Genomic DNA, 144,179 nt, shown 5'->3' on the forward strand with positions numbered 1-144,179 from the left:
TTGAGCCATCTCAAGGACATGGACCCGAGCTGGGAATCAATCCCCTGTTTCGTAGTGTAGATGTAGCCTCACTCTACTCTCATAAAATAGCTCTCCATTGTCGCAATAGGAGGATTGTGGTTCCTAAGATTGTAGGGTTTGGATTGTAATTGGTTCCATATTTACATGGCATTTTATCAAGCTGCATCTGGAACTAGATCCTCAGATGGTGGAAATGGACACTGGTCGACTGTAAGGGAGCTGTGGCAATTTACACAGGTGTCACAATGCAGTTCACTACTGGTGTGATTGTTAGAGGTGAGGAACGTTCTCTCCTAACATTGCCCTTGTCCTTCCCCCTCCCCAGGCAGCACATGATGTACTGAGAAAGAAAATGTCCAACCGAACCACCATGACTGAGTTCTTTCTTCTGGTATTCTCCGATGTTCGGGGGCTGCGTATTTTACACTTTATCCTGTTTCTAGGGATTTACCTGGTAGCCCTGACAGGGGATCTCCTTGTTATCATCCTTGCAGTGCTTGACAATCACTTTCACACACCCATGTACTTCTTCCTGATGAATCTGTCCGTCTTAGACCTCGGATTCATCTCCCTCACTGTTTCCAAGTCCGTGGCCAACTCCTTGTTAAACACCTGGTCAATTTCTCATGCTGTATGTGTTACCCAAATCTTTCTCTGCATCTTCTTCACTGCGTTTGACTTTGCTTTTCTCACCATCATGGCGTATGACCGATATGTCGCCATCTGCCAATCACTGCACTATTAGATGATAATGAACAGGAGAGCTTTTGTCTAAATGGCAGCCAGTGCCTGGATCATTGGAATTCTCCTTTCTATACTGCACACTGGGAACACGTTTGCAATAACCTTCTGTGGAGGCAACATGGTGGGTCAGTTGTACTGTGAAATACCCCAGATACTCAAGCTGGCCTGCTCTGACCTGTACCTTGGTGAAACTGTGGTTATTTCCTTTAACATATTCTTAGGCTTAAGCTGCTTTGGCTTTATAATTGTGTCATATATTCAGATCTTCAAAACAGTGCTGAGAATTCCCTCTGAGCAGGGTCGGCATAAAGCCTTCTCCACCTGACTTCCTCACTGCACTGTGGTCTTCTTGTTATTTTGTACTGCTGTTTTTGCTTACATGAAGCCCATCTCCCGCTCTACATCAGGTCTGGATCTTGTGGTGTGCTTTTTTCTGTGGTGCCTCCTCTGATGAATCCGATCATCTACAGCATGAGGAACAAGGAGATCAAAGGTGCCTGGAAGAAACTAACTGAATGGAGGTTATTCACCAAAAATAAAATTTCCAGATGTATCCCATGACCCTGGTTTCATTCTGTGTTTCCTTACAGATATAATCAAATGATGACATTATTGTCTCTATGGGAAGGTGATGTGCAATCTTTTTTATACTAAATGCTGTGTTTACAGTGGTAATAATCCAGACTAAATTCACTGAAGTCAGTGGAGTTACTCTAGGTTTACATGAGTGTAAATCAGATAAGAATTGATTGATCAATCTAGCTATAAATGGCAAAAAAACAACAACACTTTATTAACAGAGTTAAGGTTGCCCCCCAGTTCAGCCCCTACCAGAATATTGTGTTGTACAGCAAAATTTAAACTTTGGAAAGCCAAGAAATAGAGTTAAGATACAAGCTCATACAACCTTAGCTCTGCCCCCAGGAGCTGACAATAGCCCCATGGACTTCTCTGCATTAAACTCCTGCTGCATTAATTGTGTTAGCTGTATCTCACTTGAATGGTGGAGGGAGAAGGGTGGTGTGTTTGTGATATGAGGAGCTCTGGGGATTAGTTGAGGAGCACCATAGAGCTGTGTTTGCGATATGGGGAGATCTGGTCTCACCCTTGCACCCCATGTGTGTGACTAAAGGGAAGAGGTGCACTTGTTCCTTGAGGGTCCCATTTGCATCATTTAAATACAGAATTGTGTAGGTCATGTCAGTAGGTTCATCTTGTCAGTGGTGAGGGGGCAACACATTTAAAAAGTAGGCAGGGGATAAAAGAATTTTAGGTTTTTATTTATGAATTTTGAGTGTTAAATGTTAATAACTTTGTATATGTTCTGATTTACCTATTTTTCTTTTAAAGAGGTTATGGAGAAAGAACTATAAATGCATATTCTTGACTATATATGAAGTGCTTGAAGAAACAGTTCCTTAGGAAATACTGATTTAGCTAGGCAAGTTCCCGGTCATTGAGGTTTCCCTTTAATAAACTATAGCCTGTCCCTTTAAAAAAAAAAAAACATTACATGAACTGAATAGACAGACACCTTCTCTGCCTTAATGACTTATTGCCAGTCAGATTCTTTTATTAAATTCAAAGTGATATTCTTGACCGTGAAGTAGGGCTGTTCACAACTTGAAATTACTTTTTCTTTAAGTTTTTGTTCCAATGTGAAGACAGCTGCGGGGCCAGACAGCGTGGTAAGGCTGCAGGGGATGGGGTAGGGCTACCATATATCCGGATTTCCCCGGACATGTCTGGCTTTTCTGTCTATAAATAGCCGTCTGGGGGGGGACATTTTTAAAAATCTAAAAATGTCCGGGATTTCCCCCCGATCGGCTATTTATAGACAGAAAAGCGGCGGCCAAGCGCTGCTGGGCACCCAAAGCCCCTTCCTGGCTCCCCCCATCCCTGCAGCCTTACCACGCTGTCTGGCCCTGCAGCTGTCTTCCCCCTCCTCCACTCCCCTGAACACTCCGCCCACCTGCTCCGCCCCCTCCCCTGCTTCCCGCGAATCAGATCTTCGCAGGAAGTCTGAAAAGAAGCAGGGGCAAGTGGGAGGCAGCAGCAGGTAAGCTGGGGCTGGGGCTGGGGGTGAGGCGCGAGGAGGAGAGCTCTGGGGAGGCGCGGCCCTGGCCGAGCGGTTCCCTCCGGCCCGGGCCGAGTGGCGCCCGGCGGCCCCAGCGGTTCCGGCCCTGGTTCCGGCCCCAGGGCGGCAACCCCGGTTCCGGCTGAGCATGCCAGCCCGGAGCCGGCTGAGCACCCCTGGCCCGGCCTGGCTCGGGCCCCAGCAGCGCCGGCCCTGGTTCCAGCCGAGTGTGCTGGCCCAGCCCCGGCCGAGCACCTCCAGCCCGGCCCCAAGCCCCACAACCCCGGCCAGAGCGCCGGCCGGAGTGCAGCCCGATTCCTGGACTCTTTAAAGCCGGCCCTGGTCAGTCGACAGGGAGGGGGGGTTGGATGGATCGGGAGTTTGGAGGGGAGCTGTCAGGGGGGCAGGGGTCTGGAGAGGGGTTGGGACAGTCAGGGACAGGGAGCAGGGGGGGTTAGATGGGTCTGAGGTTTTGCGGGGGGCTGTCAGGTGGGCAGGGGTGTGGAGAGGGGTTGAGGCAGGCAGGTAGCAGAGGGGATTGGGAGTCCTGTCAGGGGGCGGGGAGCAGTTGGATAGGGCATGGGAGTCCCCGGGGGTCTGTCTGGGGGCGGGGGTGTAAATATGGTGGGGGTGTGGATAAGGGTCGGGGCAGTCAGGGGACAGGTAGGGTCGTAGGTGTTCTCAGGAGGAGGCAGTTAGGGGACAAGAAGTGTGCAGGGGGTTGGGAGTTCTGAGGGGGGCAATCAGGGGGTGGGGAGTGGATGGGGGTGGGGCAGGGGCAGGGCTTGAGCGGGGCTCCTCCCCACCAGTGTCCTCTTTTTTGCTTGTGGAAATATGGTAACCCTAGGATGGGGGGAGCCGGGAAGGGGCTTTGGGTGCCCAGCAGCGCTTGGTAGCCCTATTTTACATTACTTTTAAAAAACTGAATTGCAATTTAGGATTGTGGCTGTAATGTGTCCCATTTCAATCTAAATTGAGCTACAATTGATCGGCATGCTAAAAAAATGTTTGGTCAATTGTAGCTGTAATCAAGTGTAGGTGGGTGTTGCTAATACTCACTGTTTTTTTATTTATTATTTTTTAAAGAACCTGTTCCATTACTAGAAGAAAGTCCTAAAAGAAAAAGTGTCTCATATGAGGAGTTAAGGAATAGAAACAGAGAGACACATGAAGTAGCATTAACGCAAAAGGCAGAGACTCCAGTCAAGTCTTCTCAGAAGGACGACACGTATAACAACCCGCCTGATTTGCAGCAGGGTGTGGTTTCCGCCAAGCAACATGACCATCTGGGCTACTTGCTACCGCCTGGTCCATGGGGTTGCGAATCAGGAGGGATGGGGTTTGTGGTTGAAAACACTCACGATCTGCTTCCTCCTGGCTAATGTGCCAAACTGACCTATTGGATGATTGAGGCATGCTGTTTCACGTTTTTGTGTGTGAATCCGTGAAAAAAGAGGTAAGGTTTGGGGGTATGGAGCATGCCCCTGAGCCCAAGGTGATACCCGAGTGGCCCCTTTGATCGATCTGCTTCCTCCTGGCTAATGTGCCAAATTGATCTGTCACATCTTTAATGCAAATGAGAATAGGGGAGTTGCCTGAAACTTGTCACCAGGGATCTAGGTGTGTCTTACACTGCCATTCACTGCTCTATGCAAGTTTTTTCTCTGATCAGTTTTGGTTCAAGCGGGGGTGGGAGGGAGAGAGGTCTCCTTTAATGAGTCAGACAGACTGGATACTGTGTCCTGGTTCCTCAAGAAGACAGCTATTATCTGTGACCGCAGAAGTCTTAACTGGGCATTGAGCATGGAATGAGCTTTAACAATATGTTGTGACTACTTACATTAAAGAAATCCAGTCCACCTTGGTGTAGGAGAGAGACCACTGATTGACCAATAAGAATCTGGTGTTGCAGGTCCCCATAGTGCAATTATTTTTTCTTCTCCATTGTCAGTGCAGCTTTTATTTTGGTGAGTTTTGCACACAGATGCAGAAATGTGGACTCGCGCATCCAAAAGTTCTGCAGCCACTGGTCATGAACCCAAGCCTTACCTCCCTTGGGATTTTTGCCCTTGGGAAGGATGTAAGATGACACCATATAATACACTTACTGAATAGTTGTGAATCAGCTTCTACACACAAGCAATGACATATGAACATGGGACTGTAAGGGCTGGATTCACAGGCAAGATAAATGCAGCAAACAGCAATCCTAAAATTTGTGAACTGTTATGAGACTTCACATAGACAAATAGTTATGAGAGACTCTTTTAAATACTCAAAATGTGTGACGCAGAGTTTGATGGAATGTAGGGAAATTATTTCACTGCATCAAGGCTCCTGTAGCAATAAAGTAGCACCGGGGCAGCAGGTTTTTATAATTTTTGGTGGCATCCAGAAAAGGTCCAAGGGAGTTTTGCTGTGGGAGGGAGCTTGGGGTCAGTACCAGGTACAATGGTGCCAATGGTGCCGTGGCACCAAGCCCACCCTGGGAAGGGGCCCATTACAGACCCCTTTAACCCATCCACATAGCCGGGTCTGGCCCCTCGCCTGGGGCAGTCCAGCACACAGGCCTTGCTCTCTTTTCACTGCAGTCCTTGATCTTGGTGGCAAATCTGTAGAGAATTATGGAACTGATCTAGGCGAGAGAATGTCTCACTATAAAACACTGGAAAGCTGTAAAAAAAGTTGGAGGCAACTATATACTGCCATTGATCTACGTGCAGAACTCTCACGGACATCACTGGTTTTGTGCAAAAATTTAGGATAGAATGTTAAAGATTTTTTGTTTTTTAAGAAAGAAATACTTTAGTGCATTCTTTTATACACAAAGTGTACTCATTTCCTTGAGACCCAGAAGTGTGACAGACACTGTGGATCAGATACAGGGCTGTATCTAAACTGTGCTTAGTGCAGTTTGTGAAGGAAAGAGGGGTAAAGGTGCTTTAAAGTGCCAGCTATGTCTCCTGCGTCTCACTGCTGACTAGCTGCAGACCCAGTGCTCAGAATTAAGCAAGTATCAGGGGGTAGCCATGTTAGTCTGTATCTACAAAAACAACAAGGAGTCTGGTGGTACCTTAAAGACTAACAGATTTATTTGGGCATAAGCTTTCGTGAGTAAAAACCTCACTTCTTCGAATTAAGCAATGTTCTCAGGGCTACTGTACTCTATAGTAGTTTTCAATCGCCTGCTAAATGCTTCAGCCATGCCACCTTTCCACTTAGCTATATTCTGAATAGTGGTGACTGGGAATGGGGGTGGGGGAGTGTAGCAGATGCCAATTTGAGGTAAATATTCTCTTGGCCAGATTCTACTGGGTTTATGGTGCTTTGTGCTATGGACTGGAGCAAAGTGGCTGGTGAATAATCAAGAATCTGGTTAATAATTATTCTCTAAATTCAGCTTTCTTCTTTCTCGCTCTGTGAATTATCACTAATTCAAAATAGCAGTGTGCAAGTTGACTGTATAATGGTAATAGCATAATCTCTTGTTATAACATTGTAAACCCTACTACCTGATTTTTATATTAAACACTTACTATACATAATACAATAAATCTGACAGAAACAAAACTAAGAAAGTTTATGTTTGCTGTGTCTTATTTAAAGTTTTCCAGTAATCTCCTCTTGCTTCAGAATGCCTCATGTCTCACCCATACTGTTTGCAATAGGAGTCAACCTGTGGCTTGGCTGATGACTCTTTACTGCTTCCTGAAGAGCTGGGAGCTCAATATTAATCTCAGATAGATACTATATGCAGAAGCACAACTCTGTATATATGGGGGAATTATTGACCTTGTGCATATGTAATGGTGTTTGCTGTTTGTAAGACAAGGTATAATAATTACACTTCCCAAATTGCAATGAACTGTGGAAAAGTTCCTATTTGGTGTGAGATGTTACTTATACCTAGAGGCACTACCTTTCCCCACCCTCAGCCCTACGCATGCTGACTTGGGAATATCACTGCTGTAGTGTCAGCTTTTAAGAGAGCTTCACATGCACCACTTCTAGTATTACGGTAAGTTAAAACAAGCTACAGTACATTGGGACATTAATACTCTATTACAGTGTTTGCATTAGTATATTAAAAGCAATAACACTTAACAGACCAGTGTATCCAGGACATTACTAGCACACTTTCCCCCCACCGATACCTAGTAGTTGCACTGTTATCTCCCATAGCTACTTACATTGCAGCTATTTTTGTTAAAACTAAATTGGGAAGAAAGACTACTGATTCAGGGCTTGTTTAATGGTTACGTTATTGCTAAAGGGGGTAGTGAGGTGTCGGCTTGGAGGGAGGAAGGTTTCTATGATGTAGGCAGTATCAGGTGTTTTATCCAAAACCAGAATATGAATGGTGCTGGTCTTCTTGGTCTTCTTATTGATAAAGGGATTGGCCTCAAATACCTGGTTGTAGGACTCTTCCATGGTGTAGTTTTGATCTTGGGTAGCCTGGTCCTAATTATATTAAAACATGTACTTTAGTCTCTGTAATAATAATGCAGGACCTGCCGTTTGATGGCAAGGCCCTGTTTGCTGATCAGACTGATACACGTCTGTACGGGAATACTTCATCCACCCTGCAGATGCTGGGCCTGTATGTCCCACCTGCAAAGGACAAACCCAGGCCTCAACCCCCAGCTCCATAAGCTAGGGGTAGATATGAACCCCCACCTAAGTGGCAGAGAGATCAAAGGCATCGGTCACAGTGCCAATCCCATTCGGCCCAGCAACCCGGTGCCTCGAAGGGCAAGTGCCCCGGGAAATGGCATTTTTGACTTGTTGAGGGGGGTCACCGGGCCTGTTGCCAGTGCTCCCCCGACCCTAGTGGTGGAGTCAGTCAACCATCGGGAACGCCATGGCCAGCCTGCACCCCCAAGGACAAAGACACCAAGAGACTTGATTCTTTTGGCAGGAAAGTTTATTCTTCTGCAAGCTTTCAACTTCAGGTGGCCAAGAAAGATGTGGAGAAATTGGAGAGGGTCCAGAGAAGAGCAACAAGAATGATTAAAGATCTTGAGAATATGACCTATGAAGGAAGGCTGAAAGAATTGGATTTGTTTAGTATGGAAAAGAGAAGAGTGAGAGGGGACATGATAGCAGTTTTCAGGTATCTAAAAGGGTGTCATAAGGAGGAGGGAGAAAACTTGTTCACCTTAGTTTCTAAGGATAGTACAAGAAGCAATGGGCTTAAACTGCAGCAAGGGAGGTTTAGGTTGGACATTAGGAAAAAGTTCCTAACTGTCAGGGTGGTTAAACACTGGAATAAATTGCCTAGGGAGGTTGTGGAATCTCCATCTCTGGAGATATTTAAGAGTAGGTTAGATAAATGTCTATTAGGGATGGTCTAGACAGTATTTGGTCCTGCCATGTGGGCAGGGGACTGGACTTGATGACCTCTCGAGGTCCCTTCCAGTGCTAGAATCTATGAATCACCAAGCCCTGTTGAGCCACTATGATTTTAACTTGTGGGGGTCTCTACCGAAGTTCGAGCCTCTTCTCCCGGAGCGGGACAAAAAAGAGTTCAAGGCTCTGGTGGAGGAAGGGGCAGCAGCGGCGAAAAGCAGTCCTCCAAGCTGCCTCAGACACGACGGACACAGCAGCCTGTTCTATGGTGTCTGCCGTATTCATGCGAAGGGCATCGTGGCTTCTCCTGTCTGGTCTGTCTGCAGAGTCTCAGTCTCTGAAGCAGGACCTTCCCTTCAATGGGAAAGCACTGTTTGTGGACCAAACTGATGTTTGCCTGCATGGGATGAAAGACTCCCATACCACCCTGCAAACTCTGGGCCTATATGTCCCTCCAGCGAAGGACAAACCTGAGCCGCAGACCTCTGCTCCCCCCGCTAGGGGTAGATATGAACCCCCTCCTAAGTGACCAAGGGAGCAGAGACGCAGGTCTCAGAATCAGTCCCGCTCAGCCCCACGACCAGGCCCCTCGAAGGGCAAGAGGCAGGGGAAGAGGTGGTTTTGACTTTGTGGGGTGCCACCGGGCCTGTTGTCACAGACGCCCCCCAGTTAATAAAGTTTGTGTTCTGCAACCGTTTATCTGCCTTCCAAGTGCAGCGGTGCCGTATAACGTCGGACCAGTGGGTCCTCAGCATGATTTCTAGGGGCTACACATTGCAGTTCACCTCACCCCCCCCCCCCTCCAGTACCCCCAGTCCTGGGAGGACCTTGGGGACCGGGAACATGCCGCCCTCCTAAACCAAGAGGTGGCGCGCCTTCTCAACCTGTGTGCGGTGGGGAGGGTATCAGCGGAATTTCAGGGAAAGGGATTTTACTCCCGGTACTTCCTGATCCCAAAGGTAAAAGGTGGGCTCAGGCCCATCCTCGACCTGCGGAACCTCAACAGGTTTATGGTCCGCTACAAGTTCCGCATGGTATCTCTGACCTCCATCATCCCCTCCTTAGACCCGAGGGATTGGTTTGTGTCCCTGGACCTCCAGGATGCGTATTTCCACATCCATATTTTCAAGGGTCACAGGTGCTTCCTCCGCTTCTTGGTAGGGTGGGACCATTACCAGTTTGCGGTCCTCCCCTTCGGCCTTTCCACGGCCCCCAGGGTTTTTACCAAATGCATGGCAGTGGTGGCAGCCCACCTCCGGAGGAATGGCTGCAAATTTTCCCTTACCTGGACGATTGGCTCCTCAAGGGCAGCTCTCAGTCCCAGGTGCAGGCCCAGATGCAATTCCTGCTGTCCATGTGCGCGGGTCTGGGCCTTGTGGTGAATTAGGCCAAGTCCACGTTGGTACCAGCCCAGCGCATGCACTTCATAGGGGTTCTGCTAGACGCCGTAGAGGCCACAGCCTCTCTTCCCCGGGACAGATTCGAGACACTCAAAAGTCTCGTAGCCTCAGTCACGACCTTCCCCGTGATGACAGCAAGGGTGTACCTTCAACTCCTGGGTCACATGGCAGCATGCACGTCCGTGGTGCGACATGCCAGACTCAGAATGAGGCCCCTCCAACTCTGGTTGACCTCCCAGTATTGCCTGTCAAGGGACAGCCTGGACAAGGTAGTCACGATGCCACCCAACGTGGTGGCTGCACTGCAATGGTGGTCCCTCCCGAGCAATATGCTAAATGGGGATCCCCTTTCAGGACACCCCTACCTCACTAGACTTGGTGTCGGATGCCTCGGACCTGGGCTGGGGAGCCCATATAGGGGACATTCAAACCCAAGGCAGGTGGTAGACCTTGGAATTGTCTCTGCACATAAACATCAGGGAACTCAGGGCAGTATGCCTGGTGTGCATAGCGTTCAGTTTGCACCTTCGTGGGAAGGTGGTCAGAATCCTCACGGACAATACGTCCGCGATGTATTACATCAACAGGCAGGGGGACATGTGTTCCTCGGCCCTGTGCCAGGAAGCCCTGGACCTCTGGGAGTTTTGTATAGCCCAAGATATCTTCTTACGGGCCTTCCACCTACCCAGTGCACACAATGTGCGAGCCGATCACCTCAGCAGGGTGTTTTCCCACCAATACGAGTGGTCACTCCACTGGAAGGTCGCCCATCAGCTCTTCCAAGAGTGGGGAGCTCCCTGGGTCGACCTCTTCACTATCGCCCAGAACAGGCGCTGCCCCCAGTTCTGCTCCAGGGCAGGGGCAGAAAGGGCTGCGATCTCAGACGCATTCCTCCTCTGGTGGTCAGGACAACTGTTCTATGCCTTTCCACCCTTCCCACGGATAGGAAAGGTTCTGCAGAAAGTAAGGGCAGACAGGTCTAGGGTTATCCTCATAGCTCCGGATTGGGCCCATCAACATTGGTACGGGACCCTTCTGCAGCTTTTAGCGGCCCCCCCACGAAGGCTGCCGCTTCGTCCGGACCTCCTCTCCCAGGACAGGGGATGCCTTCTTCATGCCAACCTGGCTGCGCTCCACCTGACAGCGTGGCTGCTCCATGGTTAAACCAGCGGGAGGGAAGGTGTTCGGAGGATGTGTGACAAATCCTGCTGGAGAGCAGAAAGCCGTCCACACGGCAGACATACCTTGCCAAATGGTCTAGGTTCTCCAGGTGGGTGGGGCACCTCCCCGTCATCCGCATCCCTCCATCTTATTCTCGATGACCTCCTGTCCCTTAGGACCCAAGGACTAGCTCCTGCCTCCGTCAGGCTTCATTTAGCAGCCATTTCGGCCTTCCACCCTCCAGTGCAAGGTCAATCGGTGTTCTCCCATTTTTTAAAGGGCCTAGATCATGCATTCCCGTACACCAGGGTCCCGGTCCCACAATGGGATCTGAACCTAGTGTTATCCTGCCTCACGGGTCCTCCCTTTGAACCCTTGGCCACATGTTCCTGGTCTCACCTATCCTGGAAAGTGGCTTTCTTGGTGGCTATCACCTCAGCCCGTCAGATCTCGGAGCTTAGAGCCTTGACCTCGGAACCCCCATATACTGTTTCCCACAAAGATAAGGTCCAGCTTCGCCCACACCCCACTTTTCTCCCGAAGGTGTTCTCCACCTTCCATATGGATCCATATTTTCTGTGTGGCCCGTTCTCCTCTTCCCTTCCATGAACATCCATAAAGTCACAGAGTCATAGAGTTCAAGGCCAGAAGGAACGACCATTTCATACAGTCTGACTTGCTCTATACCACACCACCTGGCACCCGCAGACCAAACCCAACAACTGAATTTAGACTAAAGTGTCACAGCCCTCAGGAGACTAGACAGTTCTGTGCCACTGGCAAACAATAGGAGAGACCGAGGGGCACCAGTGCCCAAGACCCCTGCAATGGCAGGGAAATGATTGAGATACACCCAGAAAATCCTGGCAAGTGAACCACACCACACGCTGCAGAAGAATGTGAACCCTTTACACCCACTCCCCCCAAGGTCCCTGCCAATCTGACCGGGGGGAAAATTCCTTCCTGACCCCCACATGGCAATCAGTTAGAGCATGTGGGCAAGACCAAGCCAGCCAAGCTCCCGAGTGAGAGAGAATGGCTCATTGCCACGTCAGAGCCCTGGCACATCCCACCCAATGGCCCATCTGCAGCTAGGGCCACCCCGATGTTTCAGAGATAAAAAAAAAAAAAAAACCTCCCAAAATACACCCGGGTTGTGGGGGGTGGAATCCCTTCCTGACCCCTGCCAGTGGCCAGATGAAACCCTGAAGCTTTTAGGACCATAAGACATATGCAGCAAATGAGCCCCAGGGCTGTTGAGCCCGGCCCCCCCACCATCACAAGCAGCCCCATCTTACAATCCCACTCAGCTATGTGTCCATCTCGCTCTTCAAACTAATTCAGTCATTTGCCTCCCAGAACTCCTATTGGGAAGCTGCTCCAGAACATCACTCCGCTGACTGTTAGAAACCTCCTGTAATTTCTAGCCAGTCTCTTCATCTCCCACATGCCCAAATGTACACCTGAGCCAGGCTAACACAGTCTGGCTCTTTGTCCCCCTCTAGTGGTTCAGCCACAAATGGTGGTTTATAAGACAATGGGCCCAGTCCCCAGCTTGTGGCAATGGATATACAGCTCCATTGGAGGCAGTAGGTCAGATGCACCGATGCTGAAAATTGCTTTAGCGCCAGAGTCATTGGAACTACACTGATGTGTTGCAGATCTACCCGAAATCTCTTCTCACCTACCCCAGTCTTACACCAGTCTGACTCCTTTGGTTCCAACAAAGCCACTCCTGATTTATGCACACAAGCAAGACAACTCCCATCATTGTTTTCAGTGGCCATGGAATGGGTGCATGTGGCTAAGCAGTGTAACGGATATTGTTTTGGCACAGAATGAAAGTCTGATTCCTCGCACACACACACTTTACACCCATTTACTCCACAACTGAACCAGATTTTCTACTGGTGTAAATCACTGCAGTGGCAGTGACATCAATGGAGTTAATCTGGATTTGCATTGGTGCAACTGAGATCAGAATCAGACCTGTTTGTGTTCAAGCTGTGTGGTCATGGAAATAACTGACATTTATGAACAGATACTATGTGAGCAAACTTTAATTAGATAAAGACATAAAAATTAATTCTTGGTGAATTACCTACACCCAGTCAGTCTCCTCAGGGCAGCTTTCATCTCCTTGTTCCTCAGGCTGTAGATAATTGGATTCATGATTTGTGGCAATACGGAATAAAGAACAGCCACCACAAGATCCAGAGCAGATGGGGAGCTGGAGGTGGGTTTCAGGTAGGCAAAGGCCCCAGTGCAAACAGCCAAGGAGACCACAGTGAGGTGAGGAAGGCAGGTGGAGAAGGCTTTATGCCGTCCCTGCTCAGAGGGGATTCTGAGCACTGATTTGAAGATCTGAACATATGACACAATCATAAAAACAAAGCAGCCGAAGAGTAAACACACACTAAATGCAAGAACCCCAACTTCACTCAGATATGAGTCAGAGCAGGAGAGCTTGAGTAGCTGTGGGATTTCACAGAAGAACTGATCCACCATGTTGCCTCCACAGAAAGTCAATGCAAACGTGTTCCCAGTGTGTAGTACAGAGTAGAGAATCCCAGTGATCCAGGCACTAGCTGCCATTTGGACACAAGCTTTGCTGTTCATCATTGTGTCATAGTGCAGTGGTTGGCAGATGGCGACATATCGGTCGTACGCCATGATGGTGAGAAGGGAAAAATCTGCTCCCAACAAGAAGAAGAGGAAAAAGACTTGGGCAACACATCCAGCATAGGATATGGACTTTGTGTTCATGAGGGAGTTTGCCATGGATTTGGGGATGGTGACAGAGATGGAGCCAACGTCTAGGATGGACAGATTCATCAGGAAGAAGTACATGGGGGTGTGAAGGTGGTGGTCAAAGGCTATGGCCATGAAGATAAGAAGATTCCCCACCAGGGCTACAAGGTAAATCACAAGAAACACCACAAAGTTCAAAATCTGCAGCTCCCGAACATCAGAGAATCCGAGGAGAAGGAACATGGTCACGGTGGTTCGGTTGGACATTTTCTTTCTCAGGAGATCGTGTGATGGTTGCAGAGAGAGGGACAAGAGCAAAGGACAGGATTAGATCATTAAAATAACTCTCCTTTTCTGAAAACCACCTTAATTTCCTTGAGTCAGACCCTTAGCTTGTGAAGATTGGTGTAATATGGGAATGAAGATGGAGAAAACAGCCCCACTGACTCCAATGGAGTTACTCCTGTTTTACACTGGGGTGAGAGAAAATAGAATCAGCTCAATAGACTCCACAGCGGTTACTCATAATTTGCACCAGGGTGATAAAGTGGAGAAATTGGAACAATTGCTTTTGAGAAATTTGTATTTCAGAGGTGGGTGAACTCTGGATAAAGGTGTATAAATGTTACTATCCTCAGTTTTACAATCGGAATTGGGGGCCTGTCTGGTCAGATTCTGTTGTCAGGGACATGGCATGGAATTACTCCCCATTTATACTGCTCTAAACCGGAGCAGCTTTTTGCATGGAGGTGAGCAAACCCAGCCATAAATATACAGAAAACTCGAGTCATGAATACGGCTCCCTTCCTGCTTCTCTAACCACTCAACTAAACACCCTCCCAGAGCTTGGAAGAGAACCCAGGAGTCCTGACTCCCAGTTCGCCCCCTGCTCTAACCCACTAAATCCAACACCCCTCCCAGAGCTTATAACACAAATGAGGTGTCATGACTGCCAGTCCCCTCCTCTAACGACTACATCAGACTGCATCTCAGCTTCTGTGCCAGTGACTCTCCATTTCCATCAGGAACAACTGTTGCGACTGATAATGGAGAGTCATTGGGCCAGGGTAGGGGTGTGAGAGTGATTCTCCAGCGTGGTCCTTGGGGCACTCACCGGGTGTCTGGAAGAGCCACGTTCAAGTCCCTGCTCCAATGACTATTTAATTCTTGATACAAAGTGGAGCAGCTTCAACAGGAGAGATTGAGACAGTCTCATTTCAGAACAGCCCGTAGCCCAGCAGCGCAGGCACTGTCCTGTAAAGTGGGAATTCAAATCCTTCTCATCATCAGTCAGAGGGAGAGATTGAACCTGAGTCTGTCACAGGCCAGCCAAGTGCCCTAACCACCCAGCTTCAACTTATGAGGAGTGCCTGTCCCACAAGTACCCTTTCAGCAATTTAATAGACAGAAGAAACAAAAAACTGAGAACTAGACACAAACTAATAGAGAGATACAAGATTCAGAGAGTCAGAGAGAAACACAGAACTAACACAAACTAACGGGTAGATAGAGAAGTAAAAACAAACTAATAGAGAAAAGTAAAAACAGACACACAGCAGTAACAACAAACTAATGTATACAGAGAGAAAAGTAACAACGAGCTGATAGTGTTTGTCACAATTTTTGGACAACTTTAATGTAAACTCTTCAATCCATTCTAAAAAATATGTGTGTCAATTTGATCAATTCCCCCACTCCCAATAGAAGGAAACTGAGGCACAAATATTCTGCCCCCTCTTTCCTAAAATAACTGCTTTGGACTGCCTCAGTTTCCCATGCCCAAATTGAGCTAAGAGTGAAAGTATTAAAAAAAAAATCTGTCACTAACAATTTCATCCTTAAAGAGCCTCTCTGTCACCCCCAAATATATTTCATTGCAAGAGCAAACTTACTATGCTGGTCTCTGAGATGTCTTTTCTCCTCCAGCTACAGACTGCAATTGGTTACCCCTCTCTCTCTAGCGCCATGCACACCGCTCTATCAATCTATCTCTCTATCTTATGCCCCGATCACTGTATTATGAGGCCATTCCCCCACCACACTGAGGCTGAGCTGCTGGAAATACACTGAGATCTGTGCTGTCTGCAGATGAGCTGTGTGTCAAAAACTTTGGTGCTGCGGGAAGGTGATTTATCCGTGTCTGTTTTCTACGGGATTGTGGGACTCACTCCCTGGAGCCCTCAACAGCCCAGAAGCAACAGTTAATTTCTCTTCCCCTCTACTTCCCTGAAGAGTTTCCAGAAACTAAAATAATCACAATTACAATGAGGCAGCAGGGTCTAGAGGAAAGATTGTGAGGCAAACACTAAGGGCACACAGGACTGTACTCCAGACATCTGGCATCAATTCCTAGCCCTGCCACTGACCTGCTGTGTTACCTTGGGAAAGTCATTCCTTGGGCTGTCTTTTCCTTCCAACCCTTTGTCTGTCTTTTCTACTGTAAGCACCTTGGGCTGGAGACTGTCTTGCCTAATAAAATGGGCCTCTCATATCAGGTGCAACTATCAGGTAATTACTTAATTATTAAAAAGCTAAGAGTCAAGGTGTCCTGACATCCGATGCCAACTATTCCCCTTACTTTGTTCAGTCACTTCACCACTCCATTCCTCAGTTTGTCATCTGTCCAATGAGGTTAATAATTACAACTTGGAGGATAATTCATAATTGTTGGAGATGCTCAAAAATATCTTCCTGTCAAAACAGCTTTTTTAAGAAAAATTGCTTGTCATTGAAAATAATTTTGGTGTGGAAAAATTCATTTTGAACTCATTTTTCTATAGGTTTTTGTTTGTTCGTGGGGGGAAGTTGTTTTTGGTTCTGTTTTTATAAAAACCTGGAGATGGAAAACTTTTTTGTATATTTATTCAGGTTTTTGGGGAAAAGTTTTCAAAATCAGAAATCTTTTCCCAAAATTAGAACATAATTACGATAAAGTGGCATGGTACTAGAGAAGGTTATTGAAAACCAAACACTTTTCAGTCTCCAGTTTCATTTTTTTGCCCACCCCCCATCCAAAAGCAATATTATAGTATGTTTGTATGAAAACAAAACAATGATATTTCCCACAAAAATATAATTTTCATTTTTGACCAGTTTTAATAATAAGTAATTAAAACTAAATTAAATGCACATGAGTTGATGTGGGTGCAACATTCACTGCACTTTTATTTAACAGCATCTGCTTATCATAGGAACTTTCTAACTGGGTCAAACATTTTGACCATCCAGTCCTGTATTCTGTCCCTGACAGTGGCCAGTACCATCTGATTCAGAGGAAAGTCTACAAGGTGCTATAGAGGACAATTCTCGAATAACCTGTCCATGGTGGTGTCTCATCATCATTAGCTAGTGAATGGTCTATGGCGTGAGGACTGTGAGTTTCTACCCCCATAGAGTTTTATCTACTACAAAGTAACTGCATGCTCTCATTATCCAGATAGGCTGCAATATTCAAAGGAACCTACTGGATTTGTGTGCCGAAATCCCATTGGCTTTCCACTAGAGAGGAGTGCCCAGCTCTATTAATCCCCTTTGAATATCTCACTTAGTTTATTATTAATTGATTATTTTGTAGATTCCATCACTGACAACTTTCAAATCAAGATTGGATGTTTTTTCTAAAGGATCTGCTCTAGGTATTATTTTGGGAATACTCTCTGGGCTGGGTTATACAGGAGGTCAGACTAGACAGTCACTATCATCCATGCTGGCCTTGGAATCTATTAATCTAATTTGAATTCCCCCAAAAATGGGGGTGGGGGAGAAATTAGCCAAAAACCTCACAAAATTCTATATTACTATGAATTATTTCAAGAAAGTTTGAAGTGTTTTATTGGAGTAAGAATTCTGACCCTCTTCCCCATTTTTTGACCAGATCTTTTAAAACTAATTCCGGGAGATTTAAGCTGAATTAGTCAGCACCTCAGAGTTACACCTCTCCACCTCTCCCTTGGTGATGTAGGTTATTTTGTGTTCCTGGAGGGGCCAACATGACCAGTGATGGGATTTTCAAGGTTGCCTATAGATATTTGGCCACCAAAATTCCAATTAGTTTTAATGGGAATTGGTCATCCCAGGCCCCTAGGTAAAAATCTCCACCTATAGGATTACGATCAAAACCTGCAACACTTTTCTGGTGGCATTTTTAAGGCTATTATTCGATATTTTTATTAACGACTTGGATAACGGAGGAGAGAACATGCTTATAAAACTTGCAGATGACACCAAGCTGGGAGGGGTTGCAAACATTTTGGAGGACAGGATGAGAATTCAAAATGACCTTGACAAATTGGAGAATTGGTCTAAAATCAACAAGAGGAAATTCAATAAAGATAAGTGCAAAGTTCTTCTCTTACCAAGGAAAACTTAAATGTACAACTCCAAAATGGGGAATCACTGGCTAGGGGGTGGCATTGCTGAAAAGGATCTCGGGGCTAGAGTGGATGTGAGTCAACAATGTGATGTAGTTGCAAAAAAGGTTGATATCATTTGGGGTGTATTAAAAAGAGTGTCATATGTAAGACACAGGAGGTAATTGTCCTGCTCTACTTGGTACTGGTGAGGCCTCATGTGCAGTACTGTGTCCGGTTCTGGGTGCCACACTTTAAGAAATATGTGGACAGATTGGAGAGAGTTCAGAGGAGACCAAGAAAAATGATTAAAGGTTAGAAAAATTGATCTTTGAGAAACAGTTAAAAAAAACAGTGTGCAGAGGAATGGGGTTTGATCTGGAAAAGACGACCAGCAACCTCAGTCTGTAGCACAATATTAAAAAATACTGTTTGAATGGTACCTCACACAGACAAGTTAAAAATGTATATACACACTAAATGGGGATAAATGTTAGAGTAATTGTGGTGAAGGAGGAGATTTGATGCATTGGGCATGTCCTGTCATTAGAGAGTATTAGAAGTAATCTGTAACAAAATGACCCAATTGTGGGATATTTATTAGCTAATAACCTTTTGATGATCCTCTGGGGGCTTCCTGGTGGAAATGGTCACACAAAAGGAAATGAAAAATTAACCTCTGATCTGCTAGTAACTGCTCAGCTATTAGTAACCCCTCAATGGGAAACGAAAAATTGCCCAACCATCGAGGAATGCTTCAAAATAATATGGGAGGTTGGTTATGGAAAAATTAACCCAACAATTACATATTCAGCAAAATTGACAGAGTTCTGAACTATATCCATCACTGTGACATTTGAGGAATGTGTAGGGATGCTGCCAATTCTCCTACGTGAGAGTTTTTATTTATATGACCTTCAGAACACACCCAATATTATTATTACCTATCTTTGGTTGAAAAGTGGCAGCTTTGCAACATCTGCACAGGGCCTGCCTTCTCCTAGAGTGAGGCCAAAGCAGTGTGGTTGCTTATTTTTCTTACCACTGTAGAGATGTTTTGTGGTCAAATGCATGTTGTGAATGATAGGAATATTCATACCGTGTATTGGCTCCAGGTCCTTATTTCTGGGTAGCATTTTTGCCTTTCTCTAAGGTACGTCAAAGAAGACAATTGGGTTTGGAATATCTGCAGGTGATGTATAGATCTATGGTTATAAATTGCTGAACTAGCCTATTTAGGAACAACATTTTGAGTTACTTATCACTATTTAATCTAGCAAGACTCTGGTTGGGTCAGACATGGATCTCAGTAGCACCAGAGTAAAGTGGAAGTCTTTGGCTTCATCCTTGAGATCAGAATTTCCTCCACTGTGAGTTTTGCCCTTCTATCCTGATATGGAGGACAGTTGGACTTGGAGGAGATCAAGAGGACCACAACCCAGACCTCCTACTCTAGCACCATATCTGGTGTGCAACAATGCTGGCATATTCAGCAGACGTCAATGTTGTTCATAAAGAGAGACTACATGCTCAGTTCAGTGGCAAAGGTGCTAAGCCAGGTTTATTGACAGCAAAGCACGGTAGTAGGGCCCTGTTCAACAGGTCACAGGGGCACTAATACATGTATGCCCATGACAAGGTAAAGGCTCAGTCAACATAACAGGAACCTGTGCACTCGGACGATACAAAGATGCCTCCACCATGACTTCTCCTTTTATACATTCATAGAGACAACTTACATATTACACTCCAGATGTTGTTAGTTACCAGCCCTACACCTTGTACCTGCTGGGTAAAACAAAACTTCCTCACCTATTATCCTGTCCTCCCCTCCTTATTTTTTGAGGGGTCGGTGTGCTCCTGTTTCACCTCTTGGGAATTTTTTGTTTACAAAGTTATTTGAGAACTCTGGGTGTTCTTGTACCGTCCTCTCCGATCAGGGATGTGCTTACTTGGTTAGTCAATACCTGGTGTGTATTCTGCCAAGGTCAGGCCTAGTTTGGTTTGCAGTCTTTGGTTCATACTGTTAGTTATGCCTAGGGCTCCAGCAAGGTCCATAGTGACTGCAGCTGAAGCCTGGCCATTGCCCTTGTACTTCCCTCCACAGCCATCACATGATGTACTGAGGAAGAATATGTCCAACCAAATAACTGTGACTGAGTTCCTTCTCCTGGAATTCTCTGACATTCGGGAGCTGCAAAATTTTCATTTCATGGTGTTTCTAGTGATTTACCCTGCAGCCTTGACGGGAAATTTCTCATAATCACAGCCATACCCTCGACCACCATCTTCACACGCTCATGTATTTCTTCCGAATGAATCTGTCCATCCTAGGCCTTAGCTCCATCTCCATCATCATCCCAAAGTCCATGGCCAATTCCCTCATGAGCACCAGGGCCATTTTGTATTACGGATGTGTCGCCCAAGTCTTTCTCTTCCTTTTCTTCACTACAGCTGAGCTTCGCTTACTGACTACTGGTACATCGCCATGTGCCAACCACTGCACTACAAGTCAATGATGAACATGAGAGCTTGTGACCTAATGGCAGTCAGTTCTCAATTCTGCACTGCACACTGGGAACACATTTGCAAAATTCTTCTATGGAGACAATGAGATGGATTAGTTCTTCTGTGAAATCCCCCAGCTCCTCAAACTTGCTTGCTATGACTCATCTCTCAGTGAAACTGGGGCTATTGCCTTTAGTGTGTACTTTGCCTTAAGCTACTTTGTTTTTATAATTGTGTCTTATGTTCTGACCTTCAAAACAGTGCTGAGAATCCCCTCTGAGCGGGGCCAACATAAAGCCTTCTTCAACTGCCTCCCTCACCTCATTGCAGACTCCGTGTTTGTTTCCACTGCTAGTTTTGCCTATATTAACCCCACCTCCAGCTCAGTCTCAGGTCTGGATCTCATGCTGACTCTTTTTATTCCGTGGTGCCTCCCATGATCAATCCAATTATTTATAGCACGAGGAAAATGTATATGGAAGCTGCCCTGTGGAAAATGATTGAGTCAAGGCTATTCTCCAAAAAAATAAGATGGCCATCTTTCTCCCATGACCATCATCTCAGTCTGTTTCTTTATAAACATAATCAACTCTTGACATTATTGTCTCCATGAGAACATAACGTGCAATCCGTTTATGCACACTGAGGTATTTACACTGGTAAATATCTAGAAAAACTGCTCTCAGGTCAATGGAGTTACTATAAATTTACACCTATATAAATACCCTGTCTTCACATAGTGGCCAATCTCAGATGATTCAGACAGAATGAACAGAACAGAACAATTATTGAGTGACCCCTCATGTGTTGTTCAATTCTAGCATCTGGCAGTCAGAGGCTTAGGGACACCAGAGCACAGCGGTGCATGCCTGACCCTCTTGGTTAATAGCCATTGATGGACCTATCACCATGAAATTATCATGTCTAGCTATCCATCCATCTCCATACATACCCCTCTATCTATTGATCGATTCATCCATCTGAGTCTTTTTTACTGTCATCCATCGCTATGCTATCAGAGCACTTTCCACATATAATCAGTTACCATATCAAAGTTACACATGGGGATCTGGCTCTTCTCCTTTTTTCAGGGTGGGGAGTAAAAATTCTACCCCTGCTCCGGCTCCCAGGCCAGAGGAGCTCTCTGCCCCCACTAGCAACTCAGGGCCAGAAGAGCTGTCAGCCTCCACTATGGCCATGGGGTTCAAAGTGTCAGCCTCTGCCCCCGTCAGCAGGGCTCTTTTGCTATAATGAACCTCTGGCTTTAACGAACAAATGGCTTGGATCCCCAGGGATTTATTAGAGTGAGGATGTACTGTATTTTGTTGGTTGTTTGGTTGATTAGTTTCTATGTTGCGGATGTTTTTGGTGAATGGTGTTTAGGGAGGGTGAGGTATGTTTGATTAGATGGGATGATCCATTTGATGTCATCAAGTAGTGGGTATAACCAGATCAGGCCCCAGATGGACCATGCGCCTATCTTCCCCTGGTTCGAGGTTCTCTAGCAGACACAGGGGCCTCCCTGACTGGACTTAGTCATCTGTCTTAGCTAGCACACACTCCTCTCCTCAGCATCTCCCATCGGCTAGCTCAGGCTCTTCCGCTCCGAGCATACTGGTTTTTGTGGCTGTCTGTTTCACCCTCTTCGTCGTATAGGGAGCTTGGGGGCTCATTTTTCTCCCAGTGATTTCCTACGTGCCTAAACTTAGGTGCTGCCGCACTGCAGGTCACCTCACCTGGGTCTGTTTATGGATCCAGGCACCAATGTGTTTTTCAAAAGCAACTAGGCATCTAAATCCCATTGAAATCAATGAGTTTTGGACACCTAGAGGCTTTATAAAACCCTACCAGGCACCTAAACACCTTTGAAAACCAGGCCTTAGGTGATGAAGTGCAGGTATCTATACTGGGCAATGATACCCTGGTATGCAGCTGTGGGTCCATTGACTCATGATCTTTGAAATCCACCAGAGATCATAGAATCACAGAAATGCCGGGCTGGGAGGGACTGAAAGCCAAAGGGAATCGGGTGCCTGGCTCTTTGAAATCCCATCTTAAATTCCTGGAAAAAAATAGTCCTCCCCTTTGAAGTACATGCCCATATCTCTGCTGATTCAACGGCTGGCACCAGCTCAACTAATAGAAAAAAGTGAACTCCTGTCTTTTGTAGGTATGTTACAGAATCACAGAACCATAGAAAGGTGGGGCTGAAAAGGACCTAGAGAAACTGATGCAGGACCTAGTAAACCTAGACCAGCCCTGACAGGTGCTTGTCCAACCTGTTCTTAAAAACCTCCGGTGATGGGGATTCCACAACCTGCCTTGGCAGCCTATTTCACAGTTTAACTGTACTTAGAGTTAGAAAACTTTTCTTAATCTGTAACCTAAATCTCCCTGGCTTCAGATTCATCCCATTATTTCTTGTTCTTTCTTCAGTGGAAATGGAGGACAATAGATCACCATCCTCTTTATAACTGCCCATAACATATTTGAAGACTGTTATCAGGTCCCCACTCAGCCTTCTTTTCTCTTCCTAGTACGGCAACTACCATTGATGAAATGATCAAAGAGCAGCAAAATCTCTTGTGCCATATGCTAAACCATATGATACGACCACAAATACAATAATGCTCAGAACTTCAAATGTATCAAATTCCCAAATTAGCCTTGAAAATTCCCTTCAATCGGGACTGGACGTCCAATTCACCTTGGTAGCTTTTACCAAGGCTAGTCGTGGATTCTCCATCTCTTGATGTCTTTACTTCGAGACTGAATGCCCTTCTGGAACATGCATTCGTCAAACATTACATATTGGGCTCAAGACAGGGGAAAATATCCTTTGATGTATAGGAGGTCAGACGGCTCAGACTGGGTGATATAACGGTCTTTTCTGGATTTAAATGCTATGAATATTCCTCAAAAATTTCCATTAATGGGACCTAGGGTCCAAATCCCCTAGGGACCTTTAAAAAGAGGCTGAAAACAGGCTTTAGAATTATAATTTAGTCCTTAACTGAGAGCCCTGGAGAACTAAATCCTTCTTTTCACCTATAAAGCAAGTTCACTTGCCCAGGGCCGTGTGTCTGACACCTAACCCAGAGACATCATGTCTAGGGAGAAGACAGCAGGTAATTCTAAGAGCAGAGATGAGATTTTCTAAAAGTCCTGAGGAGTTAAACGCAAGTTCCCAAGTACTCCTTTAACTCCATTAAGCCCTACTCCAGAAGGGAGCCACAATATTCACTGTTGGACAATATACCCGCCACCAGTGCCTCTGGGACAGAATGCAGGAGATCCAGTTTGTTGGAACATATTCCTGGCAGTGGAGGTATCTAGGAAGCCGTGCAGAAGGTGATCAGGAGAGGTGAGCATGGTGGGTCGAAGTAGCTGGCTATTTATTTGGTTTTAAGCCAGATAATCCTCTTTTTTTGTGATTTGTCTCCAGTCATGTTTTTGACCAGTATCATGGATGAGGGACTCAATCAAGGTCACACTGGCTGGCAGGGCCACACAGGCCGGGGCGTGGCCACAGCTTTCCCACAAATACCAGAATATCTGGTATTTTGGCAATGCATCAGTGGCCAACATAGTTGAGGGCAGAAATGGGTAACATTTTTCCAAGCCTTTGGGAGATTGTTTAACTCAGCTAAAAACATAGCAGCATCTGTCATGAACATGTTGAGGAAACCATTTCCCAATGACAGGTTACTTTGACCAGCTCTACCAACCTGAGCTGAGAGTAACACACACACCCCTGCCCATTTCATGTATCTTCGGTCTGCAGGGTACAGAGGGACTAGGAATGGGCAAGTCAGAGATGATCCGGGAATAAACCTGCCCCTCCTCTCACTAGGGAGCCCCTCCCCTCTTAGGTCTCACTCCCACTGCTGTTCTGCAGTAGCTTGGTAGGCAACATCAGCCTCTGATTAGTGCTGGAATAAGGTCCCCTGAAGTTCTCAGGCCGCTTGCGTGTATGCGAGGGTCACAATCTAATCTAGGCTGGCACCCAGGGGACTCAAACAGAGACATCTAGGGCCCAGAGTACGAGCTTTTACAGCTTGCGCTGAAGAACCAGGCTGTCTGACAGCCACTGGAACAGCCTCCGATCCTCAGGTGTGGCACAGAGGGGACTCATAACATGCACTGCCCATGGGTGGTATTTATACTGTGACACTGTACAGCTTCACAGGTCAAGGACTCCATCTGAACTGGAGTCACCTCCCTCAGCCAGGAGGACAGGGCCTCACAGACAGTTGTACTAATGCAATGTCAGGGACTCTACTAGTGTTTATTCTCTGTCTGGCCCCTTCTCTTCTCCTCCGTCCCTGCACATCCATAAAGACACAGAGTCATAGAGCTCAAGTCCAGAAAGAACGACCAGAACACCCAGTCGGATCTCCTGTACTCCAACACCAAACCCAACAACTGAAATTAGACCAAAGTGTCACAGCCCTCTGGAGACTAGACAGTTCTGTGCCACCGGCAGAGAATAGGAGAGACTGAGGTGCACCAGTGCCTGTGGTTCCCGCAAAGGCAGGGAAATGATTGGGATACACCCAGATAATCCTGTCAAGTGACCTGCACTACACTCTGGAGATGAAAGCGAAACCCTTCTAAGGGCCCTGCCAATCTGACCGGGGGAGAAATTCTTACCTGACCCCCAGATGGTGATTAGTGAGATCATGAACATGTGGGCAAGAACCAGCCAGGCACTCACCTGAGAGAGAGTGGCTTGGTGCCACCTCAGAGCCCTGCCACATCCCACCCAATGTCCCATCTCCAGTTAGGGCCGTCCGGATGCGTCAGAAATTTAAAAAATGATCCCCGAATACACTGGGTGGTGGGGGAGGAATCCCTTCCTGATCCCTGCTAGTGGTCAGAGGAGACCCTGAAGCCTGAGCTTTTGGGAACATAAGACATACGCCACAACTGAGCCCCAGGGCTGATGAGCCCTACCCCAGACCATCACAAGCAGCCCCGTCATACAATCCCACTCAGACATGTGTCCAGCTCTATCTTCAAACTAATTCAGTCATTGGACCCCCAGAACTCCTATTGTGTGGCTGCTCCAGAACCTCGCCCCACTGGTGGTTAGAAACCTTCCTGTAATTTCTAGCCAGTCTCTCCATCTCCCACACAACCGAATGTACATGTGAGCTAACACAGTCTGGCCTCTTGTCCCTGACCTAGTGGTTAGGCCATGAACGGTGGTTTATAAGACAATGGGCCCAGTACCCCGTCTGTGGCTATGGATATATATCTCCACTGGAGGCAGTAGGTCAGCTCCACAGATGCTGCAATTTGATTTTGTGCCACCAAAGTCAATGAAACTACACTGATGTGTTGAGGATTTACCCCAAATGTCTTCTCACCTACCCCAGTTTTACAGCAGTCTGACTCTTCTGGTTCCAATTAAGCCACTCCCTGATTTATACACACAAGCAAGACAACTCCCATCATTCTTTTCAGTGGCCATGGAACAGGCGCTACTGGCCAAGCAGTGTAAGGGGTATTGTTTTGGCACAGAATGAAAGTCTGATTCCTCTTGTGCACACAATTTACACCCATTTACTCCAAAACTGGACCAGATTTTCTACTGGTGTAAATCACCCCAGCGGCAGTGACATCAGCGGAGTTAATCTAGATTTGCATTGGTGCAACTAGGTCAAAATCAGACGTGTTTGTGTGCAATCTGTGTGGTTATGAAAATAACTGACATTAATGAATAGCTAAAGATACTACATAAGCAAACTTTAATTAGAGAAAGACAGAAAATTAATTCTTGGTGAATTACCTACACCCAGTCAGTCTCCTCAGGGCAGCTTTGATCTCTTTGTTCCTTATGCTGTAGACAATTGGATTCACGATTGGTGGCAATACGGAATAAAGAACAGCCGCCACAAGATCCAGAGCAGATGGGGAGCTGGAGGTGGGTTTCAGGTAGGCAAAGGCCACAGTGAAAACAAACAAGGAGACCACAGTGAGGTGAGGAAGGCAGGTGGAGAAGGCTTTATGTCGTCCCTGCTCAGAGGGGATTCTGAGCACTGATTTGAAGAGCTGAACATATGACACAATCATAAAAACAAAGCAGCCTAAGACTAAACACACAGTAAATGCAGTAACCCCACCTTCACTCAGATAGAGTCAGAGCAGGTGAGCTTCAGCAGCTGGGGGATTTCACAGAAGAACTGATCCACCATGTTGCCTCCACAGAAGATCAATGCAAACGTGTTCCCGGTGTGTAGTACAGAGTTGAGAATCCCACTGATCCAGGCACCAGCTGCCATTTGGACACAAGCTTTGCTGTTCATCATTGTGTCATAGTGCAGTGGTTGGCAGATGGCAACATATCGGTCATACGCCATGACAATGAGAAGGGAAAAATCCGCTGTCACAAAGAAGAGGAAGAAAAAGACTTGGGCAACACATCCAGCATAGGAAATGGACCTGGTGTTCATGAGGGAGTTGGCCATGCATTTGGGAACGGTGACAGAGATGGAGCCAAGGTCTAGAATGGACAGATTCATCAGGAAGAAGTACATGGGGGTCTGAAGGTGGTAGTCGAAGGCGATGGCCATGAAGATAAGAAGATTCCCCACCAGGGCTGCCAAGTACATCACTAGAAACCCCACAAAGTGCAAAATCTGCAGCTCCCGAACATCAGAGAATCCCAGGAGAAGGAACTCGGTCACGGTGGTTCGGTTGGACATTTTCTTTCTCAGAACATCGTATGATGGTTGCAGAGGGAGGGACAAGAGCAAGGGCCAGGATTAGATCAGTAAAATAACTCTCCTTGTGTGAAAACCACCTTAATTTCCTTGAGTCAGACCCTTAGCTTGTGAAGATTGGTGTAATATGGGAATGAGGAGGGGGAAAACAGTCTCATTGACTTGAATGGCTTTACTCCTGATTTACACTGGGGTGAGAGAAAGTAGAATCAGCTCAGTGGACTTCAGTGCAGTTACTCCTAATTTGTACCAGGGTGATGGAGAGAAGAATTAGGAATAATTGCTTTTGAAGAATTTGTATACCTCTGTCACCCAGAGGTGGGCGAACTCTGTATAACATTGTATAAATGTTACTATCCTCAGTTTACCGAGGGGAATCAGGGGTCTGGCTGGCCAGATTCTGCTGTCAGGGGCACTGCTGTGAATGTGGGGTAATTGCACTGTATACCATGGAATTACTCCCCATTTATACTGCTCTAAATGGGAGCAGCATTTCGCCTGGATGTGACCAAACCTCAACCATAATTACACAGTAAACTTGAGTGATGAATACAGCTCAGGACTCCTGATGCTTCGTCGCCCGTTCTAGCCAGATTTCCATGCTCGCTGTGAGAGAAAGACGTTCTGGATCCCTTCCTGCTTTTCTAACTACTCAACTAAACTTCCCCCGAGAGCTTTGAAGAAAAAACAGGAATCCTGATTCTCAGTTCACCCCTGCTGTAACCCACTAAAATCAACACCTCTCCCGGAGCTGGAAATACAGTCCAGGAATTCTGGCTTTACCCACCTCTTATTCAGTGCTCAAATTATATTCACCTGCAAAAATATCCCAGCACACCTGTCCAATTGCTTTGCATATGAACATTTGATAGACAAACCTGTTCTGTTAAATATGTGAATACAGAAATTTCACTCAATTTAATAAAATCACCAGAAATGACGAAGGAGTTCTAATGATCCTCACTCTGTACTTTGGTAACAACCTGTTAAATAGAAAGATTTGGTGACTATATTCCGATATGATGTCTCTTTAAACCAAAGTTCACTGTTGTAATGATTGTTTTGTTTCTGATATTTACATGGCAAGGATTTGTAAACTTGTTAAAACTTCCTAAATAAACAGTTAAAAAAAACTGGGCATGTTGATCAAGCTGCCAGAGAAAAGTTCAGCTCCTAGTTTAGACTGATATAAATTACATTAAATCCACTGACACAAGAGTAGATTCAATGGAAATAATCAGGATTTACATGAGTGTGTGAGAAGAATTAAGCCCATTCTTAAAATGGACCACAAAATTTATGCTGGTCAGAGGTTAAAAAAGTGGCATTGTCAGTTGAAGTGTAAAATAATTGACCTTTTTGGAATGAAACGTTTTGATTTTCTAGTACAAAAAAACTTTTAACTTTTTCCTTAATTTTACTTTAAAACATGGTCAACATTGAAACAAAATGTTTAGATTTTGTTTAAAATGGAACCTGATACAAAACTGTTTTTGACTTGTTGATTCACCTGGTAACTTTTATTGGGTTCAATTGTTGCTATTTAAACACACAGGCAAACTCTCACACAAACACCCATGCAGTATCTTCCATAGACTGATGCACACACACACCATGATGCTCACTCACACTTCACATAAGCAGGCACACGTACACTATCCAACATGCAAACACTCACTCTAACACACCAGCCTAAATGCACCAAACACACTCTTTCCCCCAGCACAAAAACAATCATAGACACACACTCACAGGCTCTCACACACAAACACAACACCGTTATGTCCCATATATCTCACTGGTTCCAATTTAGATGGTATACTGTATATAGTGATGTTACGAAACAAGGAACCAGATCTGAGTTTGGCAATGAGAACAAAACACTTTGTGGGCCAAGACATCAGTTCCCACATTTAGGAATATGAGCTCAGATTGGCAATGCACATAGTGGAGGGGGTGTCTACAAACCCCTCCCACAACCAGCTCCTATCACTGAAATGGAAACATGGGAACCCATTGGAAATCTGCTGGCTTCTTGCTGCTGAGGCACTTGCATGATCTATCGCTTTATTCCCGTACATAATCTGTTGCCCCACTCTCTTGAATCTTCTGTCTGAACTATATCCATCACTGTAACATTTCAGGAATGTGTAGGGCTGCTGCCAATTCTCTTATATGAGAGTATTTATTTATATTGCCCTCAGAACACACCCAATATTATTATTACCTATCTTTGGTGAAAAAGTGGCAGCTCTGCAAAACCTGCAGAGGGTCTGCCTTCTCCTAGAGTGAGGCCAAAACAGTGCGGTGGCTTATTTTTCTTACCACCTTTGAGGTGCTTTTGTGAATGAGAGGAATATTCACACCTTGTATTGGCTCCAGGTCTGTATTTCTGGGTATCATTTTTGCCTTTCTCCAAGGTACGTGAGAGAAGACAATTGGGTTTGGAAAATATGCAGCTGATGTATTGATCTATGATTATAAATTGCTGAAGAAGTCTATTTAGGGGCCAAATTTTGAGTTGCTTATAAGTGTTTAATCAAGCAAGACTCTGGTTGGGCCAGACTGGCATCTGAGAAACAGCAGAGTAAAGCTGAAGTCATTGGTGTTATTTTGGCTTCACCCCTGATACCAGAATTTCCTCCACTATGAGTTTTGCCTGAATAAAGACAGAATAAAAACTGTCCACCCAATTGTACCATTTTTGCAGTGATGTAACCCCACTGAAATCAGTGGAGTTACGGTGGCATATATCTGGTATAATGGAGAGGACAATATAGCTCAAGGACTTCAAGATTTTTTGTAAAAAACACTCTGTTTATTATTTCTTGTTCACGTGCACCACTTGAATGAGAATTATGCACAATGCAGACCGCTGCTTTAATCTTTTAGGAAAACTAAACTAATAGTTCATTGTTATGGTCTTGTCTTGTCTATGCAATCCTCTTTCCATTGCTACCTCTATAAGTAATCTATAAGGATTAGATTTTTATCAGTAAATATTTGTAAATGTTGATTTCACCATACACACAAAGCCAGTGAAAAAATATTTCCTTCAACAATCGACATTTCCAGTGAGGCAAAGTAAGAAAAATGCTGCTTGAGAACTTATGAGTGTTTGATGTAAGGTTATTGACTTTCTATATCTTCACGTCATGTTGAAACATTGTGCTTTCACAGTTCTCAAATTTTAATTTTTTGAAACTCAACATGTACTGTCATTAAATAACTATTGTCTGATCCCTCCATAATTTCCTGCAACTGTGAAAATTTAAACTGATAAAAATAGAAAAATATTTAATTATAAAAATCAATATTATCAGTCCAAATTATATATAAATATAAATTAAATACTGCTAAGCCTAAGTATAAAATAGTATTGTCTATGCTCAGGAGTCCTATTTGCATTTTCTTTTGAAAAGTAGTATCTAAAGGTTTTTTTTTTTTTTTTTAAGGAATAAATGTCAGCTCTAGTTCAGCCCTCTTCTGCTGGGGAAAAACATACTTCTCATCTCCAGCCTAAATTTACTCATGGCCAGCTTATCCGCATTAGTTCCTGTGCCAGTATTATCCTTTAGCATCAACAGCTCTTCTCTCTCCCTGGTGTTTATCCCCCTAATCTATGTATAGAGAGCGACTACATCCCCTCTCAGCAGACTTTTTGCTCAGCTAAACAAGACAAATTCTTTTAGGCTACATCTACATTACAAGCTAGGGCTGTGATTCCCCAGCTCACATGCGCTTGTGCTAGATGGATGAGTATATATCACAGTAGCATGGGCGGCATCATAGCTTTGTCATGCCACGTACAAGCTTGTCTCAACGTCGGGGCCACCTACTCAGCATGGCTGCTCATGCTAGCATGGCTATAGAGGATTTATACTTGTGCCAGCTCTCATCGGGCCATCTCAAGGACATGGACCCGAGCTGGGAATCACTCCCCAGGTTCATAGTGTAGAAGTAGCGTCACTCTCCTCTCGTAAAATAGCTCTCCATTGTCGCAATAGGAGGACTGTCATTCCTAAGATTGTAGGGTTTGGATTGCAATTGGTTACATATTTACATGGCATTTTATCAAGCTGCATCTGAGACCAGAACCTCAGATGGTGGAAATGGACACTGCTCGACTGTAAGGGAGCTGTGGCAATTTACACTGGTGTCACAATGCAGTTTACTACTGGTGAGATTATTACAGGTGAGGAACGATCTCCTCCTGACATTGCCCTTGTCCTTACCCCTCCTCAGGCAGCACATGATGTACTGAGAAAGAAAATGTCCAACCGAACCACTGTGAATGAGTTCTTTCTTCTGGGATTCTCTGATTTTTGGGGGCTGCGTATTTTTCACTTTATCCTGTTTCTAGGGATTTACCTGGTATCCCTGACAGGGAATCTCCTTCTTATCATCCTTGCACTGCTTGACCATCACCTTCACACCCCCATGTACTTCTTCCTGATGAATCTGTCCCTCTTAGAACTTGGATCCATCTCCCTCACTGTCCCCAAGTCGGTGGCCAACTCCCTGCTAAACACCAGGTTAATTTCTTATGCTGGATGTGTTACCCAAGTCTTTCTCTTCATCTTCTTCACTGCGGTTGACTTTGCTTTTTTCACCATCATGACGTACGACCGATATGTCGCCATCTGCCAACCACTGAACTATGAGATTATAATGAACAGGAGAGCTTGTGTCCAAATGGCAGCCAGTGCCTGGATCACTGGAATTCTCCTTTGTATACTGCACACTGGGAACACATTTGGAATAACCTTCTGTGGAGGCAACATGGTGGGTCAGTTCTACTGTGAAATCCCCCAAATACTCAAGCTGGCCTGCTCTGACCTGTACCTTGGTAAAACTGTGATTCTTTCCTTTAACATATTCTTAGGTTTAAGCTGCTTTGGTTTTATAATTGTGTCGTATGTTCAGATCTTCAAAACAGTGCTGAGAATTCCCTCTGAGCAGGGTTGGCATAAAGCTTTCTCCATCTGACTTCCTCACCTCATTGTGATCTCCTTGATATTTTGCACTGCTGTTTTTGCTAAGGTGAAGCCCACCTCCCACACTCCATCAGGTCTGGATCTTGTGGTGAGTGTGCTTTATTCCGTGGTGCCTCCTCTGATGAATCCGATCATCTACAGCATGAGGAGCAAGGAGATCAAAGGTGCCTGGAAGAAACTAACTGAATGGAGGTTCTTCACCAAAAATAAAATTTCCAGATAACTCCCATGACCATGGTTTCATTCTGTGTTTCCTTACAGATATAATGAAATGATGACATTATTGTCTCCATGGGAAGGTGATGTGCAATCTTTTTTATACAAAATGCTGTGTTTACAGTGGTAATAATGCAGATTAAATTCACTGAAGTCAGTGGAATTACTCTAGGTTTACACAAGTGTAAATCAGATAAGAATTGATTGATCGATCAAGCTATATATGGCCAAAAAACAATAACACTTTGTTAACACAGAGTTAAGGTTGCCCAGTGATAGTTCAGACCCTTCCAGAACATTGTGTTGTACTGCAAAATTTAAACTTTGGAAAGCCAAGAAATAGAGAGTTAAGATAAAAGCTCATACAACCTTAACTCTGCCCCCACAAGCTGACAATAGCCCCATCGAATTCTCTGCATTAACCTCCCTCTGCATTTATTGTGTTAGCTGTAGCTGACTTGAATGGTGGAGGGAGAAGGGTGGTGTGTTTGTGATATGAGGACCTCTGGGGATTAGATGAGGAGCACCATAGAGCTGTGTTTGCGATATGGGGCGATCTGGTCTCACCCCCACACCCTATGTGAGTGACCAAAGGGAAGAGGTGCACTTGTGCCTTGAGGGTCCCATCCGCATCATTTAAATACAGAATCATGTCAGTAGGTTCATCTTGTCAGTGGTGAGGGGGCATAGGAGAGCAGGCTGTGGGTTTAATGAGGAGTAGGGGGAAGTAGAGGTTTAGGTGGTCTCCTGTGTGCAAGTGTGCAGGGGCTGTAAAAGGGGATGTAGTTAAATTGTACCAATGTGGCATTCTGTGGGGGGAGCAGACCCAGTGTTCGAGTGTAGAGCAAGCGCAGGTAGCATCTGTCCATCACAGTCACAAGTGATGTGGGTGTTACGGGTGTTGTGGGGCATTGCCCAAAGGGGGCAGAATTAAGGTTATGTGAGCATTTACCTTAATTCTGTATGTCCTGGTTTTCAGAAGCTTGAATTTTGCTGAACTGGACCTTCTGGATGGGCACAAGCTCTCACTGGGAGACCTTAACTCTGTTTCAATGAAGTTTCTGGGTATTTAATTTCCTAGCTGTTTGAAGAGAAAGAAAAATGTTGGTAGGAGTAAGTGGTCCTTGTAGCGGCTGTAGATAGCAGTGGATATGGATGACGAGAGACACAAAAGGATCTTTTCACAACCACCACGTTTTTCTGGACAGGAGCTGTATTCTGTGCCTGTCTGGGCTCCCCTCACATCCACCCGCAGAACCTCTCCATAAGTGCAGCACAAAGCTGGACGCATCTATCTGCCACTGAAGTGGCCTATTTATCTTAATGAGCTATTCTGAGCTGAGTGAGAACCCCTCCAGGAGACGGTGCACCCTGAAACAATCGCTTTGAGAGGTGTGAACTGTTCCACCTGTACCAGCACCCCAGTGTCAGCAGGGTCTTCACGGTGTTGTCGCTGCATGCTCCATTTGTGTCTCTTCTCAGCTTCACACCCCAAGGGGTGTCGCTTCCCTAGACCTGGCACACATGATTCCAAGATTATGTGAGGGCAGCAGGGAGGGTTGGACCCCCATAGATGTTTTGAGAACCCTCAGATATTGACACAGACATGGGAGGGCAATATGGAGTTGTCAGGTGCTCCTGTCCCCATTTTCCCCCAGGCTGCTGTCACTCACCCTGTTACCCTCCCCATCTCCTGACCCCCAACCTGTCCCCTGATCCCCAACTCCTCTCCTATCCACCCTCCTCCTTTATCCTCCTCCCCATAATCACCCCTCCTCTCACTGCCCCCAAAACTTCTCTCTTCCTTTCCCACCAACTCTTCCGCCCCCAATCATCCCCCCCTCCCAGTGAGCATGTGCATGGGTTATTTATTTTCATTTCACAAATAGTTTCAGCACCTTCTCAATATTTGGTTGTGCTCAAGGGACAATTCCCCAAGATTAAAAACCCTTCAACAGAGGCAGATGCCTCCTGTTTTTAGGCACAGATTTCTGCCCAGGGTTAGATTTTATGTAACAGGCCTAGGTTTGTTGGCCAGAACATTTTCCTTTCAGCAGCTATGGGGCTGCGAGTCAGAAACAGCTTTCAACCATCTCCTCCTCTCTTGCCAGGCACATGCACAATGCAATCCGTTTGGCACGACTCCAAGCACTTCAAAGGCTGACACGCCTAACTGAGAACTAAACACTGTGGCTAATAACGCTGTCACTTTATTTCCCCCCGAGGCCCAGAGGAGGTACTGCACTCTGGTGAGTTGGCCCTTGAGCTTTGGAGACTCTGGCATGAGGATCTGAGCCCCGGTTTGATCTCTAGCTGTGCACAATAAATCACCATAACACACCAACTGTATGAAAAGTTAGAAATACTCCACTGCAGTCAATTGATTTCCCTCTCAGTCACACTGGTGTAAATCAGGAGTAACCCCACTGGAGTCAATGGGGCTGATTCCCCCATCACTCATCTCAGGGGTAGTCCATGGTGTTACACTGGAGTGTGTCTGGTTTCAGGGAGAGGAGATTCAGGCCCTTTGACTCCAGCCTCTGCCACATCCTCCAGTCCCTGAATGTTCTTACTCTAGTCCCCTATTTTCTCCTTCCCTCTGCCTCACACAGCCCAGACCCCCAAACAATCCCTCTAGCCCTTAATCCCCTCCCTCCCCTCTCACAACCCTCCAACTCATGGACGCTCTCGGTCCCTGTTCTTCGAGATTCCCCCTCCCATGGCCAGAGCCAATTCTCCACCCAGAGTTCCTGACTGAGCTTCCTCAGAGATCCCGGCTGAACCCCTCTGCCCACCAGTTCCCTTCTCTGCTTAGCCCCACTCCCCTGACATGGCCCCAGCCCCAGGAAACAGCCCCCCATCCCCGCTTCCTTATTTCCCACCTGCAAACACCAGACCTTCTCTCCTGCTTCTTTCCATTGGCCAGCCCTGGCCACCACTCCTTCCACCCCACTCTCCTCCTTCCTCTGCCTGGCCCTCTCCAGAACTGGGAGAGGCTTTCATTCCCTGTCATAGGTTTCACCCCCACTCTGAACTTTAGGGTACCGATGTGGGGACGTGCATGTGAACCCCTAAGCTCAATTAAGAGCTTAGATCTGGTCTGGCTGCCACCACCCAAATGTTATTGAGTTATTTGGGAAACTCTGTCTTCCCCACAAAACCTTTCACTCCCTGAGTAGCCTTGAGAGACTCATCCACCAATTCCCTGGTGAACACCGATCCAAACCCCTTGGATCTTAAAACAAGGAAAAATCAATCAGGTTCTTAAAAATAAGACTTTTAATTAAAGAAAAGAAAGGTAAAAGAAAACCTCTGGGAGAGATTAGCATACCAGCTACTCTCACAGACAACAGATTCAAAACACAGAGGATATTCCCCTGGGCAAAAACTTAGTTATACAAAAAATACCCAATTTGATTATTTCTCTAATTTCACAAGACAAGTTACAAAAGAAAATAAACATAAACCTATTTATTCCCTTCACTAATACTCACTACTTGATAAGAGACTGAATTCTGGAGCTTTCCCACTCTGGTCAAAAGTGAAACTGACCCAGACAAAGGGAACTTCCCTTCTTCCTTTTGAAACATCTTGTCCCCCCATTGGTTCCTCTGGTCAGGTGTCAGCTAGGCTAGGTGAACTTCTTAACCCTTTACAGGCATTAACCCTTAACTCTCTGTTTATGACAGTCCCTCATCCCATTTAGTCCATCACTTCTCAGCCATCCCTGCCCAAGGAGGGGAGCAGGGAGAGCCCATCTGTGGAGTAGAACCCTGTCTACTAGGAACTGCAGAGAGATCCAGCAACTCAGGACATCCAAAGAAGGGACACGACAACGAATTCTGGATAATACGGTGATGGGGGCATGAGAGAGACAGAGAACCAAACAATCCTGGCAGTGGGCAGATAGATAGATAGATAGATAGATAGATAGATAGATAGATAGATAGATAGATAGATAGATCAATGATTCCTAACACTGGAGGCTCGAATGAATCGCAAGCTGGGAAAAATTCCACAAAGACCAGCACAGTAAGTTTGCCATTTCAATTAAATATGTTAGAGTATTAATATACAGGGCTAATTTAAGAACGTAAATTTGAATTATGTTTGCAACTCTTTAAGACTTTTGCTATCAAGTCAATCAAACATTTAGAGCCTATCAGTATTTTTTTAATAAAAAAAGGTAGGGTTTTCATAGACTTCCCAGAAATCTCCAATTTTTCATGTTCTAGCAAGTGAGAAACAAACATATTCAGCAAAAAATTGCAGAAAACTGATTTTTTTTGCCTAGATCCACCCAAAAAACTTGAGTTTTCAGTTTTCCTATGTATATATATGAAGTATCAGTGAAATATATTTGAGGATACCTGAGACGTTCTGTGAACATTTGATTAATTGAAAACATAATTTTCCTTTGAAAACAATTTAAGTAGAAAATTTCTGACCACGCTTAATTGGAAACTGAGCTTTAAGAAAGACTGGGGAATGCAAATATTGTCCAATAATATGATAATTTCAAACCCATACATTCTATTTCATCTCTTCTTATTTGCAGCTTTTGGTTCATACTGTTAGTTATGCCTAGGGCTCCAGCAAGGCCTATACTGACTGCAGCCGAACCCTGGTCATTTCCCTTGTCCTTCCATTCACAGGCATCACATGATCAGGGCCGGATTTAGCAAGAGCGGGGCCCGATTCCTGGGGGTGGGGCTTGTGGCCCCAAGCCCCGCCCCCAGGAATCAAGCCATGTTCCGGCCGGAGCTCCGGCCGGGGTCGCGGGGCTTGGGTCCGGCCCGGAGCCGGTTGGCGGCCGGAGCCAAGCCGGGGGGCCAGAGCCGAGCTGGGCCGGACCCAAGCCAAACTGCGGGGGCCGGGCCAGACCCGAGCCGAGCCGCGCCGCGCCACGGGGGCTGGGCCCGAGCCGAGCCAGATCCAAGCCACAGGGGCTGGGCCAGACCCTTGCCGAGGGGGCCGGGCCGGAGCCAAGACAAGCCGCGGGGGCCAGAGCTGAGCCGCTCTGACGTGTTTGGCTGTAACCGGGGCCGGAGGGAGCTGCTCGGCCGGGGCTGGACTGGGACGCGCCGCGCTTCCCCGGAGCCCTTCTCACGCCCCCCCGCCACCCCAGCTTACCTGGTGCTTCCTGCCTGCCGCTGCTTCTTTTTAAACTTCCCGTGAACCTCTGATTCACGGGAAGTAGGGGAGGGGGAGGAGCAGGGGGCAGAGCGTTCAGGGGAGGGGAGGAGAGGGAAGTGAGCTGGGGGCGGGGTGGAGAGCTGAGGCGCAGGGCCCTCTTAGCAAGGGGCCCAATTCAGCCGAATCGGCTGAATCGGCCTAAAGCCGGTCCTGCACATGATGTACTGAGGAAGAAAAAGTCCAACCAAATCAATGTGACCGAGTTCCTTCTCCTGGGATTCTCTGACATTCGGGAGCTGCAGATTTTGCATTTCATGGTGTTTCTAGGGATTTACCTGGCAGCCCTGACTGGGAATCTTCTCATCATCACAGCCATAGCTCTCGACCACTGTCTTCACACCCATGTATTTCTTCCTGATGAATCTGTCCATCCTAGACCTTGGCTCCATCTCCATTGTCGACCCCAAGTCCATAGCCAATTCCCTCATGAACACCAAGGCCATTTCGTATTACGGATGCGTCATACAAGTCTTTCTCTTCCTTTTCTTTGCTACAGCTGAGCTTCCCTTACTAATAATCATGGCGTATGACTGACGTTGCCATCTGCCAACCACTGCACTACAAGTCAATAATGAACAGGAGAGCTTGTGTCCAAATGGCAGACAGTATCTGGATCAATGGGGTTCTCAATTCTGCACTGCACACTGGGAACACGTTTGCAATAATCTTCTGTGGAGACAATGAGATGGAGCAGTTCTTCTGTGAAATCCCCCAGCTCCTCAAACTTGCTTGGTATGACTCATGTCTCAATGAAACTGGGACTATTGCCTTTAGCGTGTACTTTGCTTTAACTGTTTTTATAATTGTGTCTTATGTTCTGATCTTCAAAACAGTGCTGAGAATCCCTTCTGAGCAGGGCCGGCATAAAGCCTTCTCCACCTGCCTCCCTCACCTCATTGTGGTCTCCGTGTTTGTTTGCACTGCTAGTTTTTCCTATATTATCCCCACCTCCAGCTCAATCTCATGTCTGGATCTCATGGTGGCTGTTGTGTATTCCGTGGTGCCTCCCATGATTAATCCGATCATTTATAGCATGAGAAACAAGGATATCAGTGCTGCCCTGTGTGGCTATTCTCCAAAAAATAAAATGGCCATATTTTTCCCATGACCATCATCTCATTCTGTTGTTTTTTATAAATATAATCAACTCTTGACATTATTGTCTCCCTGAGAACATAACATGCAATCCGTTTATGCACACTGAGGTATTTACACTGGTAAATATCTAGAAAAACTGCACTCAGGTCAATGGAATTACTATAAATTGACACCTATATACATATCCTGTCTTCACACAGTGGCCAATGTCAGATGCTTCAGAGAGAATGAACAGAACAGGGCAATTATTGAGTGACCCATCCTGTGTTGTCCAATCCCAGCATCTGGCAATCAGAGGCTTAGGGACACCCAGAGCACAGGGTTGCATCCCTGACCCTCTTGGTTAATAGCCATTGATGGATCTATTCTCCATGAACTTATCATGTCTAGCTATCCATCCATCCCCATACATACCCCTCTATCTATTGATCGATCGATCAGTCTGACGCTTTTGTACTGCCACCCATCGCTATGGGATCAGTGCACTTTCCACATAAAATCAGTTACCATAGCAAAGTCACACGTGAGGTCTCTGCCTCTTCTCCTTTTTTCAGAGTGGGGAGTAAAAATTCTGCCCCCGCTGCGGCCTCAAGGCCAGAGGAGCTCTCTGCCCCCACTACCGACACAGGGCTGGAAGAGCTGTCAGCCTCCGCCATGGCCATGGGGCTCAAGGTGTCAGCCGCTGCCCCAAGAGGCAGGGCTCTTTTTCTACAATGAACCTCTGGCTTTAATGAAGAAATGGCTTGGATCCCCAGAGGTTCGTTATAGCGGAGATGTACTGTATTTTGTTGGTTGGTTGATTTGTTTCTTTGTTCCAGATGTTTTTGCTGGGTGGGAGTTTGGGAGGGCGAGGTGTATTTGATTAGATGGGAGTATTCATTTGATGTCATCAAGTATCGGGTACTACCAGATCAGGCCCTGGACCGAGCATGCGCCTATCTTCCCCTGGTTCGTGGTTCGCTAGCAGACACAGGGGCCTCCCTGACTGGACTTAGGCATCTCTCTCTGAGCTAGCACACACTCCTCTCCTCGGCATCTCCCATCGGTTAGCTCAGGCGCCTCGCCTCCTAGCATGCTCGATTTTGTGACTCCCATTCTTGGGTGTCTGTCTCTCTCTATCTGTCATATAGGAAGCCCGGGGGCCTGACTCAGGCTGTGTGTGACCCTATTGTTGCCCCAGTGATTTTCTAGGTGCCTAAACGTTAGGTGTTGCCGCACTGCGGGTCACCATGCCTGGGTCTCTTTATGGATCCAGGCCCCAGGGGATATTTAGGCACCTAGTGGGTTTTTCAAAAGCAACTAGGCAGCTAACTCCCATTGAAATCAATACGTTTTGGACACCTAGAGGCTTTAGAAAAACCTACCAGGCACCTAAACACCTTTGAAAACCGGGCCTTAGGTGATGAAGTGCAGGTGTCTATACTGGGCAATGATACCCTGGTGTGCAGCTATGGGTCCATTGACTCATGATCTTCGATATCCACCAGAGATCCTCAAATCACAGAAATGCCAGGCTGGGAGGGACTGGAAGCCAAGGGGAATCAGGTGCCTGGCTCTTTGAAAACCCCATCTTAAATTCCTGGAAAGAATAGTCCTCCCCTTTGAAAAACATTCCCATATCTCTGCTGATTTTGTGGCTGGCGCCCGCCCACCTAGTATAAAAAAATGTCTTTTATTGGTATATTATAGAATCACAGCACCATAGAAATGTGAGGCTGAAGCTGAAAAGCTTGAGAAGCTGAGGCAGGACCTAGTAAATCTAGACCAGCACTGACAGTTGCTTGTCCAACCTGTTCTTCATAAAATCTCCAATGATGAGAATTCCACAACCTCTCTTGGCAGCATATTCCATTGACGGGACCTATGGTCCAGCCCCCCTAGGGACCTTTAAAATTCTAAACTAAAGCCTGTTTTCAGTCTCTTGTTTGTTTGGTCCTTAATTGAGAGCCCTGGAGAACTAAATCCTTCTTTTCACCTATAAAGCAAGTGCACTTGTCCAAGGCAGTGTGTCTGACACCTAACCCAGAGGTGCCATGTCTAGGGAGAAGACAGGAGATTGGGCTAAGACCAGAGCTGTGATTTTCTAAGCGGCCTAAGAAGTTCCCAAGGACTCCTTTAACTCCATTTGGCCCTCCTCCAGAAAGGAGCCACAAAGTTCATTATTTGGACAATATACCCACCATCAGTGCCTCTGGGACAGAATGCAGGAGATCCAGTTTTTGGAACTTATTCCTGGTAGAGGAGATTTCTAGGAAGCCACACAGAAGCTGTGTGGGAGTGGTGAACATGGTGGGTAGCTGGCCATTCATTTGGTTTTAAGCTGGATAATCCCCTTTTTGTGTGGTTTGTCCATTGTCTGGTACTGAGACAAAACCAGACATGGTTTTGTCCAGTATCACGGATGAAGGATGCATGCAAGGTCACGCTGGCAGGCAAGGCGATGAGGTAGGGGCACGGCCACGGCTTTCACAGAAGTACCAGAATGTCCGGTGTGGTGTTGCTTTCTAGAAATAATAAACCCCATAATGGTTTATAGAAATATGCTTATGAGCATAAAGATGACATGACTGGAATATGTTTTATGTTAGATATGCCATGTAACATATCTCTGCAAAGACTATGATCTACTGGATATATTCATCCTAATTACATGCATGCATCAATTTGTATTCCAAGTTATGAATATTGGCGATGTACTTTCTTGATTTTAAGTATCCTCAGTGAAGCAGTTGGCCAGCTTCTTGAGAAAAGACTATTCTCAGTAAGTGCCCAATCAAGAAACACTTAAGCTAACAATGAACTCTGAGAGACACCAATCCACATCTGAGCTTTCCTGGGGATCTGTCATCATCCGGTAAAGTTCTGAGTCATTCATGGACATGTGACTTGCCCATGTGACTCCAAAACTGTATCTTGCAGCTGGCTTCTGCATAGGAGAGGAGAAGGGATTTCCACCCAAAAGAGAAAGTCTATTTAAGCCCCTGGAAACTCCTCCCTTTTGTTTTCAGCTGTCTCAAGAGATAGCTTCTCCACCCCCAAAGGATACCTGAAAGAAATTAGAACAAAGGACTGTAACCATAGGGGTGTGAGTAATTGCTGGACCTAGACTAGAAGGAGGCTAGTCTGTAAAAGAAGCTTACTGGAACATCTCTGAGAGTGAGATTTCATCTTGAATCACTTTCTTACTGTATTAGGCATAGACTTGCGTGTTTTATTTTATTATGCTTGGTAATTCATTTTGTTGTGTCTGTTATTACTTGGAACCACTTAAATCCTACACTTTGTATTTAATAAAACCACTTTTGACTTATTAATTAACCCAGAGTATGTATTATGTATTAATATCTGGGGGGAGGGACAAACAGCTCTGCATATCTCTCTATCAGTGTTATAGAGGGTGTACAATTTATGAGTTTATCCTATATAAACTTTATTCAGGGTAAAATGGATTTATTTGGGGTTTGGACCCCATTTGGAGTAGGATACCTGAGTGTTGGAGACAAGAACACTTCTTAAGCTGTTTTCAGTTAAGCCTGCAGCTTTTGGGGGACGTGGTTCAGACCTGGGTATCTGTTTGTAGCAGGCTAGCGTGTCGGGCTCAAACCAGGCAAGGCTCTGAAGTCCCAAGCTGGCAGGCTCAGAAGTAGTCCAGGAATAACAGGTGGCAGTTCCCAAGGGGGTTTCTGTGATCCAACCCATCAGATCTGGTATTCTGGAAATGCCTCAGTGGCCAACCTAGTCGAGGGAAGAGCTGGGAAACATTTTTCTAAGACATAGGCAGATTATTTAACTCATCTAAAAACATAGCAACATTTGTCACAAACAGGTTGAGGAAACCATTTCCCAATGACAAGTTACTTTGACCAGCTCTACCAACCTAAGCTGAGAGCAACACACACACCCCTGCCCATGCCATGGATCTTCGGTCTCCAGGGTGCAGAGGGACTAGGAGTGGGCATGTTTGAGATGATCCAGGAATAAACCTGCTTCTCTTCTCACTAAAGAATTCTTCCCTTCTTAGGTCTCACACCTGCTGCTGTTCTGCAGTAGCTTGGTAGGCAACATCAGCCTCTGATTAGTGCAGGAATAAGGTCCCCGGAAATTCTCAGGCCACTTGCGCGTATGCGAGGATCACCATCTAATCTTGGCTGGCACCCTGGGGACTCAACCAGAGACATCCAGAGTACGAGCTTCTACAGCTTGAGCTGAACAGCCAGGCTGCCTGACGTCCAGCAGAACAGCCCCCTGTCCCCTAGGTGGGTCACAGAGGAGCCTCATAACACACACTGCCCATGGGTGGTGTTTATACAGCGACACTGCGTGGCTGCACAGGTCAAGGGCTTCATTTGAGCTGGAGTCACCTATCCCCAGCCAGGAGGACAGGGCGTCACAGACAGTTGTACTAAAGAAACGCCATGGACTCTACTGGAGTTTATTCTCTGTGTGGCCCCTTCTCCTCTCCCCCATCCACGCACATCCATAAAGTCACAGAGTTCAAGGCCTGAAGGGATGACCAGATGAGCCACTCTGACCTGCCATATGCCAACACCACTCAGCATCTGCACACCAAACCCAACAACTGATATTAGACCAAAATGTCACAGCCCTCAGGACACTAGATGGTTCTGTGCCATTGGCAAAGAATAGGAGAGACTGAAGGGCTCCAGTGCCCAAGGCCCCCACAATGGCAGGGAAATTATTGAGATACACCCAGAAAATCCTGAGAAGTTACCTGCACCACACGCTGCTGTAGAAAGTGAACCCTCCATAATGTCCCTGCCAATCTGACCAGGGGGGAAATTCCTTCCTGATGCCCACATGTTGATCAGTTAGACCCTGAGCATGTGGGCAAGAACCAGCCAGCCAAGAACCCGAGAAACAGAGAATGGTTCGGTGTCACCTCAGAGCCCTGGCACATCCCACCCAATGTCCCATCTCCAGCCAAGGGTGCCCGATGCTTCAGAGATTTAAATAAAATCTCCCAGAATACACTGGGTCGGGGGGAGGAATCCCTTCCTGACCCCTGACAGTGGCCAGATGAAACCCTGAAGCATAAGCTTTTAGGAACATAAGACATACGCTGTAAATGAGCCCCAGGGTTGCTGAGCCCTGCCCCCCACCATCACAAGCAGCCCCGTCATACAGTCCCAATCAGACATGTGTCCAGCTCTCTCTTCAACTAATTCAGTCATTTGCCTCCCACAACTCCTATTGGGAGGTTGCTCCAGAACCTCGCCCCACCGGTGGTTAGAAACCTCCCTGTAATTTTAGCCACTCTCTCCATCTCTCACACACCTGAATGTTCATGTGAGCCAGACTGACACAGTCTGGCTCCTTGTCCCCCTCTAGTGGTTAGGCCATGAATGGTGGTTTAGAAGACAGTGGGCCCAGTTCCCAGCTGGTGGTAATGGATATGCAGCTCCATTGGAGGCAGTATCTCAGATCTACAGATGCTGCAAATTGCTTTAGCGCCACCAAAGTCAATGGAACATGTTGAGGATCTACCCCAGTCTTACTCCAGTCTGACTCCTTTGGTTCCAGTGAAGCCAATACTGATTTATACACACAAGCAAGCAAGACAACTCCCATCATTGTTTTCAGTGGCCATGGAACAGGTGCTAGTGACCAAGCAGTGTAACAGGTATAGTTTTGGCACAGAATGAAAGCCTGAATTCCTCTCGTGCACACAATTTACACCCATTTACTCCACAACGGGACCACATTTTCTACTGGTGTAAATCACCCCAGCGACAGTGACATCAGTGAAGTTAATCTGGATTTGCACTGGTGCAACTGACGTCAAAATCAGACCTGGTTGTGTGCAAGCTGTGTGGTCATGGAAATAACTGACATTAATGAATACTTAAAGATACTACGTAAGCAAACTTTAATTAGAGAAAGACAGAAAATTGATTCTTGGTGAATTACCTACACCCAGTCAGTCTCCTCAGGGCAGCTTTGATCTCTTTGTTCCTCATGCTGTAGACAACTGGATTCACGATTGGTGGCAATACGGAATAAAGAACAGCCACCACAAGATCCAGAGCAGATGGGGAGCTGGAGGTGGGTTTCAGATAGGCAAACATGCCAGTGCAAACAGCCAAGGAGACCACAGAGAGGTGAGGGAGGCAGGTGGAGAAGGCTTTATGCCGGCCCTGCTCAGAGGGGATGATTTGAGCACTGATTTGCACTGATTTGAAGATCTGAACATATGACACAATGATAAAAACAAAAGGAGCCTATGACTAAACACACAGTAAAGGCAAGAACCCCAACTTCACTCAGATATGAGCCAGAACAGGTGAGCTTCAGCAGCTGGGGGATTTCACAGAAGAACTGATCCACTATGTTGCCTCCACAGAAGGTCAATGCAAACGTGTTTCCAGTATGTAGCACAGAGAAGAGAATCCCACTGATCCTAGCACTGGCTGCCATTTGGACACAAGCTCTGCTGTTCATCATTCTCTCATAGTGCAGTGATTGGCTGATGGCGACATATTGGTCATACACCATGACGGTGAGAAGGGAAAAATCCGCTGCCAGCAAGAAGAAGGGGGAAGAGACTTGGGCAACACATCCAGCATAGGAAATGAACTTAGTGTTCATGAGGGAGTTGGCCATGGATTTGGGAACAGTGACAGAGATGGAGCCAAGGTCTAGGATCGACAGATTCATCAGGAAGAAGTACATGGGGGTGTGCAGGTGGTGGTCGAAGGCTATGACCATGAAGATAAGAAGATTCCTCATCAGGGCTGCCAGGTAAATCAGTAGAAACCCCACAAAGTGCAAAATCTGCAGCTCCCGAACATCAGAGAATCCCAGGAGAAGGAACTCGGTCACGGTGATTAGGTTGAGCATTTTCTTTCTCAGGACATCATGTGATGGTTGCAGAGGGAAGGACAAGAGCAAGGGCCAGGATTAGATCAGTAAAATAACTCTCCTTTTGTGAAAACCACCTTAATTTCCTTCAGTCAGACCCTTAGCTTGTGAAGATTGGTGTAATATGGGAATGAGGATGGGGAAAGCAGCTCCACTGATTCCAGTGGAGTTACTCCCGACTTGCACTGCGGTGAGAGAAAGTAGAATCAGCTCAATGGACTCCAGTGCAGTGATTACTAATTTACACCAGGGTGATGGAGAGGAGAATTAGGTACAAATGCTTTTGAGGTATTTGTATTTGTATACCTCTGTCACCCAGAAGTGGGCGAACTCTGGATAACGTTGTATAAATGTTACTATCCTCAGTTTACCAAGGGGAATCAGGGGTCTGGCTGGACAGATTCTGCTGTCAGGAACTGCTGTGAATGTTGTGGTGGCAATGATTGGGAACTCCATCATCATCACCTTGGTATGCATTGACTACCGCCTGCAGTCACCCATGTGTTTCTTCCTTTGCAATCTGTTCCTCATTGAAATCCCCATGATTATGACTGTGGTCCCAAAAATGCTGGAGAACTTCCTATCAGGGAGGAATACCATCTCCTTTTATGGCTGCCTGGGTCAGTCCTACTTCTATTTCCTGCTGGGCATTTCACAGTTTGTCTTGTTGGTCACAATGTCCTACGATCAATATGACAGGTTTCAGAGTAACAGCCGTGTTAGTCTGTATCCGCAAAAAGAAGAACAGGAGTACTTGTGGCACCTTAGAGACTAACAAATTTATTAGAGCATAAGCTTTCGTGGACTACAGCCCACTTCTTCGGATGCATATAGAATGGAACATATATTGAGGAGATATATATACACACATACAGAGAGCATAAACAGGTGGGAGTTGTCTTACCAACTCTGAGAGGCCAATTAATTAAGAGGAAAAAAAAAACTTTTGAAGTGATAATCAAGCTAGCCCAGTACAGACAGTTTGATAATAAGTGTGAGAATACTTACAAGGGGAGATAGATTCAATGTTTGTAATGGCTCAGCCATTCCCAGTCCTTATTCAAACCGGAGTTGATTGTGTCTAGTTTGCATATCAATTCTAGCTCAGCAGTCTCTCGTTGGAGTCTGTTTTTGAAGTTTTTCTGTTGTAATATAGCCACCCGCAGGTCTGTCACTGAATGACCAGACAGGTTAAAGTGTTCTCCCACTGGTTTTTGAGTATTTTGATTCCTGATGTCAGATTTGTGTCCATTAATTCTTTTGCGTAGAGACTGTCCGGTTTGGCCAATGTACATGGCAGAGGGGCATTGCTGGCACATGATGGCATATATCACATTGGTAGATGTGCAGGTGAACGAGCCCCTGATGGTATGGCTGATGTGATTAGGTCCTATGATGATGTCACTTGAATAGATATGTGGACAGAGTTGGCATCGGGGTTTGTTACAAGGATAGGTTCCTGGGTTAGTGGTTTTGTTCAGTGATGTGTGGTTGCTGGTGAGTATTTGCTTTAGGTTGGGGGGTTGTCTGTAAGCGAGGACAGGTCTGTCTCCCAAGATCTGTGAGAGTAAAGGATCATCTTTCAGGATAGGTTGTAGATCTCTGATGATGCGCTGGAGAGGTTTTAGTTGGGGGCTGAAGGTGACAGCTAGTGGTGTTCTGTTATTTTCTTTGTTGGGCCTGTCTTGTAGGAGGTGACTTCTGGGTACTCGTCTGGCTCTGTCAATCTGTTTTTTCACTTCAGCAGGTGGGTATTGTAGTTTTAAGAATGCTTGATAGAGATCTTGTAGGTGCTTGTCTCTATCCGAGGGATTGGAGCAAATGCGGTTATATCTTAGAGCTTGGCTGTAGACAATGGATCGTGTGGTGTGTCCTGGATGGAAGCTGGAGGCATGTAGGTAAGTGTAGCGGTCAGTAGGTTTCCGGTATAGGGTGGTATTGATGTGACCATCGCTTATTAGCACAGTAGTGTCCAGGAAATGGACCGCTTGGGTGGATTGATCTAGGCCGAGGTTGATGGTGGGATGGAAATTATTGAAATCATGGTGAAATTCCTCAAGGGCTTCTTTTCCATGGGTCCAGATGATGAAGATGTCATCAATGTAGCGCAAGTAGAGTAGGGGCGTTAGGGGACGAGAGCTAAGGAAGCGTTGTTCTAAGTCAGCCATAAAAATGTTGTCATATTGTGGGGCCATGCGGGTACCCATAGCAGTGCCGCTGACTTGAAGGTATATATTGTCCCCAAATGTGAAATAGTTGTGGGTGAGGACAAAATCACAAAGTTCAGCCACCAGGTTAGCTGTGACATTATCAGGGATACTGTTCCTGATAGCTTGTAGTCCATCTTTGTGTGGAATATTGGTGTAGAGGGCTTCTACGTCCATAGTGGCCAGGATGGTGTTTTCTGGAAGATCACCGATGGATCCTACAAGACTGTTTTTATTAAGAAAAACTAGCTATGTTAACATATGTAGCATAAACAAATATCAGAGAAAATTCAAAATTAATTGTGGAGCTTGGTCTCTCAACCTTGCCTTTTTGTACCTAGTTATTGCTGTAAGTTGGGTATGTAAATACTCTTCCTCACTTTAACACAACATGGTGGGTTGAGGTGGTTTTTTGTTGGTCTATATCATGTCTTTAATGTATATAAATACCCGGGGTTTGTATGGTCATAACTGTTAACCTCAATGGTGGTTTGAAAAACAAAACCCTAATATTCTATCAAAGCAGGGCCTTTTACCTTTTAGGCAGTATGATTCTGCATAGTGAGTGTGAGATTGGCAGGCAGGCAACTGGAAGGATGTTGTCACTGGCATTGCAGGAGGCATGAACTGGCCACATTACGGGTGTGAACTGGGCTATATTTTAAAATAGCTACATACTGAGACCCAGCATCCCTTTATTTCTCTTAGCTTAGAATAGGAAGAGCTGCACTTTGGGTTTGAGCCTTAGGTTGATAAGAACTTTTCACATTCTTCAAATATCTTGTCAGGATCCCCCAGAAAAGATGGAGAGGTAATGGCTTGATTTTTCTACTGTGAAAAAGGTGCTCAAATGTAAAACTTTGAGAATGTATTAGATATCAAGAACCAGTAGGGGCAAGAGAATGCCAAAACAACCCTGTGTGTGAATATTAGAATTTTGCTTAGATTAACTTTCACAAGTAACCACTATCATTTTTGGTTAGACAAGTTTCTAATCTGGTTCAACCAAAAGGATAGTTGGTTTAAAATAGACTCAATTAAAATAGAAGACAGCTTTTCTTTTAAGTAATCTTACCTGTATGTCTGTTAACAAAGAATCCAGCATTTTATACAACGTGGAAGTCCTTTTCTCACGTAGCATAGAACTAATCATCCTAAAAATGCATCTCTTCAGTTTTACTCTTTAGATCAGAAAGTGTTCACTGCTGTATTTTGTGTGAGTACCAAAAGGAATGAACACAAAAGGATTATGTATTAATTAGGACTGTTGATCAATTGCAGTTAACTCACAATTTAAAAAAATTAATCGTGATTAATCACAGTTTTAATCGCACTGTTAAACAATAGAATGCCAATTGAAATGTATTAGATATTTTGCATGTTTTTCTACATTTTCAAATATATTGTATTCTGTATTGTAGTTGAAATCAAAGTGTATATTTTTATTCCAAATATTTGCACTGTTAAAATAATAAACAAAAGAGATAGTATTTTTCAATTCACCGCATACAAGTGCTGTAGTGCAATCACTTTATTGTGTAAGTGCAATTTACAAATGTAGATTTATTTTTGTTACATAACTGCACTCAAAAACAAAACAATGTCAAACTTCAGAGCCTACAAGTCCTACTTCTTGTTCAGCCAATTGCTAAGACAAACAAGTTTGTTAACATTTACAGGAGATAATGCTGGCCTCTTCTTATTTACAATGTCACCAGAAAGTGAGAACAGGCATTTTCGTGGCACTTTCATAGCCGGCATTGCAAGGTATTTACGTGCCAGATATGCTAAACATTTGTATGCCCCTTCATGCTTCAGCCACCATTCCAGAGGACATACTTCCATGCTGATGATGCTCATTAAAAAAAAAAAAGCATTAATTAAATTTCTGACTGAACTCCTTGGGGGAGGTTTGTATGTCCAGTGCTCTGTTTTACCCACATTCTGCCATATATTTCCTGTTATAGCAGTTTCAGATGATGATCCAACATATGTTCATTTTAAGAAGACTTTCGCTGCAGGTTTGACAAAATGCAAAGAAGTTACCAATGTGAGATTTCTAAGGATAGCCACAGCACTCGATCCAAGGTTTAAGAATCTGAAGTGCCTTCCAAAATCTGAGAGGGATGAGGTGTGGAGCATGCTTTCAGAAATCTTAAAATAGCAACACTCCGATGTGGAAACTACAGAACCTGAACCACCAAAGAAGAAAATCAACTTTCTGCTGGTGGCATCTGACTCTTATAATGAAAATGAACATGTGTTGGTCCACACTGCTTTGGATTGTGATTGAGCAGAACCCATTGTTGGCATGGAACGCAATATCCCCCAGAATGGTGGTTGAAGCATGAAGGGACATATGAATCTTTAGCACATCTGGCATGTAAATATCTAACAACACCGGCTACAACAGTATCATGAGAATACCTGTTCTCGCTTTCAGGTGATATTGTAAACAAGAAGCGGGCAGCATTATGTCCTGCAAATGTAAACAAACTTGTTTGTCTGAGCGATTGGCTGAACAAGAAGTAGGACTGAGTGGACTTGCAGAGTCTAAAATTTTAGATCGTTTTATTTTTGAATGCAGTTTTTTTTACATAATTCTCCATTTGTAAGTTCAACTTTCATGATAAAGAGATTGCACTACAATACTTGTATTAAGTGAATCGAAAAATACTATTTCTTGTTTTTTACAGTGCAAATACTTGTAATCAAAAATAAATATAAAGTGAGCACTGTACACTTTGTATTCTGTGTTGTAATCAAAATCAATATATTTGAAAATGTAGAAAACAGCCAAAATATTTAAATAAATGGTATTTTATTATTGTTTAACAGCGCAATTAATTGTGATTAATCTTTTTAATCATGTAATTAATCACAATTAATATTTTTAATTGCTTGACAGACCTATTATTAATTATAGATTAAGCTTCTTGGAAATGTTTAAAATAATTCACTTTCCTAATTCTTAAATTCTTTACAATTTTTAAGCTGCAAGGCCAAATTATTAAAAAATAAAGGTAGTGGCCTGGAACTGGGGGCTGTTGACATGCATTGTGAGCATTTGGCTTAGCTCCTTCATATTTGTTACAGCCTCATTAAAAATTACAATGTCAGTTGCTTCTGTATTGCAGATATTTGGAGAATTGAGTTTACAATGCTGTCTTCCAAAATCTACAGCAAGATTCATAATCCAAAATAAGCAAACAATGTAATTCTTCAGTAACTGCTTTCAGCAAATGTTCATTCATATTACATGGATCTGTTTGGTACCCAGTGAAACAACAGATCATCCCAAAAGAAAATAACTCCTGCTGCTCATTCAAAGAAAGCCCAGGTGGGGGTTGAATTGTGGGGGACTGGAGAGTCGTGGGTACTATTCCAAGTTGCATCCATAAATCACACTGCCCATTTGAGATGCAAAAATAAGATGTCACAGTATATTGTGCAAATGTTCAAAGTATGATCCTGTGTGATCAAAGTGTGATCATTGTCTTAGGCCTGGTCTACACTGGGGATGGGGGGATCAATTTCTCTAAGTCGACGTACTTAGATCTACTCACCACGGTGTCTTCACTGGGGTAAGTTGATGGCCGATGCTCCCCCGTCGACTCCGCCTGCGCCTCTCACTCCGGTGGAGTACCTGAGTCGACGGGAGAGCGCTCGGCGGTCGATTTATCACATCTTCACTAGACGCAATAAATCAACCCCTGCTGGATTGATCGCTGCCCATTGATACAGCGGGTAATGTAGACAAACCCTTAGCTTACCCTTCGTGGGGCTCAGATACCCTTCTGGATGCTGGATTTCTCACAGTCGGCACTCTCTTCATAGAGTTCACCTGCCTCCTGGACTTTGCAAGCTTGGCTTCCCCTCTGTGAGGCTCAGATGGCCCCATGGCTTGTTTGGCTCCAGGAATCCAATGTGGGGACTGCTGGTGTACTCAAGCTTTGCTTAGTACCCAGGCTTCACCCACTCTTGGCACCAAGGTAAGATTTCATGCTCAACAGATTAGACAGATTTTCATATTATGAGTGTCCATTTCCTTTCTTGTGTGATTTGATCAACCATGAATGAAATAGTTAATGTGGACATTTAAATTATTATTGGATACTAATGCTCATAAATCCATTCTCAGTTTATCCATTACTTACAAATATCTATCTTGTTTTTGATGTCCACTACTTGCTTTTCCTGTTTCTATAAATGTGTTCTAACACATTTTCAAAATGAAACAAAATTTCTAAATTTGTACCATTTTTACATGCGCACCATACCCTAGAAAGTATGTTAAAATCCACACACAAATCGTTACCTCCTGTTGAATGATAGACAGTTTTCTAAAACATAAAAACAACAAAGCCCTTGCTTGGGTGATTTCTCTAATCCTGCACTGCAGTAAATGAAAGATATCTTTAAATATATTCCCTGCATTGCACAGTGTACATATCCTCACTCATGCTTTTTTCAGTGGATTTGTGTACTTGCAGTGCATTAAAAAAAAAAAAAACCCTGTAGATGGAGCTAAAAAAAAAAAAAATCAGCTCTGCAAAAATATAATGCAATAATGACCCAAAGTTGGAAATATAGTGTGGTGTATTGTTTAATTATTTTCTGCATTTGAAATAGAATGCTCACACTAATCTCAATCTCACTGGATTACAAGTCTTTTTCATTTTAAAAAATGTAATTCACACTAAAACTTACACAAGTGGTGAACTTGATGTCCCTGCTGTTCATATTAGATTGACATCAATGCACTTCAGTTATTAATACTTCACTGACAGCAAGAGACATTCCTATTTTCTAACAAGGTTAGAAGAAGTACAAGACAATCCTTTTGGTACAATACGGGTCATGCTTTGATTCAGTTTATATAGCAGTGGGCCTGCTGTTGTGTACCACAGATGGTATTTAGGGCTTGTCCTATACTTTATGGAACCTTGGGTTCATTCCTCTTCATAGGTCCCTTGCACCTCTGCATACCAGACACTCAGCTGGCTGCTAACTGTTGTTGTATAGACAAAGCCATTGCCATGCCAGGAGTGCAGCAAGTGAAGCAAAAGGAACACCTCAAAGGATGCCTTAGGCAGCAATCACGCTATGCAAGCCCAGACTATGGATAGGGAAGGAATAGATGCTAAGCAAGGAAAAATAGACTGCTGAGAGAGCAAGCTGTCAATTGACAGGTGTCTTTCTAGAGCTGGCAACTGTTTAGCAGGGGTTGTATGAAGACTCTTGCTGGACAGGGCCGTGTGCAGCTTTTTGCATAGTATAGGCATAAGGCAATTACAGAAGATATTACAGTTGACTTGATTTTACAGCATTAATAAATGTCATGGGAGTGGTTAAACCACAAACATTTGCCTCAGGATAAGGTTTATAGTGCACATGCATGTATGATAATCCAGCATTTAACATTAGACAAGTTAGGGCTTGTATCAATTTAGTCATAGCAGACTATGCTGAGCCTTAACATCCAGCTGTAGTAAATGAAGTATTATTACTGAAATGTGCATATAGAAAAAGGTAGAAAAACCATTTGTTACTTACTATGAGATACCTGAAGTTGCCCATGTGCTAACCTGCATAGCTGCCTACTGGTACCTCAGTGGACACATCTGATGAATAGTAATATCAAACTCTCTACAAGCAGAATAAAGTTAATTGCCACGGGTGGAAGACAGGCTTTTTCAGGGGTAGTCTGAGACTGTGGAATGAACTTCCCCAAGAACTAAGGACCACCACAAACTTCACCACTTCCTGCTCCAAGTGCAAAGCGCATTTCTTTGACCATGTCTTCTCTAACATAAGCACATAGCAACATGTTTATTTAAAACAAACAAAAACAACACAAAAACATCCTACCAAAACAAGACACTCCATTGCACATGCTTGCTGGAGAGAAATTGAGAACAACAAACATGACAGATGTTAGTAATGTCTCTTAATGCACTATGGGAAGGTGCTCAAATGCTACAGTAATGAGCACAGTATAAGATTGTGTATAGAATAAAACAGACAATCCTCTTTCCTTAATTAGAAAACTATCAGAGGTTCCAGTATCTGATCTGCAAATACATTAATCTTTCAGAAAATCTTTCTGATGTTGAAGGCAACTGAAAACATTCCCCTGCTCCATCTTGGGTTTTTTTTCCTTTCACATTTAATGAATATAGTAATGATGATACTGTATTTTAGTCTGAAAAAGATGTTAGATCTATTTACTAAGTAATTCTGAATCATCTGCAGTTTGCATATGAGAATTTTTCACTACTTTCACTAAGGTCATTAATGAAACTTGCTATATTTCATTTTGCAAGACTTTTAACCTTACGTTTTCCAAGCTGTAGCATAACATCTGACTATTTTAGTGGGAGTTGGTCAACAAAAACTCTTCAAATGTAGATGTTCGAGTTCAAATTAGAGTTCATAATAGTAGCTTGTGATGATCTGGGGAATGTGTGTACAACTTATGAATTCCGGTTAGTTTTATGAAATTGTTGTATCACTCAATCATCAATGTGCAGTGAGTCAACCAGGAGCTGACAGCATCCCTGATGTGTATTATCCCTGCATGTTTGGAAGAAGCTATAGAACAAAAAAAGATGTTGACCTTAAGGGCTCCAGCTGAACAGTGCTAAGGAGGGTGCCTGAGCTGGGAGAACAGTTCTACCCAGGTGGTCTGACGGAAAGGGAGAATGGAAAATCCGTAAAATGCAGCTTCCCCGGGCCTGAGAGGGGGTGTGAAGAACTCCAGGAGGGGTAGAGGGGGGAGGGGCTGAACTGATGGCTGTGGGGGCTTTGTGGAGAGAACTGGTGGGGGCAGAGGATGGGCAGATATTAGAGACATGACAGAGTGCTTCTTCCGCAGGGGCCAAAATCACTTTACCCAATAAATGTAAGAGTGAGTAGTGCTCTCTCTCTCACTCACACACACACACACTCTTTCTCTCTCTCAAAAAATCAAGAGAGACCAAAAAGCACAATACAGTGGGGTTTTTTTTTAAATCTCATGGTGTTTTTTGGGATCCAATTCATGAGTTTTGATCTCTTGAGGCAACATGGGGGACTCAGACAGAAAGGAAGTTTGGGCAGGAGAGAGGAATAGAGGGGCCTGTTTTGTAGCAACAGGGCAATTTTTAACAATGAAACCGAGGAAGAAAGAGGTGGCCTGCAGAAGAGAGAGACTCCATGATTTGGAGGAGAAGCTATGTGCATGTGGGGATCTGAACTCCTTTGTGGCTCTGACCTAAACCTGAAGAATGTTCAAGTGTGAAGAGGAACTTGAGAGAGGAAAATGTGTCCAGGTGATTTATTGTTTGTCTAGATCTGGCTTTAGAATATTCTGCAGAGCCTGTGTATCTGCTTACTTTCACTACTGCATGCCCCTGAAGAGATGAACTGTAAAGCCAGAGTACTCACAAGGTGGAATGCTGGGAAAGGTGTGCATATGCAACTGGGGTGTCTATGGGGGGGGTCAGCACTGGACTGGGGGTATAAGGCAGCTAGACCATGAGGTCCCATTTCTGTGAAAAGGTAACAGAGTCAATGCCAAGGATGTTTTATCTTAGGCTGCTTTCTAGATATATTTTTTCTTATTAAAGAAACTAAATCCTGACTTCCCTTTGTTCCTGATTAAAGCCTGGATTGTCCTGTGGGGATCTGTACACAGAGAGGGTCCTCTGAGTGAGAGTGCTCATGGAGAAGGGGATATTAGCCAGAAGCACAACACTTTTGAACTTAAAAATTCTAAAAGAACAAAGTATTATTAAAGCATTTTTATGAATATGCAAACAGTAATTAACTGGTCTTTTCTGTAATTCATTATTTTTTTTCTTTTCTAATGTCAGATTAGAGCAAACCTAAATAACATAGGTTTCTGAGCTTGCTTTCACTTCTTTCCCCAATGTCCATGTTTTGAGAATGAAAACTTTTTATTAAGTTGTGTACTTGGGAATAATGTTCACAACGTCTTCCAAAGAGATTTGAATAGACAGGCATAAATAAAATGTCACTCTCCTCTCTTAAGTCCAGATTCAAAGCCCACTGAAATCAATGGGATTCTTTCTAATAGTACCCAGAGGATACCTATTGTCAAGTATGGTGATACATGCAGTCCTTGCCCAGTACAAAGAGTTATGCAAAACTGACCATAGTATAGGGGGCTTGATGGGCTGCTTAGCAGTGCAACGTCATTTAAATACTCTTGCATTCTTTTTCTTCCATGCAGGAGACAAATGCTTCCAATTATGGCCTTTTGCAGGTTGCACTGAGATCAGGTCACTGCCACTTACAAGAATTGCAATATCTAAGTTTTCAGTGGCAAGAGCTGAAATGCATCTAAGGAAAAAAGAAACATACTGGGGTGTGATATCAACAGAAAAAAAATAGAAACTGCATTACTAGAAATTAGCATTTATTATATAGGCAAACTTTTTTAAAATCAACCCAATCCTCACAGTGTACTGATTTACACCTGACTGTAGGCTTAATTTCTTCTGTCCAGAATAAGCTATTGAAGGAAGAGACTTTTTCTGCAGGATTTTGTCATCTTTGTCAGTTCTACAATTCAGATACCAAGATATGAAGTAACTTCATAAAAAGAAGAAACGTGATCTGAAACAAACAAACAAACAAAATTTATAAAAAATACTGAGCTCTGAGAGGTAAGTTCTCCTCAGATGTACATGTGCATCTGGTGACTTCAGAGGGAGTTCTGCACAAGTCTCTGAGGTAAGAATTTGGCCCTGAATTTGTGTGCAGTACAATAATTTTAATTAGATGTAATCTGAGGGGAAAGTTTGTGCATGATACACATTTTTAGCATGAGAAGTGATGGAAATGCAATATCCACCATCTATCACACTTGTAGCTCATTGACTGTACATATTTTAAAAAGGAAAGAAGTGATCAAACAATACTTTGTGTATTCTAATTGAAATGTTCAGTGAGTCTCTAATCTCAATTTTTTTTTGTTTAATTGTATAAAAAAACCTGCTTAACGTTTTTCCTAAATTTCAAAGTTCTTCCATCAGAACTGACTCTGGGTACATGTAAAACATATTTTTGAAAGCTAGCCAGTACATGTATATTAAACAACACAGCTCACAATAATTCCTTTGTCAAAAGCTTGAGAAAGGAGATGGCCTTTGCGTTTGGATCCGGGGGTTAACAAACTCAGTCTTTGCCAGACCACTAGAGTAAGCAAACTGAAATATGCACCAACTCCTGCTCTCAACTTGACTCAAACAACTTGTCAGTGAATAAATGGCTCTCTTTAATTAAACATACTATGGACTCTTTATTTTAAGTCAATGGAAATAATCATATGTGAATGAGGCAAGCAAGATTTGGGGCAAAATTCTCAAACACACTTAATGACTTAGGTGCCTAAGTCCCATTGGTTTTCAAGTCGGTTTGGTGCTTTTGAGAATCTTACCTTGTCCCTATATCACTGCTGATTTGGAGTGCAATAATCATGTAGGCTAGGTTCAAATGAGGCCTCACTGTTTACTTACTCCACTGGCTAACTACTGTAGCTACTAGAAAAAGGCCATAGGTGTAACAAAATTCCTCCAGACTATTGAAGTCCAGATGGGACGCTCTAATGATGCCACACTTCAGCCTAATGTCTTCTTCAATGATAATACAACATTACATCAACATGTTTCATTGTGAATACCATGCACTGACAAAATCCATCCAAACCACACAGTTTTGGGTCAATGAACAGGATCTGCTAAGATATCCCTCTCAGTGTCATTCACAGAGATTTTAAAGAGAGAGAGGGAACCCTTTATGATCATCTAGCCTGACTTCCTGTATAACACAGGCCAAAGAGCCTCACTCAATAATTTCTGCATCAAACTCATACTATACTCTATTTCAAACAGAAAGTATTACATGCAAATAGTAAGGACATTATTTACTGTTCATGTTCTTAAAACATCAATATTTCAGCTGTATTTTTGACAGACCATAAATGTTCAAGTTAAAAAAGATATTAGGAACAGAAAACAGCATTCAAACTAGAAGAGAAATATTTATTTCTTTTCTTCTAACTTACAAGTAGCCAGAGAATCCCACTTAATTCTAGCTGAATAAAAAAAAAATAGTGCTGTTTATATGAGAATTTTGGAGCTAAATTAGGAGTTCCTCAGAAGTGGGAATTTAAAATTAATGTTAAATGTATGTAAAGAGAAAATGTAGAATCAAGGTTAACTTCAGAACCATAAATAGAATTCCTAATTATCAGTCTTTCATCTCATGAAGTTTATGTTTATATTGTATTGTGGCAAGTGTTTTAAACTAGAATACTGTTCAAAATAAAGAATAAAATCAAAAGCTTCCTTAAGATTCAAATGTGTGTACCTGGGATTATGAAGCTGAAGGCTTTGAGTTTTCCTGTCCATTAGATCCGGGGACAGGTGAGCAAAGCCCACAGGTAAGTGGGGAACATGGAGACCGGGGAGATGGGTCGGAAACGAGAGGGAGTGTGGGCTATATTGTCAGAGAGAAAGGAGGGTCAGGACAAAACTGGGAGGAAAGATCAAACCAGTATCTTAGATGCCTATATACAAATGCGAGAAGTATGGGCAATAAGCAGGAAGAACTGGAAATGCTAATAAATAAATACAACTATGACATTGTTGGCATCACTGAAACTTGGTGGGATAATACACATGATTGGAATGTTGGTGTGGATGGGTACAGCTTGCTCAGGAAGGATAGACAGGGGAAAAAGGGAGGAGGTGTTGCCTTGTATATTAAAAATGTACACACTTGGACTGAGGTAGAGATGGACATAGGAGACGGAAGTGTTGAGAGTCTCTGGGTTAGGCTAAAAGGGGTAAAAAACAAGGGAGATGTCATGCTAGGAGTCTACTACAGGCCACCTAACCAGGTGGAAGAGGTGGATGAGGCTTTTTTTAAGCAACTAACAAAATCATCCAAAGCCCAAGATTTGGTGGTGATGGGGGACTTCAACTATCTGGATATATGTTGGGAAAATAACACAGCGGGGCACAGACTATCCAACAAATTCCTGGACTGCATTGGAGACAACTTTTTATTTCAGAAGGTTGAAAAAGCTACTAGGGGGGAAGCTGTTCTAGACTTGATTTTAACAAATAGGGAGGAACTCATTGAGAATTTGAAAGTAGAAGGCAGCCTGGGTGAAAGTGATCATGAAATCATAGAGTTTGCAATTCTAAGGAAGGGTAGAAGGGAGAACAGCAAAATAGAGACAATGGATTTCAGGAAGGCAGATTTTGGTAAGCTCAGAGAGCTGATAGGTAAGGTCCCATGGGAATCAAGACTGAGGGGAAAAACAACTGAGGAGAGTTGGCAGTTTTTCAAAGGGACACTATTAAGAGCCCAAAAGCAAGCTATTCCGCTGGTTAGGAAAGATAGAAAATGTGGCAAAAGACCACCTTGGCTTAACCACGAGATCTTGCATGATCTAAAAAATAAAAAGGAGTCATAAAAAATGGAAACTGGGACAGATTACAAAGGATGAATATAGGCAAACAACACAGGAATGCAGGGGCAAGATTAGAAAGGCAAAGGCACAAAATGAACTCAAACTAGCTACGGGAATAAAGGGAAACAAGAAGACTTTTTATCAATACATTAGAAGCAAGAGGAAGACCAAAGACAGGGTAGGCCCACTGCTTAATGAAGAGGGAGAAACAGTAACAGGAAACTTGGAAATGGCAGAGATGCTTAATGACTTCTTTGTTTCGGTCTTCACCGAGAAGTCTGAAGGAATGCCTAACATAGTGAATGCTAATGGGAAGGGGGTAAGTTTAGCAGATAAAATAAAAAAAAGAACAAGTTAAAAATCACTTAGAAAAGTTAGATGCCTGCAAGTCACCAGGGCCTGATGAAATGCATCCTAGAATACTCAAGGAGCTAATAGAGGAGGTATCTGAGCCTCTAGCTATTATTTTTGGAAAATCATGGGAGACGGGAGAGATTCCAGAAGGCTGGAAAAGGGCAAATATAGTGCCCATCTATAAAAAGGGAAATAAAAACAACCCAGGAAACTACAGACCAGTTAGTTTAACTTCTGTGCCAGGGAAGATAATGGAGCAAGTAATTAAGGAAATCATCTGCAAACACTTGGAAGGTGGTAAGGTGATAGGGAACAGCCAGCATGGATTTGTGAAGAACAAATCATGTCAAACCAATCTGATAGCTTTCTTTGATAGGATAACGAGCCTTGTGGATAAGGGTGAGGCTGTGGATGTGGTATACCTAGACTTTAGTAAGGCATTTGATACGGTCTCGCATGATATTCTTATCGATAAACTAGGCAAATACAATTTAGATGGGGCTACTATAAGGTGGGTGCATAACTGGCTGGATAACCGTACTCAGAGAGTTGTTATTAATGGTTCCCAATCCTGCTGGAAAGGCATAACGAGTGGGGTACCGCAGGGGTCTGTTTTGGGACCGGCGCTGTTCAATATCTTCATCAACGACTTAGATATTGGCATAGAAAGTACGCTTATTAAGTTTGCGGATGATACCAAACTGGGAGGGATTGGCAACTGCTTTGGAGGACAGGGTCATAATTCAAAATGATCTGGACAAATTGGAGAAATGGGCTGAGGTAAACAGGATGAAGTTTAACAAAGACAAATGCAAAGTGCTCCACTTAGGAAGGAAAAATCAGTTTCACACATACAGAATGGGAAGAGACTGTCTAGGAAGGAGTACGGCAGAAAGGGATCTAGGGGTTATAGTGGACCACAAGCTAAATATGAGTCAACAGTGTGATGCTGTTGCAAAAAAGCAAACCTGATTCTGGGCTGTATTAACAGGTGTGTTGTGAGCAAGACACGAGAAGTCATTCTTCCGCTCTACTCTGCTCTGGTTAGGCCTCAGCTGGAGTATTGTGTCCAGTTCTGGGCACCACATTTTAAAAAAGATGTGGAGAAATTGGAAAGGGTCCAGAGAAGAGCAACAAGAATGATTAAAGGTCTTGAGAACATGACCTATGAAGGAAGGCTGAAAGAATTGGGTTTGTTTAGTTTGGAAAAGAGAAGACTGAGAGGGGACATGATAACAGTTTTCAGGTATTTAAAAGGGTGTCATAAGGAGGAGGGAGAAAACTTGTTCACCTTAGCCTCTAAGGATAGAACCAGAAGCAATGGATTTAAACTGCAGCAAGGAAGGTCTAGGTTGGACATTAGGAAAAAGTTCCTAACTGTCAGGGTGGTTAAACACTGGAATAAATTGCCTAGGGAGGTTGTGGAATCTCCATCTCTTGAGATATTTAAGAGTAGGTTAGATAAATGTCTATCAGGGATGGTCTAGATGGTATTTGGTCCTGCCATGCGGGCAGGGGACTGGACTCGATGACCTCTTGAGGTCCCTTCCAGTCCTAGAATCTATGAATCTATGAATCCAAAATTTGCTACGCATTCCTTGCAGGTATGATGAGAGTGCCTAAAATCAGGAGGAAAATAGAGCATTCAAGATTTTTGCTCATATTTCTCTAACACAGCTGTCATCTTTGTATCGTATATTGGTAAGTATTCTTTTAGAAGGAATTTGTTGAACGGGCTTTATAGAAGGAATCTCTTGTTGTTTTCCATTCATCCGATTTACGTTCTTCAGTCCTTCCAGATGTCTTATGGTATGGGATGATGTCTGAATGCCCCAGCAAAACAACCTTATTATTCTTATGTATTGTTTTCCGTAGTGCCGAAAATATAGTAGAGCTTTCCAAGCAGGAAAAGGAAGCATGATCCCTGAAAAAAGGAACTCACAGTCTAGACAAGACCAGTGGGTAAAGGCAAGGGTTACCAAGATATAGATGGCCAATTGGCCACATCTTTGTAATACAGTGTTGTATTAACACAATAGGTTTTTTGGGGGGGAAGTGGGGGTTTAAGTGGGGGAGGGAAGATTTTATTAAAAAAATATTGGTTTAGGATTTTTAAATTATTTCAAAATACCCTTTCAATTTCCCATTATCAGTCAGCTAATTTACATAGGCATCACAGCACAAATGAGCTTTCAGAAGGGATTTTAATACAGAGAGGTGGCCTTGTGGATGAGCTTTTGGAAATGCATTTCCTATGCGGGGAGCAGTGTAGTACACATGGACAAATTAAGGGAGATATCGTTGGCTCAGGGGAGGAGGTAGGAGTTAATACAAAATGAGATGTGGGTGGGAGCAGCATTTGGCTTTGAAGGCAGTGACAACAAACTTGAACTTGATGTGTTGGACGGGGGAGCAAGTAGAGAGATTCAAAAGAGGGGATGACATGGTCTGAGGTAAGGAAAATGATCTTAGCAGCTGCATTTTGTATGGACTGGAGACAGGATGGGTGTTCAGGAAGCTAGAGAAGAGGAGGCTGCATTGATTATGGCAGAGAACGATGAACTGTAGGGATATGAAAATGTGGTGCAGGAAAAAGCTGCAGGATTTGGATACATACATCTTGGACGTATGGAACAAAGGAGAATTCAAAGGCGAGTTACAGGCCAGATGGATGGGATAGATGATGTGATATTTAATGGCACCAGACAGAAGGTAAATTGCTAACTGTTGATCTTTTATAATTAATTAGTATATAGAGAGGCTGAGGATTTAATCCTTTAAATTACAGGATTATTTAGGTCTTCCAAACAATGCAGATTACATTGAATTTAATTTGTATCTTTCTAATAATTACCACATAATCTGGAACTACATAACTGCAATATATATCCTTAGGTATAGCATTCAAGAGTGCCCTATGAGCTGAAGCAAAAGGTTTAAATGTATGCTGTAGCTGCCTCTCTCTTTCATTCTATTTTCAATAACTATGTTTTGATCTAAGATTAAGTGATCTATATTCAAGACAAACCTTTTATATTCTGGACCAAATGGCTGAACTCCTATACTCTGGAACTTTCTCTGGCATACTCGTATGTATGACATCGTCCCAATGGCAAGACCAAAGGCACCAGCAACTGTACAAACAGATCACAAAATATTGTTAATTCAAGAGTCTAACTCAAGATACTATTATTTGTCCTTTGTACAGTAAATTGCACTTATGTAGGACTTTTTCATCCCAAAGTACTTTATAAACATATACAAAGATTATACTGTAATAGTGGTAAGTTCTCTTATCACTGAAATGCAACCATCTGTGGAGTGAAACACTGCAGCTGGTTAAGAATACACAGCAACACGGCACAACAGTTTAGATGTAAAAAAGAATACTATATACACTTGGAATTTTAGGGGGAATTTAGATGAGGAGTGTAATAATAGCCCCTGGTGAAATTTGACAAAGACGTAAGAGTTGACTCCCCCTACCTTTGCAAAATGCCCCATGTTTTTTTTTATTATTATTATTACAAATAGCTAGGACTTCAGTTTAAGTCTTGTCTTCCTATGTCACCGGCTTCCTTAATACCACTGGGCTCTGGTTCAGTACTCATTCAAAAAGAAAAACTACTTCTCCACAGAAAATTCAACGTGTTGCCAGGTCTCACATCCAAGTATACACCAAATGAAACCTGCTTAGCTTTTGAAAACAGACGAGATTACGTCATTTAAATGGCATGGTTGTATTATATAAATGCAATACAAAACAATTTCTGTGCAAACAATTTTTTTAACAAAATGTTCCAAAGTTAGACATGGAGGATACATTGAATTTGTATTATTATTTCTTTATTTGAGCAGTAACATTGCTGTAATACTTAGAGAACTTAACCATGTTGAGAACTTGTTATGGTAGTCATATGGCATTGCCAGGGCCTTACTGCTGTACATTATGTAATAAATGACAGTACCTGCCCCACAAAAGTTTATAATCTAAAAGACTAGACATAACAGGCAGATAAAATAAGCAAGGTCGTGAGAGCAGGGAGAGAACAGGGGAACAAAATTGTAGGATATTGTAGCATAGATTAGCTATGTCCACAATCAGCAGTCCAAACTCACCATTGGCCTACCCATGATCAGATGGCAGAATTGTGTGTGCATTATGGCAAGATGACAGTTAATGAGGCTAAGGTGGGGAGGTACAGATTTTGATTGGAAGTTTTTCCCCACAAGAAAGAGGTGGTGTGGGAGAGGTGCTTGTGGAAGAAGCAGACAAGCAGACCATTGAGAATGGTGTTATTGACAGAACCATGGTGAGGGTTGATCTTGCAATAATATAATAATGCAGATAGGACAATTAAAAATTGAATATATACTCTTACTAAAAAAAAGTCTTCATTAAACAAGCTTTACTTAATAAATTAGTTTGTAAACTTAGTAGAATCCTATTTACCTAGACTGCTATACTGACACCTTATGGGTTCAGATAAGCAGAAGTTTTGATAATTGACATTCACTAAAACAGGGACACACACAGTTAGCTCACAAAGGAAGTCTGGATAGCGGAGGTTTGGAAAGTTCAGATTCTACTGTTAATAAATATCCTCCAACCTTTTCTTTCCTTTTAAAATAAAAGTACTGACTTACATGCAATTTTAGGTAATGATCCAAATCTTGGGTTTGATGAGAGCAAGCCTAAAATAAAACGCAATAGTTAAGAATGCCTATCCACTTGAGAAACTCATCATCATCTAACAAAAGTGGTCTTTTTCTAACAAGCCTCTCTCATTTCTCAGAGCAAGGGCTATACAATACTTAAAAGTATGGAAGCTTTGATTTGGGAAAATACACCATTCCCAAAGCATTCTGGTAATTTCCAATGCAATTATTTGTGTGGTGGCACACAAGTGTCAGGGAAAAATATTTTGTGCTGCCATGTGGGGGATCGGAGTCCAGGCCTCTTGTTCAATTTCTTGCTCTTTGGGTCAGCACAAGCTGGGAGATAGCTCCTAGGATCTTTTTTGCCAATGATCAGCCTAGTGTTAACGGTCACCAGATAGAGTCATGTTTATCCTCTTTAATAGGAATGGAGGTGTCACTCTGACATTTGGACTTTTGAGGAGAGAAGATGTAGTTCATGAACAGAGGAGAAAATGGAAAGATTCTCACCCTTCCCCACCAAAATTCCCCCTCCCCTCAAATTGACTAATATGACAATAGTGACTTGTTTCTGATCTCAATTTTGTAGCAGCATGTCATCATGTATTGGTATCTCTGGATGCTCAGCTGACACCATGAGACAGCAAATCAAAATGCAGCATAAGGATTTTTCCACAATCCTCCAAATGCCTGTGGATCCCTCCAATTTTCCTGTTTACATCCCCTTCACATATGAGCTCACAAGTTGCAACCACCATTCTGGACATTGTATAGAACCTGTTAAAAATACCCAGGCAGGATGACTGATCACAACTGTGTGCTGTGACTGCCATATCTAATCTCAGGCAATCAAAGGAGCAGGGGTCTGAATGAGCCAGTCTGCTGTATTTTGTACCAGAACTTGTCTGATGACCCATCCATTTCTGAAGAATTTAAACAGACAGAGTGTGACAGTAGCTCTGAGGGCTACATGATGACCCCCTTCAGTGAGATGGAAGACCCTAAGCAGTGGAACCACTGTGTTTCTGGGGTGGGATGTCAGTGGGAGGCAGGGTAGGGAAGGGAAGTAGGGGTAACAGTGCCAGGCTATGCAGGCAAATTCCACACAGAAGAGTTTGGTGGCAGAGGGAGCATAGAGTGGTGGCCAGTAGATCCACCACTGTAGATTCATATAATGTAGGGGATGAACAGAAGTCCCAGCTTCTTCTAAAGCCAATGATCAGTAGTATACACAGTGGGGAGGCCATGCAACAACTCTATGCCAAGTGTTAGATTGTGGGGAGGAGGATTTATTTTCCCCTCACCCCTATTAGGTCCTCCGTGCGAAGCCCATTTATTTTCACTTTGGCCAGGTGTTCAGCAGTTGTTTCTAAAAGAGGTGCAAGATGCCCCAATCATCTCAAATAAGTCAAGGCACAATAATGATCATTTAAAATTGGCATTCTTAATTACTTCACTGATTATCATTTTAGCATAAATATCCAGGTACTATGGAAATATGGGGAGAGTTATCTGCCAAGGGGTGAGAAAACCAGAAAGTAGTCTGCATCTCCTCCATAGGCATGCAGAGTGCAACCAGACTGATTCACTACAGAAATGTAACGTGATACTCCTCTGTACAGATTACACAGCAGCTGTATAAGATCTCCCTGCCCTCCCATTTGGCCAGTACCTCGTTGCATCGAGTCACTATGTATGTTGGCATACAGTCATAAAAACACTGCCGATGCTTTCTAGACACCAGAATTTAGAGCTACAATGCCAGATTCTGATACCCTGACCTACATAGACTAGTACCCTATTTCACAAGTAGCCCCAATTAAGTCAGTGATGCATCTTGATTACAGAATGTAAGCGTGACAGATTCAGGCCCCTCGTATTTGGAAGGGTCTGAATTCATTTGCTAATGAATCAGCAGGAACGCCACAGAGGAATACTGGCAAGCCCCTCCTCCTCCTCACTTATATGTATAAGTCCCTCTATTCAGAGAACTGTTCACCTGGATTCTATTTGACAGTAAGAATACAAAAATGCCAGTCGTTGGCTAAAGATAGCACTCAACAGAAAGGGGAAGCAACTCCAATGTACCTGTTTGTTTTGTTGCTGTAAAGATGCCTGAACTTTACTTTGGGCTGTCTCTGAAGACATGTCTGTGTCCTTCCCCCTCTCCTAATAATCTTGGTAAGCAGCAGAGTCAGCAATGCTGTCTTTCACAGCTGGCTCCTCCTCTCACTGTTTGGTACAAAGGTAAAAAGAGTAAAAGTATTACATTGTTATAGGCAACTGTTTATCCAGAGAAAACACCCATTTTGAAAGCAGCATTGTTTTTATTGCAGATACTATTTGAATAACCTGATATTAAATGTAACTAAAAAAGATACAATACCTGAACTCTAAGTGAATTATATTAGGCCACACAATGCATTGTTCCCTTTCAGTTATCAGAAATATTGGGTTTGTACTGAGTCAAGTAGGGAAGTGTACATGGAAGGATTATATGCTGGGGCTTGTGGAGTGCAGCACAAAACTCTCAGTGCTGGAGAGGAGTGAGGACAAATGTGGCTTCAAGCCACCTTGGACCTTCCTGATTTCTGACTGCACTGGAAGCCAAAATGGCCCCTGGCCTGAATGAGGTGGCTCAGAGTGTTGTTCTAATTTACAGCAGCCTGTCCTGAGTGGTGGCCAGGATTTCCACAGTACAATGAGCTCTGGGGCTACCCCTCCTAGCCATGCCCTGCCTTTAACCCCTGACACACACTTCTTATTTTTCCACCACAGGACCTACCCATCAAGCCTAACATGAACTAAGTCTTTATTTCAGACCAAGATCCATCATAATCCCAGTTATTTTTCTGATTTTTTTAAAAATCATATTTAAAGGTACCCACAAAGGGGTTTAGTTACTTAAGCCCCAAATTTAGGTGCCACTGCAATCCACAAACCCCCCACTGGGCTGCTGCATAAACCTGTAGGCTTGTGAACTCTCTGCACCTAAATTTTTTTGTTGGAAAATGTCTAAGTTTCTGCCTTTGGTCATGCACACAACACCTCACTCTAGGCCTCGGGATACCTCTTTCATGCCTACCCTCAGTGGGTTCTTAGATGTTCCCCCACCCCTTTTGCCTGGTTCAGTGTTGGGGTCCATTCAAAAGCAATGAGAGGGTGGTGGTGCTTCCCTCTTTCAGCCCATTGGTTAGAGCATCAACTGGGATGTGGGAGACCCAGGTTCAATTTCCCCCCTGCCTTATGTGGGGGAAAAGAGGATTTGAACAGGTGTTTTCCCACCTCTCAGGAGACTGCCATAACAAATGGGCTCTGGGATATTCCTGTGTGGGTGCCCTGCAGTCTTTTCTGTTGAAGCTGTTCCACTTTTTGGATAAATAATTAGTCATTGGAGAAAGGGGACTGAACCTTGGGTCTCCCATCTCTCAGATTAGTGCTTTAACCCCCAGGCTCTAGAGCCCCTCTCTCTCTCATTTTCTCTAGCCCAAATCTCTATTTATGTATTTATACAAAGCGGAACAGCTTCAAAAGTCCGTTTTCCTAAGTGTGAACTGTTACAACTCTTCTCTGTACTGTGCATTAGTTCTGAGACAGTTACAAAGTTATAACACTCACAAGAAGCTCTGTATTTTTATTTAGCATTGGGACTTCAGATAACCCTTTTTTGTTTGGTTTTTAATGGCAGGGCTGAAGAACTGACCTTTCTCCTTGCTAAAAAGACTCAGTTAAAGCATTGTATTGGTACAAATCTGTAGTAATGGTAATTCTTTTCCTATGCTCAGTTTTACCACATTCTACACCATTTTCAGAGCACTGTATATTGATACTGTTTCTCTGAAAAATGTAATTTTGAAGCTCTGTGGAAGGTGGGAAAAACTGTCAACTCTTCACTGTTTGTCTCATTCTATCAGTCTCTTGTCACTTAGAAAAGAGCAAGGGAAAGGGGAGGAAACTTTAGAAAAGTTTGACAATCACAGGCACTAAATCTTGGAATTCATATTCTATTCAATAAACCTAGCTGTGTAGGAAGTTGTATTTAAAAAAAAAAATCATCTCGGGAGATTGCAGTAGAATCTGGCCTGGATCCTTTACCACTGCAGCAGAATTTAAACTCTGCATCACTTTTTCATCATTGTTTTCCAGATTCAGAAAAGTAAAGAAGAGAGACAGGCTTTTTTAGGATTCTATAATGTGTTTTAGTAACTTGTAGCTTGTAATTCATCTTTTATTACACCCATAAAATCTTGGAAGTATTTCCTATGTTACTAAACTACACTAACGTAATAAAGAATCCCAGAAATGGGTAGACTTTGAAGGAACTTCCTGGTACCCATCCCAGTAGAGATGGAGGTTGAGAACCCTGCTGGCAAAAACATGTCAAACAGAGTCTATGATGGTGAAATGTTAAAAATGGGATTAATAATACTTAGTACTTATATAGTGCCTTCCATCTGAGGAAGGCACTATACATAGGGTGCTTCATAATCATTGGATATTACTTTTGGGAAATTCAGACACCCTCATCATCTCAGACAAAACTATCCTTGCACTGATCTACTGGGAAAACATGATGTTTTCTCTTGCATATTTACTGTGCTTCTGCTGCTGCCTTCTTTCTGAAGCTAAGTGTGTTTAAATGGATGGCATACTTTATTAGCTATTTTAGCTTGGGACAAATTCCCTGTTTCCTTTATTCTTGTTATCTAACTAAAATGCTCACTCTGTACAGAACTTGTTAGATAAAAAAATCCATCTGGTCTGAAGGGAATTACCTGCTTCAGGTATTTTTATTTCTTTGGTTTTCCTTGCTTCATATTTCCAGTTCCTTTATTCAGGAATAGAAGAGGGTGGATGAAGGCTTCCTGCATAGAAAATATTTTGATGCTTCTAGCTGGGCGATGAAGGGGCAGCATATGAGGGAAATGGCTGGGGTTTCTTTTTGGGGAAGAGTGGGGGAAGTTTAATCTTTATGTAAGTATTTGTTTTTCTGTATTAAGAAGGCTCAGGCTGGATAAAAATCGAAGGTTTTCCCCTCAAAAATCTGATTTAAATAAAAACAGATTTAACAAAAAAAAAACCACAATCTAAAGATACATTCTAGCTCAAGGATATCTCATCATGGAATTCTAAATCTGTATTATGAGACAATATATTCATGTAATGTTTAAGAAAAGTTTTGTAAATGAGTTCCAATAGTTCATCGATTAGGGACCCAATCTTATGAGGTTCCAGGGGCTCCTGTATAGATTATTTAGGTTAATCTTTCTATCCACCCAATGGGACTCAGTGCTCAGTCTAGAAGATACCATCAGAGATGCTTAGTTTTGCAGTTCTCAAACTGTGAATTTGTGTCTCCAGAGAGAACATGCTTGTTAACAGCAAAAATGTTTTTAAATAAATACATAAACAGACCCTACTGTACCTCTGCAAGTTTGTGTACACAGAGTCAATCCCTTACCTCTCTCTGAAGTGCAAAGTTTCAAAAAGTTTAATGAATAGAAGATTGTTGGGGGCGGAATAGATCTGGACAAGGAGAAGAAGTCTGGAGATAAATGTGAGAAGAAAGGGACAGGCAGTAGAAACAAAAGTGAAACTGTCTGTGCAGCATATTCCAGGAGTCTTGAGGTCTTTCTGAGTGTAGCCTTCATTGATTTGAGGTCTACCATACCATTCTCTCACTAGAAGGGAAAACCTATAATGGCAGCAGCCCGTAAAATAGACCCAGTTTGGGAATATTTTAATGAAGTTCCTCTACCTGTGGAGGAGACAGGCATGCGTGCAAAGTGCAAACAGTGCAACAAGGAAATGCAAGGCCTGGTTTCCCGAATGAAACAATATCATGAGAAGTGTTCCTTGTCAGGAGGAAGCTGCGTTGAAGATGATTAAAGGAACATGTCTGTGTTGGATTAAAGTAATAATACATTTATGTTGTGGAAAATGTAAGAAAGAATGATTCCACAACAGACCCCGAATTTGGCCCGACCATTAGAAAGAAATGTGTCTCAGCCTGCTCTCTCAACCTCCTGAGTTTGTGCTAATTGCAACAGGCCTGCCAGTTTGCAAGGTCTGTGCTATTTGTAGAAAAACATCCAGAGACAAAGAATTTGTTCTAAAAGTAACAAGATAACAGCTGTCCTTTATGGCTGGTACAACTTTGTTTTCCTGAACTCTGGAATAAGATGTGTGAACCTCCCCAACCCTTGCATGCTTGTCTTGTTCTTTTCCTTTTAGATATAACAAGTGGGATGAATAGACTTATTGAAGTCTGCCATGTCCCACTGATTTTAGAATGGTTATGTTAAAGGATGGGTAGGTGATAAAATGCAGATATGACAGGATATATTTTGGAGTGTGAGTGTACATATGTATGATTGAATGAGGACTGAAAGATTAAAGGTTGAGGTGCCAGCCTTAAAATAAGACCATTTGGCTGAAGAATACAGTGGATGAGAGAGCCCGATGTCCCTGAGGGCATACTTGCCCCAGGGACGGGGGGGGAGGGGCGAAAAGCTGAGGAACATGATAACAACATACTGTTATTTTGTCATTGCTGTGCCATCTGCGTGATTGACTATCCCCTCAAACGTGAGAACAGTGATTGATTATCACTTGAAACATGAGAACAGCATGACGAAGCAAACGCTATAAACTTGTATGAGGATAAATCCCTATAAAAACAGACCCTGAAGACTGAAGACTTTGGGTCTGATTCTGCAAACCAACCGCCAGGCGCATCGGATGCACATCTGACAAGGCCCTGCTCCACCCTGATGTCCAGGCCACCTGGCCAGTGACTTGGCACGAGCAACTCCTAGGCTGGTAACTACAACAACATTGCAGAACTTGTGTGTGAGGGAATGAGATGTTCTAGCTATAACTGATTGCTTACTCGGATTCTTTCTGTATTCACAATAAACGTGGCATTTTGCCTTATCCCCTTTAATAAGATCCTGCTGGTTTTTATTTATTGGTATAACATCTGAACATGCAGGCGCTTCAGGTTGGTAAACTTTTTTTATTTCATACTTCTTTCTTAAGGACTGCCTGTCTTCCTTCTGGACTATTCCTGAATTCTCATGTTTGAGGGGAAAATATAGTTGTTACTCTATGGTACTATCATTTTAGATGCAGTTGTGATAAAAAATAAATTGCTGAAATAAGCAGCTCTTCCTTTTACAATTTCACCTTTAAAGTAGTGCTGAATGTCAGTGAATGCAACGAATAATACTAAATGAGCAGTATGATAATAATAATTCAATAACTGCATTGACTTATTTTGTTTAGGAGAATCCATTCTCAACATTCAGGATTCTCAAGACTATCCAGCTTCAAGCTCACCATCATTTTCTGATGTTTCAAAATTATCTGCCCATAATATAGTGTTTCTGTCAGATCATGTATGTCACATAGCCACAGTATATCACCTGTAGCAAAAAGAGAAAAAAAAAACTCCATCATCCAGAAACAGCCATAGATAAGTCATAAGAACTAGCAGATTACAAAAAGAGATAATTGATGAAAAAATTGCCTGGTTTGTTTATGCAACAAATTCTCCTTTCCGTATGACTGAGAATCCACACTTCATTAACATGGTTCAGTCATTAAGACCAGGATACAGTCCACCCAACAGAGCAGATGTCGCAGGCAAATTGCTGGATAAAGCATATGAGAGAGAAATTGAGCAGTGTGCAAAAGGTCTAGAGGGTAAAATTGTTAACCTGAGTCTTGATGGGTGGAGCAATGTCCACAATGATCCTGTTGTATGTGCTTGTGTGACAACAGAAGAAGGGAATGTTTTCCCTACAGAAACAATTGATACATCAGGAAATGCACACATAGCAGAATACTTACAAGAAGAAACAGTAAAAGCTATAACAAACTATGAAAAAAATTCAAATGTCTAGTACGCAGCTTGGTCACAGACAATGCTGTGAATGTATCCAAGATGAGAAGAAATTTAGAAGAGAATGAAGAAAGTCCCAAGCTAATAACATATGTTTGCAGTGCTCATTAGATGCACCTCCTAGCCAAAGACTTCAGTGTTCCAGAAATAAAGGCTAATGTTGTTGAAACTGCAAAATACTTCCATAACAACCACTTTGCAGCAGCTGCTCTGAAAAAAGTGGGAGGAATCAAGCTAACTCTCCCAAAAGATGTGCGATGGAACTCAGTAGTGGACTGTTTTGAGCACTATATCAAGAACTGACCTAATCTGATGACAGTTTGTGAACAAAATTGTGAAAAAAATAGATGGCACTGTCACAGCCAAAGTACTTAACATTGGGCTTAAGAGAAATGTTGAACACATGCTGAGAACCTTAATCCTATTTTTGTAGCCTTGAACAAAATGCAGGGAAATACCTGTTTTATTGTTGATGCTGTTGAAATTTGGAAAGAACTGAGTGAGATCTTAAAAAGAGAAATATGCAATGCCAGAGTTAAATTACAAGCATTAAAAAAACAAATGAGACAAGCACTACCTCCAGCTCATTTTCTTGCAAATATTCTCAATACTTGGTACCAGGGTCAAACCTTAACTGCTGAAGAAGAGGAATTGGCTATGACATGGACATCCAGCAATCATCCCTCCATAATACCAACTATAATAAACTTCAGAACTAAGGATGAACTATTCAAGAAATATGTGTTTGCTGATGACGTTTTAAAGAAAGTCACACCAGTTAACTGGTGGAAATCACTTAAGCACTTGGATTAAGAGACTGTTGAAGTGATAATCTCACTTTTAACAGCAGTAGTTTCTTCTGCCGGTGTAGAAAGAATATTTTCTTCCTTTGAACTAATTCATTCCAAACTGAGAAATCGTTTGGGACCTGAAAAAGCAGGAAAGGTTGTTTTTCTTTTCTAGATAATGAACAAACAGGAAAATGAAGGTGAAGACCACTGAGTTAGCTGCACAAGCCAATAGTTTAAGTTTCTCATGTTGACCTGGCTTACACAGTAGATTTTATTTTTGTGGTTTTTTAAAAATATTTCATTTAACTATTTTAGTTAAAAACAATTTTAACAAAAACAAACCTGATTTTAAAGAACTTGAATGTTTAACTAAATTGAAAAATTCATATGCTTGTTTTGTTAAAATATTAGGTTTGCTGTTGAGGAAAAAAATCCAGAATACGTAATGTTATTGTTTTAGTTAAATAAAACAATTTAAATGTCTGTCTGGTGATATTCTCCTCCTAATACAGCATGGCAAAAAATCCTCCAAATATTAATGATTAACCTGTTGAATTGGCAATAGTTCACTTCACAATGACTTCATAAATATCTGCTTCAATCAATCTGCTTTTGGTAAATGAAATAACCAATCATTCATTTTCTGATATAGCTGTAAAATGAATCTGAAACATTTTCAAAATAAATCACTTCAAAATGTAGTGTGTACTGTGACAAAGTTCCTCCTCTATCTTGGTGGGTCCTGCACTTATTGGCAGATTTTCTTGCCTCAGAGATTCACCATGTGGGTTGGGGGAACAGCCCAGAGACCTTCCCCTCTGGAAGAACCCACAGTCCAAGTCAATTGGGAGTTTTGGGGGGAACCCAGGCCCGCCCTCTACTCCAGGTTCCAGCCCAAGGCCCTGTGGACTACAGCTGTCTATAATGCCTCCTGTAACCACTGCATGACAGCTACAACTTCCTAGGCTACTTCCCCATGGCCTCCTCCAAACACCTTCCTTATTCTCACCACAGAACCTTCCTCCTGGTGTCTGATAACGGTTGTGCTCCTCAGTCCTCCAGTAACACACTCTCAGCTTCTTGCTCCCAGGTCCTCACACTCCCACCACAAACTGAAGTGAGCTCCTTTTAAAACCCAGGTGCCCTGATTAGCCTGCCTTAATTGATTCTAGCAGCTTCTTCTTAATTGGCTCCCGGTGTCCTAATTAGCCTGCCTTGACTGGTTCTAGCAGGTTCCTGATTACCCTAGTGCAGCCCCTGCTCTGGTCACTCAGGGAACAGAAACCCTGTCTGACCTGGGAATCACTCTCCTGTAGCCCTCTGCCCTGAGGGAGGGGGCTGCTCCTCCTCTTTCTCTGCTGCCTGCTTGCTGGCTGACTGGCTGCTAGACCCACCCACACCCTTGGGTGCTGCTGCTCCAGCTACAGCCCCTGGGGGGGGGGCTGCTGGCTCACTCCCCAGAGGAGGGGAGGGAGAGACCCCAAACATTGCTCCTGCTGCTGGGAGGAGCACCACTGCCTCCACCTGAGAAGGGTCCTTCCTGCTGGCCACCAGACTGCCACCTAGAGCTGCTGCGTTTGCTGCTGGGGAACTGCTGGAGCCCTGAGGAGAAGAGGACCAACTGCCAGTGGGGGAGCACGTAGGAATTCTACAGACCATTGTGGAGGGGGCCCTCCTGGACTGAGTAACTTTTGAACTGTGCTCTTGTGGTGGGGATCTAGACTGTGTTTGTGGAGACACAGGGGGTGTGGCGTGGAGCCTGCCCCCTGGTCCATCTGTGTCCCCCCCCGATCCCCACCACCACCATCATCATTGCCCCCTCCACCACCCCCACTGGCTACTTTCCATCTGCCTCGGGCTCCTGCCTCTGGGACTCAGCTGCTCCCCAAGGCTTGCCACACCCTGTTGCCACCATTGGGCCTGACGCAGCAGCCAGCTTGCAAGGACCTTCTTTTTTGTTGCAAGCGCACGTGGGTGCACGTACCCCCCCTTTTGGACTGACCCTTTCCCCCTGCAACAAGCCCCCAGCTTTGCCCCTGCTGCCTACCCATTTGCCCCTTGCTGCTTTTTGCCCCTCCCCCTTGCCCCAGCCCCTCGCTAGCTCCAGTTTGTTTGCCTGCCCCGCCCTTTCCCTCTGCAGCCTTTGTTTGACCCGCCCCAGCCTCCGAAGCTAGCCCCGTGGTTCCTCTGCCCCTTTTCCCGCCTGGTTGTTCCCTTCCCCCTGCGGTCCCCTTGCCCTGATTAGCGCCTCCCCTCGTACGCCCATGTCCCCTCCTATGCGCTTGTGCCCCTCTCCGTTTTAGTTTGATCTATCTCACTGCACCCCCACCCCCAATGCTGTTATATCCTCTCTTCCTTGGTGCAACAAGAGGAGCCGGAAACCTTCCCTGAGTCGGTGACTGACCCCTAGCCCTTGATAGCCCCCCCCATCCACCCCCCACTTTTTTTTTGGCGCCCTCCTTCCCTGCCTACAGCCTAGCGGGGAGGAGTGGTCGACCTGCTTCCCCTTTCCCTACCCCCCCTCCAGTGTTTGCTCTCCCCCAGTCCTCATTATGGCAGGGGACGAGGAGAGTGAGACCCCTCGGGCAGACCCTACTGCCCCTCCTCCACCCACCCCACCATCATCCCCCCTAGCCTCTACCTCAACCGCCGCTGCTGAGCCACCTACCACCACCCCTGCAGGAGCGCCGGCAGCGGTGGGTACCGAGGTGAACTCTGCTGCTGCCATGTCCCTCGCCCCCTCTGACTTTGGGGGAGTCCCCCCAGTCGGCAGGAAGGGCCAGGGCACGAAGAAGGGTAAAGGCCCCGCTAAAAAAGCCAGGCCCTCCATGGCAGGGGGTGCCCCCACTGCCGCAGCCCCGCAACAAGCTGCGGCGTCCCTCTCTGCTGTTCCCTCCACCAGCTCTATGGGTGTCCCACCCCCAGCTCCCAGGGCATACGCCCAGGTGGCGGCGGCCCCCCCACCTGCCGCTACGTCATCTCCCCCATCCACCGCCTCTGCTACCATCTATAGCAGTCGGGGCCCCTTCCCCACCTGGACCAGGAAGCACGGCGTCCGTTGCCTCCTGGTACCTGCCTCGCCCCACGTGGAGACCTACGTGCGGGCGTTGGCGAGGGTGGTGGGGCCCACGGCCATTGTGGCGGCCTCCAAGATGTACGGAAAGGTCGTCTTCTTCCTAGCTTCGGAGGCCGCTGCCGAGGGTGGTGGGGCCCACGGCCATTGTGGCGGCCTCCAAGATGTACGGAAAGGTCGTCTTCTTCCTAGCTTCGGAGGCCGCTGCCCAGGAGGCGGTGGAGAAGGGCCTGGCAGTGGGGGGGGTGTATGTCCCCCTGGAGCCGTTAGAAGACCTGGGTGCCCGACTGGTCCTGACTTCTGTCCCTCCCTTCCTTCCAAATGCCGCCCTGTTACCTGCCCTCTCTACCCTAGGGAGGCCGATCTCTGTGGTCAGCCCTCTCCCATTGGGCTGCAAAGACCCTGCCCTCCGTCATGTCCTCTCGTTCCGCCAGCAGGTACAGTTACAACTGCCGTCGGTGGCACGTGATGGTGAGGCGTTCGAGGGGTCCTTCTTGGTCCCCTACCAGGGGCCCCGCTACCGGGTGCATTATTCAACGGGGGAGGCCCGGTGCTACCTCTGCCGGGCGATGGGACACATCCGGAGGGACTGCCCTTTCGCCCGGCACAGAGGGACATCAGGGACCCCCGGCAGGGCACCGGCCCCGTCATCGCCAGCGCCCCTAGCTGCCCGACACCCGAAGCCGCCCCTCCTCCTTTCCGGCCCACCAACACTCCCGCTCGGGCCCAAGGGGTATCTCCCCAGTGCGCCTAGACGAGCAAGAGGGCCCTGCCTCTACCGCCTGCGATCTTGCGGGGCCTGTGGAGGAGGGTGAGGTAGGGATATCGCCAGGCATAGAAGAGGGCATGCCCCAGAGAGAATCCTCCCTCCTACATGCTGCCCCACCATTGCCTCCCCGAGTCCCTAAGCCTTCGCTCTTGCTCCCTGACCCAACTCCTGTTAGCCAGCCCCCGGATGATGCCATGGAGGGCTGGTCCTTAGTACAGGGGAAGCTCCACTCCTTCCATCTGATGCGGTACCCCCCCCGGAAGACCAGGAAGGGAGGAGCCGATGCTGAGCCTTCCGCTTTGCCCCCGGGTGGGTTTTGTCCACCATTGCTGGCTAGGGAAGACGTGGCAGCATCGGAGGAAATCACTACCCCTCCTCCGGTGTCCCTTCCTATGGAAACCCCTGATGGAGCCCCTCTTGCCCCCTTACAATCTGAAGCCCCTGCATGCACCAAGGCGAGCGTCGCTTCGGGTGCAGGAGGGGAGAGGCCTGGGGTGGTGGAAGGTGATCTCCCTTCCATTTATGAGGAGATCGAGGCCCTGGATCTGACCCCGGTTACCCAGGGGAGGACGACCCTCTGCCAGTGGGCCTCGATCTGAGCGACCTCGCCTCGGGCCCCCTTTCCCCGTATTCTGTCCCCTTACCCACTGCTTCCACTCCTGCCTCCGAGGAGCCCCTGGACTCTTCCACCATCCCAGCTGCAGATGACACCCCGCTAGCGGCCGCCGAGCCTCTTGAGGCGACGGCCAGTGCCATGCAACCGGTACCCGAGTCGCCAGGGGACTCCCTCATGGCTGAGGGACAGCCGACCTCCTTTCCGGGTGGGGGCCCCATCGTTGATTCTCCACCTACGGATGCCGTGGCCTTACCATCTGCCTTGGAGCACAAGTCCGGCATCGCCGAGGGCCCACCTCCCTCCCTGCAAATCCCTGAGCCGCTTTGTGGGGTGCCACCCCCCCACCCAGTGGCCCGGCTGCTGAGGCCCCCGATCCCACTATCACCCCTTCCCCTGTCCCTATTCCTGACTCCGACCCTGCCCCTGTCACCGACCCCGTCCCTGTCCTCTCCACTTCCCATGATGCTATTGCCGCCCCTGGGGCCGTCTCCTTCCATATCCCAGAGGATGACCCCGAAGGAGCGGCCTTTGTTTTTCCCTGTCCCGACCCACCAGGGGCTGCTATTTTCCCTCCGCCGCCCCCCATTGAGCCAGGGTCTGAGGCGGGCCACGTGGCGCCAGCCCATTGGACGCCATGTCGAGGGTCTGCCCCCTGCTTGCCTGTCTCTGTGGGCCACGGGGCTGTGACAGGGGCCCCGCTGGGGGATAGCCATAGATCGATAACCCCACCCCCCCATACGCTGAGAGAGGAGCTACGGGACTTCCTTGATGACGTCCGTGGCTCCCGCAATAAGGTACAGCTTGCACTCCAGCGATGGGGGGATTTCCATCAGATCCTCTGGGCCGCGAGGGCCCTCATGGGGGAGGGTAAGAGGACCAGGAGGCAGGCCACCGCGGCCTACCAACGGGTCCGCCTCTTCCGTGACTCCTTAATCGCTTATGGGGTAGGTCACGGATTGTTGCGCGGCCCGATGGAGGCCGTGGGTGTCTCTGCTAGCGAGGATCCCCCCAGCCCTCCTCATGGCACCGATCATCTTCGCAACATTAAACACCCGGGGCTGTAGGATGGGTCTCTGCAGGTGCTCTCCTTCCTTCGGGAGGGGGGGTACTCTGTGATTTTCCTGCAGGAGACCCATACGGATCCGGCCGCTGAAGCTAGCTGGCGACTGGAGTGGGGGGAGAGGGTCTATTTTAGCCACCTCACAGTTTGTACGGCTGGAGTGGCGACCCTGTTCTCCCCCGACCTACGGCCCGAGGTGCTGGGGGTCACTGAGGCTGTGCCGGGCCGCCTGCTGCACCTCTGGGTCCGCATGGAGGGGCTTGTAGTTAATCTCGTCAACGTTTACGCCTCGACATTGGGCCTGGAGAGGTTGTGTTTTTATCAGCAGGCGTCCGCCTTCCTCGGCACCTTGGATCCTCGTGAGTGCCTGGTCCTGGGCGGGGACTTTAACGCCACCCTTGAGGAATGGGACCACTCGGGGACCGAGCAGCACCAGGCCACCGTGGACGTCCTCCGGGAGATCGTCGAACATCACTCCCTGGTGGACGTCTGGCGCGACCACCACCTGGATGACGTTTCGACATTCACTTTTGTCCGGGTGGAGGTCCATTGGTCGTACCACTCCCGGTTGGACCGTATCTATATGTCATGCTTCCATCTTTCCCGGGCCCACTCCTCCAGCGTCCGGCTGGCCCCTTTTTCAGATCACCATCTAGCCACCGTGACAGCCTCTCTCTGCACGGAGAGGCCGGGGCCGGCCTATTGGCACTTTAATAATAGTTTGTTGGAGGATGTGGGCTTCGTGGCATCCTTCCGGGAGTTCTGGCTAGCCTGGCGAGGGCAGCAGCGTGCCTTTCCCTCGGCGCAACGGTGGTGGGACCTGGGGAAGGTGCGCGCCCGGCTCTTCTGCCGTAACTACACCCTGGGCGCCAGCTGACGGAGGGATGCGGCGATAGGGCAGTTGGAACGGGAGGTCTTAGAGCTGGAGAGGCGTCTGGCCGCCAGCCCCGGTGATCCATCCCTCTGCGGAGCATGCCGGGAGAAGCGGGAAGAGCTGCGGACCCTCGAGGACCATCGGGCCCGAGGTGCCTTTGTTCGATCCCGCATCCGCCTCCTTCGCGAGATGGATCGTGGTTCCCGCTTCTTCTACACCCTGGAGAAAAAGAGGGGGGCTAAAAAGCACGTCACCTGCCTTCTAGGAGAGGACGGCACCCCCCTCACGGATCCGGCGGAAATGTGCGGGAGGGCCAGGGCCTTCTACGCAGGCCTTTTCTCCCCGGTTCCGACCGATCCTAACACTTGCAGAATGCTCTGGGATGAACTCCCGATGGTCAGCGTGGGTGACCGAGACCGGCTGGAGCTGCCTATCACTCTGGCCGAGTTCTCGGAAGCCCTCCGCCGCATGCCCACCAATAAATTTCCGGGCATGGACGGGCTGACCGTGGAGTTCTACCGCGTGTTTTGGGACGTCCTCGGCCCGGACCTTGTCACCATCTGGGCCGAGTCCTTGCAGGGCGGGGTCCTCCCTCTTTCGTGCAGGCGAGCCGTGCTGACCTTATTGCCGAAGAAGGGGGACCTCCGCGATTTACGGAATTGGCGTCCCATCTCGCTCCTCAGCACGGACTATAAAACTGTAGCGAAGGCCATCTCGCTGCAGCTAGGGTCCGTGTTGGTGGACGTGATCCCCCCAGACCAGACCTACACCGTCCCAGGCCGCACCATCTTCGACAACTTGTATCTGGTCTGGGACCTCTTGGAACTCGGGTGTAGGGATGGTCTGTCGTTCGCCCTCCTGTCCCTGGATCAGGAGAAGGCATTCGACAGGGTGGATCACGGGTATCTCCTGGGCACTCTGCGAGTGTTTGGCTTCAGGCCCCAGTTCGTGGGTTTTCTCCAGGTGCTGTACGCCTCCGCAGAGTGTTTGGTCAGGCTCAACTGGACCCTGACCGAACCGGTCAGCTTCGGGCGAGGAGTACGTCACCCCACAAAGTCACGGGACCTTCTGGTCAACTTCCTCTTGGCTCTGGCTAAAAAAGCCATCTATAAAACCAGGGAGAGGAGGTTGGCCGATGGAGTGTCCTGTGACTGTGGAGCCTATTTCAGATCCTCTGTTCGTTCACGTATCCGGGCAGAGTTCCTCTCGGCGGCGTTCGCTGGCTCCCTTGTCGCCTTCGAGGAGCAATGGGTGCTGTCCAAGGTTCTCTGCTCGGTGTCCCCGTCTGGTTCGCTTCGTTTGACCCTTTGACCTTACTCCTGTCCCTGTTCTTTTATTAGTTGTCCCCAATAATTTTTTGGTCTCCAGGTGCTGTGGACCCCCCCTTAGGCTGGGGGTGGGGATCCTTTAGCAGTGGGCGGGCTTTGCCCACCCACTTCCTGGATCCCAATAGGACCAGACTCCTGTACCCCACTGGTCTGAGTCTATCACAGTACCTTGAAACCAAACTATCTGAGTTGTGAAGACTATGTATTAAGGTTATAACAACTAACAAGAATGCACTTTTATGTAGAAATCCATGATTAAATGGAGTCTTCCTGACTAGTGATTTAAATCAAATCCACCCTGAAAAGTTGTTGGTAGTGACCACACCACTCTGTGAGATTACTGTGAGAAATAGATGGGAATTTTTTTTCCCACTTTTTCAAAGATCTGTTTTAATTGCCAGAGACTTTGTCTTATTGTGTGGGTGCTTCTGGAATAAAGTACTAATTAATCATTGTGACATTTAACCCAGCACTTATAGTAGCACTTCAGATGTTTGGCATCCAGTAGGGTGCAAGTGGAAATACTTGCCAGGAGATATTATAAGAGCCCTCTAAATTGGAACCTTTATTTTAATTATGGGACTCTTATTTTGGTATAGACTGACCAGATAGCAAATGTCAAAAATCGGAACAGAAAGTGGGGGGTAATAGGTGCCTATGTGAAAAAAAGACCCAACAATCAGGACTGTCCCTTTAAAATCAGGACATCTAGTCACCCTGTTTTGGTGCAGGGTACATAGTTTAGTTTCAGGCAACATCACTAGAAGCTTAACAGTATTAAAATGAAAGAGTGACTGGACACTGTTCTTAATGGTATGTGCTCAGATGTTTGACATCCATTTCCAGAGTTTACAGAGGAATAATCTGGGAGGCACTATCACTTTTTCTTCATTGTTTTTGAAGGGATTATGAGTATATTTGGGGGGGGAATTTTGATCACTCTCTTTCTTCGGAAGGATGGCATGGGGTTTATAGGCACAGGCAATCTGGATTCTGTTCCTGGCCTTGCAGCAGACTTCCTGTATGATGTTGGGTGAGTCACTCAATCTTGTTAAATCTCAATTTCCTCCTAAGTAAAATACTCTTCTTGTAGCTGGGTTGTGAGGCTTAACTAATGCATGGGCAGTCACATGCTTTGAGATTGTTAGGTAGAAGAATCTATATTGAGCAAGACCTAAAACTTTTATTGCACCTCTACCCCGATATAACGTGACCCGATATAACACTAATTCGGATATACCACGGTAAAGCAGCGCTCCAGGGGGGCGGGGCTGCGCAATCCGGTGGATCAAAGCAAGTTCGATATAACGCAGTTTCACCTATAACGCAGTAAGTTTTTTTGACTCCCGAGGACAGCGTTATATCTGGGTAGAGGTGTACTTATTGTTATTATTTTCACTATGCACTAGCATGACTGAGGGCAAAATTTGGCTCATTGGGGAAAAAACTTTATTTCTATTATTTTCCCCAATATGCCAAATTTTGCCCTCCATCTAAATAGCCCTAGCTCTTTGACTGGTCAGGTGGAAGATTTGTATCACCTCCCAGGAGCAGTGAAAGGGAGGGAGAGAGAGGATGCCAGCCCATCAGCAGAGCAAAAATGAGACCAACCCCATGAGCAATGCTCTGCCTCCTATAAGTTGGCACCCAGGGTGTCTGCCCTGATTGCCTACCCCCAAAACTGACCCTGCCCTCAGTTCTAGTGTAACCTCATTGAGACATTTGTGTATTTTTGATTGGAGAACTGGCCCAGTGTCTTGTTACTTTCTGGTATGTAATTATCCCTCCATATTTAGTCCCATTTATTTTATGTGCATTTTATAGTATTTTTCTCAATATAAAATCTACGTAGGGTTTTTAAACATGCTTTCCACAAAGCACATACAATCTTTCATTATAACCAGCTGCTACAAAATCTGCACTTTGTGATACATGTGCAAGAACTTGGTCACTAGGAAACAGATCTAGGGGGGAAATGTTGTCAAACATGTAGGCCTTACAGGAGGTATTAGAACAAAAAATCCTTTTGTGCTGATGCATCGGTGAGGAAATTCCCTGAGCACAGCATGTACTCGCAGTTCTCTAATGTCCAAACTCACATCAGTGCAGAGGCCTACTGGAGCATTCTTTGTGCAGTTCTTGTGTTTGAAAACCCAGGAGATGAGACTAAAGGAAATCAGCAGAGCGAAGAGCAACTTTGCAGAGACAAAGAGGAAAAAACTTACGATCTTTCCGGACTCTAGTTGGGAAGTTGCTGATTTTGTATTAGTTCGAAAACTGGGCTCAGTTCATACTTCCTACCGCACAAACGCCTGGTGGCTGTACCTTGCTCTCCAGAGCAGAGACACAGCACCAGCAGGCTGTATTCAATTCCTGTTTCACTGACGACGCAAACAGCTCTCGCTCCCAATTCCCTACTTTGGGTGTACTGAGCATGCTCACCTGAACCTTCACTGTAGCCACTGCCCTCTCTCTCTGCCCTTACTTCTATATAGGATTTGCTGCCTCCTCTTTGGAGGGGTTTAAAAGGATTAAGGGGGGCAAATCGCAGCAGGGGGCTGTCAGGGTCTGAGCAGCGGGCAGAAATTTACTGGCCGGGGGATCAATCTACTGTAGGTAGTGGCAGAAGAGGGGCTGGAGGGGAAATATCGGGGGTAGGAGCCGGGGTTAAGCCTGGGGGGAGATGCTGCCAGACCCCGTGCGATGAGGCACCCTCTGTGTTTGCTAATCTAGGGGTGGGGGGTTCAGAGGCTGTTTTCGTCCTGCTCACAGGAAGCTGCATGTCAGCCCTGGAGCAGAGGGCGGGTTCCTGGGCCTGAGGTCTTAAAGGCACAGGCAGCCTAATTCCTAGACTGTCAAAGCTTAGGCCTACACTACGAGTTTAGGTTGACTTTAGCAGCATTAAATCGAATTAAGCCTGGACACGTCCACACGACGAAGCCCCTTTTTTTTTTTTGACTTGAAGGGCCCTTTAAACCGGTTTCTTTACTCCACCTCCGATGAGGGGATTAGCGCTAAAATCGGCCTTTGCGGGTCGGATTTGGAGTAGTGTGGACGGAATTCAACGTTATTGGCCTCCGGGAGCTATCCCACAGTGCTTCACTATGACTGCACTCTCAACTCAGATGCACTGACCAGGTAGACAGGAAAAACCCCACGAACTTTTGAATTTCATTTCCTGTTTGCCCAGCATGGAGAGCACAGGTGACCACGCAGAGCTCATCAGCCCAGGTAACCAAAATGGAGTCCCAGGATCACAAAAGAGCTCCATCATGGACCGAACGGGTGGTACGGGATCTGCTCGCCATATGGGGAGACGAATCAGTGCTAGCTGAACTCCATAGCAATAAACAAAATGGCAAAATATTAGAAAAGGTCTCAAAGGCCATGAAGGACATAGGCCATAACAGGGACACACAGCAGTGCCGCGTGAAAATTAAGGAGCAAAGGCAAGCCTACCAAAAAGCCAGAAAGGCAAACAGAAGGTCCGAGGCAGAGCCACAAACATGCCGCTTCTACGCGGAGCTGCATGTGATGCTAGGGGGTGCAGCCACCACTACCCCAACCGTGTGCTTTGACTCTGTCAATGGAGAAAAACGCAACAGGGAAGCGGGTTCGGGGTACGAGGAAGATAGCTCATAGCAAGGAAGCGGAGAAACCGGTTTCCCCAACAGCCAGGATATGTTTATCACCCTGAACCTGGAACCAGTAACCCCCCAAATTCACCCAAGGCATACTCCCAGACCCTGAGGGCACACAAGGGACCTCTGGTGAGAGTACCTTTGTAAATATTACACATGGTTTAAAAGCAAGCGTGTTTAATGATTAATTTGCCCTGGCAATCGCAGCCAGTACAGCTAGTGGAAAAGTCTGTTAAAATGTATGGGGATGGAGTGGAAATCCTCCAGGGACATCTCCAGAAAGCTCTTCTTCATATACTCTCAAAGCCTTTGCAAAAGGTTTCTGGGAGGGCTGCCTTATCCTGTCCGCCATGGTAGGACACTTTACCATGCCAGGCCAGTAGCACGTAGTCTGGAATCATTGCATAACAAAGCATGACGTCCCGGTGTTTGCTGGCCTGCAGAAAACATCCATTCATTATCTCTCTTTGTTATCCTCAGGAGAGTGATATCATTCACGGTCACCTGGTTGAAATGGGGTGATTTTATTAAGGGGACATTCAGAGGTGCCCGTTCCTGCTCGGCTGAACAGAAATGTTCCCCGCTGTTAGCCACGTGGTGGGGGGGAGGAGTGAAGTGATCATCCCAGAGAATTGGGTGTGTGAGTGAGGGGGGGGGGGGGGGGGCGCGGTAGTTGGGTTTGTGCAGCACGTTAACCCGGAAATGCTGAAAATTGCTTTCGGGCCACCAGATTCCATGGAACTACACGGATGTGCTGAGGATCTACCACAAACATTTTCTCTCACCTACCGCAGTCTTACATGAGTCTGCCTCCTTTGGTTCCAGTGAAGCCAGTCCTGATTCATACACACAAGCAAGACAACTCACATCAATGTTTTCAGTGGCCATGGAACAGGTGCTAGTGGTGAAGCAGTGTAACAGGTATTGTTTTGGCACAGAATGAAAGTCTCATTCCTCTCGTGCACACAATTTACACCCATTTAACTCCACAACTGGACCAGTTTTTTCTACTGGTGTAAATCACCCCAGCAGCAGTGACAGCAGCAGAGTTAATCTGGATTTGCATTGGTGCAACTGAGATCAGAATCAGACCTGTTTGTGTGCAAGCTGTGTGGTCACAGAAATAACTGACATTAATGAACAGATACTAAGTAAGAAAACTTTAATTAAAGAAATACAGAAAATTAATTGTTGGTGAATTACCTACACCCAGTCAATCTCCTCAGGGCAGCTTTCATCTCCTTGTTCCTAATGCTGTAGACAATTGGATTCATGATTTGTGGCAATACGGAATAGAGAACACCCACCACAAGTTCCATAGCAGATGGGGAGCTGGAGGTGGGTTTCAGATAGGCAAAAATGCCAGTGCAAACAAACAAGGAGACCACAGTGAGGTGAGGAAGGCAGGTGGATAGGGCTTTATGCCGTCCCTGCTCAGAGGGGATTCTGAGCACTGATTTGAAGATCTGAACATATGACACAATGATAAAAACAAAGCAGCCTAAGACTAAACACACACTAAATGCAAGAACCCCAACTTCACTCAGATAGGAGTCAGAGCAGGAGAGCTTCAGTAGCTGGGGGATTTCACAGAAGAACTGATCCACCATGTTGCTGCCACAGAAGGTCAATGCAAACGTGTTCCCGGTGTGTAGCACAGAGTAGAGAAGCCCACTGATCCAGGCACTAGCTGCCATTTCAACACAAGTTCTGCTCTTCATTATTGTCTCATAGTGCAGTGGTTTGCAGATTGCGATATATCGGTCGTATGCCATGATGGTGAGAAGGGAAAAATCTGCTCCCACCAAGAAGAAGAGGAAAAAGACTTGGGCAACACATCCAGCATAGGAAATGGACCTGGTGTTCATGAGGGAGTTGGCCATGGATTTGGGGATGGTGACAGAGATGGAGCCAAGGTCTAGGATGGACAAATTCATCAGGAAGAAGTACATGGGAGTGTGAAGGTGGTGGTCGAAGGCTATGGCCATGAAGATAAGAAGATTCCCCACCAGGGCTGCCAGGTAGATCACTAGAAACCCCACAAAGTGCAAAATCTGCAGCTCCCGAACATCAGAGAATCCCAGGAGAAGGAACTCGGTCACGGTGGTTCGGTTGGACATTTTCTTTCTCAGGATATTGTGTAATGGTTGCAGAGGGAGGGACAAGAGCAAGGGCCAGGATTAGATCAGTAAAATAACTCTCCTTTTTGTGAAAACCACCTTAATTTCCTTGAGTCAGACCCTTAGCTTGTGAAGATTGGTGTAATATCGGAACAAGGATGGGGAAAACAGTCCCACTGACTCCAATGGTGTTATTCCTGATTTACACTGGGGTGAGAGAAAGTAGAATCAGCTCAATGGACTCCAGTGCAGTGACTCCTAATTTACACCAGGGTGATGGAGAGGAAAATTAGGTACAACAGCTTTTGAGGTATTTGTTTACCTCTCTCACTCAAAGGTGGGTGAACTCTGGATAACGTTGTATAAATGTTACTACCCTTAGTTTACTGAGGGGAATCGGGGGTCTGGCTGGACAGATTCTGCTGTCAGGGACATGCTGCGAATGTGGGGTAATTTCACAGCATGCCATGGAATTACTCCCCATTTATATTGCCTAAATGGGAGCAGCATCTCAAATGGAGGTGACCAAACCCAGCCATAATTACACAGCAAATTCGAATCATGAATACAGCTCAGGAGTCCTGATGCCTCATCCCCAGTTCTAGCAAGATTTCCATGCTCGCTGCGAGACACAGACGTTCCGGCTCCCATCCTGCTTCTCTAACCACTCAACTAAACTCCCTCCCAGAGCTTGGAAGAGAACCCAGGAGTCCTGACTTCCAGTTCGCCCCCTGTTCTAAACTACTAAATCCAACACCCCTCCCAGAGCTGGAAATACAGGCCAGGAGTTCTAGCTCTACCCACTGGACTCAACTCCCTCCCAGAGCTGAGAACACGAGTGAGGTGTCATGACTCCCAGTCCCCTCCACTAACCACTACGTCAGACTGCATCTCAGCCTCTATCCCAGTGACTCTCCACTGCCATCAGGAATGACTGCTGTGAGTGACAATGGAGAGCCATTGGGCCAGGGTAGGGACATGAGAGTGATTCTCCAGCGTGGTAGTTGGGCACTCATCTGGTGTGTGGAAGAGCCAAGTTCAAATCCTTGCTCCAATGACTATTTAATTATTGATACAACGTGGAGAAGCTTCAACAGGAGAGACTGAGACAGTCTCATTTCAGAACAGTCCGTAGCCTAGCAGCTCAGGCACCCTGCTATAAATTGGGAATTCAAATCCCTTCTCATCATCAGTCAGAGGGAGGGATTGAACCTGAGTTTGTCACATGCCAGCCGAGTGCCCTAAGCATTCAGCTTCAAGCATTGAGGGGTGCCTGTCCCACAGTCCTTATGAGAGACAGAAATGGAACTGCCCAATTCTGGCTCCTCTACACACTGGACTGAACTTCCTGTCAGAGTCACATATAAAACTCAGGAATCCTGGCTCTCAGTCCCTGCTACTCTGAGCTACTTGACCCCACTCCCATTCCAGAGCTGGGGATAGAACACAGGAATCCTGGCTCCTAGTCCCCACTACTCTAACCCACTTGACTCAACTACCCTTGCAGCAGTCTAATAGACAGACAAAACAATAAACTGAGAACTAGACACAAACTGATGCTAGATAGATAGATAGATAGATAGATAGTTTGATAGATCTAACAACAAACTAACAGAGAGACACAAGTAAGAAAAGAACAGATACAGAAAGTGAGAGAGAAACACAGAACTAACCCAAACTAACAGGTAGATCGAGAAGTATAAACAAAGTAATATATAGAGAAAAATATAAACAGACAGATAGACAGGAATAACAAGAAACTAATGTATACAGAGAGAAAAGCAACAATGAGCCGATAGTGTTTGTCACAATGTTTGGACAATGTTAATGTAAACTCCTCGATCCATTCTAAAAAATATGTGTGTCAATTTGATCAATTCCCCCACTCCCAATAGAATGAAACTGAGGCATAAATATTCTGCCCCCTCTTTCCTAAGGTAAATGCTTTAGACTGCCTCAGTTTCCCATGCCAAAAGTGAGGTAAGAGTGAAACTATGAAAAAAAATCTATTGTCACTTACAATTTCATTCTTAAAGTGCCACTCTGTAACCCACAAATATATTTCATTCCAAGAGCAAACTTACTGTGCCGGTGTGTGTGGAATCCTCCCAGACTGAGATGTCTTTTCTCCTCCAGCTACAGACTGCAATTGGTTGCCCCTCTCTCTCTAGGGTGACCAGACAGCAAGTGTGAAAAATCGGGATAGGGGTGGGGGGTAATAGGAGCCTATATAAGAAAAAGCCCCAAATATGAGGACTATAAAATCGGGACATCTGGTCACCCTATCTCTCTCTAGCCCCATGCCCACCCCTCTATCGATCTATCTCTCTATCTAATGCCCCGATCACTGTATTATGAGAGGCCGTTCCCCCATCACACTGAGGCTGAGCTGCAGGAAATACACTGAGATCTGTGCTGTCTGCAGATGAGCTGTGTGTCCAAAACATTGGTGCTGCAGGAAGATGATTTATCCATGTCTGTTTTCTACGGGCTTGTTGGACTCACTCCCTGGAGCCCTCAACAGCCCAGAGCCAACAATTAATTTCTCTTGCCCTCTACTTCCCTGAAGAGTTTCCAGAAACTAAAATAATCATAATTAAAACAAAGCAGCAGGGTCTAGAGGAAAGATTGTGAGGCAAACACTAAGGGCACACAGGACTTAGCCCTGCTGCTGACCTGCTGTGTTACCTTGGGAAAGTCATTCCCTGGGGCTGTCTTTTCCCTTGCACCCTTTGCTTGTCTTTTCTACTGTAAGCTTCTTGGGGTGGAGACTGTCTTACCTAATATAATGGGCCTCTCATTTTAGGTGCAACTATCAGATAATTAATTAATTAATTAAAAGCTAAGGTCCAAGGTGCCCTGAGATCTGATCCCAACTATTCCTCTGGCTTTGTTCAGGCCCTTCACAGCTCCCTTCCTCAGTTTGTCATCCATCCAATGGGGATAATAGTTACTTGGAGGATAATTCATAATGAGTAGCGATGGTGGGAGGAAGTCGTTTTTGGTTTTGGTTTTATGAAAACCTGGAGATGGAAAACATTTTTGTATATTTTTTCAGGTTTTGGGGGAAAAGTTTTCAATATCAGAAATCTTTTCCCAAAACTAGAAAATGTTTACCATAAACTTGCCATTTTTACTAGAGAAGTTTACTGAAAACCAAACACTTTTCAGTCTCCAGTTTCATTTTTTTGTCCACCCCCATCCAAAAGCAATACCATGGGATGTTATAAAACAATGACATTTTTCCACAAAAATATAATTTTCATTTTTGAGCAGTTTTAATAATGAATAATTAAAAATAAATTAAATATATTTGAGTTGATGTGGGTGCAACATTCATTGCAATTTTATTTGACAGCATCTGCTTCTCATAGGAACTGTCTAACTAGGTAAGACATTTTGATCATCCAGTCCAGTATTCTATGTCTGACAGTGGCCAGTACCACCTGATTCAGAGGAAAGTCTAAGACGCTCTATAGAGGACAGTTCTCGAATAACCTGCCCATTGCGCAGGAGTGCCGCCAGCTTTTTTGCCGCCTTAGGCGGCGGAAGGTCCCGCCCCCGAAATACGGCCGATGACCGGGGCAGCCGAAGATCCAGCTGTCACGGTCACTGCCCCCCAAATATTAGCGCCCTAGGCGACCGCCTAGGTCACCTAATGGGTTGTGCCGGCCCTGCCATGGCGGAGTCTCGTCATCATCAGTTTGTGAATGGTCTATGGCATGAGGAAGGTGAATTTCTTCCCCTCATAGAGTTTAATCTACTACAAAGTAACTGCATGCTCTCATTATCCAGATAGGCTGGAATATTCAAAGGAAACTACTGGATTTGTGTGTCTAAATCCCATTTTGACAGGAGATGAGTGCCCAGCTCCTTTAATCCTCTTTGAATATCTCAATTAGTTTATTATTAATTACTTATTTTGTAGATACCATCACTGACAACTTTCAAATCAAGACTGGATGTTTTTCTAAAGGATCTGCTCTAGGTATTATTTTGGGGATGTTCTGTGGGCTGGGTTATACAGGAGCTCAGACTAGACAGTCACTATGGTCCCTTCTGGCCTTGGAATTTATTAATCTAATTTGATCTCCACCAAAAATAGGAACACAATTTCTCCAAAAACCTCACAAAATGGTAGATTTAAAAAAAAAAAAGATTCTAAATTTCTATGAATTTAAAAAAATATATTTTTTTCTTTAAATAGTGGTGTAGAAGGATTCTGATCCTCTCCCCTGTTTTTGACCAGATCTATTAAAATTAATTCCGGGAGTTTTTAGCTGAATTAGGCAACACCTGAGAGTAACACAACTCCACCTCTCTCTTGGCAATGTAGGCTATTTTGTGTTCATGGAGGGGCCAACATGACGAGTGATGGGATTTTCAAGGTTGCCTATAGATATTTGGCCACCAAAATTCCAATTAGTTTTAATAGGAATTTGACATCCTAGTCCCCTAGGTGAAAATCTCCACCGATAGTTTTACGATCAAAACCTGCAACTCTTTTCTGGTGGGATTTTTAAGGCCATTATTCAATATTTTTATTAACGACTTGGATAACGAAGGATAGCATATGCTTATAAAACTTGCAGATGAAACCATGCTGGGAGGGGTTGCAAACACTTTGGAGGACAGGATGAGAATTCAAAATGACCTTGACAAATTGGAGAATTGGTTTAAAATCAACAAAAGGAAATGCAATAAATACAAGTGCAAAGTTCTTCTCTTACCAAGGAAAAATCAAATGTACAACTACAAAATGGGGAATCACTGGCTAGGTGGTGGCATTGCTGAAAAGTATCTCAGAGCTAGAGTGGATCACAAATTGAATATGAGTCAACAATGTGATGTAGTTGCGAAAATATCATTTGGGTGTATTAAAAAGAGTGTCATATGTAAGACATGGGAGGTAATTGTTCCACTCTACTTTTCACTTGTGAGGCCTCAGCTGGAGTACTGTGTCCGGTCCTGGGTGCCACACTTTAAGAAAGATGTGGACAGATTGGAGAATGTTCAGAGGAGACCAACAAAAATGATCAAAGGTTTAGAAAACCTGACCTATGAGGAACAGTTAAAAAAAACTGGCAGAGGAATGCGGTTTGATCTGGAAAAGAGGACCATATATATGTGTGTATATATATATATATATACATACACAGACTAAATGGGGATAAATGTTAGAGAAATTGTGGTGAAAGCGGAGATTTGATGCATTGGACATGTCCAGTCATTAGTGAGTATTGGAAGCAATCCATAAAGAAATGACCCAATTGTTGGATATTTATTATCTAATAACCTTCTGGTGATCCTCCCTGGGGCTTCCTGATGGAAATGGTCACACAAAAGGAAATGAAAAGTTAACCTCTGATCTGCTCAGCTATTAGTAACCTCTCAATGGGAAAAGAAAAATAGTCTGACCATTGAGGAATGGTTCAAAATAATATGGGAGGTTGGTTATGGAAAAATTAACACAACAATTACGTATTCAGCAAAATAGACAGAGGACAGATAGGTACTTAAATATTTGTTTACCTCTTATTCAGTGCTCAAAGTATATTCACCTGAAAAAAAAAAATCCCAGCACATCTGTCCAATTCTTTGCATATGAACATTTGATAGACATACCAGGTCTGTTAAATATGTGAATACAGAGATTTCACTCAATTTAATAAAATCACCAGAAATGACATAGGAGTTGTAATGATCCTCACTCTGTACTATTATATCACCATGTTAAATAGAAAGATCTGGTGAGTATATTCCCGTATGATGTCTCTTTAAGTCAAAGTTCACTGTTGTAATGATTGTTTTGTTTCTGATATTTACATGGCAAGGATTTGTAAACTTGTTAAAACTTCCTAAATAAACAGTTAAAAAAACCTGGGCATGTTGATTAAGCTGCCAGAGAAAAGTTCAGCTCCTCGTTTAGACTGATATAAATTTGCAGTAAATCCACTAACAGTAAAGTAGATTCAGTGGAAATAATCAGGATTTATATCAGTGTGAGAGAAGAATTTTACCCATTCTTAAAATGGACCACAAAATTTGTGCTGATCAAAGGTTAAAAAAGTGGCATTGTCAGTTGAAGTGTAAAACAATTGACCTTTTTGGAATGAAACATTTTGATTTGATTTTTAAATGAAAATTACTTTTCATTTAAAAATTTTCCTTAATTTTACTTCAAAATGTAGTCAACGTTGAAAGAAAATGTTTAGATTTTGTCAAAATGAAACCTGAAACAAAATTGTTTTTGACTTTTTCATTCACCTGAAATTTGGAAAATACCATTTTCAGTTTGACCTACAAATATTTTTTTTTCTGATTTTTCAAAATTGCCAGTGAAATGAAAAATCTATTATTCGCCCAGCTCTATTTGGATGTTGCCTCCTGCATATCATGGGGAATTTGATGCTCTAGTTTAGGAGCAATAAAGAAGGAGGAAGGAGGAAGGTAACTTTTATTGTGTTCAATTGTTGCCATTTAAACACACAGGCAAACACTCACACAAACATCCACGCAGTATCGTCCATAGACTGATGCACACACACACCGTGATGCTCACTCACACTTCACACAAGGAGGCACACATACATTATACAACACTCACTCTAACACACCAGCGTAAATGCACCTAACACACTCTTCCCCCATCACAAAAACAATCATAGACACACACTTACTAGCTCTCACACACAAACACAACACCTTTATATCACATATATCTCACTGGTCCCAGTTTAGATGGTGTACTGTGTATAGTGATGTTACAAAACAAGGAATCAGATCTGAGTTTGGCAATGAGAACAAAAGACTTTGTGAGCCAAGACATCAGTTCCCACACGTGGGAATATGAACTGAGAATTGGCAATGCACAGAGTGGAAGGGGTGCCTACAAATCCCTCCCACAAGCAGCTCCCCATCACTGAAATGGAAACATGGGAACCCATCAGAAATCTGCTGGCTTCTTGGTGCTGAGGCACGTGCATGACCTATCTCTTTATTCCTGTACATAATCTGTTCTCCCACTATCTTGAACCTTCTGTCTGAACTTTATCCATCACTGGGACATTTGAGGAATGTGTAGGGCTGCTGTCATTTCTCCTACATGAGAGCATTTATTTATATTGCCCCCAGAACACACCCAGTATTATTATTACCTATCTTTGGTGGAAAAGTGGGAGCTCTGCAAAATCTGCACAGGGTCTGCTTCTCCTAGAGTGAGGCCAAAGCATTGTGGTGGCTTATTTTTCTTACCACCTTTGAGATGCTTTGGGGTCAGATGCATGTTGTGAATGAGAGGAATATTCAGTGTAAACCCACTGAAATCAGGGGAGTTATGGTGGCATAAATCAGGTATAATGGAGAGGACAATGTAGCTCAAGGACTTCAAGATTTTTTAAAAAAACACTCTGGTTATTATTCTTGTTCACGTGCAACATTTTAATGAGAATTATGCACAATGCAGACCGCTGCTTTAATCTTTTAGGAAAACTAAACTAATAGTTCATTGCTATGGTCTTGTCTTGCCTATGCAATCCTCTTTCCATTGCTACCTCTATAAGAAGTCTTGGAAGGATTAGATTTTTATCAGTACATATTTGCAAATGTTGATTTCACCATGCACACACAAACCAGCGAAAAAATATTTCCTTCAACAATCAACATTTCCAGCGACGCAAAGTAAGAAAAATGCTGCTTGAGAACTTATGAGTGTTTGATTTAAGGATATTGACTTTGTATATCTTCACATCATGTTGAAACATTGTGCTTTCATAGTTCTCAAGTTTAAACTTTTTGAAACTCAACATGTACTGTCATTAAATTACTATTGTCTGATCCCTCCATAATTTCCTGCAACTGTGAAAATTTAAACTGATAAAAATAAAAAAATGCTTAATTATAAACATCAATATTATCAGTCAAAATTATTTAGATAGATAGATAGATAGATAGATAGATAGATAGATAGATAGATAGATAGATAAATTAAATACTGCTAAGCCTAAGTATAAGATAGTATTGTCTATGATCAGGAGTCCTATTTGCATTTTATTTTGAAAAGTAGTATTTAAAGTTTTTTTTTAAGGAATAAATGTCAGCCCTAGTTCAGCCCTCCTCTGCTGCGGAAAAACCTACTTCTCATCTTCAGCCTAAATTTACTCATGGCCAGCTTATCCGCATTAGTTCCTGTGCCAGCATTGTCCATTAGCATCAATAGCTCTTCTCCCTCCCTGGTGTTTATCCCCCTGATCTATTTATAGAGAGCGACCACATCCCTTCTCAGCCGACTTTTTGCTCAGTTAAACAAACCTAATTCTTGTAGACTACATCTACATTACAAGCTAGGGCTGTGATTCCCCAGCTCACGTGCATGCGCTTGTGCTGAATGGATGAGTATAAATCACAGTGCAGCTGCAGTAGCATGGGTGGCACCATAGCTTCATCATGCCATGTACAAGCTTATCTGAATGTCAGGGCCACTTACTCAGCATGGCTGCCCATGCTAGCATGGCTATACAGGATTTATACTTGTGCTAGCTCTCATCGGGCCATCTCAAGGACATGGACCCGAGCTGGGAATCAATCCCGTTTCGTAGTGTAGATGTAGCCTCACTCTCCTCTCGTAAAATAGCTCTCCATTGTCGCAATAGGAGGACCGTCGTTCCTAAGATTGTAGGGTTTGGATTGTAATTGGTTCCATATTTACATGGCATTTTATCAAGCTGCATCTGGGACCAGATCCTCAGATGGTGGAAATGGACACTGCTGGACTGTAAGGGAGCTGTGGCAATTTACACTGGTGTCACAATGCAGTTCACTACTGGTGTGATTGTAAGAGGTGAGGAACGCTCTCTCCTGACATTGCCCTTGTCCGTCCCCCTCCCCAGGCAGCACATGATGTACTGAGAAAGAAAATATCCAACCGAACCACCGTGACTGAGTTCTTTCTTCTGGTATTCTCCGATGTTCGGGGGCTGCGTATTTTACACTTTATCCTATTTCTAGGGATTTACTTGGTAGCCCTGACAAGGGATCTCCTTGTTATCATCCTTGCAGTGCTTGACAATCACTTTCACACACCCATGTACTCCTTCCTGATGAATCTGTCCGTCTTAGACCTCGGATTCATCTCCCTCACTGTTCCCAAGGCCGTGGCCAACTCCCTGTTAAACACCTGGTTAATTTCTCATGCTGGATGTGTTACACAAATCTTTCTCTGCATCTTCTTCACTGCGGTTGACTTTGCTTTTCTCACCATCATGGTGTATGACTGATATGTCGCCATCTGCCAATCACTGCACTATTAGATGATAATGAACAGGAGAGCTTTGGTCCAAATGGCAGCCTGCCTGGATCATTGGAATTCTCCTTTCTATACTGCACACTGGGAACCCGTTTGCAATAACCTTCTGTGGAGGCAACATGGTGGGTCAGTTGTACTGTGAAATACCCCAAATACTCAAGCTGGCCTGCTCTGACCTGTACCTTGGTGAAACTGCGGTTATTTCCTTTAACATATTCTTAGCCTTAAGCTGCTTTGCCTTTATAATTGTGTCATATATTCAGATCTTCAAAACAATGCTGAGAATTCCCTCTGAGCAGGGTCGGCACAAAGCCTTCTCCACCTGACTTCCTCACTGCACTGTGGTCTTCTTGTTATTTTGTACTGCTGTTTTTGCTTACATGAAGCCCATCTCCCGCTCTACATCAGGTCTGGATCTTGTGGTGTGCTTTTTTCCGTGGTGCCTCCTCTGATGAATCCGATCATCTACAGCATGAGGAACAAGGAGATCAATGGTGCCTTGAAGAAACGAACTGAATGGAGGTTATTCACCAAAAATAAAATCTCCAGATGTATCCCATGACCATGGTTTCATTCTGTGTTTCCTTACAGATATAATCAAATGATGATATTATAGTCTCTATGGGAAGGTGATGTGCAATCTTTTTTATACTAAATGCTGTGTTTACAGTGGTAATAATCCAGACTAAATTCACTGAAGTCAGTGGAGTTACTCTAGGTTTACATGAGTGTAAATCAGATAAGAAGTGATTGATCAATTTAGCTATAAATGGCAAAAAAAATAAAAATAAAAAAAACACTTTATTAACACAGAGTTAAGGTTGCCCCCCAGTTCAGACCCTACCAGAATATTGTGTTGTACAGCAAAATTTAAACTTTGGAAAGCCAAGAAATAGATTTAAGATACAAGCTCATACAACCTTAACTCTGCCCCCAGGAGCTGACAATAGCCCCATGGACTTCTCTGCATTAAACTCCTGCTGCATTAATTGTGTTAGCTGTATCTCACTTGAATGGTGGAGGGAGAAGGGTGGTGTGTTTGTGATATGAGGAGCTCTGGGGATTAGTTGAGGAGCACCATAGAGCTGTGTTTGCGATATGGGGAGAGCTGGTCTCACCCTTGCACCCCATGTGTGTGACCAAAGGGAAGAGGTGCACTTGTCCCTTGAGGGACCCATCTGCATCATTTAAATACAGAATTGTGTAGGTCATGTCAGTAGGTTCATCTTGTCAGTGGTGAGGGGGCATAGGAGAGCAGGCTGTGGGTTTAATGAGGAGTAGGGGGAAGTAAAGGTTTAGGTGGTCTCCTGTGTGCAAGTGTGAAGAGGCTGTAAAAGGGGATGTAGTTAAATTGTACCAATGTGGCATTCTGTGGGGGGAGCAGGCCCAGTGTTTGAGAGTAGGACAAGCTTAGGTAGCATGTGTCCATCGAAATGACAAGACAGAGCAGGAGTTTGGGTGTTACGGGTATTGCCCAAAGGGGGCAGAGTTAAGGTTATGTGAGCATTTAGTTTAATTCTGCATGTCCTGGTTTTCAGAAGCTTGAGTTTTGCTGAACTGGACCTTCTGGATGGGCACGAGCTCTCACTGGGAGACCTTAACTCCATTTCAATGAAGTTTTGGGGTATTTAATTTCCTAGCTGTTTGAAGAGAAAGAAACATGTTGGTAGGAGAAAGTGGTCCTTGTGGTGGCTGTAGATAGCAGTGGATAGGATGACGAGAGAAGCAAAAGGATCTTTTCAGAACCACCAAATTTTTTCTGGACAGGAGCTGTATTCTGTGCCTGTCTGGGCTCCCTTCACATCCACCCCAAGAACTTCTCCATAAGTGCAGCACAAAGCCGGATGCATCTATCTGCCACTGAAGTGGCCTATTTATCTTAATGAGCTATTCTGAGCTGAGTGAGAACCCCTCCAGGAGACGGTGCAGCCTGAAATAATCGCTTTGAGAGGTGTGAACTAAACTAAAGCCTGTTTTCAGTCTCTTGTTTGTTTGGTCCTTAATTGAGAGCCCTGGAGAACTAAATCCTTCTTTTCACCTATAAAGCAAGTGCACTTGTCCAAGGCAGTGTGTCTGACACCTAACCCAGAGGTGCCATGTCTAGGGAGAAGACAGGAGATTGGGCTAAGACCAGAGCTGTGATTTTCTAAGCGGCCGAAGAAGTTCCCAAGGACTCCTTTAACTCCATTTGGCCCTCCTCCAGAAAGGAGCCACAAAGTTCATTATTTGGACAATATACCCACCATCAGTGCCTCTAGGATAGAATGCAGGAGATCCAGTTTTTGGAACTTATTCCTTGTAGAGGAGATTTCTAGGAAGCCACACAGAAGCTGTGTGGGAGTGGTGAGCATGGTGGGTAGCTGGCCATTCATTTCGTTTTAAGCTGGATAATCCCCTTTTTGTGTGGTTTGTCCACTGTCTGGTACTGAGACAAAACCAGACATGGTTTTGTCCAGTATCACGGATGAAGGACGCATGCAAGGTCACACTGGCAGGCAAGGCGATGAGGTAGGGGCAGGGCCACGGCTTTCCCAGAAGTACCAGAATGTCCGGTGTGACGTTGCTTTCTAGAAATAATAAACCCCATAATGGTTTATAGAAATATGCTTATGAGTGTAAAGATGACATGACTGGAATATGTTTTATGTTAGATATGCCATGTAACATATCTCTGCAAAGACTATGATCTATTGGATATATTCATCCTAATTACATGCATGCATCAATTTGTATTCGAAGTTATGAATATTGGCGATTTACTTTCTTGATTTTAAATAGCCTCAGTGAAGCAGTTGGCCAGCTTCTTGAGAAAAGACTATTCTCAGTAAGTGCCCAATCAAGATACACTTAAGCTAACAATGAACTCTGAGAGACACCAATCCACATCTGAGCTTTCCTGGGGATCTGTCATCATCCGGTAAAGTTCTGAGTCATTCATGAACATGTGACTTGCCCATGTGACTCCAAAACTGTATCTTGCAGCTGGCTTCTGCATAGGAGAGGAGAAGGGATTTCCACCCAAAAGAGAAAGTCTATTTAAGCCCCTGGAAACTCCTCCCTTTTGTTTTCAGCTGTCTCAAGAGATAGCTTCTCCACCCCCAAAGGATACCTGAAAGAAATTAAAACAAAGGACTGTAACCATAGGGGTGTGAGTAATTGCTGGACCTAGACTAGAAGGAGGCTAGTCTGTAAAAGAAGCTTACTGGAACATCTCTGAGAGTGAGATTTCATCTTGAATCACTTTCTTACTGTATTAGGTATAGACTTGCGTGTTTTATTTTATTATGCTTGGTAATTCATTTTGTTGTGTCTGTTATTACTTGGGACCACTTAAATCCTACACTTTGTATTTAATAAAACCACTTTTGACTTATTAATTAACCCAGAGTATGTATTATGTATTAATATCTGGGGGAAGGGACAAACAGCTCTGCATATCTCTCTATCAGTGTTATAGAGGGTGAACAATTTATGAATTTATCCTATATAAACTTTATTCAGGGTAAAATGGATTTATTTGGGGTTTGGACCCCATTCGGAGTAGGATACCTGAGTGTTGGAGACAAGAACACTTCTTAAGCTGTTTTCAGTTAAACCTGCAGCTTTCGGGGGATGTGGTTCAGACCTGGGTATTTGTTTATAGCAGGCTAGCGTGTCAGGCTCAAACCAGGCAAGGCTCTGAAGTCCCAAGCTGGCAGGGAAGACGGGCTCAGAAGTAGCCCAGGCACAACAGGTGGCAGTTCCCAAGGGGGTTTCTGTGATCCAACCGGTCAGATCTGGTATTCTGGGAATGCCTCAGTGGCCAACCTAGTCGAGGGAAGAGCTGGGAAAAATTTTTCTAAGACATTGGCAGATTATTTAACTCATCTAAAAACATAGCAACATTTGTCACAAACAGGTTGAGGAAACCATTTCCCAATGACAAGTTACTTTGACCAGCTCTACTAACCTAAGCTGAGAGCAACACACACACCCCTGCCCCCCCACCATATGCCAACACCACTCAGCATCTGCACACCAAACCCAACAACTGATATTAGACCAAAATGTCACAGCCCTCAGGACACTAGATGGTTCTGTGCCATTGGCAAAGAATAGGAGAGACTGAAGGGCTCCAGTGCCCAAGGCCCCCACAATGGCAGGGAAATTATTGAGATACACCCAGAAAATCCTGAGAAGTTACCTGCACCACACGCTGCTGAGGAAAGTGAACCCTCCACAATGTCCCTGCCAATCTGACCAGGGGGGAAATTCCTTCCTGATGCCCACATGTTGATCAGTTAGACCCTGAGCATGTGGGCAAGAACCAGCCAGCCAAGAACCCGAGAAACAGAGAATGGTTCGGTGTCACCTCAGAGCCCTGGCACATCCCACCCAATGTCCCATCTCCAGCCAAGGGTGCCCGATGCTTCAGAGATTTAAATAAAATCTCCCAGAATACACTGGGTCGGGGGGAGGAATCCCTTCCTGACCCCTGACAGTGGCCAGATGAAACCCTGAAACATAAGCTTTTAGGAACATAAGACATACGCTGTAAGTGAGCCCCAGGGTTGCTGAGCCCTGCCCCCCACCATCACAAGCAGCCCCGTCATACAGTCCCAATCAGACATGTGTCCAGCTCTCTCTTCAACTAATTCAGTCATTTGCCTCCCACAACTCCTATTGGGAGGTTGCTCCAGAACCTAGCCCCACCGGTGGTTAGAAACCTCCCTGTAATTTTTAGCCACTCTCTCCATCTCTCACACACCTGAATGTTCATGTGAGCCAGACTGGCTCTAGTGGTTAGGCCATGAATGGTGGTTTAGAAGACAGTGGGCCCAGTTCCCAGCTGGTGGTAATGGATATGCTGCTCCATTGGAAGCAGTATCTCAGATCTACAGATGCTGCAAATTGCTTTAGCGCCACCAAAGTCAATGGAACATGTTGAGGATCTACCCCAGTCTTACTCCAGTCTGACTCCTTTGGTTCCAGTGAAGCCAATACTGATTTATACACACAAGCAAGCAAGACAACTCCCATCATTGTTTTCAGTGGCTATGGAACAGGTGCTAGTGACCAAGCAGTGTAACAGGTATTGTTTTGGCACAGAATGAAAGCCTGAATTCCTCTCGTGCACACAATTTACATCCATTTACTCCACAACGGGACCACATTTTCTACTGGTGTAAATCACCCCAGCGACAGTGACATCAGTGAAGTTAATCTGGATTTGCACTGGTGCAACTGACGTCAAAATCAGACCTGCTTGTGTGCAAGCTGTGTGGTCACGGAAATAACTGACATTAATGAATACTTAAAGATACTACGTAAGCAAACTTTAATTAGAGAAAGACAGAAAATTGATTCTTGGTGAATTACCTACACCCAGTCAGTCTCCTCAGGGCAGCTTTGATCTCTTTGTTCCTCATGCTGTAGACAATTGGATTCACGATTGGTGGCAATACGGAATAAAGAACAGCCACCACAAGATCCAGAGCAGATGGGGAGCTGGAGGTGGGTTTCAGATAGGCAAACATGCCAGTGCAAACAGCCGGCCCTGCTCAGAGGGGATGATTTGAGCACTGATTTGCACTGATTTGCACTGATTTGAAGATCTGAACATATGACACAATGATAAAAACAAAAGGAGCCTATGACTAAACACACAGTAAAGGCAAGAACCCCAACTTCACTCAGATATGAGCCAGAACAGGTGAGCTTCAGCAGCTGGGGGATTTCACAGAAGAACTGATCCACTATGTTGCCTCCACAGAAGGTCAATGCAAATGTGTTTCCAGTATGTAGCACAGAGAAGAGAATCCCACTGATCCTGGCATTGGCTGCCATTTGGACACAAGCTCTGCTGTTCATCATTCTCTCATAGTGCAGTGATTGGCGGATGGCGACATATTGGTCATACACCATGACGGTGAGAAGGGAAAAATCCGCTGCCAGCAAGAAGAAGGGGGAAGAGACTTGGGCAACACATCCAGCATAGGAAATGAACTTAGTGTTCATGAGGGAGTTGGCCATGGATTTGGGAACAGTGACAGAGATGGAGCCAAGGTCTAGGATCAACAGATTCATCAGGAAGAAGTACATGGGGGTGTGCAGGTGTTGGTCGAAGGCTATGACCATGAAGATAAGAAGATTCCTCATCAGGGCTGCCAGGTAAATCAGTAGAAACCCCACAAAGTGCAAAATCTGCAGCTCCCAAACATCAGAGAATCCCAGGAGAAGGAACTCGGTCATGGTGGTTAGGTTGAGCATTTTCTTTCTCAGGACATCATGTGATGGTTGCAGAGGGAAGGACAAGAGCAAGGGCCAGGATTAGATCAGTAAAACAACTCTCCTTTTGTGATAACCACCTTAATTTCCTTCAGTCAGACACTTAGCTTGTGAAGATTGGTGTAATATGGGAATGAGGATGAGGAAAGCAGCTCCACTGATTCCAGTGGAGTTACTCCTGACTTGCACTGCGGTGAGAGAAAGTAGAATCAGCTCAATGGACTCCAGTGCAGTGACTACTAATTTACACCAGGGTGATGGAGAGGAGAATTAGGTACAAATGCTTTTGAGGTATTTGTATTTGTATACCTCTGTCACCCAGATGTGGGCGAACTCTGGATAACGTTGTATAAATGTTACTATCCTCAGTTTACCAAGGGGAATCAGGGGTCTGGCTGGACAGATTCTGCTGTCAGGAACTGCTGTGAATGTTGTGGTGGCAATGATTGGGAACTCCATCATCATCACCTTGGTATGCATTGACTACCGCCTGCAGTCACCCATGTATTTCTTCCTTTGCAATCTGTTCCTCATTGAAATCCCCATGATTATGACTGTGGTCCCAAAAATGCTGGAGAAGTTCCTATCAGGGAGGAATACCATCTCCTTTTATGGCTGCCTGGGTCAGTCCTACTTCTATTTCCTGCTGGGCATTTCAGAGTATGTCTTGTTGGTCACAATGTCCTACGATCAAGATGTGGCCATATGTTACCCACTGAACTACAGCACCATCATGAATAGAAAAGTCTGCGTCTGGCTGGTGGTGGGATCATGGATGGGGGGATTCTTCTCCATCTTGGTCCCTACCGTGATCAAACTTGGATTGCCCTACTGTGGCCCCAACATCATCAACCGTTTCTTCTGCTACCGCACGCCCTTGTTATACCTCACCTGTGCCGACATCTGGCTGGTGGAATTCATCAAATTCATCATCTCGCTGCCTGTGTTGCTAGGCTCCGTGATGCTGATGGTCATCTCCTACGTGTATATTATCTGCACCATCATCTGTATCCCATCCGCCAAGGGCAGGGAGAAAGCTTTCTCCACCTGTGCCTCTCATTTCACTGTGGTCACCATTGGCTATGGCACTTCCATCTTCATCTACATCATGCCTTTGCAAGTCAGCTCCATGAACCTCAACAAGGTCGCCTCTTTGATGACCACAGCAGTGACCCCAATGCTCTACCCACTCATATTCAGCCTCAGGAACCAGAAGGTCAAGGAGGTGTTGAGGGTCTCAATTGACAAGTGCCTGGGGCTCATCAAACACAAACTCTGAGCTGGGGTAAGAAGGAGGCAGTGCAGAAGTATTGAGGTTTTGTATTCCCTGGTGCTGCTGCTTTAGTTCCAGTGGAAGATGTCCATGGTCATGATTTTTCAGGGTGCAGTCAGCCTCTTGGAGTTTGCTGAGCACCCACAACTCCCATTGCAGTCATTGAGGATGTTCGGCATTTCCCAAGAAGCCCCAGGCAGGATCAGAAATGAAGGCCTAAGTGTTCTTTTCAATGCTGCCCATGTGTAGTTTAGCTGCTCCTTGTGTTTGCTGTGCTGATGGCTTGGTTATAAACTGACAAGTGATTTATAAGTGCCCCACAGCAGCAGCATCCACTGATCCACCATTTAGGATTATAGCATTTCAGCTAGGGACAAAGACCATGCTCAAGATGTTGATTGTTTCCTATTGTTTTCTGTGACCAGTGCAGAAGAAGTGGGTATTTTAGGAGGGAGGTATGACAACATATACCAATATGAATAAAAGAAAAGTTTTATTTAATAGTTCTTTCTTTCTTTCTTTCTTTCTTTCTTATTTTAAAATCACTCCTTTCAGGTCAGTACTGCAGAAGAAGCTGCCTTTAGAAGGGAAATATAATAAAAATATACCAATCAGAATATAGAAAATAAAATATTCTGAATTTAAAAAGGAAAATACAATGTATGCATTTATTTGGGCACAGTATATCTCTTGTGTGAAAGTGAGACTCTTCATAATCAGCATTTTACAGATGTGTAAACTGAGGCACAGACAGGTGAATCAATTTTCTCAAAGTCATACAGTGAGTCAGAAACAGAATCCAGGAGTAATCACTCTCAGTCCTCTACTCTAAACAATTAGACGTTTCTTCATGCCAGAGCTGGAAATAGAAGCCAGAACACTCAGGGCCCCCTTGCTCTAACCACTAGATCCCACTCCTCTCCCCGAGCTGGGAATAGAAGACAGAAGTAGAGCTGAGTGAATCACTGATTTTTTTTGGTTCAAAACTATGGAAAAATAAAAATAAAATTGGGTCAACCAGAAATAGATTTTTTTCTTCCCCAAAATGGAAAAAACCCAAACAATTGGGTTAAACAAAAACAAAACATTTTGGTTAACCTGAAATGAAACATTTAATTTTGTTTTGGTCAAACAAAACACTTCATTTGACCAAAATTATTATTATCATTATTTTGTTTGTTTCATTTTGTTCTTCGGGGTATGGTGGTTGGCTTTTTTTGTTTTTACCATGTTGTTTGTTTTTAAAATAAAGCTAGTTAACCATCAAAAAAAAGTCATTTTGGGGGAAAAAATCAAAATGTTTCATTTAGTAAATGTTAAAATGAGCTGATTTTTTTTTCAGACAAAACTATTCACAAAATTTGATCTGAATTCATGAATAGTTTTGGTTGCCCTGAAACTGCGTTTTTTTGACTAATAAATTATTTGTCATTAAAATTTTGCCCACCTTTACCCAGAAGCCCAAACTAATAGGCCTCCCTGATGTAACATATAGAGCTTAAACCTTTTAGTTCACACAGTCAAGAGAGCAGTTAGGAAAAGAACACAGAGATCAGTTCTTCCTTATCTCCATTCTGTAAACCCAGCTTGGACACTTATTATCTGTCATTACCGCCTATGGCTGATGCTTACAGATGATCTAAGCCTCTGACTGCCAGATGATGGGACTGGACCACAGGGGATGGATCACTCAAAAATTGCCCTGTTCTGTTCATTCCTTCTGAAGCATCTGGCATCAGCCACTGTTGGAAGACAGGACACTGGGCTAGATGGACCATTGGTCTGAGCCAGTATGGCCATTTTTATGAGACAAAATACTACAGAATCAACAGTCTGACCTCTCACAAATAGAGATGAGTGATTTTTTTTGAATAGTTTATTCACCAAAAAATGCAGTTTTGGTTGACCCAAAACTGTTCTGCCGTGAGTGTCAAGTTTGCCAGTTAGTTTTGAGCAAACTAAAAAAAAAATCAAAATGTTTTGGTAATGTTGAAGTTAAATTTTTCATGTCAATCAAACTCGACAAATTTTGCTTTGATTTCAGTCATTTTGACTAAAGGAAAGGAGGATGAGATTCACAAAATGTCATGTGGGATAGAGGGGAAAGGAGACCTCCCTTTTAAACTTTCCATTACGAAAATATCTAAATTTCTGTTAAAACCGCAAAATGTACCCAAGCTAAAATTTGTGTGCATTGCTTGCTAAATAACTGATAACTATCTGTTTGTAAGAGGCGTCCCACCCATACTGGTGACCACAAGGCCAGAGGAGTTAAGATAAACAAGAAAGTACAGTTAAGGACAAAAACAGGGAAGCTGAGGCAAAAAGGAAAGTATAGTAGAGAAAAACAACTTTGAGCTAAAAGTAGCCAATAGATGAAGCGGTCACCTTATATAGGTTAGGTATAATTAATAACAATTAAACCATGGAAAGGCTAATATTGTGTGTGTTTTATATTAATTGGAAGCTGTGTAATGCTTTTTGCTAATTGGAAGAAATTTATTGAATATGTACAAATATGCTACTGTATAAGGGGGTAATTGGAACATTACTGGAGAACTTCATCATGACCTGCCTATGCCACAGGAGAAGTTAACTGGTCCTAACCTTTTTCTGCCTATCTGTCATTGTCTACTGCTTTAACAGTGGCTGTTAACCTCAAGAAATGCTTTTGGTTCAAATAAAGGTTTGACCCGACCCGAGTGTGTTGGCCGAAATGTGCTATAGAAAACCCAACAGTTCCCCGCTCTACCTCATGTGGAGATCTGTGAAGTTGGGTCTTCTACGCTACAAAAGAGCGCCCTAATCATTGGATTATGGGATGGTCTGGTGTAGGGCTCTCTCTCAGTCTTTGATGTTGAAGCTGCTCCACTATGTATAAATAATAAACAGAGACATGAACTTAGCTCTTCAACATCCTAGATGAACACTCGAAACACTAGACTTTAGAGTCATCCTCATGCTCTTGTCCCTGGCCCAATGACTATTAATTGTCATTCATAGTGGCAATTCTTAGCCTATCTCACCTGCAGGGCCTGATCCAGTAGGAGTGCTCTGAGGTAGCCCAACTCCACACAGGGGGCAGCAGGAGGAACTCCATTATAACCTTTAGCTCAATTGTTAGGGTGCTCACCTGGGATGTGAGATGCCCTGGTTCAGATGCCCTCTCCACATTGAGTAGAGGGTGAAATTAAACCCAGGTTGCTAACTTACCAGGTGAGTGTTCTAACAAGTGGGCTAAAAGCTATAAGGCATTGCTTCTTCTCCCCAGGCATGTCTTGCAAAAAATGGCATAGGTACCTAACTCCAGGAGAGGATTCACAGCTGAAAATCCTAAACAGAGCTAGGTGCCTACCTCCAGCCCAGATTTAGGAGCTGAACTCCCTGAGAGGCGCAGGCTTAAGACACATCCCTCTCATTGGCATCTGGCTTTGGCTAATTTAAGCATCTCCCTGTCTAGCATGATGGCTTCTGTGGATCCCATTCTTAGGTGCCTATCTCTTCCCATTCATTGTATAGGGAGCCTGGGTGCCTAAATCAGGATTTGTGGATTCCACTGGCTGTCTTGGTGTCTTAAAATTAGGTGTTGCAACACATTGCAATGCCTTAGTCTTTTTGTGGATCTGGGCCTTGGCCACCCAGTGAAAACCAGAAACAAGAGGTTAGGAACATTGGGTCCCTCATCCCCCGTGGGTGTCCCTACCCCTGGGTTACAAGTTATGAGTCAGGTTGGCAGAATTCATTTATTAAAAAATAATTTTGAGCAATATTATTGATGTTTATTTTTAAGCTCCCCCCCAATTTCTATTGATTTAGGATTTCACAGTTGTGCAAAATCAGGGGTTTTAAGTTCCCCCTCCCCTCATCCCCGCAATGTTTATCAATTTAAATTTTCACAGTTGCAGGAAATTATGGTGGAGGGGATCATACAATAATTATTTAATGACAGTAGATGCTGAGTGTCAAAAAGTTAAAGCTTTATAAAATGTTATAATACACATTGTCACATCACATGTGAAAATATACAAAGTAAATATCCATAAATAAAACTGTAATAAGTTCTCAGGTTTTTCTTACTTTGCCTGTCAGTTTTGATTATCAATGGAAATATTTTTTCGTCGGTTTGTGGGTGTTTGGTGAAATCAACATTTATTAATATTTACCAATAAAAAATGAATCCTTCATAGCCTAGTTATGAGAGAAATCCTCCTTCCCCCCCTACACTGTTTTGTGTGGATTTCGGCGTGCTCAGAACCCACCAACCAGATCAAGTTCCACAGAAGTGCAGTAATGCCTATGTTCACCTGGGTCTGAGGATCCAGCTGGGACATAGACTTGAGACAGGCACCTCAAGTGAGGCAGCAGTGTGCATGCCTAGAGGCAGAAACATAAGCACTTTGCAGCAAAACTTTAGGCATTGAGTGAATTAAGGCACTTACAGGGTTAGGCAACAGCTAAGTGGGGGCTTTGAGGATCTCAGTCGTGCCTAAATTTTGAACGTAGGTGTCTAAAGTAGTAGTGTTGTGTTAAATAAGATGGAATATGTGGGCCCAAAAAGTCAGAGGTGTTAGCATAACCCTGTCACTGGCCAATATCAAACAATGTTAAACAAGTTTCAGGGTTTGATACACACAGGCCTCAGCCTGCTTAATCCCATGGCAAACACACCATTAAAATCCTTTTAACCTTTTATTAAAGATAAAGAAAAAAAGAAAGCACAGTTAAAGCATTTGAAATGTAAGGTATTAAATAAGGCTTTCATTTTAACAATGTCCCTCGCTCCCTATCCCTTTAGCTGAAGATAGTTTTAAAAGGGAAAAAAAACAACAACCCTTGTCTGTCAGTCTCTTAGATGGCATCAAAGATGGTAATAACTGTCCTTTGGAGGGAAAGTGAAGAAATTAGTTGAGATTGGCTGGAGCTGTTATTGTTAAAGTCCCTCCAATCCCATTTCATTTGTGGTGGTGTTTGGGACTTAAGCTGTTTATAACATTTATTAGTGAACTTTCCATAGTTAATTCCCAAGCAGCCAAAAATTATGCGCTCAATTGTCACAGCAGTAGTTAGGCACGTAAATGCTTTTGTGGATCTGGGTCTTAGTGCTAAAGGACCTGCCCTGAGTAAATGGAATAGATATAATTAGAAGTGAGCACCTCCTGTTGCCCAGACCAGTTCCTAACCCCCGGACTACGCTGCGTACCAAAGAAGTGTAAGGAACACAATAATTATATGGTAGGAGGCACGTGAAATGAATTAAATAGCACATTAAAGGTCTCTGCCATCACAAGTGAGCCTATGACATATGGGCAAAGACTAAAACATTCTGAAAGATACCAGCAGTGGGTTCACAGATGGTAACCTAGTTAAAATTTATTGGAAAAAAAGTGTCATTTTTTTAATCTTTCCATGTACATCTCAAAAAGTGGCTCTGGGATTCTCCAATGAGTGGATCCCCTGGGGTACCTGTGATCATTTAAACTTGTCAACCTCACCCAGTTGAGGCAGACCTACTTCACAGAGAATGGCAAGTAGATCATTCCTGAGACCAGAAGAACTAGAGTCAACATATAAAAGTACAATTTGCTTAGATTTGACAATACCCGTTGGACAAGTCAAAAGACCCTGATGTTGCGGGTGCTGTTTCAGGGCTTCTCACGGCTTGACATGAAGGGAAAAATCAGAGCAATTCCTTCTTTTCAGTCTTTGAAGAAGTTCAGAATAAACTACTTTAGTATTTAATCCAAAAGAGCAGGGACTAGAATTTAAAAATTACCCTACAAGAATTTATTCTACTGTAGTTGTTGATGATTTGAGGCACAGGGCTCAATCTGTGTCTAGCTGGCTCAGCCTTATGGTATCTTCCTAACATCACAGACCTAGACTAACGTGAGTAACTGTTCTGCTCCCCGTTCTGTTTATTTGTTTCCTTTTGTTGTTTTTGTTTTCCCTCTTCTCTTTCCTTTTTTAATATCTTTGTTCTCCGTTTTGATAACTTTTTTTCTTATATTTTCATTTCCCCTTTCTCCTTTCTCTCCTTTCTTTTCTTTCACTCATCTTTTCTTCTTCTTTTTTGTTTTTTTCTTTCCTTCCTTTTACTTTGATTTTTTTTGGTTCCTACATTTTCTGTTTATCTTTTTTTCCCTTTCCTTTTTATTCTCTTTCTTCATTTCTCTACTTTCATTTCCACCCTCTCATTTCCTTTGTTGCTTTTCTCTATTCCTTTATTTTAACTTTTACTTCTCCTTTCTCTTTTTACTTTTTTATTTCTTTCCTTATTTTTAAGGCTAGTCCAAATATTTCTATCAAAACTTTTTTTTCGACCAAAAAAAAAGGGGGGGGGGGTTCAATTAAACTAAAACCTTTGTGGTAAGTGTCTGCTTTCTGTGGGCAATTTTTGACTTTTCATTAAGAAAATAAAAAAAAAAACCAGAAAGTTGAAGAGTTTTCAGCGAAAACTTTTCTTTTTTCTTCCTCTTTCTCCCCCACACCCCAAAAAAAAGTCAAAAATTTGCACAGGGAAACAATTCCACCCAGCTTTGCTATGCTTTATTTTTTGGGCTTTTCTCTCCTCCACTTTTCTTTCCTCTTCTGTTTGTTATTAGTTTCCTCTTCTCATTGTCTTCCCTTCCCTGCTCACATTTACTTGTTGTTCTTCCCATCTCAGCCTTTGCCCACAGGGTAAATTTTTATTTCCTGTATTGTTCTTTTGTCTTCTTCACTTTTCTTATTTCACCCTTGCTTTCCTCCTCTACATTTTATCATTTTTCCTCCTTATCTCTCTTCCTTTTCCTTTTATGTTCTCTTCTGATCTTTTCTTTCCTCTTCTCTACTCTTCTGTTTTTCTACTTTTCTTTTCTCCTGTTCATCTGACACATTATTCCTTATTCCCTCCATCCTCCCTCTACCCCGCACAGATAGCTCCAATGTACCCATGTGGAACCAAACCAAGATAACCGAATTCATCCTCATGGGATTCGTCTACCCCCGCCATCTAGAATGCCTCATGGCTGCTGGCTTCCTGGCCTCTTACCTGCTGATCTTGTCTGGCAATATCATGATCATCGCCATCATCCTCTTAGACCGTCACCTCCACAGCCCCATGCACTTCTTCCTCTGGAACCTCTCCTGTTTGGAGATCCTTTTTACATCTTCTGTCCTACCCAAGGTGATTGTCAGCTTCCTGACGGGTGACAGGTCCATCTCCTACCTGGCTTGTATCACTCAGTGTTACTTCTACTTCTTTCTGGGCTGCAGCGAGTTTGTCCTGCTGGCCGTTATGTCCTATGACCGCTACGTGGCCATCTGCAACCCACTGCACTACACCATGGTCATGAATGCTCAGCTCTGCTTCCAGCTCGTGGTGGGGTCGTGGGTAACGGGGTTCCTGGTCACCATCATCCACATCATCCTGATCATCACCCTGCCCTTCTGCAATGCCAACCAGATCGACCACTTCTTCTGCGACAGCTTGGCCTTGGTCAAGCTGTCATGTGTGGACACGAGCTTTGTGGAGCTGCTGAGTTTCATGACCTCCTCCGCCATCCTGCTGGGCTCCTTGATCCTGACGGTGGTGTCTTATACCTACATTGTTGCCACCATCTTCAGGATAACCTCCCTCTCAGGACGCAAGAAGGCTTTCTCCACCTGCTCCTCCCACTTCATCATCATCACCATGGGCTACGGCAGCTGCATCTTCATGTATGTCCGGCCTTCGGGCAGCGACACCTCGCTCAACAAGCTGGTGGCCCTGCTCAACACAGTGGTGACCCCTCTCATGAGCCCCTTCATCTTCAGCATGAGGAACCAGCAGATGAAAGATTCCCTGAGGGCTGCCTTGAAGAGAAGCATGAACTTCTCAAGGAAGCATATTAACTTCTGAATGGGTTTTGTGAGGGGAAAAGAAGGGGAAGTTAAACAAGAGTAATAGTTATAGTACTCTCCTAAGATATAGTACTCTCCTAAGAAGTGGTAGTTCCCTGTTCAAATCCCTTTTCTCCTAAGGCAGAGTGGGAAATTGAAGCTGGGTCTTCTGCTTCCTAGTTGAGTATCCAAATGACTGAGCTAAGAGTGATGAATGAGTCATTCTTCTCACGCTTCAGTCCTCTTGCGATAAACACCTTTGGTGCCTGACCCCAAGAAAGCTGACAGATAGGCACCTCCCTGGAATCTCCCATTGGCTAGCATAGATGAGGAACCCCTGAGCATGCTGGCTTTTGTGAATCCCATTTTTAGGTGCCTACCTCTCCCCATTCATTGTGTAGGGAGCCTGAGTGCCTAAACTGAGGCTTTGTGAATCCCTTTGAATTTCCAGGTACATAAAAGTCAGCTGCTTCAATTACCAGCACCGGGACATCTATGTCCCTTTGTGAATCTAGCCCATGTTTTCTTGGTCTATTATTGGGGATCCTAGTTGATCCTGAAATACAAATAATAAATATTAAAGACTATGAAATACATGACAGTTATGTAGGAGTGGTTATGGGGTACACATATTGTGCCAATGCGATGGTGTAATCATGATGCAATCATGGTAAAATGGACTGTGCATCATTATCTCTCTCAAGCTAACTCATCAAAATAAATGACTCATCTATCTACCTATTGACTCTATCTATTCAGGATATCTACCACCAAAAGTTCCTGCCTGTGCCCCAGAGCACATGCTCAAGGGGTGCAGGCTCTACATCATGCCCCCCTTAGCACTGCCCCCAACAAGTCTCTTAGCACTGCCCCCTGACCAACCAGCACTGAGGGGCGAGAACTGATTTTGACATCTGGAGTGTGAAAAGTTTGACGGGAGGGGTGTGAAGAAATTTGTCAAGGTGTGTGTAGCGGGGTGGTCATCCACTCCGGCCCAGAGGGGCTTAAAACAGCATAGGAGAGGACTGTTGCTGGAGCAAGTAGCTTCCAGGCTGAGTCGAGAAGCAGCCTCAGCTGTGGCCATGCCCCAATCAGGGCCCAGCTGGCCCTTATAAGTGGACCATGGGCCAGGAAGGAGAGACACACACTCTCTCTCTACCCTGTTGAGAGGGAGGTACCTGGCTGCGGGGAGCATACCAAGCTACCTGAGGTGGAGCAGGGCTGGGGGGAAGGCCCAGGGAGCTGGGAAGCCCCGGCCTGGAAACTCCCCAGGCTACGGCCTAGTGAAAGGCCAAATAAGGTACTGGAGTTGCAGGGGGCAGCCCAAGGAGGTAGGCAGAGGCAGCAGGTCCAAACCCCATTGCCTGTGATGAGTGGCATTTAAACTGCAGTTTGCCCCTGTGAACGAGGGCTAGATGGAGACTGGGCAGTAGCCAAAGACTGAGGCGAGATGGGGATAGTGGGTGGGGGTTCCCTGGGGAGGGGAGACCCAGAGACTGAGGGGTGGACATCCAGGGGCAGCACCCAGAGAAAAGGGCACCAGGGCCGGGAGGGACACGGGGGCCAGTAAAAGCGGGACACCGACCGGCAGAGAGTGCTCCGACGGCTGGAGAACTAATTCCCAGAAGGTACCAGGAGGAGGCGCTGCAAGGGTGAGTCCCCCACGGCTACAGTGTGCAAGATGTGTATTCCATAACTACATTGACAGCCCACTTGGATTTTCACAAAATTCTAACTGAGGAGGCTCTCAAATGCCATTCAAAGTCAATGGGAGTTGGATGATTGTGAGTCTTCGCCTTCATGTTTTAATGGAATCATGTCCCAGAGTAAGAATCCCTTTCCCCAGTGCTTCCCAGTCTGTTGAAAACTGAGATTTGCTTCAGGGAACTGAAACCAATCACAGACTATGTCCACCAGTCTATGGTTATTCAGTCATTTTTGAGGACCTTAATGATATGGCTAAAATAATGAAGGCCGAGATTGTCAGTCACCCAACTTCCCTTGATTTTGAATTGCATTTGGGAGCCTATGTCCAGCAGACTCCTTTGAAAATCCAAGTCTACAACCATGTAGGGAGTGATATCAATCCTCAGATGATCCAATCAGGACCGTGGATCTATTGATCTGCCCATAATAAGGGTGTAATTGAAAATTGGTGCCTTCACTGAAGAGCTATCAATTAAAGAAGACAGTTGGCCTCCACAGGAAGGAGGAGAGAGATTATGAAATACTTACATACTCAGAACCAGCTCCCTGATGTGCCCTGTTCTCTAAAAATTTTGACTCCCATCTGCCCCCAAGTCACCCACCCCACACACTTTAACTGCTACACCCACTCCTCTCCCAGAGCTAGGAATTGAACCCAGAAAAGCTGATGCTCAGCTACCTGCTATAACAGTCGATCTTCTTGGAACAGACTTCTCTCAGGTCATTGGAGAAGTGTCCTTACTATGTTATTCACAAACATATTTATCAATCAGAGGTTTTATTATTCGTATACCGCCTCTTCTTAATAATTATGATTGGCAAAAAACACGGTCAAGAAAAGATTGGCTCTAAAGGCTGAGACTGTTGCCATCTCAGTGTCATAACTATGTCAATTGCCAAGATCTGATGTCTGAGAGGAAGGTGAAGAAAACCCTTATAAAACAAGGCAATAATGCAACTCTGCACATGAGGACAGAGTTCCTCCAGTGGCCCATCAAACAGCTCAGGCTAAGACTGAAGTACCAAGAGTTCCAGCACACTGTCCCACTAACCTGCTTCAGCCCTGTCTTGGGGAGCCTGCATCCAGGTGTCCCAGGCTAGCTCAATGTCCATGGTCCTTCCGTGTCAAATACACTCCAGGCCTGTGCACCACTCAAGGCCTTTGCAGGTTTAGGCTAGGATTTTCAAAGGAGCGAAAGGGAGATGATTGTCCAGTTCACACTGAAAGTTACCCCCAATGGGAATGGCTTGGGAATGACACTGGAGTGAATTTCACCACTAGCCCTTGGCCACTGAGATGAATTTACCCAGAAGTTTGAAAATTATTTCCAAGGCTGTTGGTAAATACATTTTAGACATGGAGACTTGTCCACTGGGAGCTGGTCTGAGAACCACTGCATACATTTCACATGAGACAACAAGCAGCCATCATGTGGTAACAAATTGGAGTCACTCCTGCCAGGGAATAGATCTGAACTGAGATTTAGAAATTAATGGTGGGAAGAGCTGACATCCCTGGAGGATGCTGTTCTTGGCTTTCTTGATATCTAACACAGGTTGGAAATGGCCCTGTGAATTTCCCTACACACACTCTTGACCAGTGTGCCTCACCTCTGTCTTTAAGAAGTCACTCTAAGGATGAGAGGGGAGTTAATAACTACCCATGGTCCAGTGAGTTCTCAGCTCCATCCTGAGAGTGCCAACAATGGAGGGCAACGTGTTCCCAGTTGGATGTTGAGATCATGATGAAGTGAACACCATGTCTCTTTAAAGACTAGTCAGACCTCACACCAGTTCCACCAAGATCTGTGCTGTTGAGATCACTGGCAATTATTGCTAAAAGCTTTTGGCCTACCTATCAATTATATTTGTTCTTGACATTTGTAGATACAATTTATACATCTTTATTATATGTTTTTCAGGAGCCTGTTCCCGAGAAGCTTATATAAATTGTCCAGGCTCTATGGGCTTAGGCCATTATTGCAACAAATATGTCTTAATAATGAATTATATGTCTACAGTAAATGCTTGGAGAACTGTCAGTAAAACAATATTCTGACCTTTACCAACAAGTACAGTTGACACTGCAATTTGGATCCGACCATCACTGAATTTAATGGTAGTTTCTTTATTGCTGAGTTGATTTCATTGATCAAAGTGCTTACAAACAGAATACAATTACTAATTCTCCCAGGCACCCATAGTCAGAAAAAACCCTGGGGATTTTATCCTAGTGGTTACTGAACAGTACAGAAAGGATCAATGTATGAGATTCACTAGCAGAGAAGCTTTTCTGTCAAAGATAAGTCAGTTTCAGAAATGATGGAACTGCTCAGAAGTGGGAAGTTTCAACGGCTAAGAGCAAGGTATTTGTGGGTGAGTCTGAGGCATTTTTCTTCTTTACTATTATGACCCCAAGTTCATTTTCTGGAGTCATGAACACCTAAATTATCTCCAGAATTGAAGGAAAAATAGAGCAACCTCTTTCTCTCTCTCTCTCATCTAATCACTCAATCTAATTTACTCTTATGTATCTAATCTACAGAACTGTCCTTCATTTCTTTCTCTCTGTCTTATCAAAGGTACTGTGCATAAAGTCTTTCTATCAAGTCAACTAAAGTTAATCAATGACTCATCCATCTGCCTATTGATTCTATCTGTTTACAATGTCATTTTCAAAGGCACCTAAAATATATTAATCTACAGGATTGTCTGTCATCGTACTCAGATTTGAGAGTCCCACAGACACACTGGAGAATCTTGTCTATCTAGAAGAACAGAAATTGGTCCAGTTGTGTTCCAGTAACGAGAGAGGTAAATCTAACCACATTAGCTCGCTGTAAAGTGTAAGATTAGACAAGACCAGCCATGTGTCTGGGCTGTTTGTTGCTGGTTTGTCTAATGCTTTTTCTCTCAACACTCTGGTATCTCATTCTCATTAATGGGATGACACTGTGTGAGGTAGGGAAGTGGGAACAAATGTGGGGGTACTCTTTAATAATCATTCTTAGGGCTGCATGTCTGTCACAATGGGAAAGAAGTTACAGACACTGTGATTTTCCCATTTGTTCATGACTTTTTTTGTGTCCATGATTCACCCTGAAGTGGGGGCTCCTGCAGTGCCTGTCCTGGGGGATGTCCCCAGCCCCCCCACTCCAGGCATTGTGACCAAGTGCACGGGGTCACAGCAGGACTCAGGTGTGGCCCAACTGCCCCTCTGGAGTGGACGCAGCAACTACCAATGCCTGTTCCTAAGATGAGTGTGGGACAGGGTGTCAATCGCCAACCAGAGATGAGTAAGATCCAAGAGACAGAACACCTGACCTGTGTTCACACAATCATCTATCTATCTATCTATCATGAGATACCATGCAAACCCCAGAGAGGGATCTAAATACCTATGTAGTCTCAACAGGTCCGAGCTATGGAGGAAAACCTAACTGCAGTGACAGAATTTATCTTTCTGGGTTTCTCGGACCTCCAGCATCTGCAGCCCCTTCTTTTCATCCTCATCTACTTCATCACACTGTTAGGAAATGGCCTCATCATCGCTGTCACGGTTGCTGACCTGGCCCTCAACACTCCCATGTATTTCTTCCTCAGGAACCTGTCAGTCTTGGAGATCTGCTAAACTTCGGTGGTCATCCCAAAGACCTTGACCAATCTCCTGTCCGAGAGGTGGGCTATCTATTTCCTGGGCTGTGCAGTCCAGATGTACTTCTACCTTTTCTTTGGCAGCACAGAGTGTGGCCTGATGACTGTTATGTCCTACGACCAGTACGTTGCCATATGCAACCCCATGCGTTATTCACTCATCATGAGCAGAAAGGTTACCTGAAGCTTGTCAGCTGTGGTGTGGATTGTGGGCAACTTGGTGGCATGTGAGCAAACGGCAGCAATATTCACGTTACCCTTCCACGGGCCGAATCAAATCAACCACTTCTTCTGCGACGTCCTCCCAGTGCTTAGACTGATGAGCATGGACACGTCGCTCATCAATGCCATTCTTGCCTTCCTCACTATGGTGTTCACAATAATCCCCTTAATCTTAATCATCACCTCCTATGCAAGCATAATATGGACCATTCTGAAGATGTACTCAGGTGAGGGGAGACGCAAAGCTTTCTCCACTTGCTCCTCACACCTAATCACAGTCATCTTATTCTACTGCAGCAGCTTTATCACCTACATGAGGCCCAGTTCCAATGTCTCTGTGGACACCGACCGAGCCCTCACCCTGTTCTACACAGTTCTTATTCCAACATTCAACCCAATCATATACAGCCTGAGGAACAAAGAAGTCAAGGAGGCTCTGAGGAAATTCTTGACCAGGAGTAACATTTCTTTGTTCTCATAAATACAGTTGTTTTTTCTGATCATTAAGCCCCATTAAAGTGTTTCAACTTGGGAAGTGTCACAAAGTCGGAAAATGTCTGTATTATTGCTTAACAATATGATGTATAATTTGGTTTCCCTTTTTAATTTTTGCTGTCTGGCTGAATGTGTAGTGTTAAAGCAAAGGAGGTTGTAAAGTGTGCTTTTAAGGAATCCATGAAGGGTAACACAACGACTCAGATAATTCAGCCTCTGAGTACCCACTTCAGATGGTTAAGACAACAATGGGCTGGGTCATCAACTGGGGGGAGAACTAACCTGTCTGGCATGGTCCACATTAGGATGTTTTACTCTTCCTAAGGCTAGGGCTGAGATCAAAAGACCCTGAAGGGTTAAAAAGGAAGTAGTTGGCTCTGCTGGAATCTGACAAAAAGACCCAGAGCCATCAGGGTGAAGAAAGACAGATAGCAGACTGAAAGTCAGGAACTGCAGTGGTCAAGATGTAACTTGGTGCCCAGAGACAAAAGGAGACACAAATCATAGGTCACGTCTACCCAGGGGCTGGAGGGAAATGCCAAATGTAGGGAAGACAATGGCCCTATAGGTTTTATTTTATTGTTAAAATCTGCTTTTCTAAGCACTCTGCATGATTTGGACAAATACTCCTGCTTCTGTGTCACTGCAAACGATTCCTGACCACAGGGTCCCAAAGGGGAACTTTGGCAGAGTCCAAGCACAGCTGGACCTGAGAGGTACTGGGTTTGGCACCCGGGAGGAAGAAGCTGGTGACCCCATTGGAGCGTGGCTAGATTTCTGGATCCCACCCCAGAGAGAAATAGAGGCATGAGCCGGCCACATGGACGGGGTTTGCTCATGAGACTGGAGAAGGGTCTCAGAAGGGGGCAGCCTACCCAGGAGGCATCCAGAAGGGCAGGTCACATGTAAAATCTGGGCTGTATTTTATTAAATCCATGTTTTACAAAAGATGTGGACAAATTGGAGAGAGTCTGGAGGAGAACAACAAAAATGATCAAAGGGTTAGAAAACCTTACAGGAAGAAAGGTTAAAGACATTGGGCATGTTTAGTTTTGAGAAAAGAAGACTGAGGGGGGACCTGACAACAGTCTTCAAATATGTTAAGGGCTGATATAAATACGATGGTGATCTATTGTTCTCCATGTCCATTGAAGTTAAAACAATAAGTAAAGGGGTTAATCTGTAGCAGGGGAAATTTAGTTTATAGATTAAGAAAATCTTTCTAACTAGAAGAGCAGTTAAATTCTGGAACAGGCTTCAAAGGGAGGTTATGAAATCCCCATCATTGGAGGTTTTTAAGAACTGGTTGGAGAAGACCTCTCATGGCTGCTCTAGGTTTACTTGGTCCTGTCTTAGCACACGGGGCTGGACTTGATGACCTCTCGAGGTCCCTCTCAGCCCTACATTTCTATGAATGTCTGACAACTACAACTGTCTAAATGACTTCTAATCTCCTACCAACAGCATTTTCTGTTAAAAAACAAACAAAAATAAAAACACCTGGGAAATTCACTGACAAAAACATTATGAATGCAGAGTTACAGTTGTATGGGGCCGGTGACATAGCATGCCAATGTGCTTTAGCAATTTTGTGGTTGTCACCTTCATTGAGACCTTTGTTTTGCATTGTAACCTACTTGTTGGTTTAGAACATTCAGATGCTAGTGAAAAAGAGTCCTATCCTGACAGCATCAGTCTTTTCTGAGCACTGCTGCCCCTGCTAGAGTGTGGGATGCCTTGGAAAGTGTTTGCATCTCTTGCTTTCCTGCTGCATTGTCCCTGAAGTGTTTGTCTGGGCTCCCACTGCCAGGTGAGGGGGAATGGGTATAAGTAATTGGATGATGGGAGGAATGAGACAGTTGTTTTGTGATCTAAGCCAGGTGGACTGCAGAGTCCCACTGCCCAAGAAGGATGTCATGCATGGAGTCTGCACCTGGCAATATGCGTCAGAGGGACCCAGAGCTAGGAACAGTGACCAGTGACTATCTAGATCCAGAGAGGTTAGAATCAGATGGGAAACACAATTTGGTTCTGAGTACTACAGACTGATGCCTGACCGGGGGGAGGGCAGGTCAGGTTGGAACAGCACCCATTGAAATAAATGAGGAAGTTCACACTTCTGAGCTATTGTGTCAGGCTCTCTGCATACTCGGGCAGACATTGCCACAGTGGTTTCACTCAGGTCATTTTTGCTAGGTTGTCTTTGCAACCATACTATCTAGAGACTTAGGACTAGGTTCACAAGGGGGATTTAGGTGACATTCATGAAACCCCTGCTACCTTGCCCTGTAGTGCCTAAGGTCCTCAGGTGCCTACGTTTCCACCAGTAAAGTCCCCAGAGGTGCCTACATTTTTGCCAGTGGGCTTTTGGGAAGCCATCAAATTACTGACAGCACAGAGCAGCTCTGCCCTGACTCATGTCAACTCCCTAGTGGCATTTACAAACTTGGTGCTCCCTCAGGAATCTCACTTGTGGGGGTCTAATTTGGTAGGTGTGCTCAGAGGTCTCTCTCAGTCACCCCTGTTGAAGCTGTTCTACTCTGTGTATGTACTGAAATCTTCATTGGAGCAGGGAGTGGAACACGGGTATTGGAGGAGAACATCCTAGCGATTAGCTCTGTAGAATTCTAGAGGGTGTAGAGAGCGTGGGAATAACTCTATAGCCTATGGCTAATGCATTCTCCCAAGAGACCCAGGTTTCACTCCCTGCGCCAATGAACATTTGCACATGTCAACATACAGCCACAAAGCTACAATGTTGCAGTTGTGTCGCTATAGCATAAACACTTACTTTGTTGGTGGAAGGAGTTTATCCATTGATGTAGTTAATCCACCTCTCTGAGAAGCGGTAGCTAGGTCAACAGAAAAATTCTTCCTTTTACAAACTGGCACCCTGCTCAAGACCTCATGGCCCTGCCACACCCTGCCCTGAAAATGCTTGGGAGAGGATCCTCCAAACTGCCTAGAAGGGCTATGTGGGACATAGCCAATCAGGGTCCAGCAGGCTAGCATAAGAAGAGCTGCAGGGCCAGAGTGAGTTAGTTTTTTCCTGGAACTGGTGGAGTGTGTGGCTGGCCGAGGGAGCGAGAAGGAGCTCTAGGCTGGTAACTGGGACCCTATTCAGACAAGGTCCTGAGGTTAGGGTGAAGAAGGTGCCGGGCTGTGGGGAAGTGGCCAAGGGAATTAAAGCAGCGATATGACTTAGATAAAGGGACCCAGTGGATGGTGGCTATCAACAGGGTCCCTGGACTGGGACCCAGAGTAGTGGGCGGGCTTGGGTCCCCTCACCCCCAATAGCCACTGGGGGAGTAGTAGCCTGGACTTTGAGGCACCCCATAAGGGGAACAAAACTGATTAGTGGCCTAGCCAGAGAGCTGGGGCCTGAAGTGCCCAAAGAGGGCGAGGACATTGCCTCCCGGGAAAAGTCCTGGGAGTGTGTCTCGACACCAGGACTGAGACCATTGATAGATTATGGGACTAATTAAGGACCTGAGCCCAAGGAGGGCTACAGGGAGAGAAAGTGCAAGCCTGCGCACACTCAACCAAGGGCCCTCGCTAGGGGTGAGAACCCCAATCCCATTACACCCCTGTTTTCAGTTACTTATAACTTTGCCAAATTATTTCTGTCAAACCTGCTAACATGGCCAAATTCCATTTGGGAGTGTTTCTCCCTTCCTGCAGGTTCAAGGCAAAACTAAATTCTCTAGGCTCCAATTCACCCCTAATTAAAAATTTTGTAAAGCACCTCACACTTTTCTGTCCACATGTAATAATTTAGTCACACATCACAGGGTACAAATAAGTCCTATTGACTCCCTAAAGCCTATGTGGTTCTTCCTGAAAGAGAGGCAGGAGTCATTTTAGAATGGGGAAAAGTGGTGGTATGCTACTGAAGCTTGATCAGCTCTGGAGGTGACTTGAATTCATAGAGTTCTTGGTCCTCCGATTTCCAGAGCAGTCTAGGATAGTCTGTAGGACAAAGTTAATAATGTGTGGATCTTATGGTAGGAGGGCATTCTCTAGTTCTTGGCTAAGGCAAATGGAGTCTGGTGTCTCTGCTCACACCACACTCATATCCCAGTCTCCAACTAAAATACCATACTCTATCCCAAATCCAATAAGGCTTTAAGTTTCTGCTGTCAAATGGTCAAAATAGAATTTGACCTGAAGTTGCTCCAAAAAAAAATTATAGCTGGGATTTTCAAAGGACCCCGGGGAGTTAGCTTCCATTGGACATAGAGCAAAGCTATATGAGTGCCTAACTCCCTTAGGCCTCTTTGAAAATCCCAGTCTCAGTCTTTACCATTCGGTAAACCAAGTTTGAAAATCTGGCCCAATATGTCATCAATAGGTTTCAGAGTCATCACCCTATCTGAGAAGTAATGGAGCCAAAATTCATCCCTGGCATAAATCCATTGATTTAAATGATAGAACAGATATTTTTCTCTGGGGATTCCAAATGACCCCTAAGAATTGTAGATGCTCAAGACCTCTTTCCGCTCACAGCCCTACAGGGTCCTTTATCAGGGTCATATTTCCCATCCATAGGGCTTAGATGCTTACTTCTGCGGAAATTGTCAAAGACACCAAAAAAAAGTGGCTGTGATCCATGCTCCACTCCAAGGAGCCACAATCTGGCTTTGGGTGTCAGTGGGTATAGATGTACATCAACACTAACACTACTATTTCCAAATACAATTTACTTCACCACCAGATAGTACAGTTACAGGAATTTCACCAGAGAACAAACTGATGATATCTCCCTCCCATTCCCCCTCCTCCCCACTGGAATTCCACCCAAAGCAGCTTCATCTCTGAACACACAACAGATGGTCTGGGGATGTGTTCTCAAGAGTCCTTTTAAAGTATATATATTTAAGTTCTCCTTCAAGGTCCCCATTGTTAGTAATGCAGAGCCAGCACCATTTATTTATTTGAACTGGTAAGTAAGAAATATTTCACATATTGCTGTAGCTATTATAGTGATTCTGAATGTTCATTCTTTCATGGATGTTTTGAATCTCCTTCATCTATCTAGTATATCTATGTCACCATTTCTCGCTTTAGTGAGTTATATGAAACTTTCTGGTGCTATGGGGTGCACAATTTCACTCTTCTGTAGTGTCTGAAGGGCTCAGAAATTTTGAATATAAACACTTTATTTATGTTGTGGTTTTGTTTCTGAATGTACAGCTAACTTGCAAATATGAGAGAGTATAATCTTTCTGATTTAGGTAAGGAGAAAACTAATGGATCCTGATATCAATTGGACTCTGGCACTTTGTATGCTGAAAATCTGGAAACATAAAATAGATCAAAATAAAACATAGGGTGATTCTATATTTTACTACTATATTTTACTAATGCTTTTAATAAAAGCATTCATCATCTTCATCTTCACCATCACCATCATCTCTGTCTCAGCAGTCAGTATCTATCTTTTTATCTATTGATCTATCAATCTATCTATCTGAATCAGGTGGGTAGCTAGCTCTTGTCATAATATTTTCCCATTTCTCTTTTTGTGTGTTTCCTTCTGTCTCTATCTATATATCCAACTATTTGTCTCTCTGTTGGAATATTCAAAACTTTCTGGTGTTGTTGAGAGCAGAATCTGGCTCTTCTGTAAAGTCTTGTATTAACCTACCATGCCATTGAGGGGCACGTAGATTTTATATATGCAATAATGAGAAACTGCAATTTTTGTCATTTAGCTAAACTGAAAACAAATGGATCTCAATACCAAGTGGACTGCAGTACTTTGCATGGTGGAAATATAAAGCAGTTAAAGAAATAATAAAATTATTGTATATTTTGTATATTTCATTAATTAAAAATAAGTTTTATTGCTCATCATTCTCTCTCTCACCAAATTATTCACTCTCCATCTACATGCATCTCTCTCTGTCTCTTTATCTATCTGTTTGAGTTAATTGAAAATTACAGTTTTTGTGGAGGGTAGAATCTGGCTCTTCAGCAGAAAGACATTGTAACCTACTATGCACATAAGTGTCATGCTTACCCTTTTATCCTTTTTTAATGTTTATTTTAAATGAAATCTGGAAATGTATGGCAGCTAAAGAAATGAAGTTTAGATTGTTTTTATATTTTACCAGCTAGTGGTAATAATCTGTCTCTCCACTGTCAGTGTTTTCACAGTACCATGCCTCTGACTGTAGTATTAGATTTACTGTCCATGAAGATTAAAGTCCTTTATTTATCACTTGAATATGTGCGGTATGGTCCATGGAGGGACAAATTATCTCCAATACACAAGCACTAGCCCTGGCTAAGGGAAAGACTGGTATCAAAGAGTTAAAGCAAAGACGGTGAATCAGGACCTTTCCTATGTCCTCCTTCAAGTACTCGTAAAGGTATGTGATCTACCAATGAGGGAAGGATTCTTGAGTTCTATCCCAAGCTCAGAAAGGGAGTGAACTCTACTGTTTAGTGATTTGGGAGACTCAGAATCAGGACTCCTGGGTCCTATTCTCAACTATGAGAGGTGAGTAGGGTCTATTGTTAGAGAAGCAGAGGTTGGGAGTCAGCACTCCTGGTTTCTATTCCAAGTTTTGGCAGGTGAGTGGGCGCTAGTGGATTAGCACAGGGGGCTTGGAGACAGGTCTCATGAATTGTATTGCAGGCTCTGGGAGGGAGTGTATTGTAGTGGTCAGAGGAATGAGGTCTAGGAGCCACAAGCATTCCTCAGCCCTGGGAATGGTGTGTGCTCTAGCAGTGACATTCCTGGGATCTAGTACAAGCTCCAGAAGGCAAGCAGGTTCTAGGGGTTAGATCAGGGTCAGGGAGTCAGGATGTCTAGCCTCTATTCCTGGATCTGAGAGGGAAATGGGATCTAATGGTTAGAGAGGATTAGTGGAAAGAAATTCTAGACTCCTGGTTCTGCCAGTGACCAAGCTGAAGTATGCAAATTCTTTTATCATAACTCCTTTTTCCTTGTTTATAGACCATTCTACTCTCTGCTGCAGACAAGTGAAGATGTGGTCATGGAGAATCAATCCACGCCAACAGAATTCATCCTTCTTGGATTTCAAAATATTCAGGGGTTACGTTTCCTACTGTCTTGGGTTATCTCCATCATCTACATCTTCACCATCTTGGGGAACATTCTCATCATCTTCCTCTCCTTGGTGGAACCACGTCTCCAAACCCCAATGTACTTCTTCCTGGGAAACCTCTCCCTCCTAGACGTCTGCCAGACCACCACCACCGTGCCCCAAATGCTGGTGCACCTCCTCTCAGGCAGGAGCAGTATCTCCTATGCAAGGTGTGCAGCACAACTCTACTTCTTCCTCTTTTTTGTGGGTGCAGAGTGCATCTTGCTGGCCACCATGGCGTACGACCGCTACATGGCCATATGCAAACCCCTGCGCTACACACTGCTCATGAACAGGAAGTTTTGTGTTCTGCTGGTTTCAGTCTCCTGGCTTAGTGGTGCACTCAATGCAGCCTTGCACACATTCCTCACCATCCACCTGCCCTTCTGTGAGGCCAACAGGGTCAACTACTTCTACTGTGATATCCCACCCCTGCTATCTCTTTCCTGTGGAGACATCTCATTCAATGTCACCATGATACTGGTATCCAGCATCTTCTTGGGGTGGAGCCCCACCCTGTGCATTGGACTTTCATATGGATACATTGTTTCAAGGATATTGAAGATACATTCCCCTGAGGGGAGGAGCAAGGCCTTCTCCACCTGTGTGTCACATCTCACTGCAGTCCTGCTCTACTATGGGAGTAGCATCTTCACCTATGTCAGACCCCTCTCTAGCTACTCATTGGATAATGACAAGTTAATCTCCCTGTTGTACAACATCGTCACCCCCATGTTAAACCCATTGATCTATACTCTGAGGAACAAGGATGTGAAGAGAGCCCTGAAAAAGGTCCTTGTGAGGAAAATGTTCTTCTAAGAGAATCAACAATACTGGCATTGGTATCTATTTCCATGAATGGGATGTAGTAAGTTAGAACATATGGGTTCTGGGAGTCAGGACTCATGGGTTCTTTTCTGCTTTCTGGGAAGGGAGTGGGTTTTAGTGGTTAGAAAGGGGGATGCTGGGAGTCAGGATCCTAGTTTACATTTGATGAGTCTTGGAGGGGAATGGGTCTAGGGGTTGGAGCAGCAGAGTTGAAGCCCCAGGACTGTTGCAAAGAGCTTTCATATCTATGGATGAAAGCTTTTATAGGGGTTCTAAATGTTATTATTAAATATGGAAGTCAATCACTAGGAAAGTTTGAGAAAGGATCCATCAATAGAACATTACAATTAAACTGAACCTTAATTTATAAACATAATGTTAGTTGCTGTGTGGCCTTGAATGTGTTTCACATATTTATGAAAGATGTGGACAAATTGGAGAGAGTCCAAATGAGAGTAACACAAATGATAAAAGGTATAGCACCTATGTGGAAAGGTGAAAAAAGGTGAAAAAAGGTGGCCATGTTTAGTCTTGAAAAAAAAAAAGACCGAGTGGGGACCAGATAACAGGCTTTAAATATGTTAACGGCTCATCAAAAGATGAGAGGGATCAATTGTTCTTCATTCCCACTGAAGGTAGGAGAAGCAGCAATGGGCTTAATCTGCAGCAAGGGAGATTTAGGTTAGCTATTAGGAAAAGCTTTCTAACTCTCAGGGGAGTTGAGCTCTGGAACAGGCTTCCAAGGGAGGTTGTGGAATCTCCATCACTGGAGGTTTTTAGGAACAGGTTGGAAAGACACCTTTCAGGTCTGGTCTAGGTTCACTTGGTCCTGCCTCAGCACACGGGGCTGGACTTGATGACCTCTCATGGTCCATTACAGCCTGACATTTCTATGATTCTATGATATACATTTGACTTAAAAAATGAAATTTTGGGCCAGCCCTTCAACTACTTAAGCATGTGGACTCAGATTTCCAAGGGTGCCTAAAGCACCCAACTCCCATTGATTTTTCAATGAACTCCCTTATGCCCCTTTGAAAATCATGGCCATAAGTAATTGTTGGATTGACTTACATCCTCTCCCCTCCTGCGAATGCACATGAATTCCTTCACTCATGGGAGTAAGAGTCCACAGGCCTGTAAACTCCTCTGCAGTGTTTCATTTGTTACAGAGATTTGATGCTCCATCCCTGATATGGGTGCATATTAGTAGAGGGTGAATTGACCATTCCCTATTGCCTAACTCCCTCAAAGGCTGAGGCTTGGATTTTCATGGGAGCCAAAGGAATTTAGGTGCCCATCTCCCATTGGGAGTTAGCCTCCTTCAAAAAACAAAACAAAACTCCCCAGCATTTTTTTATCTGTAAAGTCATTTCATATCTTTAGATGAGAAATACTATGGAAGGTCTGGTCTAAACTGCAAAGTTTGCCAAATAGCTATGTGGACTAGGAGTGTGAAAAACGTCACAGCCTCTCACTGACATGCTATGCCACCAAAATCCGTGGTGTACAGGCAACTATGCTGACAGAAGAGTGTGTCTGATGCCATTGTTTATATCATTCAGGCAGATGTTGTAGCTATGCCACTATGGGGCTCTGCTGACACACCATTCCCAGCCAAGAGTTTGTAATAGACAAGCCCAAAATGACAAAAAAGTTTAGTTATAGTATTTCTCATTTGCCTGTGTTTATTTCTCATTAACTTATACTAATTATGTCCATTTCCCTCTGCTTTTGTGTACTATTTAATCCTGTTACAGGTATTTTTTTTTCTCTGCAAAATGTGTGGGATATATTTTGTCTAAAAGGGTGTTACATAAAATAGATACTGAAGAAGAATATGAAATCAATCTAATCTATCCTATCTATGCCATCAAGGAATAAGGTGTGCATTTTTAACACTGAGATTAATTAACCATTGGAACAACTTATCAAGGGTTGCGGTACATTCTTCATCACTGACAATTTTTAAATCAAGATGGGATTTTTTTTTCTGAAAAGATCTCTAGAAATTATTTTGGGCAGTTCTCTGGCCTATGTTATACAGTAGGTCAGACTAGCTGATCACAATGGTCCCTTCTGGCCTATGAATCTATAGCTACTTATATGACTTCCATCACCATAGTATCTGAGCATCTCACTAGTAGCTCAGAGAAGGCAGTTTTTCCTTTTCAGAGAGGTTTTTCCATTGCACATGGGTCTATTTTTATTTGGGAGGCTTCTGGCACTCTGGGGCCCTGATCTGAGCACAGAATTTCCAGGAGTGGGGAGGGTATCCTCAGACAAAGCGGGACTACCCCATCCCTGCTAGGGCAGAAGAGGCCTTGGGGAAAGAGAGGCCTACAGCTGAGCAGGTGCTAATTCCCTAGAGACGTATATAGAGGGAGTATTCCTGCTCTGCTCTGGGTAGGCCAGACAGAGAGAGACTAGGACTGACTCTGTAGCCTGGTGGTTAGAGCACTCAGCTGGGAGACCCAGAATCCAGTCCCCCTGCTCCAATGACTTTCATTATTTATCCACACTGGAATGACTCCAACAGGAGAGATTGAGTGAGCCCCCTGTCAGAATACCACATAGGGCAGTGGTTTGAGAGGTGGCAAAGCCCTATTCAAATCCCTTCTGCCACTCAGGTGCATGGGGGATGTAAACCTGGGGTCTCCCATATCCCAGGTGCGTCTCATAACCACTAGGCTAAAAGTTATGGGGGAGCTCCTCCTTCTCCCACTTGCAAAAAAACAACTTAGGTGTTGAACTGCCTGAGAGGGGCGGGGATTAGCACACATTCCTCTCCTTGTCATCTCCCATTGGTTACCTTAGCTGGCTCCCCAACCAGCATTCTGGCTTTTGCAAATCCCATTCTGAGGTGCCTATCACCTCCCACTCATTGTACAGGAAGCGTAAGAGCTGAACTCAGCCTTTGTGAATCCCAGACTCCCAGTGGTTTTCTAGGTACCTAAAAGTTAGGCCTGGTGACACTCAGTGTCCCCATGCCTAATTTGTGAAGCTAAACTAGGGTTACCATACGTCCGGATTTTCCCGGACATGTCCGGCTTTTGGGGGCTCAAATCCCCGTCCGGGGGAAATCACCAAAAGCCGGGCATGTCCTGGAAAATCGGGAGGTCAGTGGGACGGCGGGGAGCCGGGTCGGCCGGGCCGGCGGGGACCCCGGCCGGCGGGGAGCCGGGTCGGCCGGGCCGGCGGGGACCCCGGCCGGCGGGGAGCCGGGTCGGCCGGGACCCCGGCCGGCGGGGAGCCGGGTCGGCCGGGCCGGCGGGGACCCCGGCCGGCGGGGAGCCGGGTCGGCCGGGCCCGCGGGGACCCCGGCCGGCGGGGAGCCGGGTCGGCCGGGCCCGCGGGGACCCCGGCCGGCGGGGAGCCGCGTCGGCCGGGCCCGCGGGGAGCCGGGTCAGCCGGGCCCGCGGGGACCCCGGCCGGCGGGGAGCCGGGTCAGGAGGGCCCGCGGGGATCCCGGCCGGCGGGGAGCCGGGTCAGGAGGGCCCGCGGGGATCCCGGCCGGCGGGGAGCCGGGTCAGGAGGGCCCGCGGGGATCCCGGCCGGCGGGGAGCCGGGTCAGGAGGGCCCGCGGGGATCCCGGCCGGCGGGGAGCCGGGTCAGGAGGGCCCGCGGGGACCCCGGCCGGCGGGGAGCCGGGTCGGCCGGGCCCGCGGGGACCCCGGCCGGCGGGGAGCCGGGTCGGCCGGGCCGGCGGGGACCCCGGCCGGCGGGGAGCCGCGTCGGCCGGGCCCGCGGGGAGCCGGGTCAGCCGGGCCCGCGGGGACCCCGGCCGGCGGGGAGCCGCGTCAGCCGGGCCCGCGGGGATCCCGGCCGGCGGGGAGCCGGGTCAGGAGGGCCGGTGGGGATCCCGGCCGGTGGGGAGCCGGGTCAGGAGGGCCGGTGGGGAGCCGGGTCAGCCGGGCCCGCGGGGACCCCGGCCGGCGGGGAGCCGGGTCAGCCGGGCCCGCGGGGACCCCGGCCGGCGGGGAGCCGGGTCAGCCGGGCCCGCGGGGAGCCGAGCCAGGCTGGAAACGCCGGGGGGCCAGCCTGGGCCGCGCCTCCTCCCCCCACGCCCCCCTTACCTGCTTCAGGCTTCCCGCGAATCAAATATTCGCGGGAAGCAGGGGAGGGGGCGGAGACTTTGGGGAGGGGGCGGGGTTGGGCAGGGGTGTAGGCGGGGCTGGGGGCGGGGCCGGGGGCCATGGAGTGTCCTCCATTTGGAGGCACAAAATATGGTAACCCTAAGCTAAACCTTAGTTCTTCTGAATGGTGCCAGGCAGACAGTCCAGGAGCCTGCCTCACCCCAGGTGACCCATGGAGAAGCATGGCACAGCGTTAGCCCTCCCTGTGTCAGCACACAAGCATCTGTGGACTCCAGCACTCACCGCGGAACTAAAACTCCACCAGAGGCAGGGGGTAGTTGGCCACAGCTACGGTTCCTCTCTCCACAGCAGTAGTGGGGCTAGATGACCATTTGTGGTCCCCTGTTGAACAGGGTAATAAATCACAGATTCATAGAAATATTGGGCTGGAAGGGACCTCCTGAGTCATAGTTCCAGTACCTGTGATGAGGCAGGACCAAGGAAACCTAGACCAGCCCTGCCAGGTGTTTGTCCATCCTGTTCTTAAAAACTTCCAGTGATGGGAATTCCACAACCTCCCTTGGAAGCCTATTCCAGAGTTTAACTGTCTTTAGAGTTATAATGTTTTTCCAAAAATCTAATCTAAATCTAAGCCCATTACTTCTTGTCCTGCCTTCAGTGGAAATAGAGAACAATTGATCCCCATACTCTTTATAACAGCCCTTATCAGGTCCCTCCAGTCTTCTTTTCTCAACACTACACATGCCCAGTTTTTTCACCTTTCTGCATAGGTCAGTTTTTCTAAACCTTTCATCATTTTTGTTGCTCTTCTCTGGACTCTCTCCAATTTGTCCTCATCTTTCCTAAAGTGTGGCACCCAGAACTGGACACAGTACTCCAGCTGATGCCTCACCAGTGCCGAGTAGAGTGGGACAATTACCTCCTGTGTCTTACATACAACATTTCTGTTAAGACACCCCAGAATGATATTAGCCTTTTTCACAATTGCATCACATTGTTGACACATATTACATTTGTGATCCACCATAACCCCAGATCCTTTCCCCAGTACTACCACCTAGCCAGTCATTCCCCATTTTGTAGTTGTGCATTTGATTTTTCCTTCTTAAGTGAAGTACTTTGCACTTATCTTTGTTGAATTTGATGCTGTTTAATTTAGACCAATTCTCCAAATTGTCAATGTTGTTTTGAATTCTAATCCTGTCCTCCAAAGTGCTTTTTCCCCCTCCAAGCTTGGTGTCATCTGCAAATTTTATAAGCATACTTTCTACTCCATTATCCAAGTAATTAATTAAAATATTGAATGGTACTGGACCCAGCACTGACCCTGTGCGACCCCACTAGATACATCCTCCTACTTTGACAGTGAACCATTCATAACTCCTCTTTGAGTATGGTCTTTCAACCACTTATGCACCCATCTTATAATAATTTGTCTAGACTGCATTTCCATAGTCTGTTTATGAGAATGTCATGTGGGACTGTGTCAAAAGCCTTACTAAAATAAAAATATATCTCGTCTACTGCTTTCCCTCATACACCAACCCAGTAACCTGTCAAGGAAGGATATGTGGTTGGTTTGGCATGATTTGTTCTTGACAAATACATGCTGGCTGTTCCTTATAGTGGTTAAAGCTACCTAGGAAATAGAGGCTGACGAGTCTAACGAGACACTTCAATTAACAGCAGGATACCAAGGGAGGACAAATAACTTATATAGTGGTAATGAGAGTGGCCCATTTCAAACAGTTGACAAGAAAGTGTGAGTAACGATAGGGGGAAATTAGTATTGGGGAAATTAGGTTTAGATTTTGTAATGACCCAACCACTCCCAGTCTTTATTCAGGCCTAATCTGATGGTGTCCAGTTTGCAAATTAATTCCAGTTCTGCAGTTTCAAATCAGTTGGAGTCTATTTTTGAAGTTTTTTGTTGAAGAATTGCCACTTTTAGGTCTGTTATTGAGTGACCAGGGAGATTGAAGTGTTCTCCTACTGGTTTTTTAATGTTATGATTCCTGATGTCAGATTTGTGTCCATTTATTCTTTTGTGTGGAGACTGTCCAGTTTGGCCCTGCTCCTGTATTTTCTGCTCCGTGCATCTGATGAAGTGGGTTGTAGCCCACAAAAGCTTATGTCCAAATAAATTGTGTTAGTCTCTAAGGTGCCACAAGGACTCCTCATTTTTTTAACAATAGTAATGTGATGTTCAATGTATTTTATTCATATTCATCATTGTCATTTCATAGAGGATCTGCCTCTTTCTGAATTTATTTTTGTAAGATCTGCTCTAGTTCAATCACAACTATTGGATTTGAAGCAGGAATTAATTCGCAGAAGTCCTATGGCCTGTGTTAAACAGGAGGTTAACTAGACAATCACAGTGGTCCCTTCTGGCCTTAAAACCTATAAATTATTGTCTCCTTCCATCCATTTCCTATAATGCTGCTTCCTACTCATTTCTGACCCTGTGCTGCCATCTAGTGATCACATAAAGGAAACAGAATCTCTTTGATATGAGCCGTACTCTCAGGCTCTTCTTTTTACTTTTCTATCACGATCCATTTCCAAATGCTTCCCGTCTGTCGGTCAGAATGGCATATGGCCCATCTGTGACTGCTATTAGCAAATAGCTCCAATGGCCAGAGATGGGACACCAGATGAAGAAGGCTTCAGAGAATTATTATAGATAGGTGGGTCTCACCCACTTTCGCCTTCCTCTTCAGCATGGGGCACGGGTCACTTGCTGATCTGAACTAGAGTAAATGATGGATTCTCTGTAACTTGAAGTCTTTAAATCCATAATTGAGGACTTCAATAACTCAGCCAGAGGTTATGGGTCTAATACAGAAGGGGAAGGAGGAGGTTCTGTGGCCTGACATGTGCAGGAGGTCAGAATAGATGATCATGATGGTCCCTTCTGGCCCTAAAGTAGGAGTCTAAAATTGCTAAACCGAAACAGCTCGTTAGCTATGTTGGAGACACTTGAAATTTGGATGGGATTGCAGTGCCTCAGGCACCCACAGAGATTTGCCTCTGTATTGTTAATTCATCAGCAAGTACCACACGTAGGCCCCAGTCCTGGTAACACCGAGGCCAATGGGAGCTTGGTCTTTGATCTCAGAGGGGTTGGGGCCCATTGTTTCGGACTACAATATCTATGTAAGTAACTAAATGCCTCTAAGCATGGTAGACTCTGAGCACTCCACAACCAATGATAAATGTAACCTCCCATCATTCATGTGAGGTAGGGAGATGGAATTAGCCCCATGTTAAAGGGAGGGGAACTGAGGCACAGAAGACTGTATCCTCAGATGCTGCAAATCCACCTATCTATATGTTCTTGGTATTTATATAGGACTCATCCCTGTGGTGTCTGATCATCTCACAGTCATGAACAGACTTTAATGTCATAACACCCTTGTGAGGGTGAGAAGTGCGATTATCCCTGTTTTACCAATGGGGAAACGGAAGCACAGGGCGGATTAAGTGATTTACGTAAATCACACAAGGAGTTTGACTTCAATTGAGCTACGGCCCATTGACACCAGCGGGTATCTGGCCCCTTTGACTCCAATGGAGCTATGGCCATTTTCTACCAGCTGAAGGTCTGGTCCATGGTATCTAAGACTGAGGTTTTCCTAGCCTGCTTGTGGAGTTTGGAGATACAAGTCCCATTAATTTTGCTGTGTAAACTTCAACCTCAGTCACCATCTCAGCGCCACATGCAATGTCAGGGGCAAAGCCAGGAACTGAGCTGAGAGTTCTGAGGGCCAGTCGAGTGCCTTAAACCCAAGATCAGCCTTCGTCTCTGTGCAGGAATAACTGGGTGTCAGTGTTATGCCCTGATGGTGGTAACAAGCCCTGTTCTCTCTCTCACTGTGTGCGTGTGTTCCTGCTGCATGGAATGAGTGTTTCAGTGTGTATGTGTGTCTGTATGTTATTGATATGTTGGAGGAAGTAAGGTGTGTGTGTGTGTGTGTGTGCGCACACATAGGGGATGGAAAGTGCAAGCTGTTTTGTGATGCACTGAGAGAGCTCAGCTCTGTCCCAGGACTGGCCTGGCAGGTCGGAATCAGCACAAATACCAGAGCTCTGAAGATGACAGGCCTGGGCTAGCAAGATTCAGGATCAGTGCATTCAAAGACGGGTGTGTGGGTGGGTGTGAACTTGACTAGCAGAGAGTCCGGACTGAGAGCATTGTCAGTGGTGTGCGTTTGGGGTAGGACAGCAATGACAGAGTGGTTGTAGCTCATTATTGTGATGTGTTGGCAGAGCTGGGGAGCAGTTTTGGGACAGGAATAGTAGTGGTAATGTAAGTCAGGACTGAGGCATGTCACCAAAGCTGTGAAAGGAGCCAATCCTGGGATAGCAGAGGGATTGTGGCTGAGGACTAATGGACTTCAGCAGAGATTGGTGGTGGGGGGGAACTAAATCTAGGATAGCAAGGGCTGCAGTTCATGACTGAGGGACAACGACAGAACTGTGCATGGGTGGGAGGAGCTCAGGGTGCTGCAGATCAGGACTGAAGCGCATGAGTAGAGTTCTGTCGGGGGGAAACAAGGGCTGGGATAACAAGGGGATATAGGTGTAATTGATTTGAAATTGGTTGACAGTGCTTTTCTAAATATATTACTGGCAGAAATAGCGAGTATGCACTGTTCCTGTAGCTGTGTCGGTCCCAGGATGTTGGACAGACAAGGTTGGGGAGGGAATATCTTTTACTGGACCAACTTCAGTTGATGAGAGAGACAAACTTTTGAGCTTACCCAGTGTTGTGCAGGTTTCCTCTGAGGATGAGGACTAATAGGTCAGATATAGAGTGATCGCTTTGTGAAAAGTGTTCACCCACAGGTGATGTGGTGTTTTTGTCCTTTATCCGTTTACTGTGTGACTTCATTTGAGAGAGTAATGATTGTCTGGTTTTAAGCACATAGTTGTTATTAGGGCATTTAATGTTCCCCCTCTTCCTTTCCTTTCTATGACTGGTGGGGTGTTAATGGGCCACTTCACCTTGAATGATCCCTTGCACTGTGTGTCAACTACTTAGGCTAAATTATCTGTTCTATCTTTACTCCTGGGGGAATTCTGCGCTACTGCGCATGCACAGAATTTTTTATGTAGAAAATACTTTCTGCTGAAGAAGTGCTGCAGTTCTGCCTTTTGCCCACCAGAGGCTGCTGTGGTGCCAGCTGACTGGCAGTAACAACTAGCAGCTGGCTCCTCGCAGCAGCCTGCTGGTGGAGCCAGGTTAGTTGGCAGACTGGGGCACATGGGGCTGCTGTGAGGGTCACAGACTGGGGTGCAGGCTCAGGAGCTAGTGGGATGACAGCTTCGAGCCAGGTGCTGAATAGGAGGGGAGCTCCAGGGCCACATGGAGACGGGGGAGGGAGGCTCCAGGGCTACATGAGGACAGGGGGTGCAAGGACACACGGGAACAGGGGCAGATGTGCCTGACTGAATGGGAGAGGCTTGGGGTTAGCCAGAGTCTGCACAGGGGAGGCTCCCCAAATCCCTAACAATCCCTCCCCAAAATAAACTGTTTCATACTTCACCCACCCACACCCAATAACCCTCCAGGTCCACTCCCAGGCTCCTTCCTTTTCCCTCAGCTCCTCCGTTACCCCTTACTCCCCCAAGTCTTTGCACTGCTTCTGAGGGGAGCAGGAAATACGTTTCTGTATTGTAGTTTAAATGAATTCATATGTCAAGTAAGGAATCTATTTGTCAAAAAACATTTTCTGAATCTTTTTTTTAATCTGTATTGTTACAGACATACTTGCTGATAGGTATTTTGAAATAAATTATGAAAATAATTGAAACTGGCATGATTATATTCTGTTATTTTGACAACTAAAATATGCAGAATTTTAAAATATTATGTGCAGAATTTTTTTTTTTTTTTGGTCACAGAATTCCCCCAGGAGTACATCTGGTATTTAGCTGTGACACTCCGACTTTGTTTCACAGACCCAAAGAAGATGGTCCAATAAAAGAAATGATCTCATCCAGCTTTTCTCTCTAGAAATAGCATGAAGCTGTTCTCTCAGAGCGGTGTTTGTACTGGAGGTCTTAACAGGAGTATCAATAGTTATAATTCATTTTTGGATCTGAAAATCAAGTTCTGATACATAGGAGGAGTAGACCTGTTGAGGAAGAAGTGCCTAAATGATTATGACTCTAGAACAACCTCTTTAGTACTTAAATTTTGAAAATATGGAATTTTTCGAGAAAGACAAAAGAACCACAATATTCTTTGAAAATTTATAAATTAATTTTATTTTGTAATTTTGAAAACTGTCTTTTTCTCTTATTGTGAAATGTCATAATTATTCCTTTTATACCAAAATTTCCACCAGTTTTTCTTTCTTTCCTTCTTTCTTTCTTAGAAAATACGGAAAAACAAAACCTTTTTTTTTCTTGACAATAAAAATCTGGAATATGTATGAAAATTTTCTTTTAATGTTATTTATATATTACCAATGAATGGGACACTTTAAAAACATTCATCAAAAATGTTTTCCACCGTTATCTATTACTGCACTCTATATAAAGATTAGCAGAAAAGACAAGCAAACACAAGATCTCTTTGTTTTTGGGTTTTTTTTTAACCTGTGAAGTTAGAGATAGAAATAAAGATATCATGTAAGAATATTAAAACCAATTCCTTGTGAAAGTAAGATCTGATTATTCTTAAACCACTTTGACGAAAAGTCACGTGATAAATGCAGATAAGTGGTGTATATGTACAAGGGAAAGAAAAATAAGCTATAAAGCAAAAGATTGTTCCTATTCACCTATTGGGACATTCTATAGTAATTTCCTCAGCACAGACAGTACATTAGTTAAGATACACAATTTACTGAACAGATCTTTTTTTTCGAAGATATTGATTTTCATGGATGCCTCATTAGTTGGAATCATTCTTAGAATAATTTTGACCAGCAATTCTCAGTGTCAAAGCCCCAGATGGTGAAAGCCATTTAGTGAGATGCCCCCATTTCCTCCAAATGGGGATCTGGCCCATTTGTCTGCATGGAGCTATGTCTGATTTACACCAACTGCTTTTTTTTTTACTTATATAGAGGTTCTGGCCCTCAGACTATAATGCATTAGTGAGCACAGATTCTCATGAGTATGCAATATTTGATTTCTTTTGATCACACACACATTTCACATTCCACTTATATCTGCCCTCTGGTACTCTGAAATCAGATTTTTTTACACAAATAGACATTGAAAGATAAATTATGTCTTTATTTCTCTCCCTAAGCAAAGCATTCTGCTCATCAGTCTCCCAATGGTCTTCTTCATCTCGGTGTTTCTCGGTGTGTAGGTCATCGGGTTCAGCATCAGGGTGATTACAGTGTTAAATGACTGAGGCCACCTTGTCCAGTGTGAACTTCTTGAAGGGCCGAGCATAGATGAAGATGCTGGATATAAATAATAAACACACCACGCCATTCCACAGGTGGACAGAGCCTTGTGTTTCCCTTCTGTGTTGTGTGTGCTGATTTTGATCACAGCATAGGAAATAAGCAGAACGATGAATGATATGATGATTATTCCACCGTTGAAAACTATCTGCAGTTCGACCAAGTGGGTGTCAGTGCAGGCCAGTGTGATGACCTGTGGGACATCACAGTAGAAATTGTCCAGGACATTTGGCCCACAGAACGGTAACCACAGGAGAGTCCAATCTGCAGGGCAGAGTGAATCAATCTACCCAGCCATGCCAGTGCCACTATCCCCATGCACATACCCCAGTTCATGATAGTCAAGAACTGCAGTGGTTTATATTTGGCCACGTACTGATCGACTGCCATCCCACAAGACAAAATGGCATTGCAACAGCGATGAAACGGAAGAACATCTGGAAAATACAATAATTGAATGAGATGGTTTTATGCTGGGAGAAGAGACCTGACAGCAATTTTGGAGCATTTACTGATGAGTCACTGACATCCAGGAAAGCCAAATTAGCCAGCAGGAAGTACATGGGGGTGTGGAGCTGGTGGTCAGTGATCACGGTGGTGATGATGGTGAAGTTTCCCAGCCAGGTGTTCACATAGACGATGAGGAAAACCACAGAGAGGAATCACTGCAGCTTAGGATTCTCGGTGAGGCCCAAGAGGAAAAAATCTGTCACTGGGGTGGTGAGGTTCCTCTTCTCCATTTTTTTAACCTCAAAATATACCTGCAGAGAGAACAGTGATGATATAATTATGATGTAATCCCAGTACATTATTGATATTAAATTAACATTAACTCCACCTTAACAAACACATTTGCTTGGGTTTTCCTTTGTTTACTAAATTCTATATCTCTGTCATCATCCCCAATATTGAGTAATCCTGCTTTAATAGACGCTAGGATCTCCACCAACGAACAGGAGTGGTCTACATTGTGAAACAAGCCCCATACTAACCACTGTCTCCATTCATCTTCCTGCATCCTTGATGGTGCACACCTCCCAGGGTCCACAGATTAGTGATGGGGTCTAGAGGTTCTGGTTTGGGAAGAATGTGGATTTGTAGGGAGTGCACTTAGGTGGAGATTCTCAGAGTCCAGGGGTTCTGATCATGGGAATCACAGATGCTAAATAAGAGGGAGATGCCAGCTAGATCCTCACAAGATGCAAGGGGAATTGCAATGGGAAATTGAGAATCACTGATTCAGGGGATTCCAAAGCCCAATTCTTTGCCTTGATATCAGATGTATTGAACATCTGAACCCACCTTAATACAATGCTGTTCTTTTACTCCTTCTAGTTGCTCCATGAAGAGAAAGAATTATGCCTGATTGATCTGAGCAGGAATAGCATGTACTCAACATCTCTGAAAAATTAAGTCACTGAATTATGGTGCTCATGGATTTTGGTGCCGAACTTTAAGCACCAGATTTGAAAACGGTGAAGACATAAATGTTTCCAAGTGCGCATCTAGAGTGAAATATTCAAAGCTGCCATGGAATTATGGATGCTGAACTCCCATTAACATTTTTGAAAATCGTTAGAGGTGGTTGAAAAACTCACTTTTTCCCAACAAAAAAGTTCAATTAAATATTTGACTTGAAAAAAACAACAACAAACAATCATGGTTACATTTCTGAAGCAAAGAAAATGAAAGTTTGTATTTCACTGGTATTCTAATCCAAGTTTTCTTTTCTATTTTAAACATTAAAGATTAAATTCTAACAGAAATTTACCTTTTAATTTCTTTTTTGGAAAACAAAAATAGTTTTCAATTTTAATAATAGCTTGCTTTGTATAATGCTTTCCATCCATAGATCTCAGAGCACGTTACTATCATTATCCCTGTTTTACAGATAGAATACCAGAAGCACAAAGCAGGGAGGGGAGAGCCAGGAATAAAACATAGATTTTACTGAATTCCAGTCCAATTCTGTATAGGAGTGGTCATGCTACCTTCATTCTCCCACTACCCACTTTTTTCTCTCTTTTTTTTTTTTACTTTACCTCACTTTCTCCAAAGGAAAAAAAGAGATGTGGAGTGAAGGGGGGCAGGAAATATGTGAGAAAATCATGTGTGCATGGGGGGAATGACAATGTCTTTTATTTTAGCCACCTCTGAAAAAGCAAGAAATTAAACATTCCATTAATAAATCAATCAATCAATAAGTAACATTTTTCCTATGTAAAATTTTGGTTTTGTGGAAAAGCTCATATTTCTGTTTTTTTTTTTCTGTGTGTGCTAATATATGTCAACCAACCCTAAAAATCTCACCTTAAAGGATAGTGATCTGTTGCTGTGCATGGTGAGGGAGGATGTATTAGTATAGTAGGTAAAGCACTGCTCTTAAATTCTGAGGAGTTGGACTCAATTTCTGCCCTACTACAGATGCTTTCTGGGACCCTGGTTAAATCATGTCTCCTCCACATCATGGAGTTTCAAAGAGGCATAAAGGAGCTAGGTGCAGGGAATCTCACTGAGATTATGTCCACAGATCAGGGCACTTCCCTTGCCTTTTTCAATCTTCACTTCCCAGCTCCAACCTGCTTAAAGAAAATGTCTTTCACATCAGAGCAGCTGCCATAGGACAAGCTTGATGAGACAGAGCTAATCTCATGAATCATAGAATTGTAGGATTGGAAGAAGGGACCTCGAGAGGTCATCTAGTCCAGTCTCCTGCACTCATGGCAGGTCTAAGTATTACCAAACCATCCTTGACAGGTGTTTGACTAACCTGATCTTAAAAATCTGCAATGATGGAGATTTCACATCCTCCCGAGGCAATTTATTCCAGTGCTTAACTACCCTGACAATTAGGAAAAATGTCCTAATGTCCAACATTACCTGCCCTTGCTGCAATTTAAGCCAATTGCTTCTTGTCCTATCATCAGAGGTTAAAGAGAACAATTTTTCTCCCTCTTCCTTGTAACAACCTTTTATGTACTTGAAAACTGTTATCATGTCCCCTCTCAGTCTTCTCTTCTCCAGACTAAATAAACCCATTTTTTTCAATCTTCCCTCATAGGTCATGTTTTCTAGACCTTTCATCATTTTTGTTGCTCTTCTCTGGACTTTCTCCAATTTGTCCAGATCTTTGCTGAAATGTGGCTCCCAGAACTGGACAAAATACTCCAGTTGAGGCCTAATCAGTGCAGAGTAGAGCAGAAGAATTACTTCTTCTTGTGTTGCTTACAACACTCCTGCTAATACATCCCAGAATGATGTTTGCTTTTGTTGCAACAGTGTTACACTGTTCACTCATATTTAGCTTGTGATCAACTATAACCCCCAGATCCCTTTCCGCAGTATTCCTTCCTAGGCAGTCCTTTCCCATTTTGTATGTGTGCAACTGATTTTTCCTTCCTAAATGGAGTACTTTGCATTTGCCCTTATTGAATTTCATCCTATTGACTTCAGACCATTTCTCTAGTTTGTCCAGATCATTTTGAATTTCAATCCTATCCTCCAAAGCACTTGCAACTCCTCCCAGCTTGTTATCATCTGCAAACTTTATAAGTGTGCTCTCTATGCCATTAGCTAAAGCATTGCTGAAGATATTCAACAGACCACAACCCAGAACTGATCCCTGCAGGATCACTTGATATGCCATTCCAGCTTGACTGTGAACCACTGATAACTATTCTCTTGGAATGGTTTTCTAACCAGTTATGCACCTACCTTATAATAGCTCCATCTAGGTTGTATTTCCTTAATTTGTTTATGAGAAGGTCATGCAAGACAGTATCAAAAGCCTTACTAAAGTCAAGATATACCACATCTACCACCTCCTCCCTATCCACAAGGCTTGTTACACTGTCAATTTTGGATTCAGCAGCCAAAGTACAATTAGTGTCCATGGATTCCTGCATCCCAGTTCGACAGCAACTTGGGAATGTATTGTGTCAGTGAGGGGCCTTGGATAAGTCCATTAGTGTGTTCTTATCCCTGATTTTGCCTTTCATCATTTTTGTTGCTGGAACAACAGTGATGGGATTGCTACTAGACATTGTTGTGTATCTAGGATGAGCTGTTCACCCAATGACAGAGAACATAATAACAAACTGGTGCCTGGATGTGAGTTGGTAGCAGCAGGGGGCATCAGAGAATTGAGGCCAGATTTGTAAAGCTATCTAGGCATCTAGCGAGATTTTCAAAAGCACCTGGGTGCCTAAACCCCATTTATTACAAAGGATCAGGGACACCTAGATGCTTTTGAAAATCCCACTATGCCCCTAAATACCTTAAAAATTCTGGACCATAGGCCTAGAATAAATAGACTTATCTGTTGTAGTTTATTACAGAATACATAGAATTCCAGTATGTTGGGTTGGGGGCAGCTCATTTCCAGCAAATATCCCTTGATTTTGGAATTGCTTGACTTTTCCCCCACTGCAACCCAAGTTTGTTGACCTCATGGGCATGGAAGTAGCCATATTTTTATTCCTGCCTCTTTCTTTCTTTCTTTCTTTCTTTCTTTCTTTCTTTCTTTCTTTCTTTCTAGCATAATGGCTTTTGGATATCCCATTCTTAGGTGCCTATCTCTTCCCATTCATTGTATAGGGAGCCTGGGTGCCTAAATCAGGACTTGTGGATTCCACTGGCTGTCTTGGTGTCTTAAAATTAGGTGTTGCAACACATTGCAATGCCTTAGTCTCTTTGTGGATCTGGGCCTTGGCCACCCAGTGAAAACCAGAAACAAGAGGTTAGGAACATAGGGTCCCTCATCCCCCGTGTGTGTCCCTACCCCTGGGTTACAAGTTATGAGTCGGGTTGGCAGAATTCATTTTAAAAAATAATTATTTTGAACAATATTATTAATGTTTGAACTTAAGTGTCTAAAGTAGTAGTGTTGTGTTACTTAAGATGGACTATGTGGGCCCAGAAAGTCAGAGGTGTTAGCATAACCCTGTCACTGGCCAATATCAAACAATGTTAAACAAGTTTCAGGGTTTGATACACACAGGCCTCAGGCTGCTTAATCCCATGGCAAAGACACTATTAAAATCCTTTTAACCTTTTATTAAAGGTAAAGAAAAAAAGAAAGCACAGTTAAAGCATTTGAAATGTAAGGTATTAAATAAGGCTTTCATTTTAACAATGTCCCTCGCTCCCTGTCACTTTAGCTGAAGAGAGTTTTAGAAGGAAAAACACCAACCCTTGTCCGTCAGTCTCTTAGATGGCATCAAAGATGATAATAACTGTCCTTTGGAGGGAAAGTAAAGAAATTAGTTGAGATGGGCAGGAGCTGTTATTGTTAAAGTCCCTCCAATCCCATTTCATTTGAGGTGGTGTTTGGGACTTAACCTGTTGATAACATTTATTAGTGAACTTTCCATAGTGAATTCCCAAGCAGCCAAAAATTATGGGCCCAATTGTCACAGCAGTAGTTAGGCACCGAAATGCTTTTGTGGATCTGGGTCTTAGTGCTAAAGGACCTGCCCTGAGTAAATGGAATAGATATAATTAGAAGTGAGCAGCTCCTGTTGCCCAGAACAGTGCATAATCCACTGGACTATGCTGCGTAACAAAGAAGTGTAAGGAACACAATAATTATATGGTAGGAGTCACAAGAAATGAATTAAATGGCCCATTAAAGGTCTCTGCCATCACAAGTGAGCCTATGACATATGGGCAAAGACTAAAACATTCTGAAAGGTACCAGTAGTTGGGTTCACAGATGGTAACCTAGTTAAAATGTTTTGGAAAGAAAGTGTCATTTTTTTAATCTTTCCATATACCTCTCAAAAAGTGGCTCTGGGATTCTCCAGTGAGTGGATCCCCTGGGGTAACTGTGATCATTTAAACTAATCAGCCTCACACAGTTGAGGCAGACCTACTTCACAGAGAATGGCAAGTAGATCATTCCTGAGACCAGAAGAACTAGAGTCAACATATAAAAGTACAATTCGCTTAGATGTGACAATACCCACTGGACAAGTCAAAAGACCCTGATGTTGCGGGTGCTCTTTGAGGGCTTCTCACGACTTGACATGAAGGGAAAAATCAGAGCGATTACTTCTTTACAGTATTTGAAGAAGTTCAGAATAAACTACTTTAGCATTTAATCCAAAAGAGCAGGGATTAAAATTTAAAAATTATCCTACAAGAATTTGTTTTACAGTAATTGGTGATGACTGAGGCACAGGGCTCAATCTGTGTCTAGCCGGTTTGGCATTATGGTATCTTCCTAACATCACAGTCCTAGACTCACGTGAGTAACTGTTCTGCCCCCCTCTTCTATTTATTTATTTCCTTTTGTTGTTTTTCTTTTCCCTCTTCTCTTTTATAATATCTTTTATCTCCATTTTTGATAACCTTTTTCCTTATATTTTCATTTCCCCTTTCTCCTTTCTTTTCTTTCACTCATCTTTTTTTCTTCTTTTTTGTTTTTTTCTTTCCTTCCTTTTACTTTGATTTTTTTTTTTTGGTTCCTACATTTTTTGTTTATCTTTTTTCTCCTTTCCTTTTTATTCTCATTCTTCATTTCTCTACTTTTATTTTCACCCTCTCATTTCCTTTATTGCTTTTCTCTATTCCTTTATTTTAACTTTTACTTCTCCTTTCTCTTTTTACTTTTTTATTTCTTTCCCTATTTTTAAGCCTAGTCCAAATATTTCTATCAAAACTTTTTTTTTACCAAAAAAAAGGGGGGTTCAATTAAACTAAAAACTTTGTGGTAAGTCTCTGCTTTCTGTGGACAATTTTTGACTTTTCATTAAGAAAATAAAAACCAGAAAGTTGAAGCGTTTTCAGCTGAAAACTTTTCTTATTTCTTCCCCCCTCTCCCCCACACCTCTAAAAAAGTCAAAAATTTGCACAGAGAAACAATTCCACCCAGCTTTGCTATGCTTTATTTTTTGGGCTTTTCTCTCCTCTGCTTTTCTTTCCTATTCTGTTTGCCATTTGTTTCCTCTTCTCATTGTCTTCCCTTCCCTGCTCACATTGACTTGTTGTTCTTCCCATCCCACCCTTTGACCACAGGGTACATTTTTACTTGATGTATTGTTCTTTTGTCTTCTTCACTTTTCTTATTTCACCCTTGCTTTCCTCCTCTACATTTTATCACTTTTTCCTCCTTATCTCTTTTCCTTTTCCTTTTATAGTCTCTTCTGATCTTTTCTTTCCTCTTCTCTACTCTTCTGTTTTTCTACTTTTCTTTTCTCCTGTTCATCTGACACATTATTCCCTATTCCCTCCATCCTCCCTCTACCCCACACAGATAGCTCCAATGTACCCATGTGGAACCAAACCAACGTGACTGAATTCATCCTCATGGGCTTCCTCTACCCCCACCATCTGGAATGCCTCATGGCTGTTGGCTTCCTGGCCTCTTACCTGCTGATCTTGTCTGGCAATATCATGATCATCGCCATCATCCTCTTAGACCGTCACCTCCACAGCCCCATGCACTTCTTCCTCTGGAACCTCTCCTGTTTGGAGATTCTTATTACATCTTCTGTCCTACCCAAGGTGATTGTCAGCTTCCTGACGGGTGACAGGTCCATCTCCTACCTGGCTTGTATCACTC

General features: G+C 44.5%; 7 protein-coding genes, 1 long non-coding RNA gene and 6 pseudogenes across 8 annotated transcripts in view; 8 read left to right on the forward strand and 6 right to left on the reverse strand.

The window, feature by feature from the left end:
• Window positions 1-12,849: 12,849 nt before the first annotated feature.
• LOC135974743 (olfactory receptor 14A16-like) lies at window positions 12,850-13,770 on the reverse strand. Its single transcript, XM_065563262.1, has one exon. The coding sequence runs from the start codon at window positions 13,768-13,770 to the stop codon at window positions 12,850-12,852; it is 921 nt and encodes a 306-aa protein (XP_065419334.1).
• A 12,380-nt stretch (window positions 13,771-26,150) lies between these two features.
• On the reverse strand, window positions 26,151-27,070 carry LOC135974624 (olfactory receptor 14A16-like; annotated as a pseudogene).
• A 4,458-nt stretch (window positions 27,071-31,528) lies between these two features.
• On the forward strand, window positions 31,529-32,308 carry LOC135974538 (olfactory receptor 14A16-like; annotated as a pseudogene).
• A 5,715-nt stretch (window positions 32,309-38,023) lies between these two features.
• Window positions 38,024-38,605, forward strand: LOC135974539 (olfactory receptor 14J1-like). Its single transcript, XM_065562958.1, has one exon. It carries the CDS (start codon window positions 38,024-38,026, stop codon window positions 38,603-38,605), a length of 582 nt encoding a protein of 193 aa, XP_065419030.1.
• A 5,914-nt stretch (window positions 38,606-44,519) lies between these two features.
• LOC135974540 (olfactory receptor 14A16-like) lies at window positions 44,520-45,453 on the reverse strand (annotated as a pseudogene).
• A 371-nt stretch (window positions 45,454-45,824) lies between these two features.
• Window positions 45,825-96,226, forward strand: LOC135974541 (olfactory receptor 14A16-like; annotated as a pseudogene).
• LOC135974744 (uncharacterized) lies at window positions 55,852-66,075 on the reverse strand. Its single transcript, XR_010591843.1, has 3 exons — window positions 64,171-66,075; window positions 62,552-62,657; window positions 55,852-56,303 (listed from the first exon to the last, which is right to left on the reverse strand). It is a non-coding gene; the product is annotated as an uncharacterized LOC135974744 (long non-coding RNA).
• Window positions 85,279-86,611, reverse strand: LOC135974745 (olfactory receptor 14A16-like). Its single transcript, XM_065563263.1, has one exon. It carries the CDS (start codon window positions 86,358-86,360, stop codon window positions 85,440-85,442), a length of 921 nt encoding a protein of 306 aa, XP_065419335.1. The 5' UTR covers window positions 86,361-86,611; the 3' UTR covers window positions 85,279-85,439.
• Window positions 96,227-98,740: 2,514 nt separating the features above from the next.
• LOC135974542 (olfactory receptor 14C36-like) lies at window positions 98,741-101,895 on the reverse strand. The gene is made up of 2 exons (XM_065562959.1): window positions 101,311-101,895; window positions 98,741-98,773 (listed from the first exon to the last, which is right to left on the reverse strand). The coding sequence occupies exons 1-2, from the start codon at window positions 101,893-101,895 to the stop codon at window positions 98,741-98,743; spliced, it is 618 nt and encodes a 205-aa protein (XP_065419031.1).
• Window positions 101,896-102,161: 266 nt separating this feature from the next.
• LOC101936520 (olfactory receptor 6M1-like) lies at window positions 102,162-103,274 on the forward strand (annotated as a pseudogene).
• Window positions 103,275-109,016: 5,742 nt separating this feature from the next.
• On the forward strand, window positions 109,017-111,447 carry LOC101936787 (olfactory receptor 6C76-like). The gene has a single exon (XM_005312443.3). It carries the CDS (start codon window positions 110,136-110,138, stop codon window positions 111,081-111,083), a length of 948 nt encoding a protein of 315 aa, XP_005312500.1. The 5' UTR covers window positions 109,017-110,135; the 3' UTR covers window positions 111,084-111,447.
• A 2,697-nt stretch (window positions 111,448-114,144) lies between these two features.
• Window positions 114,145-117,128, forward strand: LOC122172521 (olfactory receptor 10A7-like; annotated as a pseudogene).
• Window positions 117,129-123,845: 6,717 nt separating this feature from the next.
• LOC103306873 (olfactory receptor 5V1-like) lies at window positions 123,846-128,089 on the forward strand. The gene has a single exon (XM_008176343.4). It carries the CDS (start codon window positions 124,147-124,149, stop codon window positions 125,074-125,076), a length of 930 nt encoding a protein of 309 aa, XP_008174565.1. The 5' UTR covers window positions 123,846-124,146; the 3' UTR covers window positions 125,077-128,089.
• A 15,798-nt stretch (window positions 128,090-143,887) lies between these two features.
• Window positions 143,888-144,179, forward strand: part of LOC135974625 (olfactory receptor 6C76-like) — a 948-nt gene continuing 656 nt past the window's right edge. Inside the window, exon 1 of the mRNA XM_065563043.1 lies at window positions 143,888-144,179. This exon is cut by the window's right edge and continues 656 nt beyond it. Within this exon, the coding sequence (XP_065419115.1) occupies window positions 143,888-144,179 (292 nt within the window).

The sequence above is a fragment of the Chrysemys picta genome, chromosome 12, assembly GCF_011386835.1.
Source record: "Chrysemys picta bellii isolate R12L10 chromosome 12, ASM1138683v2, whole genome shotgun sequence".
Lineage (NCBI taxonomy): Eukaryota > Metazoa > Chordata > Testudines > Emydidae > Chrysemys > Chrysemys picta.

Bases quoted from the DNA above. Each gene is read 5' to 3' on its own strand.
- LOC135974745 (XM_065563263.1), bottom strand. From the start codon at position 86,360: ATGTCCAACCGAACCACCGTGACCGAGTTCCTTCTCCTGGGATTCTCT.
- LOC103306873 (XM_008176343.4), top strand. From the start codon at position 124,147: ATGGAGAATCAATCCACGCCAACAGAATTCATCCTTCTTGGATTTCAA.
- LOC135974542 (XM_065562959.1), bottom strand. From the start codon at position 101,895: ATGACCGAGTTCCTTCTCCTGGGATTCTCTGATGTTTGGGAGCTGCAG. The intron at 98,774-101,310 runs GTGTGTTTAGTC...AATTTCTTTCAG, and splicing joins TTGGGGTTCTTGCCTTTACT to GTATCCTTTGGGGGTGGAGA.
- LOC101936787 (XM_005312443.3), top strand. From the start codon at position 110,136: ATGTGGAACCAAACCAAGATAACCGAATTCATCCTCATGGGATTCGTC.
- LOC135974539 (XM_065562958.1), top strand. From the start codon at position 38,024: ATGACTGACGTTGCCATCTGCCAACCACTGCACTACAAGTCAATAATG.
- LOC135974743 (XM_065563262.1), bottom strand. From the start codon at position 13,770: ATGTCCAACCGAACCACCGTGACCATGTTCCTTCTCCTCGGATTCTCT.